At 42.4% G+C, this 144,179-nt stretch overlaps 5 protein-coding genes across 6 annotated transcripts in view; 3 read left to right on the top strand and 2 right to left on the bottom strand.

Annotated features, from left to right (window-relative positions):
* Window positions 1-2,940: 2,940 nt before the first annotated feature.
* On the top strand, window positions 2,941-24,494 carry LOC143300081 (polypeptide N-acetylgalactosaminyltransferase 5-like). Of its 2 annotated transcripts, none has more exons than XM_076613645.1 (13): window positions 2,941-3,041; window positions 5,286-5,984; window positions 6,797-7,007; window positions 8,678-8,831; window positions 9,534-9,700; window positions 10,790-10,957; window positions 11,764-11,977; window positions 13,562-13,679; window positions 14,811-14,990; window positions 16,131-16,259; window positions 17,118-17,219; window positions 19,293-19,406; window positions 20,407-24,494. In XM_076613645.1, exons 2-13 carry the CDS (start codon window positions 5,823-5,825, stop codon window positions 20,581-20,583), a joined length of 1,896 nt encoding a protein of 631 aa, XP_076469760.1. In that variant the 5' UTR covers window positions 2,941-3,041; window positions 5,286-5,822; the 3' UTR covers window positions 20,584-24,494. The 2 variants fall into 2 exon arrangements, with proteins under 2 accessions (XP_076469760.1, XP_076469763.1); XM_076613648.1 differs by having other exon boundaries at window positions 2,945-3,041; window positions 5,822-5,984.
* A 4,565-nt stretch (window positions 24,495-29,059) lies between these two features.
* Window positions 29,060-71,226, top strand: LOC143300071 (protein-lysine N-trimethyltransferase SMYD5-like). The gene is made up of 12 exons (XM_076613634.1): window positions 29,060-29,174; window positions 33,694-33,942; window positions 36,537-36,658; window positions 38,347-38,416; window positions 40,726-40,830; window positions 42,987-43,058; window positions 45,471-45,541; window positions 55,611-55,717; window positions 56,750-56,806; window positions 58,605-58,699; window positions 61,707-61,777; window positions 68,904-71,226. Exons 1-12 carry the CDS (start codon window positions 29,118-29,120, stop codon window positions 69,031-69,033), a joined length of 1,206 nt encoding a protein of 401 aa, XP_076469749.1. The 5' UTR covers window positions 29,060-29,117; the 3' UTR covers window positions 69,034-71,226.
* Window positions 71,227-84,594: 13,368 nt separating this feature from the next.
* LOC143300055 (protein-lysine N-trimethyltransferase SMYD5-like) lies at window positions 84,595-122,994 on the top strand. The gene is made up of 11 exons (XM_076613613.1): window positions 84,595-84,681; window positions 87,539-87,784; window positions 97,720-97,835; window positions 99,805-99,874; window positions 108,496-108,555; window positions 110,735-110,802; window positions 113,513-113,619; window positions 114,651-114,710; window positions 117,060-117,154; window positions 118,566-118,636; window positions 121,469-122,994. The coding sequence occupies exons 1-11, from the start codon at window positions 84,628-84,630 to the stop codon at window positions 121,590-121,592; spliced, it is 1,071 nt and encodes a 356-aa protein (XP_076469728.1). The 5' UTR covers window positions 84,595-84,627; the 3' UTR covers window positions 121,593-122,994.
* Window positions 122,995-127,156: 4,162 nt separating this feature from the next.
* Window positions 127,157-136,878, bottom strand: LOC143300063 (uncharacterized). The gene is made up of 4 exons (XM_076613622.1): window positions 136,762-136,878; window positions 128,524-129,027; window positions 127,950-128,047; window positions 127,157-127,404 (listed from the first exon to the last, which is right to left on the bottom strand). Exons 1-3 carry the CDS (start codon window positions 136,762-136,764, stop codon window positions 127,955-127,957), a joined length of 600 nt encoding a protein of 199 aa, XP_076469737.1. The 5' UTR covers window positions 136,765-136,878; the 3' UTR covers window positions 127,157-127,404; window positions 127,950-127,954.
* Window positions 136,879-139,027: 2,149 nt separating this feature from the next.
* The window catches only part of LOC143300045 (uncharacterized), a 12,017-nt gene continuing 6,865 nt past the window's right edge, over window positions 139,028-144,179 (bottom strand). The window contains exon 5 of the mRNA XM_076613602.1: window positions 139,028-141,484. Coding sequence (XP_076469717.1) covers window positions 141,419-141,484 — 66 coding nt within the window. The 3' untranslated portion in view covers window positions 139,028-141,418. The remainder of the gene's footprint in view (window positions 141,485-144,179) is intronic.

The raw sequence follows: 144,179 nt of genomic DNA, 5'->3' as shown, positions 1-144,179 counted from the left end.
GTGTGTGTGTGTGTGTGTGTGTGTGTGTGTGTGTGTGTGTTTTGTGTCCATGTAGGCCTAGATATGCATAGTATACATGATGATGGAGTCTCCCGTCGGTACGACGGATGAGTAGGCAGGCAGGCTTATCTGTCGGTGTGTGTGCTCATATGTGAGAAGAGGCCCATTCTGGATGCGCAGCACTTCCCACAGGTGTTGCAAGGGAAAACGTCTCCAAAAGTTGAGCCCTGCTTCCTTCGCTCATGCTTCTCCTTAATGGCCAGTTTTCTCTTGTTTTCAAACGTCTTTATGCCACTACATCACAGCATCCTCCAGCGACAGCGGTCAAGGGCATCAGTTTCCCAGGAAGCAATGTCTATGTCACACGCTTTGAGGTTTGTCTTCAAGGTGTCCTTGAAGCACTTGCAGGGTCTTCCAAGTTCACGGTGGCCTTCCTTCCGCTGGCCATACAAAAGCATCTTCAGGATCCTGCTGTCTGTCATGCAGACAACGTGTCCTGTCCAGCATAGCTGGCACTGGATCAGCTGGCTTTTGATGCTGGGCAGGCTGCTCCTCTCTAGGACCTGGAGGTTGGAGACCCTGTCTTGCCGCTTTATGCCAAGGGTCTTTCATAAGCATCTCTGGTGAAACTGCTTGTTGAATGTGACGGCGATACGTCGTCCATGTTTCACAGCAGTACAACAAGGTGGTCAGCACAACAGCTTGCCTGGCTAGCACAGGTGCCTTCTTTTTTAGTGAGGAGGAGTTATACATACATACATACATAGAACATACACACATCTGTCTTCCTATGTATGCTTTACTCTTGTCAAAGCACCGCACTGGATATTAATATATTAATTATTATCCCCCTGGAAAAGAAAAGTAAAAAGGTAACAAAGGAAGGTAACTCACCGATGAAAAGAGCCGTCATAACTCCTTTCAACGTCGGTTTGGTGTTGTCTCCCATCTTCGTGGATCGTGACGGTCACTGACTCTCACAGAGGACAGAATGTCACGTTTTCCCAGTGACCTACAAAAACGGGTTTCAGCAATGGGAGATAAGCGAGAAAAATAAGATTCACCCACCGCTCGGAAAAGGTGGTTCACTTTGCTGCGGTTCTGTTGACCACACTTCCAGCACCTGTTCTGCCTGTAGTTGTAATGAATTTGAACCTCAATATCTCGTTCACTAAGCACAGACTTGCGTCTCGTGTGTGACTCACAATCTACACTTGTGAGGTGGTTCTCATTTCATGTCGCCAACAGCCTAACTGGACATGCTTGTGCGGTCACGTGGAACCCCCATCCCCCTCCCATCCCCCTCCCTCCTCCGCCCCCCCCCCAACCCCCACCCACCCCAAAACACACACACACAACCCTCTTTGTTTCACAATTTTTTTTTAAGAATTGGGTGATAATTTGACGGGTGCAATACCCGAATGGTTAAAACGTTGGACTTTCAATCTGAAGGTCCCGGGTTCGAATCTTGGTGACCGGGAGTCTGGTGGGTAAAGGGTAGCGATTTTCTCGATCTCCCAGGTCAACATATGTGCAGACCTGCTAGTGCATGAAACCCCTTCGTGTGTATACGTAAGCAGAAGATCAAATACAAGATTATAAATCATGTATGTCAGCGTTCTATGGGTTAAGGAAACAAAAACATACCCGGCATTCATACCCCCGAAAACGGAATATAGCTGCCAACACGGCAGGGTAAATAAACGAAACGGTCATACAGGTAAAAATGTTACATGTCTGTCTGAATGTGTACGTGTGCGTGCCTGGAATCTGATTGAATGACACAGGAAACGAATGATGAGCACCCATAGTAGCAGGCCTCAATCGGCTCTACCCAGGTAGGCAGCCTGCTGTGCAAATGACGTGTTTGTACAGCGCTTAGAGCTTGGTCTCTGACTGAGGATAGGCGCTATATAAGTATCCATATCAATCAATCAATGATTTAAACCATGCAGGCTACTTGTGTTCTGTCACAGGGTCTCATTCCTCACTCTGACGGCTGTTCAGTTTTCAGGCACAGTCACCAGGAACAGCTTGAAATGTACTTTGGAAAAATCGATGCTTGAGACCAAAATACTCAGTTATTCAGTTGTTCATTATGAAAACGACGGATTTGGTTTTTCGTGGTAAAAAGCCGGGGGAGGGAGTACACGCACAAGAAAGAAAGCACTTCATCCCATGCTCCCGAAATGAAAATTGTGCAAGCTCGTTCGTTTATTTGTTTCTTGTCTGTTCATCTAAGACAATGATATCAGACTGAAAATAATGCCCTAAATCTTGGCGACTGCGACGCATTCTACAGATAAATGGTACTATTAATATCATTATTACTATTATTTGGATTATTATCATTTCTATCATAATGATGATGATTGTTATTAGTAATTAAAAATCATTATTTCTGTACATTCGAATGAAAAGGGGGCGGCTGAGATCACTGGAGGGTAGGGGGGAGGGGACTTTGTGCCAGCTCCCAAGTGGTCTTTATCCCTCTTTTATGGGCCTTGTGTATAGTTCTGAGACAGACAGAGAGACAGACAGAGAGACAGACAGAGAAGAGACAGACAGAGACAGTCAGATAGATATAGACAGACTGACGGACTGACAGTAAATTGGTATAGTCTCACCAAGGGGGGAAACAAGTCTAGTGCTTGCTGTCAAAAACATCTGTGTCCAAAGCAAATCGACTCTCGCTTTGCATCAGTATTTGCGTACCTTCCCCACCCTCACACCACCTCCACAACTCCCTTCACCCTTCGCTCCCCACACCCGCTAAGTAGAACGTACACACGTGTATTACACATGCACAGCTTGCAGAAGGTGTGTGTGAGTTGGGTGAGGGGGGGGGAGGACGTGGGTGGGGGGGGGTGGGGGGAGTATTGACAACTTTAGCGGTCACACACTGTGCTGTGTACACTTTTTCACTGTCGCTGCTGTGCTGAAATTAGCGCCCATGGAGAACTGAGAAATCACACCTCTCGCGAACGACGTGTGTTGTCAAAGAACATCACTTGTCATCCGAACCAGATTCAACGACAAAGGTGAGATCAGTTGTTTGGTTTTTTTAAACAATGAATCACTGAATCTTAAACCTTGTGGGAATGACAGTTTCAGTTTCAGTTTCACTTTCTCAAGGAGGCGTCACTGCGTTCGGACAAATCCATACACGCTACACCACATCTGTTGAGCAGATGCCTGACCAGCAGCATAACCCAACGCGCTTTAGTCAGGCCTTGAGTGCATGCTTACATATTTGTGTACCTATGAAAGTGGATTTCATTTTACGTAATTTCGCCAGAGGACAACACTCTCGTTGTGGGAATGACATCAAATGCAAACTGATGCAAAGAAAACTGTTCGGATCAACCGCAGTCACTGAAAAGGAGTGGCGAGAAAAATAAATGACGGTGATATCCACATTTCTTCTCCTGTTCTTATTTCCAAGATGGAAAAAACTTGTAAACTGGTTGATAACATTGCAATAGATTCTCTACATTCCTTTCCCTCTTCTCTTTTATTGGCCATCTTTACGACATTCGAGAGGGAAAGAAATGTAGAATATATATTATAATGTTATTGACCAATCTACATTGTTTTCCGTCTTCGAAACGATCGCAACTGAACGGAAACAGTGCAGGGGAAGAAGTGTGGATATTGCCAAAATGACTGATTCTGAGAAAACATTTTCCCTAATTGGGGAGTATCCTAAAGTCTGAAATCTACTTAAACGAAGATGTCTACAATGATGCGTCCATTCAGTTTATGTCAATCACAGCCCGTTGTTGTTGTTTTTTATGTTTGTTTATTTATTTTGTAGTTGTTTTTTTCCTTTTCTTTTCTTTTTTTTTTCTCCCCCAACAAGCCACACAAAGTTGAAAGAAAAAACATGGCCACAAATTGGTAAGCTTGTTTATACTATCCACAAACAGGGTTCACAAAAGGTTTAGGACTACGTGGAAAGTTGCACAGTTTTCCACTTGCAGGCACGGTGAAATGATGTACACATTTCCGGCACACAGCGGTGTGGACAGCCAGTGTAACAAGACCGCTCGTAACCAGAGGTGCTTTTTTTTTTCTTTTTTTTGTTTGTTTTTTTGCACGTGAACTTCCATTTTTCACCATAAAAAACCGCAGATGTCATTAATAAACCACTGAATAACTTATATCCATGGCTGAAATATCGATTTTCCGAAAACATTTTTGACGCTGTTGTGTTGCTCATCGATTTTAAGTTGTGTGTGTGTGTGTGTGTGTGTGTGTGTGTGAGTATTTGTGTACTCGCATGCTGGAGCACTTTTTCCCCCTCCTTTCTTTTACCCCCATGGGATCAACCTCCCCTCTCCCAGGCCTTGAGTGGAAAGCAAATTGTTGAACTACTACTATTACTACTGATGATGATAATAGTGATAATAATAGTAAGAAGAAGAAGAATGGATATTTGTGCACCACTCTATCCAGAGAACTGCTCCGGGTACTTCACAAAACACGTGATATTCCACATCACAATTTACATCAATGTTACATATGCATGTTGCATACACACACACACACACACACACACACACACACACACACACACACACACACACACACACACAGAGAGATAGATAAATACTATCTATATAGATAGATAGATGTACACGATACATAAGAATGAACATGGACGAAGCGATCCGCAATGCTGTGATATTCTACATGATACCTCACATCTGTATGACGGTCAGTCGTGTCCGACGAAGACCACCAGCTCAGCAGAGGAAGCATCTGCTATTCCACCTGGGCAAAAAATTGATTGTAGTGGAGAGTGTGTTGGCCAAATTATATTCCTATTCTCTCGACCAAGGGGGATATAGAACAGTTGGCGTTAAGATGGTTCCCGAAGGCCAACTAGCCCCCAAGGCTGCAGCACTAAGAGCCTCTTAATTTCAGAATCATTGTCCTTCACAAAAGATTAAACTGTGAATGACTTCCCATTGCAGTGATGAAACTATTGATCACTTTGCTGTGATATAAGCCGAGCGTTTTGCCTACACACACACTGCATCAACGTTACATATATACACCAAAATGCTGTTGTTTTTGTTGTGTTCTTCTTCAGGATGTCTATCTGTGTATTTGTATGTATCTACGTGCCATGTATGATGTGAATTTTTACCTTCAACGATAGCTATAAACACACACACACACACACACACACACACACACACACCAAACTACACCAAACTATATATATATATTTATTTATTTATTTATTTATGTATTTATACTTCTTTTTATCACAACAGATTTCTCTGTGTGAAATTCGGGCTGCTCTCCCCAGGGAGAGCGCGTCGCTACACTACAGCGCCACCCATTTTTTTATATTTTTTCCTGCATGCAGTTTTATTTGTTTTTCCTATCGATGTGGATTTTTCTACAGAATTTTGCCAGGAACAACCCTTTTGTCGTCGTGGGTTCTTTTGCATGCGCTAAGTGCGTGCTGCACACGGGACCTCGGTTTATCGTCTCATCCGAATGACTAGCGTCCAGACCACCACTCAAGGTCTAGTGGAGGGGGAGAAAATATCGGCGGCTGAACCGTGATTCGAACCAGCGCGCTCAGATTCTCTCGCTTCCTAGGCGGACGCGTTACCTCTAGGCCATCACTCCACTCCAGGCCATATATATATATATACACATAGATACATACATAGAGAATACATACACAGGTAGACCAAATACACTCCCCACCTCCACCCCCCCACACTCCCCCCCCCCCCACACACACACACACGAAGAAGAAGAAGAAAAGCAGCCTGAGAGAGGTGGTGCTGTGAGCCAGGATGAAGCGCTCCACAGTGCTGTACGTGCCGCTGTTTGTCTTCCTGCCCTCGCTGCTCCTGCTGTACGTGCTGACCGAGATCTCCCTGGACATGGCCAGTCAGGCCAGGGCACGTCGGGAGGACCTCCACCACGGGCCTCTGCACCCTGTGTCCGCCAGGCTGGTGCGTGTGGGGGTGGGGGGTGGTTGGGGTGGGGGTAGGGATAAGGGATGGGGATGGGAGTGGAGATGGGGGTGGAGATAGGTGTGGGGGTGGGGATGGGAGTGGGGGTGGGGGTGGGGATGTGAGTGGGGATGGGGGTGGGGGTGGAGATAGGGGTGGGGGAGTGGATGGGGATGGGGTGGGGATGGGGATAGGAGTGGGGGGTTGTGTGTGTTGGGGGGGGGGGTAAGAAGGTGTAGGGGAAGGGTGCGGGTGTGTGATGGGGTGAGGGGAGTTTGTGGGTGGTGGGGGTGGGGGTGGTGCAGTGTATGGGTGCGTGTATGTGACTGGGGAAGGGGAAGGAGGTCGCGTGAAAAGTGGGAACGGGGGTGCGTGTGTGTGTGTGTGTGTGATGAGGTGAGGGGAAGTTTGTGTGGGGGGTGTGGGGTGGGGCGCGTGGGTGCGTGTGTGTGATGGGGGAAGGGGAGGGAGTTTGTGTAGGGTGGGGTGGGGGTGCGTGTGTGTGTGTGTGGATGGATGGGAGGGAGTTTGTGTGGGGAGGGGGGACGGGGGTGTATAGGTGCGTGTGTGGGGGGTGGGTGGGTGGAAGTTTGTTTGGGGGTGGACGTCGGGGGTGCATGAAAGTGATGAGGGAGGGAGAGTTTGTGGGGGGGGGGGGGGAGGTGGGGTGTGGGTCCGTGTGAGTGATGGGGGAGGGGGAGTTTGTGTGTGGGGGTGGGGGGTGTGGGTGCGTGTGTGTGATGGGGAAAGTGGAGGGAGTATCGTATTGCATCGCATTGCATTGTATCGTATCGAACTGCAATGTATCGCAGCACTCTACCCCAGCCCCGGACAAGGCGGGCAGGCACCCGCGGGTCAAGGTGTACAGGTCCAGGAAGGGGACAGGTCCCCCAAGACAGGTCTTCCACCTGGCGGCAGAGCCCGGGGAGGAGGGGAGAGGGGACCGGGCCATGGGGGAGAAAGGCGGGGAGGTGGGAAGCCGGATCACATTCCCCCCATTCGTGGATGAGATCAACGAGCTTGGTGAGGGTTTTTTGTTGTTGTCTTTTTTGGTGTGTTGGTGGGGTTTTTTGGAAACACGGGGTATGACTGCCTACACGGCAGGGGTAAACACGGTCACACACGTAAAAACCAACATGTGTATACGAGTGAATGTAGGTCACACAGCCCACGAACGAAGAAGAAGAAGAAGAAGGAGGAGGAGAAGAAGAAGAAGAAGAGTAGTAGTAGGAGGAGGAGGAGAAGAAGAAGGAGGAGGAGAGGAGGAGGAGAAGAAGAAGGAGGAGGAGGAGGAGAAGAAGAAGAAGGAGGAGGAGGAGAAGGAAGAGGAGAAGAAGAAGAAGGAGGAGGAGTAGGAGGCTTTTTTGTTTCATCACGTTGTTCTGCCAGTCGGGTCCATTTCTGTCTGTCATTCTCTCCTTTCTTTCTTTCTTCCTTTCTTTCTTTCTTTCTTTCTTTTCGTAATGGTTAGGCTTGTCATATTGCTATGTCAGTTTATTTCTTCTTTCTTCCTTCGTTTCCTTCTTTCTTTCTTTATTCACTCATGGACTCGCATCGTAGAGGGTGTACATTCTGCAACTTTTAAAATGTCCTTTCGCCATCAAGATACGCACGCATGTAGCACTTACATACACATGCATTATACACATTTTATCATACATGTATTCTTCTATGACTTATGAATAGTAAGATTTCATAATCATAAAGCTGTTATAGTCTCTTATTCTCTGCCTGTCTTCTTTTGTTTTTCTTTTTTTTGTGTGGTTGTTGTTTGTTGTTGTTGTTTTGTTGTTGTTTTTTGGGGGCGGGGGGTAAGAGACAATGATTTTTACAATGCACTGAGAAAAACAACACCAACAACAATACCGCCAACAACAACAGCAATACCAATAGCAACAACAATACCAACAGCAACAACAACCAATACAAAATTACCAACAACGACAAGAACACCAACAATACTAACAACAACAACAATACCAACACCAACAACAATTCCAAAAATTATATCACCACCAACAACCACAACAATACCACCAACAACAACAATACTACCACCACCACCACCAATAATAGCAACAACAATACCAAGGACAACAACAGTAACAACAACAACAACAATAACAACACCTCCACCGCCATCAACAACAATGACAACAGCAACAATACCAACAACAACAATACCATCAACCATACGACGACCACCACCAACAACAACACCAGCAACAACAATGCCACCACCACCACCAACAACAACAACAAATCTACCACCACCACCACCAACAACAACAACAAATCTACCACCACCACCACCAACAACAACAACAATATTAACAACAATACCAACAGCAACAACACCAACAACAACAACAATATTAACAACAATTACTACAATAACAACAACAATGTTAACAACAACACCAACAACAACAACAATATTAACAACAATTACTACAATAACAACAACAATGTTAACAACAATACCAACAACAACAACAATATTAACAAAAATACCAACAGCAACAACAACAATGTCAACAACAATATCAAAAATAAAAACAACAACAACAATATTAACAACAATACCAACAACAACAACAATAATAACACCACCACCACCATCATCACCACCACCACCAACAACAAAACAACAAAATCCATCAGTAGACTGACTGGCCACGTGACATCCCCAGGGGCAGAGGGGCGAGGAGTGAGGGTGGATGAGGGACGGCTGACGGAGGAGGAGAAGGCTCGCTACCAGGCCGGGTGGACCCACAACAGCTTCAACCAGTACGCCAGTGACCTCATCAGTGTCCACCGGACCCTGCCCCACGGTTGGGGCCCGCAGTGAGTACGATCAGCGTCATCGTCGTCGTCGTCGTCGTCATCATCTTCATCATTGTTATCGTCATCGTCTTTGTCATCATCATCATCATCTTCTTCGTCATATTTCTCCTCCTCCTCCTCTTCCTCCTCTTTTTCTTCTCCTTCTGCTTTTTCTGTTGTTGTTTTTATCATCATCGCCGTTGTCGTCATCATGGTCATCATCATGATCATCACCTTCTTCTTGTTCTTGTGCTTATTCTGTTTTCTTCTTCATGTTTATGTTCATTCGTCGTTGTTGTCATCGTCATGATCATCCTCATCCTCATCACCCTTGTGAACTTTTCCTCCTTCTTCCTCTTCTGCTTCTTCTTCTTCTTGCCATCATCACCACCACCACCACCACCACCACCATCTTCTTCTTCATCATCATCATCATCATAGTCTATTTTGTCTGTCTCTCCATATGTCTGTATGTGTGTGTCTCGTGTTGAAATTCAAAACGTATTGCATCGCAGGACTTTCTGTCCAAGGAGTTAAAACGAACGTTACTGGGCCCATTTAACCATTATGCATTTTCCATGTGCAACTTTGCACTCCCCCCCCCCCACACACACACACACACGCACACACACCCCTCCCCCCGCGCCACCCTACTTCCTCTTTGCTCCCTCTCCCTAAGCGCCCATCCCCACCTCCCTTTCTAAAGTCTGCGACGTGTTTCAGTTGCTGGAACAAGACGTTTCGCAGCGACCTCCCAGAGGCCAGTGTGATCATCATCTTCCATAACGAGGCCTGGACAGTGCTGCTGCGATCCGTGCACAGTGTGCTATCGCGGACCCCCTCCCACCTGCTGCGGGAAGTCATTCTGGTGGACGATAAGTCCACGATGGGTGAGGCTGCGAGTCTTCGTCTCATGGTCTGTGTCTCTCTGTCTTCCTGTCTCTGTCTCTCTGTCTGTCTCTATCCCCCCCCTCCCGTCTCTCTCTCTCTCTCTCCCCTTCTCTCGTCTGTGTCTGTGTCTCTCTTATCTGACTGTCTCTCTGTCTCTGTTTCTATCTCTGTCTCTGTTTGTCTGTCTGTCTCTCTTCTCATCTGTCTGTTTCTCTGTGTCTGTCTCTCCCCTTCTCTCTGAGTATCTCTGTGTCTCTTTTTCTCCTCTCATCTGTCTGTATGTCTGTCTCTTTCTCTCTGTGTGTCTCTGTCTCTCTGATCTGTCTGTCTCTGTTTGTCCGTCTGTCCGTCTGTATGTCTGCGTCTCTGTCTTTCATCTCTCTCACACACACACCCCCACCCACACACCCCACACCCCCTCTCGCCCTCTCTCTCTCTCTCTCTCTCTCTCTCTTTACGATTCTTTCGACTATGTCAGTTTTCCTGCCTGAATGCCACTAGTTATAGTGGCACTGTCAGCAGGCCCGTCATCCGTGTACGTGTTTTAATCAAGCTGGAGGCCCACTGAGACAGTCAGCGAACATGACGGCAGGTTTGTAGATATGTACAACGTACTGGTGCAGGTAGAAGAGTTCCCCAAGCCTGAAGCACTGCGTGGTGTTTTCCGCACAGGTGGCAGGACGGTTAGGACGCTCTTCTGTCAATACTGAGAGTCCGTGAGGGGATTTGGGTTCGAATTCCACTCATACCCTTTCTCTCAAGTTTGACTGGAAAAAATTAAACAGGGCGTTCAGTTATTTGGATGAGATGATAAACTGAGGTTTTTATGTGTATAGCACGCACTTAGCGCACTGAAAAAGAACCCATGGCAACGAGAGTGTTGACCGTTGACAAAATTCTGTAGCAGAAATCCACCCTGATAGGTACACGAATATATCTGCATGTACCCAAGGCCTGAATTAGCACGTTGGGTTACGCAGATGTGGTGTAGCGTATATGGATTTGCTCCGAGCGGAATGACGCCTCCTTGAGAAACTGAAGCTAAAGAGTTCCCGGAGACTGAACGAGTGCATGGTGTTTTACGCCAGGTCACCTGAAGGAGCCCTTGGATGAGTACTGGCGGCGGACGGACGGGCGGGTGAAGGTGGTGCACGCCCAGGAGAGGGTGGGGCTGACCAGGGCCAGGCTGATGGGCTTCCAGCTGTCCACAGCCCCCCTCCTCGTCTTCCTGGACTCACACATAGAGTGCTTCCCGGGTCAGTGCCCCCGCCCCATCCTTCACCCCCCTCCCACCCTCACCCCCTACCCCTCACACCCCCACCCCTCTCACAACTCTCAACCCCCCCGCCCCCCCCCCCCCCACACACACACACACCCGTCACACCCCCGTCACACCCCTACACCCCTCACACCCCCTCCCTCACACCCCCACAACCCTCATACCCCTACACCCCTCACACCCCCTCCCTCACACACCCGCACCCCTCACACCCCCTCCCTCACACACCCACACCCCTCACACCCCCTCCCTCTCACACCCACACCCCTCACACCCCCTCCCTCACACACCCACACCCCTCACACCCCCTCCTTCACACACCCACACCCCTCACACCCCCACACCTCTCACACACCCACACCCCTCACACCCCCACACCTCTCACACACCCTCCCTCACACACCCTCCCTCACACACCCACACCACTCACACACCCTCCCTCACACACCCACACCCCTCACACCCCCTCCCTCACACACCCACACCCCTCACACCCTCACACCTCTCACACACCCACACCCCTCACACCCCCACACCTCTCACACACCCACACCCCTCACACACCCACACCCCTCACACCTCTCACACACACACCCTCATGGGGATGTTGTGTAGATGGGGAAAAGCCCACTCGTGTACACACGAAGGAACGTGGGAGTTGCAGCCCACGAACGAAGAAGACTTGACTTTACGTGATCTCACTTGACCTGACGTGACGTGTCTGGGTTGACTTGACGTGACGTGATGTGACGTGATGTGACGTGACGTGACGTGACGTTGCAGGCTGGTTCGAACCCCTGGCGGACCGCATCGTCTTGGACCCCAACGTGACGGTGTTCCCCAACATCGAGGTGATCGACGCGCGCACGTTCCGCCTGGCGGCCACCCACGACATACAGTCGCTGGGCATCTTCCGGTGGAAGGACCTGGCCTTCGGATGGGGGCCCCTCACGGCGAAACACAAGGCGGAGAGGACCTCGCCCGCTGACCCCATCAGGTCCGTCAGGCCGGCTGTTTCACTTTCTAGTTTCGGTTTCAGTCCCTCAAGGAGGCGTCACTGCGTTCGGACAAATCCGTACAATACGCCACATCTGTTGGACACATGCCCTCTGACCGGCAGTGTAACCCTACGCGCTTAGTCAGGCTTTGAGAACATGCGTATCTGTTTATGTACCTGTCAAGAATGGATTTCTTCTACACGGAACTTTGGATAACACTCTCGTTGCCATGGGTTCTTTTTCAGTGCGCCAAGTGCATGCTGTTTATCGTCTCATGCGACTTACTAGACGCTCGGTTCGATTTTTCCAGTCACACTTGGGAGAAAGGGCAAGAGCGGGAATCGAACCCAGACCCTCACGGACTTTATACTGGCAAGACGAGCGTCTTAACCATTCTGCCACCTACCTCTTGGCTATACTCAATCATCTGCTGTGTTGTCAACACAAGACAAGACAAGACAAGACAAGACAGGACAAGATGCGTTCATTTCAGATAAACCCGTGGAGCCACGTTACATCAATCTGTAACTAATATAAACATGAATACAAAAAAAAACTCATCGTCATTTACAATGACAACACCAACTGTTTGGTTAGGACATAGGTAAAACGAACATTTGGATGAAGAACAGAAGAGAAGGGGAAAATATCATTCAAGAGATTCAACATTGTTCAATGTTTACATACCAGAAGTGAAGATATATTCTGTGTAGTCTGTTCAATAACAAACATGATAGTAATAAAAACTGAAGCACAGACAAATAGGTGCTTTTCTTTGGGCTTGCTGGCATTAGTAATAGTATAACTATAGGTAGTTAGAGTGGTAGTGGTGGCAACACCCGATACAGAACTCGCAGTTGTAGTTTGTGTTAATTAATTGTAAGTTTGTGCCTGCCTATGTGTGCGTATGTGTTAGGGTAACTGTTAGATATACATGTATGTTAAAATGTATGTATGCAGTGTGTGTGTGTGTGTGTGTGTGTGTGTGTGTGTGTGTGTGTGTGTGTGTGTGTGTGTGTGTGTAGTCACATTTTGGTGTGTGTATATAACATAGATGTAATGTTTTATGTTAACAAAAGCGTTTATGTAAAGCACCTAGAGCAGATTTCTAGATAGTGTGCTATATAAGTATCCATTATTATTATTATTGTTGAGTGAAACCACTCTCTCTCTCTCTCTCTCTCTCTCTCTCTCTCTCTGTGTGTGTGTGTGTGTGTGTGTGTGTGTGTGTGTGTGTCTGTGTCTGTGTCTGTGTCTGTCAGTGTCTGTATCTGTGTCTTTGAGTCTGTGTGTGTGTGTGTGCGTGTGTGTGTGTGTCACTGTGTGTCACTCTGTGTGTGTGTGTGTGTGTGTGTGTGTGTGAGAGAGAGAGAGAGAGAGAGAGAGAGTCTATGTGTGTCTGTGTGCCTGTGTGGGTGCGCGTGCACTTGTGTGCGCGTGTGCCTCTGTGTTTGTGTGTGTGTATGTGTGTGTGTGTGCGTGTGTCTGTCTGTGTCTGTTTGCCTGTGTGTACCTGTGTGTACCTCTGTGTGTGTATGTGTGTGTGTGTGTGTGTGGGTGTGTGTGTGTGTGTGTGTGTGCAGATCGCCCACCATGCCCGGAGGCCTGTTCGCCATCAGCCGGACCTTCTTCACCCAGCTGGGTACCTATGACCCCGGCCTGCTGTACTGGGGGGGAGAGAACCTCGAGCTCTCCTTCAAGGTCATGCACTGTCTTCCTTCTGCCAATAACTGCTTGTATTGCGTTGTACTGTGTTGTATTGTACTGTATTGTGTTGTGTTGTATTGCCGTAAGGTGATACACTTTCTTTCTTCTGCTGACACTGCTCCTATTGTATTGTGTTGTATTGTGTTGTGTTGTATTGTATTGTGTTGTTTTGTGTTGTGTTGTATTGTGTTGTGTTGGTAAGGTGATACACTTTCTCTGTTCTGTTGACACTGCTTGGATTGTATTGGATTGTGTCAGTTGCATTGTATTGTATTGTATTGTATTGTACTGATTATGTTGTATTGTGTTGTATTGTATTGTATTCAGTGTATTGTATTGTATTGTATTGTATTGTATTGTATTGTATTGCATTGCATTGCGTTGCATTGCGTTGTGTTGCGTTGTATCAGTTGTACAACACGATAGCTGTGCTGTTTATTTTGTGTTTAATTCTGTTTATGTGTGTTAGGGAAACAGCTGCGATCTTGCAATATGATCGTGACACGCTGCTGCGTGTTTAGTTAGGGAACAGGTAGGTGAGTCCAGTGTTTTGAGATCTCACTTCAACTCACTCTATCATGATCTATAACCGTCAACAATGAACATGGACCGGTCAGCACGCAAGGCTCAGTCCTCGAGGAAACGCGGAAAACGAGGTGAGGCCCTTTCAAGGTTACACCAACGAAGTTTTCGCCCACCTCTACCCAGTATGTTCCTGTCCGACGTTAGATCTCTACCCAACAAAACTGACGAATTCACATGTAATATTCAAACGAGGAGAGACTGCAAAGAATGCTCTGTGTTTTGTCTCACTGGAACATGGCTTAACCAGGACATCCCTGACAGCGCCGTTCAACCACCAGGGTCTTCACTGGACACAGAGCTGACCACACTGCTGACTTAGGCAAGCAAAGGGGTGGCGATGTGTGTTTCTTCGTCAACACACGCTGGTGCTCCGATGTCAAAGTGCTATCGCGTGCCTGCTTCCCTGACGTGGCGTTCCTAAAGATGATGATGATGAAGACGACGACGACGAAGAAGAAGAAGAAGATGATGACGACGATGCTGCTGCTGCTGCTGCTGATGATGATGATGATGATGACGGTGATGTTGTTGTTGTTTCAGGCGTGGATGTGCTACGGGTCTGTGGAGCTGGTTCCCTGCTCTCATGTGGGTCACGTGTTCCGGGCTACCAACCCCATCAAGTGGACCTCCAACCTGGGCCTCACCAATGTGGCCCGGGTGGCCCACGTCTGGATGGATGACTACAAGAACTACTTCCTGGAGAGGAACCTCTTCAAAGTGGTAGGTGTGTGTGTGTGTGGGGGGGGGGTGTCAGTGTGTGTGTGTATGTGTGAGTTGGGGGGAGGGGGTCAGTGTGTGTGTGTGTGTATGTGAGTGGGGGGTGGGGGGGTGTCAGTGTGTGTGCGTGTGTGTATGTGTGTGTGTGAGTGTTGGGGGGGGGGGTGTCAGTGTGTGGGTGGGTGGGTGGCTGTGCATGCGTGTGTTGTGTGTGTGTCTGTGTCTGTGTCTCTGTGTGTCTATGCGCGTGTGTGTGCGTGTGCGTTTGTGTGCGTGCGTACGTGTGGGGGTGGGGGCGGGGTGTTTGTGTGTGTGTGTGTACTACTGGTGTCACAGAGATGTTCAAAGACAATCTTGGAGACGTACAGTCAAACAACTCTTCAAAAATAAACGGGAGAGACGCAGTCACGAGATTGTGGCCGTGGACACTGCTGTCAGCAGTGGGTGTGGTCTCTTGTGTTCATCCAGGACAGGTCACCATTTCCACCTGGTGACCCACCCGCTGCAGCGAAATATGGAGATGAAATCTGCTTCGTCTGTTCACACTCCAAGACTACTCGTATACTGTTGGTGCTGCTGCAGGATAACAGACAAGAGACACTGAGATCTGGAGACACGGTTATCAACACACACACACGCGCGCGCGCACGCGCACCACACACACACACACACACACACACACACACACACACACACACACACACAAAGTGTAGGTTTCAGTGGGGGAAGGATGATTTACATCAAGCAAAGACATATAAGAACTTCGTTCTCTAGGAAACCGAACCTCGCCATGACCAGACCACATTTTGTGTTTCTTTCTTAATGCCCATATACAGTATCAGTGCCTTGAAACATTATTCTTACAGCATGACATGTTATCCAAAAATCGAACCGTTTTACATAACTGAGTTTGTACAGCGAAGAAAAGAAGGAGGAGGGGGGTGGCGAGGAGGAGGAGGAGAAGAAGAAGGAGGAGGAGGAGGAAGAGGAGAAGAAGATGGAGGAGGAGGAGGACAAGGAGGAGGACGAGGAGGAGGTTTAGGTATCAGTGACTGATCAAATACAGCCGTTAACAAAACATAAGTGACGAACGTACAGCAATCATGCATGTGTTTCAGCAACTATGTACACGTGATGTTACAGGGAGACTTTGGTGACATATCGGATCGACAGAAATTACGCCGGAACCTGGGGTGTCGGGACTTTGAGTGGTACGTCAAAAATGTCCGCCCTGTGCCTTTTGCCCCTCAACGTGTTCAGCTCGCTAGCGAGGTGGGTGTCTCTGCTGCCTCAAGAAGCTATACATTTCTTTGAGAGAAATATTTCATTACAAAAAAAACACACAAAAAACCAACGCTATCACTGCTGCTGCTGCTACTGTTAATAATAATAATAATGATAAAAATAATTATGATGATGATGTAAATCTGTTTGCTGCATATTCTCTAAATAGAGCTTTGGGCGCTTTACACACACACACACACACACACCATCCCGAAACCCAGGTCCTCGTACCCAAATCAGTTATTACAAATATTAACAAATGTTTATGAAACTGAACTGTCAAGAGATAGGCTGGAATTACTATTGCCTTTGAAACTGGAAGCACTATGTCAGTTGATACTTCATCGTCAATGAAACAAGAAAAAGTCCCAAATTCTGTGGCCTTTCCTGCCCAGTTCTCAGGGTGACTTCAGTTTCGACCCCCCTCCACTTCCGTGCTTGAGGTGAGTCCTGTCAAGGTCTTCGGTGTTGTCAGATTCATGGGGCACTGTCGTTGGAGGGACGTCTCTAATCTAAGGGGACGCTCACTCAGACTGGCTCATCGACTGAGGTTTATTGTCGTCAGTAGGGGGCTCAGTCGGTAGTGTCCAAAGTACGCTAAATCAGGACAGGCAGTACTGGTCGCCACCGAAGTGACTCAGCAGCGGAGCAGGGTCTCCTCTGATGTGTGGCCTCCTGTGGACGGCCGAGACTGGGAGTGCGACAGACGAACTCGGGAGTAGTTTTGGAATAAACGGTGCGTGAGTAATGCCGCTGGGATGGTGCAGATGATGGGGGACGGGGGGCGGGGGGAGGGGGGGGGAGAGGGGGGAAGAACTTAACTATCGCCAGTTCTGTCTGTTTCAGTTGAAGATGAACCTGAGTGGATCGTACTACTGCATCGATAGTTATGGCCCTTCCAGTGCTGTTCCCAAATTTGTGCCTTGTCATGGTTTGGGGAGCAACCAGGTAACCAACTCTCCTTTTCTTTTTGGCTGATCTGATTGTTGTGTGTGTCTTAACTCACTCAGTACGGCCAGTCCTCTCTTCTCCTCTACACAGACCCATCGGATGTCCAGTGGGTGTCTGAATGACCCAAACTTTAGCTTCCGTCGTCAGAATTGTGGTATTCTTTGTCAACATTCACCTCTTCAGTATAAGAGCCTTCCGCTTGCAATATTTTGATGATGGTAATTGGGGTGAAACGCTGTTAACTTCGTCTCTTTCGCCGTTCGTATGGAAAGAGTTAAATGTATGCATTTATAACGAACTGAAACATGGCAATGAAATTTTATAAATACGAAAATAAACAACAGTTATCATACATTCCATATAGAATTTGACGAACTCTAGAAAAAAACGAAATGAAGAAATTATGAATCGTGTTTGTATTTTAAAAAAAGAAAAAAAAAAGAAAAAAGATGCACAACTGATTTTATTTTACTGCTTGAGAAAATGTTTTGATACATTTTATATATATATATATATATATATATATGTGTGTGTGTGTGTGTGTGTGTGTGTGTGTGTGTTACGTTGGTCTTGATATGTAAATGACATATATGTATCAATTTAAAGACTTTTTTTTTTTCAAATTTGCTGCAGTGTTTATGGAACACATTTACTGCGTGACAATTGCACGCGCATTTGGTGCTGCAGAATTGTTGCATATTTTCAGTCTGACTCGAAACTTTGACTTATCGATCCTTACTTTATACTCCCTGTTGTGACTTTCTTTTGTATTTCTTTGTTTATTCATTTCAAACGAGTTAGATAAACAATGTAGATATACCTCAAAGCCTAAAAATGTTTTTGTTTTTTTTTAATATATATATATAAGAAGAAGAGAAAAGAAAAAAAAGCTGAATCTCTGTTTGCCTTCGGTGTTATCTATTGTCTCGATTCTTTAATGTAATTCATCCTTCCATTGTGAAGGATGAAGAAATGTTATACACGTTTTGAAGAAAAGAACCTTCGTTGCAAAAGGGAAAAAAACAGACACAAAAAGCAGTTTCCTGTTTTAGAATTCGCGCATGGTTTTACCGATTCTTAGTTCCCAGTGTAGTATCAACAGTCAGTCAGTTTTACAATGCATAGCTTGCCTTTTTTTTCCCATTCCGTTTTCCGTGGCCACATCGATCATGGATCTGTTATGTCAGTTATAGTATACATCAGTTTGTGTGGGTACTCTTCCGTGTGATTTCGTGTATGGTCGAATGTGGCCTCTTTAGCTAAGGAACTCCTACATGCCCCATATACAAAATATTATGAAAATATTGAATGCATTTGCAAGGGTCGTTTAACAGTAGAGCACGTTTTAACCCGTTGTTTAGAAATTAAACCTTTTTTACCTCCAGAAATTACAAAACACATGTTACCAGTTTCAAATGTTAATTCATTTTGGAAAAAGTTTTGTATTTCAAAATGTTCTTTATCAAAGTTAGCTAGCTATCTATTAAATAGTCCAGTTGGTTATTTATTGTAGGTCCCCATATCATCCTCTTTTCAAATAATAATCTATAGAAGTATTGCATACAATATTTGATTATTGATTAATTTTCTGTCCTGATCCCGCTTCTCACATCACCCCTCTCACACACACCCTACATATATTATGTTTTTCTTTCTCCAGTCACTGACACTCATCCTCTCCATTTTACATTTTGTATTCTATCTTTTCCACATTCTGTTCTCTCTCTCTCTTTTCCTTCCTCAATCCCCTCCCCCTCGCCCCCCCCTTCCTCCCCCCCTCCCCCCCCCCCCCCCCCCCCCCCACACACCCTCTACCTCAACCGCCCCCTTTTCAGTTGAATATTTCTTCCCCTGCCATTGATTTTCACATATGATGTTTTCTAATTAATGATAACAATAATCATTATCATGATATAAATAGAAATAATAATACAAATAATAAATATAACAATAATATCATTTATTTTCAGTCTAATAATTATCATCATCTTAGATGAACAGACTGTAAATGAATGAAGGACGAACACCAGAGGCTGACAGTAACCATAATGTGTTTTGATCTGGCTCCAGTTCTGGTTCCTGTCAGAGGAGGGGGAGCTTTTCCAGGACGATAAAAAGATCTGCCAGAAAAACGGAACTGTAGTGCTAGAGAGAGGATGTCACGACAAGTGGAATGTAACGAAGGTGTGTTTGATTTGTTTTCCTTATCATTAGTAGTAGTTGTAGTAGTAGTATCATTATCATCATCATCATCATTTGTAGTAGCGGTAGTATTTGTCTGTCATCTATTAATTCATTCACTTACTCATTCACCCACTTACTCGATTACTATTTCCCTCCCTTACCAATTTACTTACATATCGACACGTTGTATGTATACAGTTAATACAAGAAACACCCATTCACTCACTTGCACTCAGTTATCTGTAATAGACATGATATTTGTAGACAGTGAAAACAAGAAACACTCATTCACTCACTCACACACCCTCACAACATATATATTATAGTGACGAGTTTTCGGCAAAGAATATTTCCAAGCGGATTACATAAATCTATATCCATATTACAATGGAGATGAAATAACTTTTGTTTTAAAAAAAGTGTTTCAACATATAGGATTTAGAAGAGTGTTAAGACAAAACTATGTTTTTGTAGAGAGTCAGTTTGGGAAGTGTTCACCAGTGATCAGAGTTCGAGACTTCAATTTGGCATGGTGTTGTGTCATTGGGTAATGCACTTTTCTCCGATTTTGCTCACTCCACCCAGGTGTGAATGAGTACTTGACGTGTGTCGGGGAAGGAAAACTGAACCGGAAGGTGGCACAGTGGTGAAGACGTTTGTCTGTCAGTACAGTATCCGTGAAGGTCTAGGTTCGAATCCCGGTCCTACTCTTTGTCCTATATTATGTTTCATGGGATAATCAAACTGAGCGTCTGGTCATTCAGATAAGACGGTAAATTAAACATGAACCAACAAACAAAACCAATAAGATTGTAAACAGACAACGGAACGGAAAGCGTGGAAACTGATGGATAAGTATTCAATCAAAGGATATGACGCGGAGTGCTGCGTGGTTTGATAATAGTGAATACTCCCCTCCGCCCTCCTCACTTCCCTCTAACCTCCATCCCCACTCCCGCATACCCCACCCACCTACACCTCCCTCTCTCTCTGCCCACAGACACAACTGGTCCACGTGACCTCGGGACGCTGTCTGCAAGGCGGGGGCGTAACCCTTGACCAGGCGGGTCACAGTGACCCGACCTTGATGACCTTGCAGCCCTGTGACCTTGACAACGTGCGGCAACGATGGCAGGCCGCACCACGTGACAAAAACCTTCGCTTCCCGACGTTATGAGTCCGTGGAATTCATGTTAAATGGGAGAGTGATGTCGTGACATTGTTACATTCAGTCGTGAAAGTACTCTCTCGCGCTCGCTCTCACTGTCTCTGCCTCTGTCTCTGTATCTCTCTCTCTCTCTCTCTCTCTCTCTCTCTCTGTGTGTGTGTGTGTGTTTCTGTGTCTCTGTCCATGTCTTTGTCTCTGTCTCTCTGTCTCTGTCTCTATCTGTGTGTGTGTGTGTGTGTGTGTGTGTGTGAGAGAGAGAGAGAGAGAGAGAGAGAGAGATGCAATAAAATGCAGCGTAAAGTGCAGAATTAGCTCAAACTGTATCATCTGTTATTTATCATTACTGTTGTTGGTATGGACATCATAAAATTCACTTCTGCTCTTTTTCAGTCCATTAACGCTTGAGGCCTATACCTCTTGCAACAAAGTCTTTGCCACTGCTTCTGCCTGAAATTTGACATCAATTTTTACAGCTGTTGTGTTTAGCTGAATGTTAAGCCCGAGGTCACCACTATAAATTTTAGCAGTTGCTCTGCTTAGGGGAATATTGAGATCGATTTTGAAGCCCGATTTAGACAACAATTTCAACAGCAGCTCTGTTTTCTGGTGTATAAAGCCTGAGTTGACAAAAGTTTTAATTAACAGCTGCTCGAGTGTTTTGGGGTGTATAAAACCTGAGTTGACAACAATTTCAACAGCTGCTCTATTTTGGGGTATATAAAACCCGAATTGACAACAATTTCAACAGCTGCTCTGTTTTGGGGTATATAAAACTTGAGCTGACAACAATTTTAACAGCTGCTGTGTTTTGGGGTATATAAAACCTGAGCTGACAACAACTTTAACAGCTGTTCTGTTTTGGGGTATATAAAACCTGAGTTGACATTAATTTTAACAGCTGTTCTGTTTTGGGGTATATAAAACCTGAGTTGACAACAACTTTAACAGCTGTTCTGTTTTGGGGTATATAAAACCCGAGCTGACAACAACTTTAACAGCTGTTCTGTTTTGGGGTATATAAAACCTGAGCTGACAACAACTTTAACAGCTGTTCTGTTTTGGGGTATATAAAACCTGAGTTGACAACAGTTTTAACAGCTGCTCGCTCTGTTTTCAGGTATATAAAACCTTAGTTGACAACAACTTTAACAGCTGCTCTGTTTTGGGGTAAAAAAAAACAACCTGAGTTGACAACAATTTTAACAACTGTTACGTTTAGGGGAATATTACAAGTCCGATTTTGACACCAAATGTAAAAGTTGCACTGTTTTGGGTGTATTCGAGTCTGGCATTGTTAAGAGATGCCCTGTTTATGGGAATGTTAAGTCCGAGTCCGACACCGATTTTTACAGTTGCTATGTTTATGAAAGTATTAAGTTAGTGTTTGACACCAAATGTAAAAGCTGCTCTGTTTATGGGTGTATCATGTGTGACAACATTTTAAACAGATGCTCTGTTTATGGGAATATCAAAACCCGAGTTTGCCACATATTTTAACAGTTGTTATGTTTAGGGGTGTATTTAATCAAATCTGTGTTTGACAACAATTTTAACAGATGCTCTGTTTAGAGAAATACAAACCCGAGTTTGACAACAATTTTAACAGCGCTGTTCTCTTCAGGGCAATCTTAATCCGGAGCTGACAACAATTGTAACAGCTGCTCTGTTTAGGTAAATGATATGACCCGAGTTTTACACCAGTTTAACAGAACCTCTGTTTAGAGGAAAACCTAGCTTTGACATCAATTCTAAAAGTTGCTTTGTTTTGGGAATTATTAAGCCCCAGCCGACAACAGTCTTAACATCTGCTCTGTTTGGGAGAACATTATGACGACAGGTTTAACAGTTGCTCTGTTCAGGTGAATATTAAGAATTTAACGCTGATTTAACGGCTTTTCTGTTTGGGGAACTACTAAGCCCGAGTTGACACACTTTCAACAGTTGCTCTGTTCAGGGAAATATTAAGAGTTTAACGCCAGTTTAACGGCTTCTCTGTTTGGGGAACTACTAAGCCCGAGTTGACACACTTTCAACAGTTGCTCTGTTCAGGGGAACATCAAGCCCGAGTTTGACAACAATTTTAACAGTCCGGTCGGTTTTTTAGGGGTGTATTAAACCCGAGTTGACAATCCTAATAACTGCCCTGTTTAGGGTATTTTTTAGTCCAAATTTGTTTTATTAATGGTAACAGTTTTGAGGGATATCAAACCTGAGTCTGACATCGATTCTAACAACTTCTCGTTCAGGGGAATATCAGCCTGTCCATTCCAACGTTTTCCAGATACTCAAGACTAGATGTTAAAGCACTTCACATGAATACACTAGTGAATGTTTCTGCGTGTTGCTGTCTGTCAAAACTGACCCTGCGAAAACTGCTGCTGTCTGATAGTCTGGTATTTTTATTAGTGTGTTGGTTTTGATTTTTGAACACCCACGCGTGTGTTTTTGTATTTCTCTGTGTGTGTGTGTGTGTCTGTGTGTCTGTGTGTCTGTGTGTGTCTGTGTCTGTGTGTGTGTGTGTGTGTCTGTGTGTGTGTGTGTGTCTGTGTGTGTGTGTGTGTCTATGTCTGTGTCCTGTGTCTGTGTCTGTGTCTGTTAAGGTGGGGCTGTGCACACGCGCTTGCTTGCCCAAGGACAAGAGTGTGAACTGCCACCATGACATGTGAATTTCTGTCATTCAAGATTAAACAGGATCGAGTGAGATTAAACTCCATGTGGATCACATAGAAATGACAAGTACCTTAATTAAAGGTGTGTGTGGGAGTGGGTGGGTGGGAGTGTCTGTGTGTGTGGTGTGTCTGTGTAAGTTTAGGAAATGCTGTCTTGGTTTTGAATATATTGCGTATTGTGGCATCACTTGGAAATGGGATAGAGGCATCAATGATATAGGCCCATATGTTTTCATTCCGCATTGAAAAATGTGTGGGTGTGATTATTATACCGTGTAATTTATTATTCTTTCGATACCTTGCTATTCATTTGTTTTGCTTTTATCATTGCAAAGGTTTTGTCATCTTTTTATGTACGATTATTATCATTATCGTTATCATTAATGTTATGACCATCATCATCATCGTCGTCTTCGTCGTCATTATCGTCCTCGTTCTCATCGTCTTCATCATCATCATTGGTAGTAGTAGTAGTAGTAGGCTCTACTGGTGATATAATGATGGTGACACTGCCTGGTTTAGTTTTGTTGATGTCGTTGATGACGTTGTCGTCGTCGTCGTTGATTTTGTTGTTTTGAATATCATTTTCTTGTTTGTGTGTTGTAGTTTTCTTTGGGTGGTGGTGGTCCTGTTATTGGTGATGATAGTGGTAATGGTTTGTAGTTTCATAGTCTGTTTGTTTGTCTGTTGTTGTTGTTGTTGTTGTTTTTCTGAAAGTGATGACGATTTGTTTCATTTCAGGACGATGGTGCTCTTGTATGGACTGACATGTAAAACACATAATGTTTATGATGGACATAGTTAACATGTCTATTTTTTTGTTTAGCACAATCCTTCTTTCTTCTTCGCCCCCCCCCACCCCCACCCCCCCGCCCCGCCCCCACTTCCACACACATAGATGAGTTTGAGTTTCAGTTTCAGTAGCTCAAGGAGGTGTCACTGCGTTCGGACAAATCCATATACGCTACACCACATCTGCCAAGCAGATGCCTGACCAGCAACGTAACCCAACGCGCTTAGTCAGGCCTTGAGAAGAGGGGGAAAAAAAGGTGAATAAATAATAGATATTCGTACATAAATAAATAAATAAATATTAATTATAATATAAAAAAATGTAGTAATAATAATAATAATAATAATAATAAAAATAATAATAGATGAATGAAGTGGGATGAGCTGAACAATTGCAGAAGTGGACATGCATGGTCGTAGACGAAAGATAAAAACTGGAAAATAAACTGTGCGCTTGATATATATATATATATAGAGAGAGAGAGAGAGAGATGTTTGTATATAGACAGATATATATATATATATATATATATATATATATATATATATATATATGTCATGACTTTGATTACAGGCTGTGTACTTCCAATAAAAGGAATCAGTCCTGATTCCAGTCACGCAAATCTTTGTCCTTCGTGTGATTTTTGCATCCAGTACTGTCCATATGGGGTGTACGGTGTGGTGTGGTGTGGTGTGGTATGGTGTGGTGTGGTGTGGTGTGGTATGGTCCAGTAGGTATGGTGTGTGTGTGTGTGTGTGTGTGTGTGTGTGTGTGTGTGTACCATTGTGCTCAGACCAAGTACGTGTGTCTGCATGTCAGCCGGCCTTGGTGACTCATTTTGAACTATGTAAGAACACTGAAAATCAGCAAGACAATTGCGGAAAGATCGGTTATTGATTATAATCAGTAAGTCGGATGTTGACTCAGTACGTCAGACTAATGCAGTCGACTAGTCCGCCAACCAGTCAATCTAGGAAATGATCACTGGTCTAAAAATATTCTTAGATCAGTAGGTAATGATAGTACCAACTGAAGTGGGCAATAATGCCAACTAATTGAACAATGGAGTCGATCAATCGATGAACCATTCAATCAGTCAGCCAGACAGCCGAGCCGTCCGTGGACATGTCATTTAAATCAATCACTCACGTTCAGGATATTTAAATGGGCCTTCACGTTCTTAAGATATTCAATAGTCTGGTCTCTGTTACCCTCGCTCACGGCTTTTAATCGGCCTGTTCATTGTTGACAAGTGTCATGTGCACAGGGTGTTGGCGCACATTAATATATATGAGGTCAATGCATCTGGACATTGGCTGTTTGGCCAAAGATGGATAGATTTTGTATCTATGGAATGTAGCCACTCTATTAATAGTGGGTTGTTGTTGTTTATCAGTGAGAATCCTAGTGGCCAATGGTGCCTTGTCTGGTGTCACAAACATGTGTGACGAATAGTTTATTAGTTCTGCTTTTATGTCAACATAGAAAGGTGTTTGTATTTTGAATGTGTGCAAAGATATGTAAAAATGGTTGCAGTTTGTACGCTTTTGTTTTCCTTCACTGTGTATGGCGCAGATATGATTATGACGCCATGCAATGACGTCATCTAAAAAAAAAAAGTGTTATTACGTGGAATTAATTGTGATTTTTGCTGAACGGCCGGCAACTTTCTTACGATCCTGTACGGGGATCACGTTGTTCACTTCACTTTGGAACTAGTGTTGTGCACGGATCACGCAGTTCACTGTAATGTGGAACCAATGTTGTATGCTGGGATATTTATTGCTTTTGTGATTGTGTTTATGATCCAGTATGCTATCAGAGGGGATATGATCGACACCTTCAAATATATCCACAAAATCTACAAGACCGAAAAACCAAAGCTTGAAACTCCCGAGGATGCAGGCACCAGAGGGAATGCATTGAAACTGTTCCTGCACCATACCCACTGTGATACCAGGAAACACTTCTTCAGCGAAAGAATCACCAAAACATGGAACAGCCTCCCAGACGAAGTGGTCCTGGCACCTTCTGTAAATGCCATTAAGAGTAGGTTGGATGCTTGCAGGAAGAAGAAACCTTACCAGTACAATCCGTCTTGCCAATAAGCCACTCAAGCAGTCTTTAGTATACTAGCCGTATAACCCACACGGATCGATGAACACTGAGGACTTCCTACAAGACCTCAAACATCGTACAGTTCAAGTTCAAGTATTAAGCCACGCATGCTGGTATACTGTTTCTATTTGAACAACGAACAGGCCTTCACAGGCCTCAAATGTCTTATTCCAGTTCAAGTTGCTAAACGGACAGTGACTTTCTTACGATCTTACGATTATGAGAGTATAAGAAATTCAATGATGAAAATTTGTGAACAGCACTGTAATACTAACCTAAGGAAAAATTCATCAGCGAATAGAATTGCAGAAATATGGAATGCACTACCAATCGAAACTAAACTTGCACAAAATACTAATGTGTTCAAAAATCTCCTTGACATGAACATCAATTTAAAAGAAAAATTTATTGACTTTGACGAGAAAGCATATTAAAAGAAAACATATATGTATCCCACAAATAAAAGACCAATATTGAAGGGGACATAAAAAAAATTTTTTTAAATAGGCCGTGAGGCCTAGGCAGTCAAATTCCAGTCCCTACACTACTACTACTACTACTACTACTACTACTTCTGAGTGGATCACGTTGCTCACTTAACTTTGGAACTAGTGTTTTGAACGGATCACGGAATTCACTGTAATGTTGAACCAGTGGAGAGTGTTGGGATATTTGTTGCATTTGTGATTGTTGCTGAACGGCCAGTGACTTTCTTACGATCCTGTGAGTGGATCATGGAGTTCACTGATCTGGAATTAGCATTTTGTGTGCTGCTGACGTCGTTGACGGTTGACTGACTGTGGAATTTACGTTGTGTGTGCAGCTGACGTCGTTGACTGACTGTGGAATTAGTGTTGTGCCGTGTGCAGCTGACGTCGTTGACTGACTGTGGAATTAACGTTGTGTGTGCAGCTGACGTCGTTCACTGACTGTGGAATTAGCGTTAATTTTTGTGTGTGCAACTGACGTCGTTGACTGACTGTGGAATGAGCGTTGTGTGTACAGCTGACGTCGTTGACTGACTGTGGAATTAGCATTGTCTGTGCAGCTGACGTCGTTCACTGACTGTGGAATTAACGTTGTGTGTGCTGCTGACGTCATAGACTGACTGTGGAATAAACGTTGTGTATGGAGCTGACGTCATTGACTGACTGTGGAATTAACGTTGCGTATCGAGCTGACGTCGTTGACTGACTGTGGAATTAGCGTTGTGTGTGCAGCTGACGTCGTTGACTGACTGTGGAATTAACGTTGTGTGTGCAGCTGACGTCGTTGACCGTGACTGACTCTGGAAGTAACGTTGTGTATGGAGCTGACGTCATTGACTGACTGTGGAATTAACGTTGTGTATGGAGCTGACGTCGTTGACTGACTGTGGAATTAGCGTTGTGTGTACAGCTGACGTCGTTGACTGACTGTGGAATTAACGTTGTGTGTGCAGCTGACGTCGTTGACTGACTCTGGAATTAACGTTGTGTGTGCAGCTGACGTCGTTTACCGGGTGACTGTGAGATTAGCGTTGTGTGTGCAGCTGACGTTATTCTCTGAACTGTGAAACCAGTGTTCGTGTGGGTTTACCAGTTAATTTATTTTATTAGACTGCGTTTGTTATTTGATAATTAAAAGTTCCTGTTAGATAGGAGAAGGGAGAAGTTAATATCCTGATTTTCTTGAGAATTCTGTCGGCACCGGATGAAAGGAGACTGAGGTTGTGTGTGTGTCAGGAGTTTGCATGCATGTGTGGGCAAGTTGTGCGCATGTGACAGCGTGACAGCTAGTCATTACAGTTAGACTGTTTGTTTTTTTTATTAAAAAAAAAAGACTTTAAAAAACAGAACTTATGAAAACATTCATGTTCTGGGTCAGAGCACCAGTGTTTGATGTTGTCAGTACAAGCTTATGTTAAACAGTCTGAAGCGATTTCGTTAAAATTTTATATGAATTTGATCAAAACTTATCAAAACTATTTCTGTATGAGCAGTCATAATTTGCAATGGTAAAGTATCTTAAAATGAAAAATTCACAAACCTGCTTCAAAACATAGATAAAATCTTCAATAATTCTGTGTGATTTCAATTGAGTTGGCAGGTTTAGGATTTCTTCTTCTTTTTTTTTTTTTTTTTTTTTTTTTTTTTTTTTAATCTCACCTACCTCTTTTTTTTCTTTTTTCTTTTTTTTTCCGTTTGTTTGTTTTGATTTTTGTTTAGTTTTTGATAATGATGATTCTTATGTCTGTCATTATTTCTATATTTATTTATATATTTGGTTAACTATTGATATATCTATTCATTCATTTATTTATTCATTCATTTATTTATTTACTCATTCGTTTGTTTATTTATTCATTCATTTATTTGTTTGTTTATTTTTCTTTTATTCACCCCCATCCCCCTCCCCTTTTTTAAAATGATAATTTTTTATGTCCGTCATCTGTTTACCTTTGTATTAACTACATAAGAAACAAATATCCTCCAGTGAGATGTCAGTTGGTGTCTATGGTTTATTTATCTATTGTTGTTGCTGTAGCTATTACTGTTGTTTATTTATTTATTCTTTTATCTTTTCTAAATTCATCTATTTATCTAAATACTTATTTATTCGTTCATCTATTTATCTGTTTATTTGATTAGTTACTTAGTTGGTTAATTATCTATTTACATATTCATTCAGTCATTCATTCGTTTGTTTATTTATTTATTTATTCATTTATATATTTACTTACTTACTTATTTATCGATTAATTTTCTTTGCTATACTAATTCTTGTACATTCAGTCATAAGCGAATCCAACCAAGATTTTCATACGTCCTGTTGGCTAACAAACCATCGAATGTTAGGATTCGCGAGCAGTTTGATGACGTATGTAGCGTTTCCTGAAGATTTTTGTAAACAGACGAAGATCATTCCCGGATGACGACTTCAACAACTTCCGCCACACGCCGAAACAAAACGAAGCGAGCAGCATGGCAGCAGCAGCAACGATAAGTGCAACTGAAGTGAGACTAATTAATTCCCGCAAGGTAAGGCAGATGATTGTGCTGATAAAAACCCCGTGTTGTGTCTAGCCGACCAGATTCCTACAACAGGAGTCAGCCCGATACTCCCCCGTGTCGATATCCCCCCCAGCTCATTTGTCCCTCTCACACAGATCCAAAAACAGGCAAATAGTAAATACACATGTTTGTATACAGTTGTGACTGACAGTGCTTTCTGCTTGATCAAAGATGTGTTGTGGAACGAGGAATGTGTTGTGTTCTCTTTTTACAACCGTCCGCCTTCAAAGTTGAGCGGCAGTGCGCGGCTTGTGTGTTGGGGCCCATTATTGTGTGGGCTCGCTGCCTTGTAGTTACAGGGGCCGTATTACACGGACTTAGACGCTGTCTGTCTGTCTGTCTCTCTCTCTCTCTCTCTCTCTCTCTCTCTCTCTCTCTCTCTCATTTTTTCTCTTCCCCCTCTCAGTCAGTTTCTCTCTCTCTCACTTTGTGTGTGTGTGTGTGTGCCTCATTTTTTATCTTCCCCCTCTGTCAGTTTCTCTCTCTCTCACTTTGTGTGTGTGTGTTGTGTGTGTGTGTGTGTGTGTGTGTGCATCATTTCTTTCTCTCTCTCTCTTTTTTTTTTTTTTTTTTTTTTTCCTATTCAATTTTTTTTCATCATTTTCACCATTATTGTTCTGATTTGTACCCCCGTGTCAACAGAGCTATACTAATGACATTAAACATTTCAGTGTTTAGTGCCTGTCTGTCTCTCTCTCGCTCTCTCTCTCTCTCTCTCTCTCTCTCTCTCTCTCTCTCTCTCTCTCTCTCTCTCATATTAGTGTGTGTGTGTGTTAGTGTGTGTGCGCACGCAGTAGTAGTCTGCTGGTAAAACCTATATAGAGTAGGTGTAATGTTAACTTCTCTTTTTTTTCATTCTTCTTTTTTTATGTTATACCTCATCTGTCTAGTTCTTTATCTTTTCTTTTTGACAGCATCTCTATCTCCACGCAACCCTCTAGTCGCAGCAGAGTAAATGACATGATGATTGTGGCCATCGACTGGATGATGGTGATGATATATATGAATATATATGTGAAAATGTGTGTGTGTGTGCGCGCGCGCATGCACGCACTCTTAAATATGAGTGTGTGGATTAGTGTGTGTGCGTTAGTGTGTGTGCGCATGCGGCGTGTGTCAGTGGAAGTGTGTAATAGTATTGGTTGTGTGTGTGTGTTTCTGGTGCAAACGCACACTAATGGGGCTGTATGAATAGAAATGTGCCCTCGTGTGACTTTGACAAATGAAAAGAAAAGAAATGTTATTGCACCGAGGTACAACGATATAGACATGTGCCTTTGCATGAAACCATCACCTGCAAGTGGTGGTGGCGTTCGATGCTGCCGTCTTCAAAGACATGAGAGCCGAAGGCCAGGGACAGGAACCATCTGTTGGACAGCTGGGTGTTATTCTGTTGTCATCGTTATTACTATTAGCTAGGACTTTGCCTTGAGTTGTGCTGTTCACCTTAATTTTCTTTTGATGCCAGTGTTGACTGTCAGCCTACCACTATGAGTCTTCAGTGCTGCTGAATCAGTGAAAAAAAAGATATTTTTGCTTCCCACAGAAAATAAATACCATTATTCAAATAATTTTCATTACGTCATTAGTTCAGTCTATCTCTCATCCATTCCTTTCGATCTCTCTTAATACAATATTAAACAGACCATCTCTTTATGTCTCTTTCTCTTTCTCTCTCTCTCTTATATATGCAGTATTTGCGGACGCTCTTCTGTGTGTGTCAATGTGCCAGTGTGTGTGCGTACGTGTGTGTGTGTTCGATCGGTCCATATATTTATTTATTCCGTACATACACACGCGGACACACACATACGCACGCACATGCTCGCTCGCTCTCTCTCTCTCTCTCTCTCTCTCTCTCTCTCTCCCCCATGTGCGAGCACACACACAGATATATGCACACACACACTCAGTCACTCACTCACTCACTCGCTCTTTTTCTCTATTATATCTGTCTTTCTGTCTATCTGTGTTAGTATATATCTGTTTATCTATCTATTTATCTCACACACGCACACACAAGCGTACACCCACCTACTCAACAACCACACACAAACTCATACGCACAACCACACACACACACACACACACACACACACACACACACACACACACACACACACACACACCACACACACACACACACACACACACACACACACACACACATATGCTTATAAATATACACAAACATGATATATGTTGTGTGCATCCCGCAGACACACAATAAATAGGCGGATAGTAGTTTGCACAGGACAGGAATTGGACTCACTGCCGGAGTCTGCACTAGTGGGTCTTGGTAAGTAGGTAAGTATGTTAGATAAACGTAATTTTAGGGGGGGAAATTTCATATTAGGTAAACACTACACGCACATATGCACACACACACACACACACACCCCTTCCCCCACCCTTCTTCCACCCTCCATGGAAAGTTCTTGTCTTGGCAGTGCTCACACTTGACTGGAAATTCTTTTTGATAATAGTGTAGTCTAAGAGAGAGATAGAGTGAGTGCGTGTGTATGCAGTGCGTGCATGTGTGAGTATGCACAAGTTTTTATTTTGATATGCACTTGTATGTATCCTATTTTCTACTGTATCTGTGTTTGTGTATGATTGATTTTCTATTTATGTTCATACGTTGTTATGTACTATCCCCCCACCCCCACCCCAGTATTCCTTGTGACCCCGGTACACTTGGTAATAAAGACATATTGATAATGATATTCTATTCTATTCTTTGGCTGTGGTGCTCTCCGTCTTTGTGGTTCCAAGTCCACCTTCTGGATGCTTTGTGCAGGCTGATCGTGTTGGCCATAACAGTGTTGTTAACTATTGTATCTGGCAAATTCCAGGAGCCTGAGGCCTCTGTTGATTGACTCGTCATTGCAGGACAGTCCGCAAGTGCCTGTCTAGTTGTTGTAAGCATGGTCTCCTACTTGGCATTCAGTCCTCTTGCAAATTACGATGTCTTTCTTTGGGGTTTGATCCTAAACCTCTTGCACTTGTTCGTGTAAATCTTCCACAGCCTCGTCGTCATAATCGCTTGACCACTGCTATTAACCACTGGTAACTACTAACCACCACTGACCACTACAGACCACTGACCACCATTGACTACTGCTGTCCACCACTGGCCACTGACCATGACTGACCTGGGAGAATATAAACCTTGGGGAATATAGACCTTGGGGAACATAGACATGCTTTTGAGGTTGGTTACCATGCAGATACATAAAATAACCTCCCTCCTCCCACGTGCCCCACAAAGCAAAACAAAGTCATGAACTGTCAGTGAAGGAAATAACGATGACAAATCAACGATTACTAAATAAAAGCTGAAATGTCACCAAATCAACTGAAATATTGCCAATCCACTTATTGTCGTCGACCAGCAAGTATTGACATGGGTGAGTATTGACACGGGGGAGTATCAACATGCTCCCCCTACAACCTACTCATCACAAGAAAAAGTCAATGTTACATTCAGTTTTATTTAGCAACTTAGCAAGCAATTTCTGTCCACAGGACCCCCACTACCTGGGACTGGAAATACATAATTTATTTCAAATGACCTGATAAATTATATGGACCAGCCGGCTCACATTTCTTCCCCTCCTGTAATTTGTGTGACTGGTGGAGTGAACGTCAGCACCATGTTGTCGACACCACTCACTCCATTTTTAGGGGGGAAATTGTAGAGATTGCCAACCTGTGGCCTTATCCACATTTCTTATTTTTTACATTTGCAAAGGGACCTCTTTTTCATTCCATGGAATGAGAGATGGGGTAGGGGAAATCTGCAGAAAGAAGCACTGATTCTGACCCAAGTCTTGAGACTACCATAATTCTATGGAGACACAGGTAAATGGATGAACTGAAGTCATTTTGCTGTGATATGATATTTTGGCCATATTTGAAAAATTCAGCACACTTTCACAAAACGACACAGACATACAAATTATACAAAATTTGAAAGTTTACTGTCTCTTGTTTTAACTTTTTAGAATATTTTTTCATTAGTTGCTTATAAATACTTCTAAAAATATTGCAGAGTATGTCACTAGATACTGAAAAACAGAAAAAGTGTGCTGTGCTCACCATTGTAGGGGCCAGTCAGCAAAACTTTCATTGTCTTTTTCAAAATCATTGTCTAGTACAAATAGCATACTTGTCTTAATCATAAAGATAAAACAAAATTGATAAGCAAATTTGTCACAAGTGTCTAGGAAACCAGGTTTAATGTTTGAACCTTGAAAGACATTGAAAGAGCGGGTCCAATGCCAGACCGCCCAGTTCATCGCCAAAGACTTTGAGTCAGGTGACCCAGGTTGTGTGACTCAAATGCTACAAGGACAGAGAATACCACCCCTGGAGGAACAGTACAAAAAATATGAGGTGCAAAGTCACTTATACAAATACACCTAACGTTGTTCAAAAGATATGACATTAACAACAAATTTGCTGAAACAATGGTATTGTGCAGGGCAGGGGTCTGTTTGCGACGGGTCCCTTCCAGATCGGTGAAGTGATCCTGAAGGAAAAGCCCGTGGTGAGTGTCCAGTTCCTGTGGAACGCCATGTACAAATACGCTGCTTGCAAACATTGCATACGCTCCCTTGAGACGGCCCAGGATAATGCCCGCCGCCTGTCAAGCAACCCATCCCTAGAGCTGCCTCACCCTGAATGTTGCACAGTGGACACCTCCACCTATGTCTCCTGCCCGCATTGCCAGGTAGGTATTGAGTCTTGTTATTATGATATCAAGTAATAGGCCGCCGGAGAGTTCCATGACCATCTTGGATCTTGCGCGTGCACATCTTTCTTTTACTTGAAATCGTGAGCAGTTCCAAAGGCGATCGATGTAGACAAAAGCAGCAATTATGTGCTGTCCTCCATTTCTTCAATTAATAGCCTCCATTGCTACAACCAAACTCTGTACAATGAAATGCAATCATATGCACAATTGAAAAAAAACTTCAGAAGCAAAAGTCAAAAAAAAGAAGACTGCTGTTTTGCATTTTCTGCCTCTCTCGATTGCCTGATTTGCTCTCAGTTTTAAAGAGCCAATCATCTTCAAAAGCATAGATTATGTGATGTGTCTCTGTAAGTCATTGTTAGCACGAAACTCTCCAGCGGTCTATTGTGTTATTGTTCACCACATAGTGATACACACAGAACAGCTTGTGTTTGTGTCAGACATTTATTGTTTCCTTTGGATATCATCATTAATCAGCTGGGCAGAAGAACCAAGGATTATGGGATTTACTGTTAAATTAATCACTCAAACAATGCAGATCAGTGTTAACTCTCTGACCCCTGAATCGCCGGGTATGGCCCGCTGGAAATTCCCTATTCAATCCCTGAACAGCCCGGTATGGCCCGCTTAACATGTTCATTTGCTTTTGCTTTCGATTTTTAGCATTCGCATGAAGCACCAAAAGCGGAAGTACATTTGTTATTTCCTTCCACTGCAGCCATTTTAAAGTTTGAAGCAGATGGATTGCTTGAGAAGTTTCTGAGCTATTAATTTCTAAACTTGATGTTTTTTTTGTTTGTTTGTTTTTGGGGGGTTTTTTTGTTGTTGTTTTTTACAAAAACGGCTCAGAATGATTGATTAGACATGCCTTCAATCATGGGCAACTGTTATGATGAGATATCTTTATTTGTAGGCGAGTATCTAGAGAATGAAAAAATGAGCACACACACACAAAACAGATCACTCATTGAGAGTCACTTTTCATTATCTTCAAGTTAATGCACTCACAACTTGAGACTGACTTTTTGAAGAACACATTGGATGCTGTTTTTTTCAAATCATTCTTCTCAATTCAAATGTTCTCAGTTTACTTTTGTGTAAAACTATGATGTTTTCTACATATCATGACCTGTCTTTTGCACCAAAACAAATAAAGCCTTATTTTATATGATCTATTTTGTTTGGTATGTGTGAGTCCAGTGCAGAGTTGTTGTTTTTCCCTTATCACATAATTTAGAATTCCCTTAGGATGTGTCTGTCAGAGGGCATATGGTCAGTGTACAATGGATTGCTTTTGTTCGTGAACACAATTTATAGGGGGACCTTATTCAGCTATTAGTTTGCTTCAGTCATTAGCCTTCTGCTTATCTTTCGTATTATTATTATGTAAAATATGTTTTCATTATCTTCCCCATGACAGTGATTGGAGATTTCCCCTTTCCTCTCCAGTCAAATGTAAAGCACGACAATTTCTCTCCTGTGATAATTTGTGGAGAAATCATTACATCTCTGTTATTTAGTAAATACTCCGACTTTTCCTGATCTTTGAAGTATAAATCACAAATTCAGTTTCAAGTATTTATTTGTCGATTTTGTTTAATTAGTTTTAACTTTCATTTCATGTTGATGTTTTATACAAACCTGGGGAAGGCCCTCAAGGCCTGACCAGCATGTTGGGTTTGTAATGTGTGCAGGTCAGGCATCCTTTTTTTTTCTTCTTTTTCTTTTTTTACCAGATATAATGCAGATGTGAAGTAGGAAATAGATGAATCAGTCTGTGGAACCTAAGCTGGCCATGCTGACTCTGCAGTGCATTCACTCTTGGGCAGGCATGTCAGTTGTAACATAAGATCACATTAGATTAGAGCAGGTGATGTAGTTTTGTAGCTTTGTGTGAGATCTTGGACAGTGTGGAAGCCCTGTGTCAGAAAAGATCCCAGGTCGGAGCTTTTTGGAGATTTATGGATGGATTGTCTCCACCCAGCTGTGGTCTGATTTCACTTTGTTAACTGATATTTGTTTTATTGTGTTTCACAAAAGATAAACGTTGTTTCGAACAGCTAAAACAAAATTTCTCTCTTACTTGACAAAACTGTCTTTAATGATACTAATAATATGCAGGCTTGTATAGCGCAGTACCCCTATCACAAGTGGGGCTCACCTCGCTTTACAATAAGATGTACAAATTTAAGAGTAAGTCAGTAAGTGACATAAAAATAAGTATAAAAAATAAAATAGATTAACAATGAAATAAAATAAAATAGAATAAACTACATATATAGACATAGTCTCACATCACACTGGCTAGAAATCTACATACTTCAAACTGAGTGACATATATATGTGACGCAGCACGCGAAAACCCAGCTAAAGTCGCATCCAGCGATTCTTAGCTGTACACAAAAACAAGTAGTTAGGGTCAAAATTATGAAGATTGGGATTTTTATAGATATCACATCTTCAAAGTCTTATATTTGCTGTAGTATCTTTGTAGTATAGTTGTTGTTGTAGTGTTGTTGTTTTTCTTGATCATGATGATTGTGAGAAATAAACTGAAAGTGTTTATGCAGGAGGTCTACTGTAGCGAGAAGTGTCGGGAGGAAAGCTGGAGAAGCAGCCACCAAACCCTGTGCTTGGGTGCCTCAAAGAATGACCCTGAGCACCCTTTGAACCGTCTTGAAGAGACTTGGAGGTGAGTACAGGGCCAGGTATGCTAGAAGGGGGGGAGGGAAGTGTGCTGGATGGAGTGGGGGGGGGGGTGGTTGAAGGTCTCTACAATCACCAGTATATACTGTGATTATGATGATGATGATGATATGCATAGTTACGGGGCTTTTGGGGAGGTTGAGGGTCTCCACAATCACTAGTATATATTGTGATTGTGATGATGATTATGATGATATTGCATAGTTATGGGGCTTATGGGAAGGTTGAAGGTCTCCACAATTACCAGTATGTATTGTGAATATGATGATGATATGCATAGTTATGGAGCTTTTGGGGATGTTAAAGGTCTCCACAATCTCCAGTATATATTGTGATGATGATGATATGCATAGTTATGGGGCTTTTGGGAAGGTTGAAGGTCTCCACAGTCACTAGTATATATTGTGATTGTGATGATGATTATGATGATATTGCATAGTTATGGGGCTTATGGGAAGGTTGAAGGTCTCCACAATTACCAGTATGTATTGTGAATATGATGATGATATGCATAGTTATGGAGCTTTTGGGGAGGTTGAAGGTCTCTACAATCACCAGTATATATTATGATGATGATGATGTGCATAGTTATATATCAAGAATACAGAATATTTTATTATCTCCAAAGAGAAGTGTAGCTCATATCCTTAGTCAGAGACCAAGTTCTAAGTGCTTTACAAACACAGTCATTTGCAAAACTGGCTGCCTGTCTTGGTAGAGACAACTGCCATTGGGTGCTAATTTGTCTTCTGTCATTCAAATCAGGTTTCAGTCACACACACACACACACACACACACACACACACACATGTAACATGTTACGCGTATGACCATTTTTGTTTATTTTACCCGGCATGTAGGCAGACATACAGTTTTCATGGGTGTGCATGCTGGATATGTTCACTCATAATCATATACACGAGTGGGCTTTTACGTATATGACCAGTTTTACCCCCGCCATGTAGGTGGTCATGCTTCATTTTCAGAGTGGGGGGAGGGGGGTGCATGCCAGATGTGTTCTTGTTTCCATAATGCACCAAATGTTCACATGGATTACATGATCTTTTATATGCCTATTTGACTTTCTGCATGTGTATAATTTTATACATGAAGGCGGTTCAGGCACTAGCAGGTCTGCAGTTATGTTGATCAGGTAGACCCCAGCAGGTGTGACAGGGATTGAATGCAGGAAACTCTGGTGAGAATCAGTGCTCTTAAATATTTGACCATGGCACCTGTTTGCATTGTATTGTATAACTCTTTTGTCACAGCACATTTCTGTATGTGGAAGTCAGACTGCTCTCACCAGGAGAGTGTGTCATTACAGTGTGGCACCACTTTTTCTACAGAATTTTGTTGTTGTGGGTTCTTTTATATACACTGAGTGCATGGGACCTCAGTTTACCATCTCATCTGAATGACAACTGTACAGACCACCACTCAAGGTCTAGTAGAGTGGCAGAAAAAAGAAAATACTGGCTGGTGTGGAATTTGTGTGGAGGGTAGAGAAGGTATGCAGGGATGCTCTACCACTGAGAGATAATCAGCATAGTATAAGCACACAAAAGGTATGGGAAACAGAAAATACCATTTTGATTCATTTCTCTGTGTGTGTGTGTGTGTGTGTGTGTGTGTGTGTGTGTGTGTGTGTGTGCACATGCATGTGGTTTGCAGGAACATACATTATCCACCAGAGACATCAAATGTGATGATTCTGTTGAAAATGTCTGCTGTCGTTATACAGGTGAGAGAACACTAGATGCGTGATTACATAACACTTTCTGCCCAACAGGTGAATGAATACTGATTACATTATTACATAACACTTTATGTCCAACTTGTGAAAGAACACTGAATACATTATTACATAACACATTCTGTCCTACATGTGAGAGAATACTGAATACATTATTACATTACACATTCTATCCTACATGTGAGAGAATACTGAATACATTATTACATAACACATTCTGTCCTACATGTGAGAGAATTCTGAATACATTATTACATAACACATTCTGTCCTACATGTGAGAGAATACTGAATACATTATTACATAACACATTCTGTCCTACATGTGAGATAATCTTGAAAACATTATTACATAACACATTCTGTCCAACAGGTGAGAGAATGCTGAAAACATTACATTACACATTCTACCCAACAGGTGAGAGAATACTGAATACATTATACATAACACGTTCTACCCAACAGGTGAGATAATCCTGAATACATTATTACATTACACATTCTTTCCTACACGTGAGATGCCCAACAGGTGAGATAGTCATGAATACATTATTACATAACACAATATGCTCAACAGGTGAGAGAATACTGAATACATGGTTGCATAACCATTGGCTCATTATACCCAGCAGGTGACAGAATGCATGATGCATTTGCACATTTGCAGATGACACACATACAAAAATCAGCTTCTGCAGAACAAATTAACACAGGCATGCCGACATGCATTTCATGAGATATATATATATGACAGATCTCAGCTATATCATGCCATAATGACTAAATTGGTGTCAGATGTGAGCTATGTGATATCATTATGTGATGTGTGTGTCGGATTTGAGCAGTGTGATGTCATTGTGTGTGTGTGTCAGATGTGAGCTATATGATCATGTGATGTGTGTGTGTCAGATGTGAGGTATGTGATGTCATGTGATGTGTGTGTGTAAGATGTGAGATATGTGCTGTCATAATGTGGTTGTGTGTGTGTGTCAGATGTGAGCTATATGTCATAATGGGGTGTGTGTCAGATGTCATAATGTGGTGTGTCAGATGTGAGCTGCATGATGTCATCATGTGTGTGTGTCAGATGTGAGCTCTATTATGTCATAATGTGGTGTGTGTCAGATGTGAGCTATGTGATGTCATAATGGGGTGTCTGTCAGATGTGAGCTATGTGATGTCATAATGGTGTGTCTGTCAGGTGTGAGTTATGTGATGTCATAATGTGGTGTGTGTCAGATGTGAGCTATGTGATGTCATAATGGGGTGTGTGTCAGATGTGAGCTATGTGATGTCATACTGTGGTGTGTGTCAGATGTGAGCTATGTGATGTCATAATGTGGTATGTGTCCGATGCGAGTTATGTGATGTTATGATGTATCAGTGAAATCAAGGGGAATGCTCATCCAGTCAGTGCTCTAGGAAGTTGCCTGTCAGTTACCTCCCATTTGATTTTCACGTTTTGTTTTGGTCCAAAGGTTTTCTGGTCTACTGCTACAACAGTACCAAACCCAAGTGGGCTCACACGTTGTGGTTGGGTAAGGTGAAATTCCATAGACCCGAAAAAAAAACATCGTAAAATATGCATTGAAAGAGAAAAAAAAGCATCAACCTTTTTGTCATTGCGTAAACTCATAGACCGCAGTTTCACACAGACTTAATATGAAGTTGGCTGCAGAACATTTCTTTGACATGAGGGAGCAAAACGTTTGACTTTGCGTGCAGATTTTACCAATCCTAGGGCAGGTCCCTTCTAGGCTTGGGTAGTTTCAGTTTCAAGGTGTCAAAGCTTGCAGTCTGGTCCATACGTGATATGCCACATCTGTTTTTAAGTTTATATGAAAAAAAAAGAGGGAGGGATAAAGATGCCTGACCTTTGCATCAACCCAGCATGCTGATCAGGCCTTTAGTGTACCTTGAAGAGACCTCCATCAGAACCAAGCTCCCAGATCAGGTTGCTGCACGTGCCCAGCTGCTGCCTGAGCTTCAAAATGCCATTCACCCAAAATCGTTGCTTACTCTTTGCTTGGCGTATCAGGTCTTCCTCCATCACAACAGGACTGCATGCAAAGCTCTCTCATTTTCTACACAGAGTGCTTGTTTTGATTGTCCTGGCACTACAGTTTCAGTCAAAACATATATATAAATTTCCTATCAGTGGATGGACAGCTTTTTTTTTCTTTCCATGCAAATTTCTTATGGGTTCTTCACCAGCAAATTTGGCATTATTTTGGCGGGTCTGTGGAATTTGACCTTGAAAGATGGGGAATGCTGACATGATTGTGTCTGTGCGTGCAGAGTGCCGATCGAGATGCTGTGTTGCAAAAGTTCTCGCAGTTTGCCCACACCGCTGTCAATGAGAATGAGGACATTGTTCACAAAATGCTGGGACCACAGTTCAAGGTCATCTGTGCTTTAAGCCTACTGTGTAGTTGTATGTGTGGGTGGGTGTCTCACACGGTTCTTGTTTCAGTTCCTGAAGGAGGCATCACTGTGTTTGGACAAATCCACATCTGCAAGGCAGATGCCTGACCAGCAGCATGACCCAACATGCTCGGTCAAGCCTTGAGGGCTTGCATATGTGTATCTATCAGAATGGATTTCTCTAACAGAATTTTGCCAGGGAACAGTTTAAATGTTACCAGGAGTTCTTTTTCAGTTTGCCTAGTGTTTGCTGCACACAAGAGCTTGGTTTATCGTCTCATCTGAATAACTAGATGCTCAGTTTGATTTTCCAGTCAAACATGAGAGAAAGGGCGAGACTAGGATTCAAGCCAGAGACCCCCACGAAGATTGATTAGGCAGATATTCATCTTACCCACTCTGCCACCTTCTGGCACACAATCTGTGCATGAGACTTTGTGTGTCTAAAGAGTTGAAGAGGGTTTTGTTGTTGTTGTTGTTATTGTTGTTGTTGTTTTCTTTTTTGCAATTGCACGAGAAAGTGTGCAACTGAAACGTGATGACTTTGCTATTGTATTGTATTTTTGTCACCAGATTTTTCTGTGTGAAGTTTGAGTACATTGAAAAAAAAAAGATAATTGTAACATCATATGATTCCTATTAGTTATAACATTCATGTGTATACACGAAGGAAATATGTTTGATAAGAAAAAGTCATTCTGTATCAATGTAAGTTTTATAAGAATTAATTTACCATTAGGGCGACATGTATTGGATATTGCTCTTAAGGTGACCAGGGCTTTCTCTGCATTGTAACCCTCTAATATGGATTTGTCAAAAATATATATATGGGTTGTTTGGTTTTAACAAACAGCAAAACGAGTGAACTTCTGAAGGACTCTCTCCATTTAACTTAACATTTGTATCAAATCAAGTTCTGTGGTAACTGCTTTTAAAGATAACCCATGCCATTTACAAGGAATTCCCTAAAATGTACTGGTTACTTAAAGGTCTGTAATTCATGAAGACTGTCCAGTGTGCCCTTTACAGTACTGGGCAGTGTTCTCAAACATATTGTTTACATTGACAAATCCAGTTGTACAAAATAACAAGGTGGCTGATACTTCCCGATTGTGCAATTGTAGTGTCATAGCAGTGAAAAACAATGAACCACAGATGCAAACCTTAAGGGGACCACAAAATGGTCTCCCTTGGGACAAAGTGCAGTGCAAACATTCCTTAAGGGGGACCCATTGTTGCCCTTAACGATATGCTTGAGATTATTATATACCTGATATCTCACATTCACTCATCACATTCTCACAACCTTTTGCACAGTTTAGACATGTTTTCATCAAAAGATATCTCTTCTTTCCATGCAGAACATGAGTCAGAAAAAGAAAGTAGAATTAAATGAAAAAGTGATTTTGCTATTAAAAATTTCACTTTAGGGCAGCCACTACAAAATATACAGCATCATACAACTGATTTGTTGCATCAGCATTTTCCCTTTATTTTCATGATAACAGTCATTTTTTGCACGATGTGGTTTGATAGACTTATGATTTTAAAGAAAGGTTGGTGGGGGGGGGGGGTGAGGGGGGGGGTTGTTTTGTTTTGGGATTTTTTTTTTTGTTTTGTTTTGTTTGTTTTGTTTTTGGTTTTTTTGTTTTTCATTCTGCTTCTCTAGTTGCTTTTTGTGAGTTTCTTGTTCAAACGCAGAATTCTGAAAGATAAGATTTGTAAAACCATATACTTTGCAATTTATGATTTCTTGAGTTTATCAAATTTTGTCCAAAATGGCTTCGTTGTGTACACACACGCATGCATCAACAGTATCAGCATTGATGAGTTGCAGCTTGCCTTTGACAGTGGAAATGTCAGTGAGACTATTATTAGCTCATAGCATTATATAATTCAAACATATGCAAGTTCCAGATCACACTTGTTAGTTGGGAAACTGGTATTTAGGGAAATCGAATATTCGATTAGATTTCCATCATGTTGAGTGTAACCTATTGCATTGAAACCAGCATTTTCAGTTCAAATGGCGTTGGAATATATGTGTGTGTGCATGTGTATGTGATTTAGTGTGAGTGTGTATGTGTGTGTGTGTGTGTAGGTAGTTGTTGATGTGTTGTTGATTTTTTCTTCAGACTCAGATGGAAGTTCTGCAGAAAGCAGTCAAAGAGGCTAAGGACTACCTGGGTGATGATACTTTTGAAAAGGTTGGTGTCTGCACAGATAATGATGATTATAATAATGATGATAAAGCTATTTATGTAGTGCTTAACTCTTTGGCCACTGAGTTTCTGTTTGAAAAACACTCCCTTCGCCAGAACAAATATTGTAAAAAACACTTCCCAGTACCAAACATTGTAAACTCTACACTCAGTCGGCCAGTTTCCTATTGCACAAGAAAATTTGTTGCAGCTGTCAAGCTTTATTACAGTGTGAAAAACCATCCTTTTAACATGACCTCTCAGTGTCGACTAAAGTTGCCTATGCTGGTGAACTGTCTAGTCGAGTAAAGTCACCTAAGGCAGCAAAAGAGGTAACCTTGTCCATGGACGAATCAAAGCGCTTTCACACCAACCATTCACACTCTTGATTTAGTCTGATTCAGAGGGACGAATGACTGAAGGTAGAAATTACATGTGAAGAGACAGAGAAGCTGTGGCCCATAAAGAGGGAGGGTGCAGTAGCCCAGTTGTTATAGCGTTTGGCTTTCAATTTGAGGATCCTGGGTTTGAACCTTGGTAACGGTGCCTGGTGGGTGAACTGAAGGGTGGAGATTTTTCTGATCTCCCAGGTCAAAATGTGTAGACCTGCTAGTGCCTGAACCCCATTCATGTGTTTACGCACACAGAAGATCAAATACCATATATGCATGTTAAAGATCCTGTTATCCGTGTCAGCGTTCAGTGGGTTATGGAGACACATAAATACCCAGCATGCATCACGCACAACAGTCATCAGGAAGTCATTGTTGGTCATGTAACGGAAAGAAGAAGGGGAGAGCTATTTCATAAGTTTTAAGGCCAGACTTAAAGAGCTAAGTACAATGTTGGTCATGTAACAGAAAGAAGGGGAGAGCTATTTCATAAGTTTTAAGGTCAGACTTAAAGAGCTAAGTGCGATGTTAATCATGTAACGGAAAGAAGAAGGGGAGAGCTATTTCATAAGTTTTAAGGCCAGACTTAAAGAGTTAAGTATGATATTGGTCATGTAACAGAAAGATGGGGAGAGCTACTTCATAAGTTTTAAGGCCAGACTTAAAGAGCTAAGTATGATATTGGTCATGTAACGGAAAGAAGAAGGGTAGAGCTATTTCATAAGTTTTAAGGCCAGACTTAAAGAGCTAAGTATGATATTGGTCATGTAACAGAAAGAAGGGGAGAGCTGCTATTTCATAAGTTTTAAGGCTAGACTTAAAGAGCTAAGTTCGATGTTGGTCATGTAACAGAAAGAAGAAGGGAAGAATTATTTCATAAGTTTTAAGGCCAGACTGAGCTAAGTATGATATTGGTCATGTAACAGAAAGAAGAAGGGGAGAGCTATTTCATAAGTTTTAAGGCCGGACTTAAAGAGCTAAGTTCGATGTTGATCATGTAACAGAAAGAAGGGGAGAGCTATTTCATAAGTTTTAAGGCCAGACTTAAAGAGCTAAGTACAATGTTGGTCATGTAACGGAAAGTAGAAGGGGAGAGCTATTTCATAAGTTTTAAGGCCAGACTTAAAGAGCTAAGTGCGGTGTTGGTCATGTAACGGAAAGAAGGGGAGAGCTATTTCTTAAGTTTTAGGCCAGACTTAAAGAGCTAAGTGCGGTGTTGGTCATGTAACGGAAAGAAGGGGAGAGCTATTTCATAAGTTTTAAGGCCAGACGTAAAGAGCTAAGTGTGGTCTCAAGACACCAGAGACAGAGAAAGAGTGGCGGCTGATTGTGGAGTATTTGTGATTTTGGGACACGGACACAGAATGGATCAGAAGCTGATCAGACAACAACAACAGCAAACAGTTCACAGGCTTTGCCATACTGCATAGAATATGATGATGATAATGGTAATAATGATAAACAATAATGATGTTCATTTGTATCGCGCCCTTTCTATCTAAGAACTTGGGGTGCTTTGCATGAAAATGGAAAGAAAATGTTACAGATTACTTGAACCACTCATGGCCACTCTTTCCCTCTTGCTGTCTCTTCCCTTTCCCCTCTCACCTCCCTTCTCTTATTACTCATACATGCAGAGTGGCTGGGCAGGTATGGGGAGGAGAAATAGGAAACAGTGCCTACACACAGGTTTTGAAACGAGTTTTCAGTGAAGATGAAGATTCCGATGTAGGGATATGAATCATGTTGTGGACTGTTGATCCACATATAAAAAGGTGGATGTCTCTTCTGAAGATTGACACCAGTGTCTTGCTTCCCCACCCCCTGTGTTGAAGCATAAAAAGAGATAAAAACAGTCATACACATAAAAGCCCACTCGTGTACATACAAGTGAATGTGAGAGTTGCAGCCTACATACGTATAAGTTTGTTGCCTCTGTTTTCATGTCCTGTGTGTGCATGAGCATAATTTCTTTTGGAGTTGTCAAAAAAAAAACCTAAAAAAAAGTTCATATTTTTTATTTCAGTGGGAGACGCCTGAGGGTTTTGTGGAGGCCATGGCAATGCTTGGTACTAATGGACAGGGCATCGGTACGAGGTAAAAATAGCTATTATATTGATTTTTTATATTTTAATGTGTTGTTGAAATTGGTGATTTTCTTTTCTTTTTTTTTTAACAATCTAATAAAAAACAACAACAAAAATTCAGAAAGTGATCCAGATCAAAGAATGCGTGTGTGTGTGTGTGTATGTGCAAGTGTGCATGCACACATGTACATATGTGTATGTTTTGTGCATGTTCGCGTGTGTACGTGTGCATGTGTGGGTGCATGTGTACCCATGTGTACGTGTGTGGTTTATGAAGGTTTGTGTGCATATGTTTGTGTATGTGAGTGATGGTAAAGTGTGTTTGCGCGTGCATGTGTTTTCCCAGTAAGTGTGAAAAACATGGTGAGTGTGCGCATAAACGAATGCACACGCTCGTGCGCACACACACACACACTCACACACACACACTCACACAAACACATAACCACACACATAGGGCCATGGGCAAATCCGCACACTCCCGAATACAAGAAAATCTTGTATTGTTTGGATTGGGAATGCGCATTTGATATGCCAACCACAAATTGTCGAAAGAAATGGTCTTGATCGGAGTAACTGCCGAAAATATTTCACCATAGATTGCTTTTGGCATTGGAAGTTTGAAATTTTGACAGATCTAAAAATTTTGACAGATCTAAAAATGATACTAAAACTATGAAATAAAGATGGATGTGGGCAACACACAACTTTGGTTCAAAAAATACTAGTATCAGATGGTGATAAAAAATATATGTATCAGATTCATATCAGTACTGTTAGCTCCCCCCCCCCCCACCTTCCTTTTGTCTTCTTTGATTTTGTTGTTGTTCAGCAGGAATTGTGCATAAACCATGGCTTTGCTTGTTTGCAGAGGCAAAAGAGAAGCATGGAAAACATGCACTATGTAAGCAAACAACTAAATAATTAATGCTTTCCTAATGATGATGGATAACTGTACTAAGTCCCTGAGTACATCATTGAGCAGTTTGTTGCCTTGTTGTTTGATTGTCTGAGCAATCTGCATGTCGTCAACATGCTCAGACAGCCTCTCTTCGCGAAAGAAGAGAAAACTTTGGAAAATACTTCACCCACATCAGCAGTTCTTGAATGGTACACAAAGAGCAGTTTATCTGAGAGAGTGCTTACATCTGGAGGTAGAATGGTGGGGTTTGCAAAAAGGAGAGGGGAAGACTTTTGTGGACCATTCTACAGAAGCTCAAGAAACTTGATGTGAACTGTTTCACTACTCCTGCAAAGTGGTGTGCAGAGAAAGGCGCAAATGCTGCAAGACCAACTTAAAGTGCACATCCTTGTGTACATATGGCAGGTACTGTCACAAAGACTAAACATTGCCCTAGTTGGAAAGAGACAACCCAGCTAGTTGAGAAGGGTTTTTCATTAACTTTGTGATACCAGCTTGATGTTTTACTTTTTCACTCAAGCTGAAACTATCAAAATTGTTTATATGGTTTTACAAAGTGCACATTATATGTACTTTGTGACTCTTGTAACCACACATCCAATGACATGCAAGTGGGATTTTCATATCAAGAAAGCGCCCCCCCCCCCCACCCCCAAACTCTCATCATCCCTTCTGTTCCATTGCCCTTTGATGTCTCGTGAGATTGATGAATAAATCAACACCCAACAACCCCACCTTAACACTTATTCAGAGCCAGTGATAAGAAACTCTAGGGAGAGCTTGCTGGACAGTACAAGGTCTTCAGAGAAGAAGCCCCCCTCAGTCAAGTGTTTTGGCCCTTAACTCGTTACACTCTAAGGGGGCCGGGCCGCACCCAGGACTCCTGGATGCCCTTGTATTGCTGCCTTTTCTTTTTTTTTCTTTTTTTTCCTGGTCCTCAGTAGGTTCAAACCCGCGCCTCCAGGGTGGTCGCCTATTCAGAACTGAGTCACCTTTTTCTGGCAGACGTTTTAACCATTGAGCCATCATACACCTAGTCTGAGTAGGGAAATTTAATCCTTATGAAGTTTACTTTCATTCCTCCTCGACCAGATCCAGCTGGAACTTTTTTTCTGCTGCTTCTGCCATTGCCTTGAGAGCCCATGTCCTCTCTCTGCCAGAAATCGACAGCTGTTTCATGAGGCTGTAGGCAGATGCGCTCACAAACCCTCTTGTGCCAATCTCTATGGCGAGGACTTTGGCTTGGAAGCCAGATTCTCTCAGGCTGCTGGCTAGACTGGCATACTTCTCGGTCTTGTAGATGTGGGCTTCCTCCATTCTGCTTTCGTATGGCACAGTGAGCTCAATCAGAATCGCTTGTTTCGTTGCCTTGGAATGGAGTACCATGTCCGGTCTCATGCCGCTCTTGCTGATGATTTCCGGGTGTTTCTTCCCCTCTGGTAGGTTAACTGTGCATTCCCAGTCTTCGGCACCATCAAGCAGCCCACGTTTCCATGCGTTGGAAACTTTGGATGCTGTTCCTGGCCAGACTATTGCCTTCTGCAGAGCAGAACTCTACTGGAACTTCTGGTGGGTGTGACATAAGGCAATAAAGACATCGGGACAGTTCTTGACAAATTCAATTACTTCTGCTTGGGAACTACTCATGAAGTGTATGAGAGTTTCAAGTTCCACTCAAGAAACCAATCAAAGGATGATTCCATTGATGCATACGTTGCAGCCCTGCGAAAACTGACAAAAACATGCAATTTCAAGGAGCCTGACAGGATGGTCAGAGATCGAATTGTTATAGGAGTGATAGACGATGACACACGGGAGAAACTGCTACAAAACAAGACTCTTTCACTTCAGCAAACAGTAGAAATTTGCAGAGCCCAAGAAACGTCCAAGGCTAGAGCAAGGTCAATGCAGTCTAGAACATTTAGAGAAGGTATTAGCAGTGAAGAAGTAGTTGAAGTAAACAAAGTCAAACAAGGACCACAACAGAGCATGCCACCGTGGAAACGGACATCATCAGGAGGAAGCAAGCCATGCTCGTGGTGTGGAAGGGGTCCACATAGAAGAGATGCTTGTCCTGCAAAAGCAGCCACATGCAGGAAGTGTTCCAAGATTGGTCATTATGCTGCAGTTTGTCGCTCTTTGCCTTATTCAGTCAGGAGGTTGGAGGAAGAAGCAGAAGAAGCAACAGTGGCAAGTCTTTTTAGGCCTAAAGAGAACTCCAAAGCACACAGAGAAGATGCCTTCCTGGATTCAGTCAATCACAAGGCAACATCAGATCCATGGAAAGCCAAGGTTAGATTGGAAGGCATGGATAACGTGTTCAAGCTGGACACGGGGCCAGATGTCACTGTAGTGCCACCATCGATGGTGCCAAAAGGCAAGAGACCACTACAGAGGTCAAACAAGAAGCTGTTTGGTGCAAGCCGAGTCCAGATCCCTTGTCTTGGCAAGTTCACAGCACAATTAACCTTCCAGAACCACACAACGACTCAGGAAGTGTACGTCGTTAGTGGCCTCAATGAAGCATTACTAGGTCGGCCTGCTATCACTGCCCTGAATATGATTGTGCGAGTGAACATGGTGAAGGAAACTGAGGAAACACAGTTTATAGCAGAATTTCATGAACTCTTCAGAGGTCTTGGCAAGTTACAGGAATCTTACAAAATCCGCCTCAGAGACAAGTGTTCTCCCTATGCTGTGTCAGCTCCACGTCGTTTAGCCCATCCTTTGAGAGAGAAGGTCAAGGTAGAGCTGGATCAGCTGGAACAGCAGGGAGTGATCCGCAGCATTAGCAAGCCAACTGACTGGTGTGCCCCTATAGTAGTTGTCCCCAAGAGCAATGAGAGAGTCCGAGTCTGCGTGGATCTGAGCAAACTCAATGAATCAGTTCGAAGGGAGAACTATCCTTTGCCAACAACTGATGAACTTTTGGCTCAACTGTCAGGCGCAACCGTGTTTACCAAACTTGACTGCAATTCTGGTTTTCACCAGATACCCTTGGATGAAGAAAGTCAAGAACTGACTACATTCATTACTCCCTATGGGAGGTATTGCTACACCAGGTTGCCGTTTGGAATAAGTTCAGGGCCTGAGGTGTTCCAGCGACGCATGAATCAGTTGTTAGAGAATCACGATGGAGTGATCTGTGACATTGATGACCTCCTCATCTATGGGTCATCAAAGCAAGAGCATGACATCCACTTGAAGAAGGTGATGGAGACCCTCCAACGGGCAGGCGTCACCTTAAATGGAGACAAGTGCCAGTTTGCCAAAGACCAAATCAGATTCCTTGGGCATGTTGTCTCCAAGGATGGGATAGCCATGGATCCAGAAAAAATCGCTGCAATCAAGGATTTTCCCAGGCCACAGAATGTGTCAGACCTAAGGAAACTCTTGGGAGTCATCAACCATGTTGCCAAATTTGCAGGACCTACCCTAGCAGATGACAGCAAGGCCCTTAGAGATCTGCTGAAAAATGATGTTGAGTGGACTTGGGCCACAGCTCAGGAGGCAGCATTCCAAAAAGTCAAGAAGCAGTTGACAGAAGCTCCAGTCTTGGCACACTACAATGCAACCAGAAAAACAGTGGTCTCAGTCGATGCCTCCTCATTTGGCCTTGGTGCAGTCCTCCTACAGAAACAGTCAGATGGACACTTAAAACCAGTGTTCTATGCATCCAGGAGCATGACAGACACAGAAAGAAGGTATGCGCAATTTGAACGTGAAGCCCTTGCTGTGACTTGGGCATGCGAAAAATTTGCAGATTACATTGTAGGGCTGCAGGATTTAGTTATCCAAACAGATCACAAGCCCCTTTTGGCCCTTCTGAAGTCTAAAGGCCTGGAAGATCTGCCACCCAGGATTCAGAGATTCAGAATGCGTCTGATGCGGTTCTCGTACTCCATCGAGTATACAAGAGGAAAAAACCTTGTGACAGCTGACGCTCTGTCACGTGCACCAGCAGGAAAACAAAAACCAGAAGAGAAGATGCAAGAAGAGGAGGATGATCTCTTCGTACATCAGGTCATCCAGAACCAGCCAGCATCAGAGTGGCGACTTGAACAGATTCGAAATGAATGTATGAGAGACAGAGTTTGTCAGGTGCTACACCGATATGTCCAGGAAGGCTGGCCAGATTCGAGTCCAAATGATCCAGAGTTGAAGGTGTTTTGGTCTGTCCGCTCAGAAATCACAGTGCAAGAGGGCATACTTCTCTACAGGAGCAGACTGATAATTCCAGAAATCCTGCGAGCTGACATCCTTGAGAAGCTGCACACTGGACACCAAGGCATCGTTAAATGTCGAGCACTAGCCAGAGACTGTGTTTGGTGGCCCAGGCTATCAGTCCAAATTGAGTCCATGGTCCAGAAGTGCCCAATCTGCATCAAAGAGAGACGTGTACCGCCAGAACCCCTCATCACAACTGCCACACCAGCATTCCCATGGCAAAAGGTTGCCATGGACTTGTTTGAGATTTCAAGACAGCAGTATCTTCTGGTTGTTGACTACTACTCACGCTACATTGAGGTGGTCACACTGAGTAACACCACAGCCAATCATGTGATATCTCACATCAAGAGTATTTTTGCCCGCCATGGAATTCCACAAATTGTTGTAAGCGATAACGGTCCCCAGTTTGCATGCAGACAGTTCCAGGAATTCACACAGAAGTACGAGTTCACTCACATTACCAGCAGCCCCCACTACCCACAGGGTAATGGAGAAGCGGAGAGGGCAGTCCAAACCATGAAGTCATTACTTACAAAGGCAGAAGACCCCTACCTGGCTCTCCTCGCTTACCGGTCCACACCATTGGAGCAGGGCCTGAGTCCTGCCGAGCTGCTGTTTGGCAGAAAAGTCCGCACTGTTGTCCCATCAGCACCTTCGCAGCTCTCCCGTGAGAAGGGGAAGAAGTGGAGGGACTTCAGACAAAGAGACAAAATCAAGAAGCAGAAGCAGAAAGACAATTTTGATAGAGCTCACCGTGCCCGTTCAGCAACTGTTCTACATCCTGGTCAGCCAGTTTGGGTACATCCAGCCCAAACTCCAGGGACCATCATTCACTCCCTTCCCAACAGGGACTACAAGGTCCAGACACCCCATGGACCCCAACGCCGCAATCGCCGTTTCCTTGTTCCTCGAGACCCAAATCCTGAAATCCCCAAACCTGTCCCCAGACCACTCTCGTCCCTGCTTTCCACCAAGCCACACACAGAGGTGGCTTCTTGTCCTTTTCCGTGGGACGATGCTGTCACCAGTCCAGGTGCGTCTGGTGTACCGAGGGCTGCCGCTTCCAGTGCTGTCACCAGTCCAGCTGCGTCTGGTGTACCGAGGGCTGCCGCTTCCAGTGCTGTCACCAGTCCAGTTGCGCCTGGTGTACCGAGGGCTGCCGCTTCCAGTGCTGTCACCAGTCCAGTTGCGCCTGGTGTACCCAGGGCTGCCGCTTCCAGTGCTGTCACCAGTCCGGCCGTGTCTGGTGTACCCAGGGCTACTGCTTCCAGTCCAGGTCCGTCCCATGGTGCACCTCCTGTGAGCAGTCCTGTTCCAGCAGCCCAGATGACCAGAAGAGGCCGCATTGTGAAGGCCCCACAAAGACTTGATTGGTGATGCCATGTGGGGTCCAAAGACTGACCACTCAGAAAAGACGAAAGAAGTGACGGCACCTTTGTGTGCTATCGATTCATTTAAGGCGCCTTTGTGTGCTATCAATTCGTTTTCAATTTACTTCGGTTTCATTTTATTTCGTTCGTACTAGTGTTTTTTTGGTTAAAGTTAAATCTTGATTTTGATTGTCCATCACTCTCGAGAAAGGGGGATGTGACATAAGGCAAGTCGCCTTATTCTTAAATGTACGCCATCCACAGTTGGCCCGATCGGTATTCAGTTATATAAAAGGGGACTTGAGCTGAAACCTCCATGGCGGCATATCTGGTTCATTAGTGTGACTGCGTGCGAAGTCCTATATGTGTAACTAACTAGCCACGAAAACCTAAGATAGGTAACGCAACAGTGGGGTTGGTGCTCCTTGGACAGTGCTCCACACGTGTGCAGTTTCTTTTAGCACTTGGTTGTGCCTCCATATGTACCGTCCTTGGCTCAACACCGCTTTGCATGAGCTGAGGACATGTTCCACTGTTTGTTTACCATGGCAGAGTGGGCACGCAGGGTCATCTGCTTTCCCCCATTTCACCAAGTTTGTATTCCAGGGAAGGATGTTGTACACAGATCTTAGGATGAAGCAGATCCTCAGAGGGGCCATGTTCCACATGTCGCTCCAGCTGAGGCTCCTTGGAGTGCATTTTCCCATGTTGTCCACTGGCCTTGCTGGACTGCCTTCTGGGCTCTTATCATCCTCAACCTTCTTGATCTCCTGCATGATCATGTCTCTTTTTGCTTTCCCCCTTGCCTTGGACCACCATTCCATCTTTGTCGATCCCAGGCCTTGTCTGTTGATTTGGGTGTGCCCTATTATTTCCTTTGTCTTAAGACTTTCTTTCACTGCACTGACCACGTCCCTGACTTTCCATTTTCTGCCAGTCTTCAGCTTGGGTTGGTTGGATCTCGCAATACTGTCACCTGAGTCTTCGAGCATGCTGATAAGTCTTGGCTTCCCTACCTTGTATTCTTTGACAAGAGACTTCAGAGGTAGCCTCAGTTTTGCTTGGCGACAATAGAATGCCATGCCATAAGTCTCTGCTACAGATCTCCTTTACAATTTCTTTCACATGGCCTGGTGTTCTAATGGTAGATGCAAGCAGGCAGCAATTGGTCTGGTGCTGTGATTGGAATGGACTGGTCACTTTTGTTATGAGATTGTGCCAGCTTGTCATATATCTCATCATGTATGTTGTTAGATGTGTCATTTACAGTCAAAATCAGTTACCTGGAAGAAGAGGACCTTGGCTGATGGGTAAAAGCAGATTTACATGTTTTTAAACTTCTGAGGACTGTTAGTTAAACATTCCTTTTTTGTGCTTTTTAGTATCATAGCAAATATGATTTGAAACGAGGAGAATGGTCTTGCTGTATTTCCCACATTATAAAATATCTGTTTTTGTGGTTACAATATCATGATCATACGCAGTTACCACAGCCTAATAAAATATTATGTTGTTCAGGCAGTAGAAATACCTTCCAAGCCTAATGATGGATTTGCTTGTCAAGGCCATCACATCTTGCTGTGATCTTATTACAGATTTATTTAATCTCCTGAAGTGCGGCTGATAGACTTTAAACAATACAAATCAGTTAGATTCCAGGTAATGAGAGTGTTCATGAATGTAGCTTATACAGATTTAGTGCAGCACAGTATTTGTGTGAATGGTCACAAGTAGTGTGATAAACAAAGACACTGTTTAGAACAGTAGTCACCGTAATGTAGTCAGTGCATGTAGTGGCCTAATTTCAAGATTAATTTGAAGAAAGTGCTGGTAGGTCTATGTGCCTCAAAATGTTCAGATAGCATCACAGTACATGCATGCAACACATATTTTAATTCACTGACTCAGTTGTCTCTGGCTACAAATTTTATTTGTCTTCAAAACGTTTTAAGTTACGGGTATGCCAGTCAAGGACATCTGGTTATACTGTGACCAGATTACATGTTTAGTGCTAAATCTGTTCAGCAAAGTGTTTGAAACGAATCATGTACATAACACAACAACACACTGATTTTTTGAAAAATCAAAAGCAATGCTTGAAGGAAATAAACAGTTAGATCTGCAGTAACAGTAACGCGGCTGGTGCGTGAAGGGTGGCCTAGTTTCATAGCTATTTGTAGGCAAACAAGGAAAGTTTCAAGATGTCTGTTGCCTGAAGATGTTCAGATAGACTCACAGTTCATGTGTGCAACAGGTCATGCTTTCACTTGACCGCCTAACTGTTGCAATTCATTGAGAATTGCAGCAAGCAGCTTTGCAGATGATGTTTTTGAAGACGCCATATTTGTTCACTTCAGGTTGTGTCGATTTTATGAACACATAGACCGACAGACCAGCATAGCTTACACATGTGACCACTGCGACAGAGACTGTCTCTCTCGCATCGGTCTCTACAGTCACAGGCGACGCTGCTTGGTCCAAGCAGACAGCCCAATTAGACATTAGGTCAGGTATACTCTATCCATGGTCAACCATGACACTGACTGAAGGAGGCCTACTACTACCCCTCCACTTGCCATACTAGTCTTCATTTGAGTAGTGCAGAGAGAAAATATGAATTTTCCTGTGTCTCTTTCATATGGAAATTTAAAGTTTTTTCAGTTCTGAATTTTTTAACACCACATATATATTCAGGATAAGTCTTGTTTTTTAAGTCATAGGCACGTAAATATATGGTTTTTTCATGAGCTGATTTCTCCATTTCTACTCCTTGGGCACATGAACTTAGAAAAAAAAATCATAGAAAAAAAAACTATGACAGATAGGTCTGTTCTGGGTTTTTTTCATTTTAACTTGTGATTTTTAAACTTTTAGAAGGTATACAAATGTAAACAATGATAATTTCCGACTTTAGCCAGGTTTTCACATGCTGCGTCACATATGTTCTTCAACTTCAAGATAATTCTTGTTTTAAAGTTACAAGCAGGCAAATGTATGTTTTTTTTCATGAGCCAATTTCTACACTTGTTCTTTTCAGGCACACCAACTTTGAAAAAATTGTAGTAAAAGAACAGTGATGCATAGATCAATTCTGTTTTTTGTTGTTAAAGAAAAACAAAACCCACACACTTAATATATGACTTAAACTTTCTAAAAGTCTAAAAGTGCATAATGTAAAAAAATGATTAATTCTGACTTACGCCAGGTTTTCAAGTGCTGCCATCACACACACACACACACACACACACACACACACACACACACACACACACACATATATATATATGTATGTATGAGAGAGAGAGAGAGAGATGTTAATAATGAGAATGTTTGATGGAATGTGTCACTACTGTACTCACCCAAACATGTGTATGCATGCACACTAAACCATACATAACAAACCCAGACATAATCATCATGCCTAAGAAAGAAAAAAAAGCATTAGTCCATTCTGCTAGTTTTAACATACACATTGTATTGCACATTGTAATAATTATTTGTTGAAGTATATTATTGAAAAAAGTTACAAAAAACAACCCATGTGATGGTGTGTGCAGTTCCTTCGCAGAATGGGTGAAGAACTGCTGTGCTCTGGACCTGTCGGAAGAGGAGCGAAAGCAGCTGATGGACTTTATTGACAAGATTTATGCAGAAATAGAGAAAGGTGACCGGGATTCCTCACTTCTTGTACACACACAGCCCTATGTGGAGTGATGGCCTAGAGGTAACGCGTCCGCCTAGGAAGCGAGAGAATCTGAGTGCACTGGTTCAAATCCTGGCATGGTCCCCAGTATTTTCTCCCCCACCACTAGACCTTGAGTGGTGGTCTGGACACTAGTCATTCAGATCAGACGATAAACCGAGGGCCTTATGCAGCATGCACTTAGTGCATGTAAAAGAACCCACGGGAGCGAAAGGGTTGTCTCTGGCAAAATTCTGTAGAAAAATCCACTTCCATAGAAAAGCAAATATAAAACTGCAGGCAAGAAAAAGTACAAAATAATGGGTGGTGCTCTCAGAGTAGTGACACACTCTCCCTGGGTAGAACAGCCCAAATTTCACACAGAGAAATTTTTTGTTACAAAAAAGGGTAACACAATACAGTACATTACCTACATCTCAGAAAAGTTTCAAACAAAGCAATCTGTTGTGGCAAAAGAGAGTAACACAATACAATACATTACCTTCATCTCAGAAAAGTTCTAAACAAAGAAAAATGAATGCATGGAATGAAAAACAAAATTTTCTCTCTCTCCTCCTCCTTGTACACTGTCTCTTACAGGTGGAGGTGGGTTGGGTTGTTTTTTTTGTTTTAGGGCTGGCATTTTCCTCGTTTTATTGGTCTAGATTTTGTTTCTCCCTACAATGCAAAATTAGCACAGCAAAATGCCTACAATCCATTTATTTTCAAAGTCCAAGTGATGTGTAGATTATTACATGAAATTAGTGTTTATTGTGAGCAAGGGGAGCATCCTAAATGATTTTGTTGGCATTTGTCCTGAAGTTGTGGTTTGTACTGGTTAAAAGTAAAAACAAGTGCTGACTTCAGAATAGATTTTAAAAGAATTAAAAGGTTAATGCTAGGTTTAGATTTCTGAACCAGTACCCATCCCTGTTTAGTGTTTAGACACAAGGTTATTACGTCACCGTTAAATTGCATCTGTCTTCACTAAAGTCTGGTGTGTCCATGTTTCAGTTAGTGGGGACTTCCTCAACAGTGAAGGCTCAGGCCTTTACGAGAAACAAAGTGCTTGTGAGTTTTTGCTTATTTCTGTGAGGGTGTGTGTGTGTGTGTGTGTGTGTGATTTTGAGTATGTCTTTAAGTATTCACTATTTGTGTGTGTGTGTGTGTGTGTGTGTGTGTGTGTGCATGTCAGTTTCCCCTTCAGTGAAACTGTAACTAAGTGTCTGCATGTTTCAGTGTCTGTCTGTGTGCATGGGCAAGTCCATCTTTCATATTCATTAAGGCCTGTCTTCTTCTTCTTCTGCGTTCGTGGGCTGCAACTCCCACATTCACTCATATGCACACGAGTGTGCTTTTACGTGTATGACCGTTTTTACCCCGCCATACTCCGTTTTTGGGGGTGTGCATGCTGGGTATGTTCTTGTTTCCATAACCCACCGAACGCTGACATGGATTACAGGATCTTTAACGTGCGTATTTGATCTTCTGCTTGCGTACACACACGAAGGGGGTTCAGGCACTAGCAGGTCTGCACATATGGTGACCTTGGAGATCGTAAAAATCTCCACCCTTCACCCACCAAGTGCTGTCACCGTGATTCGAACCCGGGACCCTCAGATTGACAGTCCAACGCTTTAACCACTCGGCTATTGCGCCCGTCACTAAGGCCTGTCAATGATTATGTGGTGTGCACTGTGATTTCCTTTCCCATGTGTACAAAGTTTATGCTGTGGCAATTCTGTGGTAGATGTCCTTGAATCATGTGTTTGTTATTGTATTTTTTAACTGAAGGTGTTGTTGGGTTGTCATTCATAATTACAGTTCTGTGTTATTGTGTTTGTTTTGTTTTTTTGTTTTTTCTGGACGTGTTCTTGTGTTGTCATTGATAATTACGCTTTTGTGTTTTTGTTCTCTTTGGTTTTTTTGGAGGTGTTCTTGTGTTGTCATTGATAATTACAGTTCTGTGGGTTTTTGTTGTTGTTTCTTTTCCAAGAGGTGTCATTGTGTTGTCATTCATCATTACAGTTCTGTGTTTTTTGTTTCTTGTTTTTTGTTGTTTTTTTTACTAGAGGTGTTCTTGTGTTGTCATTCATCATTACAGTTCTGTGTATTTTTACTGGAAGAGTTCTTGTGTTGGCATTCATTATGACAGGTTTTTTGGGGGGTTTTTGTTTATTTACTGGAGGTGTTCTGATGTCATCTCTCATAATTACAGTTTTGTGTATGTTTTTTACAGGATGTATTCCTGTGTTGTCATTCATAATTCCAGTTCTGTGCATCATGAGTTGGTGTGTGATCAAATTTGTAACTTCCTACACATAATTCGTAAGGCAGGAAAATGTGATGATTTCATATCAGATCAGCTATTAAGGCTGTGTTCAAGGCAAAGATCAAGTGGCTGAATGATTACTGGTATTACAATATAAGTATCCATATCATCATTATACTGTCCATTAGATCCCATGTCTGTGTTTCAATCCTTTGATTGTGTTAGAAGTGATCTGTGTGATGTGTGTGTATTTCAGAGGTGAGTGGTATCAGATGTGTTCATGTGGTGTATGTGTCTGTAGGGTTGTGATAATGAAGTGTGTCAGAAGTTTGTCATGTGATAATATGGTGTGTATGTGTAGTATGATGATGTAGTATGTGTGTCATAAGTGTGTTATATAATGTGGTGAGTGTGTGTGAGATGTAAGCTGTGTATCTATGTGATGTGTGTGTTGGTAAGAAGTGAACGATAAGTGATGTGGACAAAAGGCACAATGTGGCTGACAGATGTGATGTGTGCTGAGATAAGTGAACTGTTAAAAGTGATGTGGGCAAAAGGTTCAACATGGCTGACAGATGGGATGTGTGATGTGGTCAGGTAACCACAGCTGCAGGCCCAATGCAGAAGTGAGCTTTCTGGACAAGGACCACACACTGACACTGACAGCCCTCACAGACATACAACCCGGAGAGGTTCTGTATCGTGACATACTCTTCCTGTCTCTGTCTGTCTGTCTGATGTCTGTCTGTCTCCCATAGCGGTACTGTAGCTGATACACCCTTCCTGTCTCTGTCTGTCTGTCTGTCTGTCTCCCAGAGAGGTGCTGTATCATGTAGTGTGATGTGATGCACCCTTCCTGTCTCTGTCTGATGTCTATCTGTCTCCCAGAGAGGTGCTGTATCATGTGGTGTGATGTGACACACCCTTCCTGTTTCTGTCTGTCTGTCTGTCTGTCTCCCAGAGAGGTGCTGTATCATGTGGTGTGATGTGATGCACCCTTCCTGTTTCTGTCTGTCTGTCTGTCTGTCTCCCAGAGAGGTGCTGTATCATGTGGTGTGATGTGATGCACCCTTCCTGACTCTGTCTGTTTGTCGGTCTCCCAGAGAGGTGCTGTATCATGTGGTGTGATGTGATGCACCCTTCCTGACTCTCTCTGTCTGTCTGTCTGTCTGTCTCCCAGAGAGGTGCTGTATCATGTGGTGTGATGTGATGCACCCTTCCTGTCTCTGTCTGTCTGTCTCCCAGAGAGGTGCTGTATCATGTGGTGTGATGTGATGCACCCTTCCTGTTTCTGTCTGTCTGTCGGTCTCCCAGAGAGGTGCTGTATCATGTGGTGTGATGTGATGCACCCTTCCTGTCTCTGTCTGTCTGTTTGTCGGTCTCCCAGAGAGGTGCTGTATCATGTGGTGTGATGTGATGCACCCTTCCTGTTTCTGTCTGTCTAATTTTGCTTCTGTTCTTCATCAAGAAGGGTTCCGTTTACTATGTGAAGGGGTTGGGGGAGGGGGCGACGTATATTTTTTATTTATTTGTGTATTTCTGAGTTTCTTTGTGTGATAGAGATTAGCTTGGCTAGGAGCTGTGATTTATTATTAGAGATATTTACAGACTTTGCACATCCTATGCTCACAGCGCCAAGTTGTAACAAGGTACACTTGGTGGTAAAGGGCTGTGGTTTAGGGATGGATTGAATTTGGTTAAAAGAACTGAAACCTTAAAGGGAATAATTGGACCTATGTTGTGATGGATCTTTATCCTGTCGGCGACGCCACTTTTGTAGCCGCGTACCGAGTGGTTCTAATAGGGGGTACGGCACAAAAGACTTAACTAAATATGATTAATTGAATGAAAGGATAGACAAGATCCCACGCACAGGCCAGGAACATATAGAGGCCAGTCACAAATGGGTTTTCTATTGTTTTATTTACATAAAAAGAGAAGACCTAAGAGAAGAAGACAACTAGGAGAAGATGATGAGAAGATAAAAAGAGAAGAAGACAGTGCCTGGAATGACATAAACAAATGTCATTAGCACAACATGTCAGCACAAGTGAATAATAAAGCGCATGTATACATATCACATGGAAAGACTATCACTCGGATTTTGGATACGCAACAACATATGCAAATGTGTGAAGACCAAACGCTGACATCAAATGACATTCCTAATACATTTGAATAGTGCAGTTAAAGTGATTGAAGCGATGCTGACTTGGTGAAAGTACACTGACAGTATAGATTAGATAAAGCTTATACTGTGTCAAAGTGACTCAAATGAATCAGTTTATCATGTTGCACTATACTGGAGTAAGCTGTATAGGAGATAGTATGATAACTAAATTACAGTTAACAGACTGATACATACCAGGTTGCTTTAACCAATAACTGGTATTAATCCAACACTATCTTGTAATCACAACAGCAGAATACTACACACATCTTAGAGTACTGAGCACACTGTAGCAGTACATCTGATATCAGCATGTAAGATAATACATGAATAATAAACAAGATAGATAATCAGTGGCTTAGATATAATACTGGCAAACTGATAGACCAGATAGTAAGTGAAGAACCATCATGGCTTAACCATTAAGTGGTGAATGAACGTTATGCACTCACTAGAACATTCTGGAACAAGCTATCTGTGTCCAGAGACGTCACTGACTGTGACATTAAGAAGAATCAAATGGAACACTGCTCCGAGCATATGACGACATGGCGATTTCTAGATCAGTCATAGCCGATCTGTGACTAACTTGTCAAAGCAATAACTGAACAAAGAATTAACTGAACAAAGCAATAACTGAACATACTCATATAAACACAAGTACTGTGTCGAATAATACAATTTACAAATCAACACATTCTACACACTAGTACTTACAGCGATACATAGCGAGGTGTCAGCCGTTGTGGGGACACACCCGACACACTGCCCGCGACACAGCAAGAGAGAGAGCAGGCTCTGGTCAGATGACTGACCAGGTATGAAATGACCACTCATCCCTCACTGTGCCAATTTATGCAAGTTTAGCGGACCACAAAGTGCGTCACGTGAGCTGCGAGCAGATCATCACTAATCACGGAGAATCCGATGACAATTGTGTTTGTTTAAAGGTGTTCAGTGTCAGATTTCTAGATGATTCCTGAACCGATTTGCATCGGATAAGTTGCAAAAGAAAGAGCTCAACGCCTACTTTATAATGAGTGTAAAATGAAGTGTTGATTATTTAAGATGAATTTATAATCTTAATTTAAGTCACCTGAACAGGGTCAGTTTTAACGAGCTCGTCGCTGAAAATTACAAACTGCGTTAAATAAGTTCAACGTAGTCAAACATAAATGGAACAGACTTAAAGATGGAATTGCGACGATTCTGCCAGTATATAATACTTGCAGTTTACTGATCTGACAAAAGAGTTATTAATAAATTACGGTGGAACAGAAACACAAGTTTCTTCTCAGCCAATGACGTACCGTGATGCGACATTGGGCGAGCTGTGAGCAGGTGTCTGGCGAGGACAAAATGATGTAAGCAGAGTGACGTCACATATTCTGTGCGCGGGTAAGGAAGGAAAAACGTCGTCTGCTAATACAGCTTGTGCGTGAGGCAAGCTAGTACAGCTTCTGCGTGAGGCAAATATTGGAGCAAGCATAGCGCTTGGTCACATTTGTTTTTGTTTTTTCCACCCACAGGAAATATGCATCAGCTACCTGGGGCCATGTTACCTGGAACGAGGCCGGTACAGCAGACAGAAAGAGCTAATGTAAGATAATATAATAACAGTAGTAATAATAATGATAATAATGATGATGATAGCAATAGAGGTAAGGTTTTCAAGACTCCTTGTGATACATGCTTTATCCAGTAAAGGAATCATAAGGGGAAAAAAGGTAGAGATTTTATGAAGTCATTAAAATGTTCTGTATAGAATATCAATAAGCTTGGGACAACCAAAAACAAAAAACAAAACAAAAACAAAAAATAAGTAAGGCATGCTAGCAGGATCGAACCATGCAAGTAGACTTGCGGTGCTATGGTGCATCCGACTTCATATGACCCAATTTGATATTCAAAGACGTGGGTTGTATTTAAGGTAATAACACCGTTTGAATCATAGTTGTTGTTTTATATGTGTGTGTGTGTGTGTGTTGATAGTTTAAGAAATTCTTTTAATATTGGCAGTAAAGGAGACATTGCCATCTCCTCAGGCACACCACAACATATAGCTGATTTCTCCAGATCTGCACAAACCAGTCCTGTCTACAGCCTAGTGACTGAAGCATGATAGTTGATTTAATTTTGTTTTATGTTCATTTCAGTGAATTCAGTGTCTACTTTAGAATATTTATATGCAGTAAACAAGTTGATGGTGTCGTTAGTGTCATTTTATGTGTTCTGTCCAGAATTTGCATTTTTCTTTTAATTGTGAACAAGGAAAACGATGCCATGCTGTCTTCTAACCAAACATAGCCTACATTCTGGCAACTGGGAAGACAGATTTTAAAAATATTTTGTTATCTGGAGCCTCAGCAAAGTAAACACTGTTAATGATCCAGAAATACAGCTTGATTCGGAAAACTTACAACCTATTATTGGTGTGACTGGGAAGATTTTTTCCTTCTGTGTTTAATCCAAATTGGTATTGGCAAAGTATTTCCAGAGAAAATGAATTTGTCAAAGTTTACCACAAACACACAGATAACCGAACACCAGATTATAACATAGACTCCATTTGTTAACTGAAATCAGTCAGTCATGATAAAATAACAGTGATGAAAAAAAAAAAATAATAATGGTAGAAATGATAATAATGATAATAGTAATGATAATAATCATGCAGATGGACGTTCCTAGGCAGTTGGCTAGTGGCATTTACAATAAAAAGTAATAGCTACATAAACATAAGTGCACATGTGGTGGTGTGTCCATCGAGATCGATGATGACCATCGTTGTCATCCAGATGGGGGATGGGGGATGGGGGGAGGGTGGTGGTGGGGTGGGGGGAAGGATGCTCATGAATCTATCTGTGAGTGCGCAGATGGCTGAATAGTCCAATCTGCGCACGAAATGTTCGCTGACAGTTGGGGCAGACAAAGACAGGCATATCATTGTCAGGGAGCTTGTTTGCCCGTGACTTTCTGGCCTGCCTCTTCTCAACAGCTGCAGCAGTCCTGTTGGCCTCGCACAACCTGGCGCCTTTGTGCACAGCAGCGCGCCATTTGTCACGGTCCACTGCAGATTCCTCCCAGGAGTCAGGGTTGATATCAAATGCTTTCAGAGAGACTTTCAGAGTATCTCTGAAGCGCTTCTTCTGACCTCCGTGTGATCTCTTCCCTTGTTGCAGCTCGCCATAGAAGAGCCTTTTGGGCAGCCGATGGTCTGGCATGCGCGCCACGTGTCCAGCCCAGCGAAGCTGGGACTGCATCAGGATGGTGAAGATGCTGGGAAGGGTGGCTTTTGCGAGCACCTCTGTGTCAGGGGTCTTGTCTTGCCACTTGATGTTCAGTAGCTTCCTGAGGCATGTTGTGTGGAAGTGGTTCAGCTTCTTGGCATGTCGTTGGTACACTGTCCAAGTTTCGCAGGCGTACAGTAGTGTGGGGAGAACTACTGCTCTGTAGACCTTTAGCTTGGTCTCAAGACTAATGCCTCTTCTGTTCCAGACATTTGCATTGAGTCTACCAAAAGCTGCGCTTGCTCTTGCAATCCTGACGTTCACTTCATCGTCGATTGTCACATTTCGTGACAGTGTGCTGCCAAGGTATGTGAACCGCTCCACCGCACTGAGTCTCTGACCGTTGACTGTGATGTTGGGCTCAACGTAGGGTTTCCCTGGGGCTGGCTGATGGAGAACTTCAGTTTTCCTCGTGCTGATGGTAAGGCCGAAGTTCCTGCTGGCAGTGGCAAACTTGTCGACGCTGAGTTGCATGTCAGCTTCAGATCCAGCGTTGAGGGCACAATCATCAGCAAACAAAAAGTCTCTGATGATGTCTGTCATGACCTTCGTTTTTGCTTGAAGCCTTCTGAGGTTAAACAGCTTGCCATCTGTTCGGTACTTTAGGCCGATTCCAACATCGCCATCTCTGAAGGCATCAGTAAGCATTGCAGAGAACATGAGGCTGAACAGCGTTGGAGCCAGGACGCAGCCTTGCTTGACACCATTTGTGACAGCAAAAGGAGCAGATGTTTCACCATTGTCCTGGACTCGAGCCTGCATGCCTTCATGGAATTGGCTGACCAAGGAAATAAATTTCCGAGGGCATCCGTACTTGGCCATGATCTTCCACAGTCCCTCTCTACTCACGGTGTCGAAGGCCTTAGTGAGGTCGACATAGGTGGAGAACAGATCAGCATTTTGCTCCTGACATTTCTCTTGCAGCTGCCTTGCAGCAAACACCATGTCAGTGGTTCCGCGCTCTTTCCGGAATCCACATTGGCTCTCAGGCAAATAACCTTGGTCAAGGTGTGCTGTGAGGCGGTTAAGTAGGATCCTGGCAAGTATCTTGCCTGCGATGGAGAGCAAGGAAATGCCCCGATGGTTATCACAGGCTTGCCGGTTCCCCTTTCGCTTGTACAAGTGAATGATAGATGCATCTTTGAAATCCTGGGGGATCGTCTCTTCTTTCCACATGAGTGAGTACAGCTGATGAAGCTTCTCAGTCAGCACAGTGCCTCCATCCTTGTAGACCTCTGCTGGTATGGAGTCTGAGCCAGGTGCTTTGCCACTGGATAGCAGACGGATTGCTTTCTGGGTCTCAAGAAGTGTTGGCGGATCGTCCAGTGCTTCGTTGGTGGGGACTTGTGGGAGACGGTCTATGGCTTCATCATTTATGGAGGAAGGGCGATTTAAGACACTGTTGAAGTGCTCAGCCCATCGTTCAAGAATGTTCTCCTTCTCGGTGATCAAGGTATTCCCATCTGCACTGAGGAGGGGGGATGATCCTGAGGATGTGGGGCCGTAGACTTCTTTTAAGGCATCATAGAACCTCTTCATATCGTGCCTGTCAGCATATCCCTGGATCTCATCAGCTTTGTCACTCAGCCACTTATCCTGCATCTGGCGTAACTTTTGCTGAACAGTCCTGCGGATGTCATTGTATGCATCCTTTTTTGATGTGGACTTTGGGTTGCTCAGGTGGGCTTGATGCAGACGGTGTTTCTCATCCAGAAGCTGCTTGATTTCATCACAGTTTTCATCAAACCAGTCTTTGTGCTTTCTGGTCATGGGTCCCAGGGTCTCTGAAGCTGTACTATGGATCAGCTCACGCAGGGTCCTCCAGTCAGACTCCACATTCTGGTTGTCCAGAGAGGCGGATTCCAGACGATCTTCCAGCAGCTCCACAAATGACTGTTTGATGGTGATGCTTTTCAGCTTAGCGATGTTGAGCCGTTTTGGAGCCTTCTGGCCTTGGGGGCGTCTCTTGGGTTGGATTCGAATATTCAGCTTCGAGACTACAAGGCGATGGTCTGTCCAACACTCGGCGCCGCACATGGTCTTTGTTACACGTACATCTTGCCTATCCCTTTTCCTGACGATGACATAATCGATGAGATGCCAATGCTTTGAGCGAGGGTGCATCCATGACGTCCTGTTACGGGTAGGGAGGCAGAAAACTGTGTTGGTTATCAGCAGTTCGTGCTCTGCACAGGTCTGAAGCAAAAGCAATCCATTTGGGTTGCAGTGGCCCACACCGTGCTTTCCAATCACTCCATCCCAGGAGATGTAGTCAGAGCCAACTCTAGCATTGAAGTCCCCAAGAATGATGAGCTTGTCTGCTTTAGGGATGGCAGCAATGACAGAGTGAAGGTCCTCGTAGAACTTCGCCTTCACTTCATCCGGGTTGGTCATGGTTGGGGCGTAGGCACTGACAATGGTGAGGTGCTTCTGGCCAGATGCCAGTGGGAGTTTCATGGTCATAAGCCTATCGTTGACTCCCTTTGGGATTCCAGCTAGCTTGCTGACAAGTGCTGTTTTTACTGCAAAACCAACGCCAGCCTCACGTCGCTCTTCGCTTCCTCGTCCACTCCAGAAGAAGGTGTAACCAGATCCCCGTTCACAGAGCTCGCCTTCGCCTGCAAGCCGAGTCTCACTCAAGGCTGCGATGTCGATGTTGTATCTGGCGAGTTCGGATGCAACTAGTGCTGTTCTCCTTTGGGGTCTGTCCGCGTTATCTCTGTCCAGGAGAGTCCTTATGTTCCAAGCACCAATGGTGAGAGGAACGATCCTTGTTTTTTTCTTTTCTTTCTCTTTGTTTCGACCGCTGATGTAGGGTCCCCGCCAGCCGCGGTATGCTGGCCAGGGTGATATGGAGCAGGCAATTTTTAGGGCACCTTTTCTAGCCCCTTCCTCATGCCAGGGAGGTGAGCAGTGCATTCCTAAAGAGGGCTGCTCAGACGCTCAGACGGCTGCCGAGCTCCATCGCTGCTCCTGTCAACGAAGAACGACCCTATGGCCTGAGCCGCCTGCGTGCAGGTCTGCGGCTGCGACTGCCAGTGTACCCACACCTGTCGTTTCGTCGCTCGCCTGTCGCCACAGGACTTGGGGGTGATGAAATGATGAAGGATGAAAGGTCATTTTGGATGACTGATGACTTGCGCGATGAGTTTGTTTAAGTGAAGAGGAGTTGCGCAACGTCGACCTCACTCTCTCGTCCGGGTCCACCAATTTCCAGTGGCAAGACTAAGTCGAGACGACTGGATGATGAGCACAGATGCAGTGGATGACCAAGATATCCTTTCAGTGTCTCATCTTGCTCTCTGCACTCCACAGTGCGTTGCTGTAACCGCCTTCCTCTCCGTTGAACCGATAGGTTTCTTCCGCAGATTCTGCCGGATCCAGACTTCGCATACATGGGTAGACACACCCCGGGGACCAACTGCGTGTGGCATGCACACAGCACAGTGGAGCTAGATGGCCGTCGGTGGCTCTCCTGAGCCGACGCCCTTTTATGGATCTCCATAAGGGTGTCTAGCCACCCGCCTCACCAGTCCCAGAAGGGAGCGGTGGAAGTGCCGGTTTAGTCGTCGGCAACCCGACCCTGAACAGGTTGTACTGGATTACAGGTTACCAGTAGCAGATCTAATGACCTGACCTGACCTCTAAGTGCACATGTACATTATATATGAACAAACATGTGCACACACACACACACACACACACACACACACACACACACACACACACAAGCTGTCACACTGGCACATGCATGCACATTACCAGCACAAGTTCAAGAAGGTATCAGTCAACAAGATGTTAGGCAGAACAGGAGAGGTGAGTTTTTGACAGGCGTTTTTCACTGAGCTGGGAATTCCATGCTGAGGACTGGGAAGGGCAGCTTGTTTCATACTTCTGGGCCAAGGTAGTAGAAAGCACTAATGTCGGGACTTTTTTGTTTCTTCGATGAATTGTGGGTGCTGTAGAATCAGCAGCAGAAGACACAGTGTGGACAGGTGTGCTGCGTTGTGAGTGTGACTGACAGGCGACTGGTTCCATTCATCCTGTGTTCTGCGTTGTTCAGCGTCTAGCATGACTCGCATTTCCTGCTTATTGAAGCAGGTCTATGGGTATAATGATTAGCACCTGCCTGCAGTGTCACATCCATTTAGTTTCAGCTTCAAGGAGGTGTTGGAGGGTGTGAACAGATCCAAATGTGCTACACCACATCTGCTGGAGTTTTAAAAAAAATTAAAATAAAAGAAACAGATGCCTGATTTTTGCATGGCCCAGTGTGCTGATCAGGCCTGGTTTCTCTTCCAAAAACAAAATCATTTAGAAGGTACCTGAATGTAACCTCTTAACATTGATCTGCAGTGTCCAGTGATTTAGAAAACCTTTGACGTGAGCTGACATTTGTATCAACAGCAAAGTGAGAGCTGTGTTATCCGTGGTTCTTTAGTGAAGGACTCCAACTAGGAGGCAAGACTGGGAGCTAGATGGCTGTTGGGCATCATCCCAACGCCAACTGTCCAAAAGCCCTCTTGGGCGAAAGAGTGGGGATTAAGACACTCTCCCCTTTCATCAAAATCTAGCCCAGATAGTTGGGACAGCAGTTACCCCCTCTATTGTTTTGACGGTCATAGCTGGACATGACAATCATTCTGTGATGCATGCCGTTTGACGAGTTAGAGATCTTTACAAAATATTGATTGATTGATATGAGTTCTTATAAAGCACCTATCCTCAGTTGGAGACCAAGCTCTAAGTGCTTTACAAACACGGGGTCATTTGCACAAAAGGCTGCCTACCTGGGTAGAGTCAACTGACAGCTGCCACTGGGCGCTCATCATTCGTTTCCTGTGTCATTCAATCAGATTTCAGGCACGCACACATACCCACTCAGACATGTAACATTTTACGTTTATGACTGTTCTGTTTATTTACCCCACCATGTTGGCGGCCATACTCCATTTTCAGGAGTGTGCATGCTGGGTATGTTCTTGTTTCCATAACTCACCAAACGCTGACATGGATTACAGGGTCTTTAATGTGTGTATTTGATTTTCTGCGTGCGTATACACACAAGGGGGGTTCAGACACTAACAGGTCTGCACATATGTTGACCTGGGAGATCAGAAAAATATCCACCCTTTACCCACCAGGTGCCATCACCGAGATTGGATATGTGCAGTGTTTGGTGATTTAGCAGTTGCCTCATTTTATAACATTTACATGCAGCATTTGATGATTTAGGATTACTTACAGAATATATGTGGTTTCAGATGATTTAGAAATCTCTTGGTAATAGTTGCCTGTGGTACTTGATGAAGGAACCCACTGCCAATCGTTCTGCCCATTTCTGGATAGCATTGATCTGAAACCATGTGTGCGTGTTAATTTTGCAGAGGGATGAAGTGGCTCATGATTTTATCTGATTTGACTGTGTTGTTTCAGGGACAACTATCTCTTTGTGTGTGATTGCCCTCGTTGTTTGGAGGAAGTCAACGGCCCAGATGAGACGACTGAGGAAGAAATGAGCAGTGAGGAGGAGATATGCGAGGAAGAGGAAATGGGAGAGAACTAGATAACTTGCACACAGGCCTGGAAGTTGTGAACAATCTTATCATGAACAATCCTTTCGAAAATACTGTTTTTAGGGCTGAACGGGGTTGGTTGGGTTGGGTTTTTTTTTTGGTTTTTTTGTTTTTGTTTTGTTTTGTTTTTTTAATTAATTTGTTACTTCAAGTTAGGAAAAGTATGAATTTACATCAAACCTGTCACCTGCATTATTTATGGTTCCTTTGTGTACAGAAAGCGTGGAAGTCATAAAATGTAAAAGACATACCAGTGCTGCATATGTTTCAGTTGTATTTTCACAATCTTAGAATCAGTATGTGACAGAAAATTAAACGGTCATTTTGGAATCTCCTGCAGCTTAACCAGTAGAGTGCATATGTTCCGATTTTTCCTTTATTGGAGTTTGTTTCAGTTGACATAAACAGACTCAGAACAGTTAGTTTGATGTATCTAGATTATGAAAATACTATTTAGATGAACATACATTCAGGTAGAAGACCCATTTCTATTCAATAACAATTTGCTAACTGACCACATGATTCGCATGTGGAAAAGGGGGTTGCATCATGTGCAAAAAAAAAAAAAAAAGCATTGAAAACTGTCCAGTAAAGTAAATAGTCACAGTCAGCAGATTTACACAATCCTGAAAGCTCTGCTTGTGGTAATGGACAGCTTTTGCGATGGAGAAGGATCTCTCTTGTCTGATGATTGGTTTGAAAACGAAGGTGATTGACAACAACAGTGATGAAACTGACAGCTCTTTTGATGGTAATACAGTCTGTCCATCTAATCGGACAGCATTTTTGAACATGTGGCTATGACTTAGAGAATACATGCAGCAAGTGTTGGAAAAAGGAGAGGAGAGGAGTGGTGTAAGACGATTGGTCGAATGCAAGCCAGAGATCATTGAGGGGGCGTGGTTTTTGGGAAGAGGGTATTTACTTTCAAAGCAGCAGACAGAAGGGAATCGACAGCCGCCAATGCTCCACGATTTTCATGAAATGCAGGGCTAAACCTGCACTGGTCGTGAAACGCATGCTTTTTGTTTTTAACGCTTTTTTTTTTTCTTCTTTTTTTTTCCCGTGAATCAGATGGATAAATTGTTTGAAGAGCTGGCAAGCTGGATGCACAACAGATACTTAAATTGGCCCACATGCAACTTAAAAGGAGTGAATGTCATCAAAGAACTTCACCCTCTCACTTGCAAACGCTCTTTGCTGTCAGAAAGCTTGCCAGCTCAGTTTCTGAGACCATGACATTGTTTGGGCAGTGATTTACTTACATGTCTGCAGGAGCTGTGATTTGTTTTCATAAACGTATATAGCTTGTTTTAAATTCTTTCCTCAGGAAAAAAAATCTGACAATAGGCATGCTATTTCTAGCTGTATTTTGTTTCTTTTCTTTATGGATGTCATTATGTAGAGGTGGAAATAGACTTTTTTGTAGGACAAAAATTATTATCTTCACTTTACATGCCTGAACATATCTACAGTCAACTTAATTGTGGAAAAAAGCCCAGAAGCAGAATCTACACTCGTTTTCCTTCACAAAAACATTTGCTTTCTTTCTGTATTGCCCATAGCTTTTGTGCTAGAATTTTTTGTGATAAATTACCCCTGAATCCTCAAAATTTCCTGGCAATGGGAGAGCAGTTTTTTTTTTCAAAATTCTCTGGCACTGAATTGGTTAAATGGACATTCCTCTTTGTTTTATTTCTGTTTATTTTGCATGTGCTTGGTCGGAGACCAGCTTCTTTCAGTTTTACTACTGTAATTACATACATAGTTTGTTTGAAGAGAAGGGATACAGAAAAAAAATACAGGTAACTTTTCTTCATTTTCTTCTTTATCTTGCTTGCTTTTCAGTGAAAGACTTTGTGTCTTTCAGATCATAGAAAATGTCATCAATGTCATTGTAGGTTTATTTATTTTTAAATGGTAATAGGATATCAACATGGATACTTTGGGAAGAGGAGAGAGGATTTTCAGGGTTGTGGGAATTTAGTCATTCTGCATGGTGAGTGTGTGTGCTTTATTATGGACCTCCGTGTGAGTGAAATTGGTTGCTGCATGAAATGATGAATCAAGCTAAATAAAGTAAGAGGTTCAGCTGCACTGTTAATGGTCACACGTCCTTGTTAATTATCAATAAAATGACTGTAACCTTTGGTTACCAGACCTGAACTGGTGTTTTGTTGTGGTCAAAGGGCAACATTATATATATATATACCTTCCTCAGCCTACCTTGGATTGCATGGATTGAATTGGACAAAGTGAACTTCATGAGAAGTACACACAAATGGTCTGGAATAGATATGTAGTTGTATATGAATGTTTTCATGTTTGTGCTTTGCTACTTATTTCCTCTGTGAGATTGCTCTGTCTCGTTCACACGCTGTATAAACACTAAAATGGCAATGCATGCAGAGGTAGACCATTAGACCTTGCCTTTTAATTATGAACAGCTCACTGAGGTACAGAACAACATAGTCTTTTCCATGTAGATGGGGATAGTTACTGCTGTCTTGTGCGGCAGTCAAATATTCCTCTTTCAATGTTCAAATTTCTGCAACAGAAATTTTGAAAGAAGAATATAACAGAGCAAAAATTTTACATAGCCATGTTATTCCAACAGGGTTTCAATCTAACTAAGATCCTCAGAAAAAACTGTGGTCTTTAAAATGAAGTCATCATCTACGTTGAAATAGATTTTTATAACTATAGTATTTCTTTAACAAATAGTAATGAGTGGTAACTCTCTCCATTCACCAGGTACACAACTTCAAGTCGGTTCTGCTTACACCACCAATTCAGTGAGCACACAGGTAAATAAAAGATACATTGGAAAAAACCCAGACACTTCCTCAAAAAAGGGAGCACCAGGCCAGTGCTTATACCAATCATTTGATATGTACGCACTGCAGCAAAGACAGAGGAAATGTGCAAACGCAAATTAGCTTTTATTCAAGAGTGGCATAGCCTCTTTGATCCTGAACAAGCCACACAGAACACATGGACATATTCTTTTTAAATTTTGCTTGCATACTTCAAGCAGCAGTGAAACTGGCTTGCTGTGAAGTAAAAAATCACTGCTGACATTAGCCAACAAAATTGGACTCGTAGTCACTCCCACATTATACCAACAAATTTGGACAAACCAATACAAGAAATTAACTCGTGCCAACAAATGTGGATAAACTAAAGCAAGAAATGAACGAACCATTCACCAAAACAACATGATCTCATTGCCAAAGATCAGCAGTAGAAAAACTTAATCATTACAAAATCTTGTTCCTCTTGCACACCCAGCTTCACAAATATTTTATCAAACAAATAAGGACTCCAGTCCATGCACGTGTGCATGCGCACACACACAGAGCTGAGTCACTAGATGAAAGCAGACCAACCTGCACTAGCCTTCACTGGCTATCATGGGTCGTACACGACCCAGAAGGGTACAAAAATGCAAATACCTCGGCCAAATCTTAATATTTTTCTACGAAATTTCAGAAACGCTTCCTACACCTAAAAGGCCAACTTTTGCCAAAAAATGGGGAAAAAAAATCATTAATTAGTTGAGTAATTAAAGGTGGGGTTTTAACTACACACGGATGCTTGTGTGGGTCATGTATGACCCATGCTTTTTAAAGAGGAAAAAAACATGGTCACCCCTCAGAAGTTTGTGTGGGTCATGCATGACCCATACCTTTTTAACCTTCGCCGGATGGTGCTATTGACTATACACGGAAGACGGTGTGGGTCCGTGTGGACCCATGTTCCTCAAAGAGGGAAAATCATGTCCACCCTTCCACAGACAGTGTGGGTCCATGTGGACCCATGGCCGTCATAGAAGGAAATTTTGTGTTCATCCCTCCGAAGACGGTGTGGGTCCAGGTGGACCCATGTCTATAAAGAGGGTTATTTTAATCCGATTTTGGCGAAGTTCTCAAAATACTGCTCCATCCTGCAACAGTGGCGGACAGTGGCGCTTATGCTTCCATCACAGCAGAATTTGTGTGTTAGTATGTGTGTGTGTGTGTGAGGCATGCCTACCGTTACTGAGGGCCCGTATTTGTCCCGGAAAATTGGTAGAATTGAAACGGTGTCCCGGAAATACGGATGTTTGCTGCATGTCCCGGAAAATAAAAAAAATCCGACCATAACATTTTTTCCCCTAAGTATTGAGTGGGTACAAGTGTACCCATAGATGGCTTTCTGACCATTGCCGAAGACACTTCTTTAAGACTTATGGAAACATGGGTGCAACTCTTCCGCGGTCCTGAGACTGATTTTAGGTTTTGGTCAAAAACGGAACGTCCGTTTTCTGGAAGAAAAAAGGAGGAGGAAGAAAAACGCCCACGAGTTCGTGTTATCTAATTGATGGCCAGTGAGACCTGTCTGTAGTCAGTCCAAGAAAGCAATGTATTGAATGGCTGTGCCCACCTTCCTCCCTCCCCAATCTTCCTCCACCTCCACCTCACCCTTCCACTACCACTGGCAGAGCTGTCAAAATCACTGCAGCGCTATTCTGGTCCCTTCACTACCCCCCTCCCCTCCTGTACTTTGACTGCTCAGTCTCTCTCTCTCTCTCTCTCTCTCTCTCACTCCCCCTCATCTCAGTGTGAAGGTCCTGTGTGCTGATAATAAGAAAAAGAACAGAAAACAGCCAGAAATAAGCATTCTGTGGAATTATATTCATAAGTGAAATCTAGTCAACACAAACATGACCTCAATTTTCCTCCTTTCCTTCTGATCCCCTCACTTGGCTACATCCCTCACTCCTCTTGTTTCCCACCACCAGACACCACCTCCCATATGCATACTTGCCCTCCGCTCTCTCTGAGTCTCTGCCACCAATGGTGAGAGAGGGGTGAGGGTGGATAAAACCACACAGTCAATGAGTGTGGCAAAATTGGCACTGAGCCAGGACAGTGACCGCTTGCTCTTGCTGAGAATCCCTGACTGTTGAAATTGATATGACCAGTCACATACCCACCCCCACCTCCCTCCAGTCATCCCCCTTCCCCATTTCTTTCCTCAAACCAGCACACAAGTCTGTCAGGGGAGCAGACACTACAGCAGCAGAGCCAGATGGTCAGTTACATCAGTACAGTACAAACTTGTGTGATAAGTACATTTTCCTTGTAAACACAAACACACATACACACACACACAGAGGAGAGGTCCTCCCAAACCTCTTAAAAATCAATTATTTCGTTTCTGGCAGGAGTTGAGTTGGCCCTGATGGTCCAGCTGGGCCACACTGAAATCAATAGTACTAATAGTGATGATATCAGTTTAATGTGAAATCTGCAATAGATAAATAATACAGGTGTATATGAGGGACTTGAATCACAGCCTTGGACATGATTGCATGATGACACAGATCTTCAGGAAGGAACACTGAGAAGTAGCCGTTCATAAAGCCGGGGAGGAAAAGAGACGCGTATGTGTTTTGCGACATCAGTCAGACTGATGACAGATGTATGTTTGCTGAGATGTTCCTGAAAATTTAACCCTGTCCCTGATTCTAATGTGTGTTGTTCCTGAAAAGCAAATTTGGGGGTAGGCATGCCTGGTGTGTGTGTGTGTGTGTGTGTAAACTGTATGTGTATATGTTGCATGTCTGCATGTGTGACACAAAGGAATGTTACCTGAAATGCAGACTATATTTCTAAGGCAATTAGGCTTCAAGCAGCAAGAAAAAAGAAACATAAAAATACAAGCAAGATCAAAACATCAAGAACACCAAGCAATAGTAAGAAACACACACACACACACACACACAAAAGAGCTCAACAAGCAAGAATCATGTTAGGTCATGACATTGTGTAAGAGCCAAATACTATATCTTTACTGCATTTAGTATAGCTGAAGAACATGTATGCATTTTAGAATTCTCATGATCTGACAAGTTCAGCGTTTTTACTTTGAGCACGCACAGGAAGGGTAAAGGATTTGCATGTGGTCGGGACAAACATGCTGACTGCATTTCTGGCACCTCTGTCTCACTTTTCGATCAGCCTTCCATGAGCAGAAAAAGCAGCGTGCTTTCTTGCGCTGTGTGGGGGCAGCTTCACTTGATGTTCCAGGATCAGAACTGGCTTGCCTCTTGTGCAATGTGCTGGCAGCTTCACCTGATCTTACTGTCTCAGACTTGTCTTGCCTGACCGTTTTTGCTCTTGGCATTTTGTGCCCTTCTGACTCAAGCTCAATCCTCTTGATTGAACGTTTCATCAGATCAAGAGTGCCCCGGTGCATGTTGTGTGCACGAGACGGCGCTTCATGTGTGGCAACATCAGGCTTTTACTGATGCATTGGATGAATGCACTCCGTGCATCTTTCTTTGCAAGAGAATCATCTTCAAATTTGATTGACCAGACACAGCGTGCAGCCACTGTAGCAAGATCAATGATGTTGGCAAACATGACAAATGGCTAGCGTTTGGAAATTCTTTTTGAGGTATAAGCATGGGCAAGCTATCCAGAGAGTCTACGGCCCCCTTTGTCTCATTGTAAAAAGGAACAATCTCAAGCTTCTGCTTGGGGGCCCCTGCTTCACCATCCCTTCGTCATGCATTGAGCTGAGGAGAACGGTGTTCTTCCTTCTCTTCCCCTGGTAATTAACAAGGGGGTGACAGTCTTATTGTAAGCAAACTCGCTGCCGTGAAGTGGGAGGTTTCTGTTGCTTTTGAAAGGGTAGGGTAGAAACCTTTTGTTGGATCTGACTGTCCCTACAACTGTCAGGCCATTGTTTGGGTTCCAGGGACCTGACCAGGGGGGACGCTTGAAATGTTCTTAGACGGTGTCTTTCTTTTTCCGGTCACTGGAACTTTGCTCCATCTTGTTCCGTCCTTTGCTGTATATGTGTTGGAATCTGGTGGCACTTCTTGCTCCTCACCTGACTGAGAAAAGACTTCATCTTTTTCGAAATCTGGTTCATCATCACTAGGGGACTCCGCATCAGGCTCAGGTGGAAGAAATTCTTCGTCACTAGTCATCGCCACTTTCATGTTCAGGTCCTGGGAACTGGCAATCCATGTTCGTTTGCTCATCTGGGGTAACCAAAAAAAAGAGATAGGTACAATATAGTCAGATATGATTCCATAAATTTGCAGTTATGTTTTACACACACACACGCACACACACACACACACACACACACACTCACACACACACACACAGACCCTGTCATCGAAAGAACCCGGGCAACATTGTAAGCATTCGCAACTAAAATGACAAGCAACAAAAATGCAGACTCATGTAAGCACTTGTAACAATTAACCCATAAACACTAGACCACCAAAACAGAGAGAGAGAAAGCCCCCCCCCCCCCCCTTGTCTCCCCAGACACATACGTAGACTACAGGCAAACATACACACATAAAACAATTGAAAGTGAAAGTAGGCATTCATACCAAAATCTTCTTCCGGGGATAGGAAAGCAAAACAGTGGTTTCATTGGTTTTTATAAAGCACATACGTTAATCCCCCTATCCACTCCTCTGTCGGCACCTGTGAACGCATGAACTACTGCGTGAGTACACCTCTGTGATTGTATTCTTCAAGCCTTTTTACGTTATTGATTAGTTTTGGCTAGCTTTAAGATGCAACTTGAACTGAGACAGACAGATACAAACCATAGATACAAGCCATTTCTGCACTCCCCAAACCCCCGACCCAGCAACTTTATTTCCCCTAATAAATAGTCAAGTGGTTTAAATTCTAACTCAAAATGTTGATATACTCACCAAAATTACGATCTTCCTCTACGTCAGCGCAGGTGACAAGTGCCTCAAAAATGTTGGGTCTGTCCATGACGGTATCAGAGTGACTGTCCAGCCTCCATGAGAGATACTCGTAGCAAGGAGAGAACGTGGGAAAAACCCACCGCTTCATCAGAACTTGTTACTTTCAGAAGTGCCAGAATCGGTTTCAGTTTCTCTCTCCAGCATGCAAAGAGGGGTTCTACAGACCTCCCCATTGTCGCCCTCTGTAGCCAAGGGTTACAAATTCCTTCTTTGCGAGCCATGGGTCCACACGGACCCACACCGTTTGTGGAAGGGTAAACACAGTTTTCTTTCTTTGCGAGCCATGGGTCCACACGGACCCAGGCCGTCTGCGGAGGGGTAAACACAGTTTTCCCTCTTTGCGAGCCATGGGTCCACACGGACCCACACCGTCATCAGTGACTAGTTAAAATGTCACCTTTAATTACTTTTTGAAATTTTGACCCATATTTTCGAAATTTTAGGACAAGGAGGGAATTTGTGTGTTTGGAGCATATCTAAAATTTCTTTGAAAAACATCTATAAATATACGAGATATCGGCATTTAAAGACCCTTCTGGGTCCACATGGACCCACACCGTCCGGCGAAAGTTAATAGTGATTTCAGAAGGTTTAATTTGCAATTAGTGAAGGAAAATAAAGAAGTTTTACTTTCAATAGCCTCACTATCCCACTACCCCTCCCCACCCTGTCCCTTTCGCCTGTCTCCAGCTATAACCCCATTCCATCCCTTTCTCTAACAGCATGTACCTGTGTGACTGAATATCTTTGATTGTGCATGTATAGGATGCTATGAGTCATCTCTCTCTCTCTCTCTCTCTCTCTCTCTGTGTGTGTGTGTGTGTGTGTGTGTGTGTGTGTGTGTGTGTGTGTGTGTGTCTCAGTCTCTCTCTCTCTCTCTCTCTCTCTCTCTCTCTCTCTCTCTCTCACTCTATCTATCTATCTATCTATCTATCTGTCTGTCTGTCTATCTGTGTGCATAAGTAGGGTTTGTATGTATGTGCATGTAGTGTTATGCGTTTGTGTGTGTGATCAGTTGTGTGTGTGAGTGTGTATGTATGTGTATGTGTGTGAATGCGTGAGCATGTGTTTCTTCTGAGTGTATGTGTTTGTGTGAGTCTGTGTGTGCGTGTTTTCCTTTTCTATATTTTGTTATAAGCTTTAGAGGAATATACAGGTTTTTGTCTCTTTACTAAGTATGGGTCGTGCACAACCCACACAAGCTTTGGAGGAATATACAGGTTTTTGTCTCTAAAAGGTATGGGTCGTGGATGACCTACATGAGCTTCCGTGTGTAGTCAAAAGCGACAGCCAGTGAAGGCTAGAAAGCATACTGTGCATGGAAGGCATTGGCTAAGCCAGTCTGTCTAGTGTACTGTGGAGGGAAGGCCCCAGTAAGCATCCCATACCCCAGCTGTTGATGATACAAAACATAATTCACAATACTTCGTTATCTTATCTAGGATAAGAGAAACTAATTTGTGGTGTAATACTTTGGAGAATGCTCATGGTTGATGGTCATTCATTCATTATGTTTATATAAAACTATTATTAAAAGATATTAATTCACAATGTTACTTTGTTTTGTCACCTTGAAGTAAACCATTGATACAATGATCACAGTTGTATACATGCAATCACAACTAAGAGTATAGCAATTAAATATTGTGCTTCATTTAAACTTAGATATGTATGATGTACGAACAACAGGCCATTCAACACGTGCAATTACCACAGTGTACACTTACAATGATTATAATCACAAGACGATAGAAATATAATGTACTTCAATTAAACAGACATATAACAACAGGCCACACAACAGTATATTAGATAAAGCCACACTTTACACTCACAAACGCACACATGCATACCTTTTGTGACTGGTAGCCATGGGGGAGGTGGTAGCTGCCATGATCACCATAACCCAAGCCATGTGAAGCAGCGTCCAGACCATGACCAGCAATCTGCTTCCCCAGGTTGCCCACCACAGACAGCAGAGCTAGACTCTTGCCCAGACTGGAGGACGCCTGGTGGAAGGCCTTGGCCTTGTGGTGATGGTTGTGCACCACCTGGGCCCCCAGATCCTTCAACTTCTTCAGCAGGCAGTCCATTTCACTGATTCACCTGACTCGGAGGAACGTGGTGGGTTTGCGATAACCATAGCCATGGGAAGTGCGGCCATAGCCATGGGAGGTGTGACCATAGCCACGGGAAGTGAATGTGCAACCATAACCATGGGAGGTGACTGCACGGCCATAGCTGGTGGCGTGGACTCTGTGTCTGGTGCCATAGGAAGGGTAGGCTGGTCTGTGATGTTGGTAGATAGCAGCTCCTGGCGTGGGCAGGTCCAGCACAGAGGTCAGCACAACGCCCAGCACCAACACCTTGATGCTCACTTGGGACACGACAAACATCGCTGTTTGATTCACATGCCGAATTACTGTTTGACGTTCAACAGTGTGTATCAGTTTAACACAGACATGTATACAACAACAATCCATTCAACAGTGTGTATCAGTTAAACACAGACATGTATACAATAATCCATTCAACAGTATGAGTAAAACACAGACATGTATACAACAATCCATTCAACAGTGTGTATCAGTTTAACACAGACTGAGTGAGTTAAAGGTGTGTGTGACTTGTTGGGGGGCGGGGGTGTCTGTGTGTGTGTGTGTCTGTGTAAGTTTAGGGAATGCTATCTTGGCTTGAATATATTGCGTATGTGGCATCGCTTCAAATGGGATAGAGGCCTCAGTGATATAGGCCCATATGTTTCCATTCCGCATTGAAACGTGTGTGGGGGTAATTATGATATCATGTAGTTCATTATTCTTTTGATAAGCTAGCTGCGATTCATTTGTCTTGGTTTTATCATTGTTTTATCATTATCAGAGAGGAAGGTGGCAGAATGGTTAAGACGCTCAGCTGCTAACATAGAGAGTCTGTGAGGGTGTGGGTTCGAGTCCCGCTATTGCCCTTTCTCCCAAGTTTGACTGGAAAATCAAACTGAGCGTCTGGTCTTTCAGATGAGACGATAAACCAAGGTCCTGCATGCAGCATGTGCTTGGCACACTGAAAAAGAACCCATGGCAACAAGAGTGTTGTCTTCTGGCAAAATTATGTAAAACGAAATCCACTCCAATAGGTACACAAATATATAAGCATGCACTCAAAGCCTTACAAGCGTGTTGAGTTATGCTGCTGTCAGGCATCTGTTTAGCAGATGTGGTGTAGCGAATATGGATTTGTCCGAACACAGTGACACATCCTTGAGAAACTGAAACTGGAACTTACCATTGCATAGGTTTCGTCATCTTTATTATGTACGATTTTTATTATAATCATTATTCATTATTATTATTATCATTGTCACCATCATCATTAACATCATCATCACCATCATCATTATCATCATTATCATCTTCCTCATCGTTGTTGTCATCATCATCATTGGGAGCTGTAGTAGTAGCAGGCTCCACTGGTGATATAATGATGATGACACCACCTGGTTTAGTTTGGTTGATGTCGTTCTTCTTCTTTCCGTTACACGACCAACATCGACTTGTTGATGACTCTGTCATGGTTCATGCATGCTGGGTATTTTCATGTCTCCATAACCCAACGAACACTGATATGGGTCACAGGATCTTTAACGTGCGTATTTGATCTTCTGTGTGCGTATACACACGAAGGGGGTTCATGCACTAGCAGGTCTGCACATATGTTGACCTGGGAGATCAGAAAAATCTCCACCCTTTACCCACCAAGGACTGTTACCGTGATTCGAACCCGGAACCCTCAGATTGAAAGACCAACACTTAAACCACTTGGCAACTGCACCCATCACATCATCATCGTTGATGATGTCGTCATCGTCATTGATTTTGTTGTTTTGAATATCATTTTCTTGTTTGTGCGTGGTAGTTTTCTTTGGGTGGTGGTGGTCCTGTTATTGGTGGTGATAGTGGTAATGGTTTGTAGTTTCATAGTCTGTTTGTTTGTCTGTTGTTGTTGGTTATTTTTCTGAAAGTGATGACGATTTTGTCATTTCGGTACGATGGTGCTCTTGTATGGACTGACATGTAAAACACATAATTGTTTATGATGGACATAGTTAAGATGTCTTATTTTTTGTTTAGCACAATCTTTTTTTCTTTTTCTTCTTCTTCTTTTTCCCCCACACGTTTGGAAATTACAAAGCCAATCTTCATTGTTGACACTTAACGACATTCACTCTACAGCTAGTGTTGCTTGACGCCATTGGGTGAGCTGAAACTTGTGCTTCTGACGCACCATATTTAATTAAATATCTCTTTTGTCGGAAAAAACTGCAAGTATTATATACTGGCAGAATCATTGCAGTTCCATCTTTAAATCTATTCTATTTGTGTTTGCCAAAGTTAAACTGATTTAACGCAGATTGTAATTTTCAGCAACAAGCTTGCTAAAACTGACCCTTTTCAGGTGACTTAAATTAAGATTATAAATTCATCTTAAATTATCAACACTTCATTTTATACTCATTATAAAGAAGGTATTGAGCTCTTTCTTTTGCGACCTATCTAAATCGGTTCAGGAATCATTTAGAAATCTATCACTGAACACCTTGTAACAAATACAGTTCTAATCAGAGCCTGATTGGGGACCTTTTGTTTCACATGGACGTCATTGCAGTTCATTTAACTTGCATAAATAGCCACAGCAGGTAATGACTGGTCACTTTCCACCTGGCCAGTCTCTGGCCAGAGCCACTCTCTCTCTCTCTCTCTCTCTGGTTGTGTGGTACATAGAGTGTGTGTTGTGTGTGTTGTCCCAGAGGCCAACGTCTTGCTATGTATCACTGTAAGTACTCCATTTATAATGTGTTGACGATCTGTAAATTGTATTCTTCAACACAATACTTGTGTTCATATGAGTATGTTGATATTGCTTTGTTTAGCTATTGCTTTGACAGTTAGTCACAGCTCAGTTATGATTGATCTAGAAAATCGCCATATCGTTATAAGCTTATAGCAGTATTCCATTTTATTGTTTTCAACATCACAGTCAGTGATGTCTCTGGACACCAATACTTTCTTCAAGAATGTTCTAGTGTATGATGCATTATTTCTCATTTGCTGTCGCTGATAAAGGTTGGGTTACTTATCCCACTTGGTGGAGGAGAATTAAATGTTGAGCACAAACTTAACTATGTTGATATTTGGTGTGGATGCAACAGATTACTTGTGTAAGGTAATTCACCACTTAATGGTTAAGCCATGACAGTTCTTCCTATCTTTGTGTTGTGCACTGACTTGTTATTCGGTCTCTCAGCTTGCCAGTATTCAATATCAAAGCCACTGATTCTGTCTTTTCTACATGCTGATGTCAATTGTACTGCTGCAGTATGCTTAGTCTGGACTCTAAGATGTGTGTAGCATTTTCTTGTGGTGATTACAAGATAGTATTGGATTGATATCAGTTATTGGTTAAAACCATCTGATATGTATCAGTCTGTTAATTGTAATTTAGCAATTATGCTCTCTCCTACACGGCTTACTCCAGTATAGCGCTACGTAACAGCTAATTCATTTGAGTCACTTTGACACAGTATGAGCTTTACTTAAATCTATACTGTCAGTGTACTTTCACTAAGTCAGCTTAGCTTTAACCACTTTATCTACACTATTCAAATGTATTAGAAATGTCATTTGATGTCAGTGTTTGTTCTTCACACATATGCATTATCTTTTCTTTGGTTGTTGCTTATCCCAAACCAAGTGGTAGTCTTTCCATGTAGTATGTGTACATGTGCTTTACTATTCATTTGCATTCCTAACATGTACTTAATGACTTTTGTTTACTTGTGTCTTCATCTTCTCATCTTCTTTTCTTAATGACTTTTGTTTACTTGTGTCTTTATCTTCTCATCTTCTTTTCTTAATGACTTTTGTTTACTTGTGTCTTTATCTTCTCATCTTCTTTTCTTAATGACTTTTGTTTACTTGTGTCTTTATCTTCTCATCTTCTTTTCTTAATGACTTTTGTTTACTTGTGTCTTTATCTTCTCATCTTCTTTTCTTTATCTCCTTATAACTATTGTAAATAAAACAATAGAAAACCCTTTTGTGACTGGCCTGCTATATGTCCTTGGGCCAGTGCTTGGATATTTTCTATCCTTTAATACAATCAATCATTGTGTGTGTGTGTGTGTGTGTGTGTGTGTGTGTGTGTGTGTGTGTGTGTGTGTGTGTGTCTCTCTCTCTCTCTCTCCCTCTCTGTGTGTGTGTGTGTGTGTGTGTGTGTGTGTGTGTGTGTGTGTGTGTTGACTTTGGCTACAGGCTGTCAGGCTGTGTACTTCCAATAAAAGGAATCAGTCCTGATTCCAGTCATACAAATCTTTGTCCTTCGTGTGATTTTTGAATCCAGTACTGTCCATATGGGGTGTATGGTGTGGTGTGGTGTGGTGTGGTGTGGCATGGTGTGGTGTAGTGTGGTATGGTGTGTCATGGTGTGGTGTGTCATGGTGTGGTGTGGTGTGGTATGGTGTGGTGTCGTATGGTATGGTATGGTACATTGTGTGTGTGTGTGTGTGTGTGTGTGTGTGTGTGTGTGTGTGTGTGTGTGTACCATTGTGTTTGCATGTCAGCCAGCCATGGTGACTCATTTTGAACTATGTAAGAACACTGAAAAATAGCAAGACAAGCACAGACAGATCGGTTATTGATTATAATCAGTAAGTCGGATGTTGACTCAGTATGTCAGACTAATGCAGTCAGCTAGTCCGCCAACCAGTCAATCAAGGAAATGATCACTGGTCTAAATTGTTTTTATATCAGTTGGTAATGATAGTACCAACTGAAGTGGGCAATGATGCCAGCTAATTGAACAATGGAATCAATCAATCGATGAACCATTCAATCAGTCAGCTAGACAGCCGTACCATCTGTCACTTAATCAGTCACTCATGTTCAAGATAAATGGACCTTTACGTTCTTAAGATATTCAATAGTCTGGTCTGGGTTATACTCGCTCACGGCTTTCAATCAGCCTATTCATTGTTGACAGTCATCACAGTTAGACTGTTTTCCTTTTTAGTTAAAAAGAAAAAGGCATTCAAAAACAGAACTTAAGAAAATTAAGATAATTCTTATGTCTGTCTGTCAGTCATTATTTCTGTCTATTTATTCATTTAATTGGTTATATATTTATATATCTATTCATTTATTTATTCTTTTTTTAATGATAATTTTTATGTCTATCATGAATTCTGTTTCTCTATGTATTTATTAGATAGACACAAATATCCCCCAGTCAGATGTCAGTTAGTGTCTATGGTTTATTTATCTATCATTGTTGTTGTTGTTGCTGTTGCTATTACTGTTGTTTATTCATTTATTCATTTATCTATTTATCTTTTAAAAGTTCATCTATTTATCTAAATATCAATCTATTCGTTTATTCATTCAGTTAGTTGGTTAGTTAGTTAGTTTGTTTGTTGTTTAATTAATTAATTGATTATTTATTTGTTTGTTTATTTTATTTTATTTATTTGTTCATTCATTTATTATTGTATTTATTTATTTATTTATTTACTTACTTATTTATCTATCAATTTTCTTTGCCATACTAATTCTAGTGCACTCAGTCATAAGTGAATCCAACCAAGATTTTCATACGTCCTGTTGGCTAACAAACCATTGAATGTTAGGATTCACGAGCAGTTTGGTGATGTATGTTGCATTTCCTGAAGATTTTTGTAAACAGACGAAGATCATTCCCGGATGTGCAAAACAGCAATTTCCGGCGCCAAAGAGAGACAAACATGACTGCGCAAATGACTGCAACTGAAGTGAGAATGATTAGTGATCCCCGCAAGGTAAGGCAAATGATTGCACTTAGGGGCTTTTTTGTTGTTCTTTTTCTTCTTTTGAACAGCTGTAGGCTTGAATAACTTTTGAACAGCTGTAGACTTGAATAACTTGATTGACGACCAGCTAGCTGGTTGTGAGTGTGGCGACTACCACCCACAGTGACAGTAGCGTGCCATTGTGAAGATGAAAGTGCTGATCTAAAATCAGAGTCGACCAGGCTCCTACAACGTATCCCAGTACAAAAAAGTCCATGTTACATTCAATTTATCTAGCAACTTCTGTCCACAGACCCCCTGTCTGGGACTGGAAATACATATTTCAAATGACCTGCTAAATTATTCTTGGCATACTGTCCTTTGTGGGACCAGCGGAGAGAGTGACGCCATGTTGTTAACACTGATTCCATTTTGAGGGGGAAAATTGTGGAGATTGCCAACCGGCGGCCATATCCACATTTCTTATTTTTAACATTTGCAAAAGGATCCTTTTTACCTTCCATGGAATGGGGCATGGGGTGGGGGAAATCAGCAGAAAGAAGCACTAATTCTGACCCAGGTTTTGAGACTACCATAATTCTGTGGATACACATGTAAATGAACTGAAGTCATTTTGCTGTGATGGGATATTTTGTCAATATTTGAAAAATTCAGCACACTTTCACAAAATGACACAGACATATAAATTATGGAAAATTTGAAAGTTTGCTATCTCTTCTTTTAACTTTTTAGAATATTTTTTCATTAGTTGCTTATAAATACTTATAAAAAATATTCCAGAGTATGTCACTAGATTAGTAGATACTGAAAAACAGAAAAAGTGTGCTGTGCTCACCATCGTAGTGGCCAGTCAGCAAAACTTTCATTGTCACTTCAAAAATCATTGTTTGGTACAAATTGCGTACTTGTTTTAATCATGAAAAAAAGATAAGTAAATTTGCCACAAGTATCAAGGAATCCAGGTTTAATGTCTGAACCTTGTATATGTTGTGTCATGGATAATACTGTCTCTACAACGAGTAAGAGTGATGCACCACCATTTTGGTTGAGAACTTAACCTTTGGCATTTGTTGAAACAACAGTGAAAGGTAGTGTTTATGCCTGGTCAACAGTTTTATTCTTAGGGAAAGAACTGCATGTAGGAAAATGGTCACTCTAAAAAGCCTGTTTAGTTTCCCTTTAATTGAACGTCAGTTAGTCATTAGTGTATTTGGGAAATAAAAGCGATGTAATTGTTCCACTGATGTTCAAGCCTTGGCACATCGTTTTGAGCTGACAGATTGCCGATGCTATCTCTAAAGAGTTAAAGAATTACCTTCAAGAGAGTCAGTAGATGGTTGTTGTCTCTTTTGTCTGCTCTACATTGGTGTATGGTGCAGTGGGGCCCCTACCTCAAGAAAGACATTGAAAGAGCGGGTCCAATGCCAGACCGCCCGGTTCATCGCCAAAGACTTTGAGTCAAGTGACCCAGGTTGTGTGACTCAAATGCTACAAGGACAGAGAATACCACCCCTGGAGGAATTGCACAAAAAATGTCTGCCTTACCACCCTGATGTATTCTTAAGAACAGGTCACACAAAGTATTGAGAGAAAAAAAAGGTGCAAACTGCAAAGTCACTTACACCAATACTCCTAACAGTAAGATCAGGGTTTTCTGCAGCTGGTTTGCTTAGAGAGTCCACTGGACTCCCACTCAGGTATTTTAGGGGGTCCTCATGTGGCTCTAGGGAGTCCGATCAGTCGCAGGTCAAGAAATCATTCTTTCATCCAAACACACCACACACTGCTTTACAATCAGTTCACACACACACACAAACACACATTGAGTGAGTGAAAGAGATAGACACACTCACACACTCACTCACAAACACTCTCTCCCTCAGACAGAGAGACATACACATGCACACGAATGGAGAAAGATAGAGACTAAGAGAGATACACATGCACACACGCACAAAAAAGAGAGAGAGATATAGTTGCACACACACACACACACACACACACACACACACACACAAGAGAGAGAGATACACATGCACACACACACACATGAGAGAGAGAGATACACACACAAGAGAGAGAGAGAGAGGTGCACACCCAGACAGACACACCAGTCACTCCCTGCCCCCCCCCCCCCCCCCCCCCCCCCCCCAACCCCCGGCCTCCCTCCGCCCATCCCCTCTTGAAGCTGGCTGATCGATGTCGGCTGATTCAGAATCAGTCTTGTTGTCGTGTTTGCATTTTGGAGCATCCAGCCAGGAGAGGCATTCTGATTTTGAACGGTTTCACAGAATATTCAACAAGCCTCATGAGCGTACAAGAAATGGGCAACAGTTCTCAGTAAAGGTAGAAATGATGAAAGTAATAAACTTTGCAGCAGTCACCGATTTCCCAAAGATAAGATGCCAATCGAAAACTAGTGAAACAAGAAGTGAGTGCTGTTTTTTGACCGTGCTCGTTCATGTTTTGATTGACGCCGATTTTTTAGTGCGTCCCACGGATTCCCTACACAAAAGTGTAGTTTTTTTTTCTTGTTTAGTTTTGTCTTTCACTTCAACTTTCTTTTCATTATTAAATGATATGTGTATTTTCACCATTGTGTTTGTATATATTGTTTGTGACACATGAACAAGCACAATATAAGCTAAGGCTTGTTTTTGCTGTATTTTGCCTTGTTTCTTGATATTAAAAAATGTTTAAATCAAAACTGTAGTGCATCATCTCTCATTTGGAGAGTCAGGGACGCACGTATGTGCATTAACGGAAGCCCTGAAGACGCACCCCACCTATCCATATGTTGTTCAAAAGATAGCTACTGGAGGATGACATTAACAACAAATTTGCTGAAACAAATGGTATTGTGCAGGGCAAGGGCCTGTTTGCGAGGAAACCCTTCCAGTTCAACGATGTAATCCTGGAAGAGAGGCCTGGGGCCGAGTTTGCATTCATGGAAGCTCTCAAAGGAAGCGATTCTTGCAAAGAGTGCAGGAGACTCATTGAGACTGCCCAGGATGCTGCCCGCCGCCTGACAACAAATGCATCCCTAGTGCTGCCTCACCCAGAGTGTTGCACAGTGGACACCTCCACCCACATCTCATGCCCACATTGCCAGGTAGGTATTGGGTCTTGTTATTATGATATCAAGTAATAAGCCGCCGGAGAGTTCCATGGCCATCTTGGATCTTGCGCATGTGCATCTTTCTTTTACTTGAAATCGTGAGCAGTTCCAAAGGCAATCGACGTTGACAAAAGCAGCAATTATGTGCTGTCCTCCGCCTCCATTGCTACAACCAAACTCTGTACAATGAAATGCAGTCATTTGCACAATTGAAAAAAAAAACTTCAGAAGCAAAAGTCAAAGAAAGAAGACTGCTGTTTTGCATGTTCTCTCTCGGTTGCCGTTTTTGCTCTGTTTTAAAGAGCCGGTCAACTTCAAGAGAACAGATCATCATCATGTGATGCGTCTCTTAAATCATGTTAGCACGGAACTCTCCAGTGGTCTATTGTTTTATTGTTCACCACATAGTGATACACACAGGCCAGCTTGTGTTTGTGTCAGACATTTATTGTTTCCTTTGGATATCATCATTTATCAGCTGGGCAGAAGAACCAAGAATTATGGGATTTACTGTTGTTCACTAAAACAAGGCAAATCAATTTTTACCCTCAACCCCATGCAAAGTACCGTTTTCATGAATACAAACAATTTATGATTGAATTCATTCACTTCTCACTCCTTTACAAAATGCATGGTCTCATGTTAATATATCCTCGCTCACCTATCACACAATATATATATATACACACAGAGTGAAATTTATAGAAAACTAATAGAATTTATCCTCATTCATTTACACATTCACTCTTACCATAAAACTAAAGGCACAGTACACATCACATAACCACACAATTGACAATAGAAATGTTCAGGTATGAAGGTAGCACAATCCTTGGCACCTGTCTCCCTGGGTCTTTGGTCAGCCAACCACAGGGGCGCCTCATGTATAAGAAGGCAGCGGAATCCTTGGTGCCTTTCTCCCTGGGTCTCTGAGCAGCCAATCATGAGGTGTCCTAGTTCTGTTTCTGCTGCTGCTGCTGGTCCTCGGTCCAGCACCACACCACAAAAACAACACTTTCTGTTCATCGTTGCTAATGAATGTGTTTATGCTGGACTGTGTAGTCTCCATATTGTATTGTCCGTTTGGTCCCATCAGTCACATGTATGTGTGTGTGTGTGTGCCCTGTAAAATATCATTTACCTTATACATACACTTGCACTTCACCGTATAATCATATTATTTATCAGTTATGAATTTGTCATTGTTAACTCATAGAAGTTTCAACAATAGTAATAACCCATAGCTTCTTCTTATCGAATCTTTAATTTTATCACAACATATATAATCCATCCAAGCGAAAGCTAACATAATATCATTTTGTTATTGACATTTGCAGAAATGACTTCTAAAGACCTTGACAGTAATAAATGATCTTAAAATCAAGTTGAAAACCAAGTAGTATTATGTTCTAACAATATTCCATCTATGCTAAAATACTATAGTTAAATATATTCCCAAATCAGTATATTCTCACCTGCACACTTGGGTACAGAGCAGGTTACCTGCAGCTTACACATGCAACAAACGCGGCACCAAAAGTTAATTGTACATCTTAATCTCACACATTAATTACATGTGTACATCATTTATATTATGTCATATTTCATTGTCGTCATTTGTCTTTGTGTGACGTTTTACAATGCATGTTTCCAAAAGGCACTGAAACAAAAGTGAAAGTATAAATAAACAACTGTGTCTTGTACTTACAATAGGCCTGCACAGATTGATGTGATGGTATCCATCACACCCCATGAATCGCTTGGTGTGGCCAGCTGGAAGTGCCCTATTCAATCCCTGAACAGCGTGGTATGGCCCGCTTAACACAGTTCATTTGCTTTTACTTTTGATTTTAGCATTCCCATAAAGCACCAAAAGTGGAAGTACATTTGTTATATCCTTCCACTGCCACCATTTTAAAGTTTGAAGCATATGGATTGCTTAAGAAATTTCTGAGCTATTAATTTCTAGACTTGATGATTTTGGGGGGCAAAAATGGCTTTTATTAGACATGCCTTCTATCATGGGCAACTGTCATTTGTAGCTGAGTATCTAGAGAATGAAACAAATGAGCACACATACACAACAGATCACTCATTGAGAATCAGTTTTCATTATCATCATGTTCAATGCACTCACAACTTGATGGAGATGTGAAGCAGGAAATAGATGAATCAGTCTGTGGAACTTATGCTGGCCATGCTGACTCTGCAGTGCATTCACTCTTGGGCAGGCATGTCAGTTGTAACATCAGATCACATTAGATTAGAGCAGGTGATGTAGTTTTGTAGCTTTGTGTGAGATCTTGGACAGTGTGGAAGCCCTGTGTCAGAAAAAATCCCAGGTCAGAGCTTTTTGGAGATTTATGGATAGATTGTCTCCACCCAGCTGTGGTCTGATTTCACTTTGTTAACTCGTGATAAAATGCACTTGGTGGTAAGAAACTTCAACTTATTGTTTGGATTTAATTTGGATAAAAGAATTGAAACAGTAAAGGGAATAATTTTGGATCTATTTTCTTGTGGATCTTTATCCTGTTGGTGACGCCACTTTGCAGCCATTGTCCCGAGTGGTATTATTATATAAAGGGGACGGTACAAAAGAATTACTGATTTACTGTATTAAAGGATAGAAAATATCCATGCGCAGGCCATGGGCATAAAGACGGCCAGTCACAAAAGGGGTTTTCTATTGTTTTATTTACAATAGTTATAAGAAGATAAAAAGAAAAGAAGAAGAGATAATAAATAAGACAGTGCAAGTGATATGTAGCAAGACGTTGGCCTCCTGGGGCGACACACACTCTGTGTCAGTGTGTGCGACATTGCAAGAGAGAGAGAGAGAGCAGGCTCTAGCCAGTGACTGGCCAGGTGGAAAGTGACCAGTCATCACCTGCCGTGGTTATTTATGCAAGTTAAATGAACTGCAATGACGCCCACGTGCCCCGTGAAACAAAAGGTCCCCAATCAGGCTAATTCTGATTAGAATTGTATTTGTTACAAGGTGTTCAGTGATAGATTTCTAAATGATTCCTGAACTGATTTATGTCGGATAGGTTGGAAAAGAAAGAGCTCAGTATCTACTTTATAATGAGTATGAAATGAAGTGTTGATTATTTAAGATGAATTTATAATCTTAATTTAAGTCACCTGAAAAGGGTAAGTTTTAGCGAGCTTATTGTGGAAAATTACAAACTGTGATAAATCAATTTTATGTAGCCAAACACAAATAGAATAGATTTAAAGATGGAATTGTGATGATTCTGCCAGTATATAATACTTGCAGTTTACTGATCTGACAAAAGAGATATTTAATTAAATACATTGTGTCAGAAACAGTTTTCAGCTCACCCAGTGGCACGCCCTTTACCATTGACTCACTCAATTTGTCTTGTAAGTCTAAATTATGGCTGACTGTGTTGTTGATTTTTGTAACAATTTTCTCCCATATGTTATTTGATGTTAGTTGCAAGCACTCTGGGTCCCAGTGCATTGGAGGTAGAGCACATAATAAATACCCATGATTATTAATATTTATTTTGGTGTCATATACTGTACCATGTCAAACTGATGCAAACTAGGCCTATTGGTTTGCTCTGCTTGGCCAAATTTTGCGCGGCTAACAGTGAAAAGACGGGCCCGCCCGCTCTCAGCCAATCAAACGCCTCTAAAAGCTTTAAGTGCTGAATCATTCCTTTGGCCAAGGCTCTCCACGCCATCTTGTCAGGTTTACGCTCTGTCTCGTCTTACGCTTTTTTTGGCTATTAAGCGTATTCATTTGGCCATATTTTGCTGCATGCGGCTTGTGTTTATTGTATTCTTAAATTCTGTGTACTCGATTCGACTCGGCACCCTCAATTTGTTCGTTTTTTTCTGCCTCTAAGTCGATCCTGTCTTTCCTTTCTCTGTTGGGGGTCGGATTTTCGCTGGGTGCCTAAGCGCGGGTTCCATGCCTCGTGTGCCATACCATGAAGGCAGGGATCATGATGCTGGGACTGAGACTCGGCAAGAGACTCTCCCAGGCCCGGAGCTCATGATTCCTCCCGATACGGACCGTGGCGATGCGTCGTTAGACGCTGATCGTGGAGGCAACTTTCGTACCAGTAAAACGGTCATGAAGGGGACCGGGGGGAAAGAGGTACAAGCATCACCTCCCGAGGTGTCCCAGCGTGAGGCAGGGAGAAGGGGGAATGGCAAGTCCTCTCCTGGCTGTGGGGACTCGCAGCTAGGCACGAACTCCCAAGGGGAGGCCGCGCCCGGCCATTACCCGGGTCCCCACTCGGAGACGGCCCTCACGGGCCCCATTGTTGTTCCCCCTCCTCCCTTCTCTGTCGACCCCCCTCCCCCACCTCCTTTTGGGGGGGGAGAAAAATTTGGTTCCGGGGGGGGGGGATCTCTACTTTGCCCACCCCGGGCCAAGCCACCCCAGTCTCCCCACGGGAGGGGATTCGGGGCGCGTGGCAACCTGCTCTGCAGGTCTTCCCGCTATCCGGCCGGTCTCCCCTGCTGGGGGAGGCCTGCGCGTGTCAGGCGGCTCCGGGCAGTCAGCCCGCTCGTCTTCGGGCGGGACTGACACCCAAGTCGGACCTGACCTCCCGCCGACTTGGCCAGGTTTTTCCCTTCATGGAGGTCAACGCGCCAGTGACCCTTGGGGTTCGGGTCACAGTATGGCTGGTGCCCACGGGTGGTTACCCCCATTCTACCCGTACTGGGGCGCACCTATGGTGCACACTGGGTTGCCGGGAGTACCAAGGGCCAGCCCCTTGTCCGCTCCCCACCGGACCCAACCCAGCACATCTCACAGGGTGACACACACAGCCCCGACAAGTGGGATCGACTTCTTGTCGGTCAGGTCAAGCTCCTCAACCAATATTGCCACTCTGTCCACAAATCGGGCCTCTGTCAACCCACAGGTGACCTCCACGGTCACAACGGCCTCCTTGTCAGACCGACGGCTGCTGAGGGGCCCTACTCGGTCCGGGGGAGCCTGCGGTTCCCACCTGCCCAGCCCTCGGTCCTACAGTGAGATGAGTGGGTGTTTGTCCCCTCACAGCACTTGTGGGTCCCTCTTGCATCCAGGGACGCCCTCTCTGAAAAGGTGTGGCACCCACCATCCCAAGCATGGTTGGACCTACGGTCCACACGCTCCCCACCCGCTTCAGGTGTCAAGGACATAACAGTGGTGGCCATGGTCCCGGCTCAGGATCGTCCCAGCTCATCCCGCTGGGCTGACCACAGCTCACAGGACGCCCCAGTGGGTACATCCACTTGGGATGGCACCCAGCAGGGGATGGACTGCGAACAAGAGTGGGAGCCCCTGTCTTCGGATGAGGACGAACAAGCAGATGAGCACTCTTTGCCCACATCCCAGGGGGGACAGATTGAGCCCGCGCCTCCCTAGGGACCAGCCTGAACCAAACTCGGACTTTGCCGAGCTCGAACTGACCCTCCCCAATAGGGTCACGTATGCCGAATCAGTCCCTCAGGCTACTTTGTTACCCTTGACCCCCCTTACGCCATGTGACTCTAACTCCAGAACCACAAGGCGACTCAGAGTGCCAGAAATGGTGCAGGAATGGCTTAATAAGCCAGCCCGCACTGTCAGGGGTGCTGCTTCCATCCCTCCTCCAGGCAGGGAGTCCCTCTCTGCCCTGGGCGCCTTTTCCCCGGGAAAGTTCCTTAAAGATTCCTCCAAGGGAGGGGTGTGGTCCTGGTACACACAGGACCACCCTGCCTACAGCGAAGCAGAGCCCTCCGCACAGGACAGGATGTTGGTCTCACAGCGCACCACCTTCCCCACTTCAGCTACCCTATCCCTTAAAACGTTAGCAGAGTGGGACAAATTGGCCCGCCACTGCCTCCTCGAGGTTTCCACGGCTTACACCTTCTTCGACATGTTCCTCCACAGGGCCAGTGAGCTGTGGGAACAGTGTCCGGTTAATCAGGACACGGGGTCTCCTTCCTCTGTCCCGCCTGGCCTCTTCACCGACCAGAGGTTAAACGCTTTTGGCAATAGGGTAGCATCGGGTCTCACGGCAGCTGCAGACACAGCTACCAGCCTTCACTTCAATACTGTGCTAGCACGGTGTGATGCCATTCTCAGCCTCTCTGACATTCCTGTGGAGGAGAGGGCTGCCCTGCGGTCCATCCCAGCACAGCAGCACTCCCTCTTCGGCCAGTACCCGCCCCATTTTGTCAGCCACAGGGCAGAGACAAACAGGGAGGTGGCCTCATATTTGGCCCACACCTCTCAGGGGCTCCAGGGTTCTATGCCATTGAAGAGACCGGCCACCAGGGCCCCTCCATATACCACGCCGCCTAAGTCAAAGCAGCGTGTGCAGAATCAGCGGCAGAGAAATAAACCACCTTATGTCCGTCCAAGCTGACCGGCCATGCCCAAGGCCAGAAGGCAGCACCCCCAATGGCTGGGCCCCGATTCAGCACCGCCAGTCGTTCAGACCCTCCAAGTAGGAAACTTGTCCCGGCATGCACATCAGTGGTGTGCTCTGGGACTCAACAACGGGATTATGTCGGTGCTAGAGTCGGGGTACATGCTGCCTTGGGTGGAGGACCGCCCCCCTCTAAGATCCACTCCTCCTCCTTAGGTGCCCAGCTCGACGGAGCAGGAGAGCGTCCTAGAAAAAGAGATATCGCACCCACTCCTCATAGGGGCTATATCTCAACTCTTGGACCCGGGCCCCGGTTTTTATGGCTGGTTGTTGGTGATTCCAAAGGTCTCGGGAGGGTGGAGACCAGTTTTGGACTTGTCCCCCCTCAACAAATTCCTCCCCAAAATCAAATTCAAGATGGACACACAGGCACAGATTCGGGAGACCATCCAACAAGGCGATTGGGCTACCTCTATCGATCTGGAAGATGCTTATTTTCATATCCTCATCCATTCGGCATCCCATCGGTACCTGAGGTTCGTGTGGAGGGACAAGGGATTCCAGTTCCCGGCCCTCCCATTTGGTCTGTCCCTTGCCCCTTTCCTGTTTACCAAGGTGGTGCGGGAATTGGTGTCCATCGTCCGCTCGGAATCCATTTGTCTCTGTGTGTACCTGGACGACTGGCTTATCCTGGCCCAGTTGCAGGCCCTGTGCCTGAGTCCAGACTTCTAGACCTTTGCTCCCAACTGGGCTTCCTCATGGACCAGGAGATATGCGATCTGTCCCCAAGTCAGTCCTTCGACTTCTTTGGGATGAGATTCGACATGTGGTCCATGATAGTCTCTCTGGCGCCAGATCACTGGGACCGTCTGGCAGGCCTCCTCAGCCACTTGCGCCGCTCCTCCCAAGATACAGCGCGGACACTTTCTTCCCTCTTGGGCATGATGGAGTCCACGGCACCTCTCATTCCCCTGGACAGGGTTCTCAAGCACCCTCTCCAGAGGGCACTGAGGTTACGCCGGTCCCAGAGCACTCAGCCATGGGATACCCAGATATGTCTGGGCGAGTGGTTCCTCGAGGTGACATCAGAGTGGTTAATCACCCCCCTTCGGACACAGGGGGTGCCCATAGCCCCACCTACTCTTCAGGGGGCACTCTTCACAGACGCCTCCTCCCTGGGCTGGGGAGCCCACATGGACTCACTCCATGCAGCAGGGACTTGGTCCCCGGAGGAGCACCTATGCCACATCAATGTTCTGGAACTGGAGGCAGTTCGCAGGGCTCTCCTGCACTTCATAGGGGAGGCCACTGGCAAGACCATCCGCTTGTTTACGGACAAGACGACGGTCGCATGTTATGTGAACAAATGGGAGGGAGCGCACTTGGCAGACCTCTCCCTGCGGACCGAGGCTCTCCTCCGTTGGTGCCACAGCAAGGGCATTGCACTTTCAGCGAGACACTTAGCAGGAAAGGCCAACATCTTGGCAGATGCTCTCAGCAGGTCCAAGAGTGTCATACAGAGTGCACCCTGGACAGCCTTCAGTGGGTGTGGGAACAGTGGTTTCGACCGATGGTGGACCTTGTTCAACAAGAGACTTCCCACTTATGTCTCTTCGGTTGCCGACCCAGAAGCGTGTGCAGTGGATGCTCTCTCTCTAGACTGGAGCAGTCTGATTGCCTCCGCGTTTCCTCCCTTTCCAATTCTGTCCAAGGTGTTATGGAAAGTCAGATTGGAACGCCCGCAGCTGATCCTCATTGCGCCGAAATGGCCAGCCCAGACCTGGTTTCCGGACCTCCAGTCCCTGACACATGTTTCCACCCCTGGAACTTGAAACCAAATCTCATCTGCTGAGGCAGCCTCGCTCGGGCACTCCTCATTCCAATCCTCAACTGCTCCACCTGCACGCATGGCTGCTGTGTGGTCGGAACTGTCAGCATCACCATTGAAGTCCTCGACCCCTTGGTCGGCCTATGTGTCGGCTGCGCTGACCCAGGGGTGTGCCTCCTCTGACCTCCTCTCCATAGTCACCAGAGCAAGGAGGCAGGGAATGGAGACTTTGTATGACTTTCGCTGGAAGAAATGGTTGCGGTGGTGTACAGCTCAGGGCATTCCCCCTACGAACCCTACGAGCATGCAGCTGGCCAACTTTCTGGCTCACTGCTCCTCGGTTCTCATCCTGTCTGCTAGTTCTGTGCGAGGATACAGGTCTGCCATCTGTACCACAATTCAAACAGCTAGGTGGTACCGCCTTTGAAGCGGATTTCCTGCTCAGAGAGGTGGCTAGGGGGCCCCTCTGAAGGAAGCTAGAGACCCCAGAAGAGTGCCCCTCTGGGACTTGTTCCTGGTGCTGGATTTCATTCGAAAACAGCCCTTCAAGCCATTGGGAACTATTCCTTTTGACATCCTCACCCTCAAGACCACTTTCCTTCTGTGGCTGGCCACAGGCCGTCATAGAAGTGAGCTGCATGGTCTTAGTGGAATGCCACAAGATCTGGCCTTCCACAGAGATGGTTCCATCACTATTCGTTTCCTTCCAGAGTTTCTGGCTAAGAACCAGGACCCTGAGGTTCCTTCCCCCTCTCTGAGGGTCAGACCTTTGTCCGATATTCTTGCCCAAGATGATGAGGATAGGCATCTCTGCCCTGTTCAGTGTCTCAAATATTATTGGGATAGGTCTCGCCATAGGTGTTCTTCTCAGAGGCGTCTGCTCATCTCCCTCAATGAGAATTACAAGAAAGACATCGCTGCAGGCACCATTTCCTGCTGGGTTTCCCAAGTCATTCGTAGAGCCTACTCTCATGCACACAGGGATATCAGCTGTCTTCATCCCAGAGCACACGAAGTGCGGGCCATAGCTACTTCGGCTGCTTTCCAGCACTCAGTGCCAACGCAGCATGTCTTGGAGGCAGCCTTCTTGCGGTCTGAGAATCCCTTCATCAACTTCTACCTCAGGAATTTCCGTATGACCAGGGCTGACGATTCCAAGGGGATTTCCTTTGTCGCGGCTAACACTGCCGTCTCAGTTACAAGGGCTCCCCATACGAACCAGTAGGCGTTGCCCTCCTCCATTTGCTTTAAATTCTGCATCAGTTTGACATGGTACAGTATATGACACCAAAAGGAGGAGTTTGTATTATACTCCATGTTTGGTGTTACATATACTTACCATGTCAAACTCGAATGCCCGCCCGTCTGTCCCCGCGTCTCCGCCGTGGTTCTCCTGGGGCATTTTCTTCAGTGGCCACGGAATGATTCAGCGCTTATAGCTTTTAGAGGCGTTTGATTGGCTGAGAGCGGGCGGGCCCGTCTTTTCACTGTTAGCCGTGCGAAATTTGGCCAAGCAGAGCAAACCAATAGGCCTAGTTTGCATCAGTTTGACATGGTAAGTATATGTAACACCAAACATGGAGTATAATGCAAACTCCTCCTATTAGTTTGTAGTATAGTTATTGTTGTTGTAGTGTTGTTGTTTTTCTTATTATTATTGTTATGATCATGATGATTGTGAGAAATAAACTGAAAGTGTTTATCACTTTATGCAGGAGGTCTTCTGTAGTGAGAAGTGTTGGGGGGAAAGCTGGACAAGGAACCACTCAAAGTTGTGCTTGGACATGGAGGCTGTAAAAAACGACCCAGAGCACCCTAAAGAGACTTGGAGGTGAGTACAGGGCCAGGTATGCTGGAAAGGGGGGGGGGGGGGTGATGTGCAGGATGGGGTTTTGGGGGCAAGGGTGGTGGGGGAGGGGGGGGGGGATTGAAGGTCTCTTCAAAATGAAATAGTACAATCACCAGTATATATTGTGATTATGATGATGATTTGCATAGTTATGGGGCTTTCGGGGGATGAAAGGTCTCTACAATCACCGGTATATAATGATGATGATGATATGCATAGTTATGGGGCTTTTGGGGGATTAAAGGTTTCTACAATCACCAGTATGTATTGTGATGATGATGATGATATTGCATAGTTATGGGGCTTTTGGGGAGGTTGAAGGTCTCTACAATCACTAGTATATATTGTGATTTGGTGATGATGATATGCATAGTTATGGGGCTTTTTTTTTGGGGGGGGGGGGGGATTAAAGGTCTCTACAATCACCAGTATGTATTGTGATGATGATGATGATGATATACATAGTTATGGGGCTTTTGGGGAGGTTGAAGGTCTCTACAATCACTAGTATATATTGTGATTTGGTGATGATGATATGCATAGTTATGGGGCTTTTTGGGTGGGTGGGGTGGGGGGATTAAAGGTCTCTACAATCACCAGAATGTATTGTGATGATGAATATGATATTGCATAGTTATGGGGCTTTTGGGGGATTAAAGGTCTCTACAATCACCAGAATGTATTGTGATGATGATGATGATACTGCATAGTTATGGGGCTTTTCAGGAGGTTGAAGGTCTCTACAATCACTAGTATATATTGTGATTTGGTGATGATGATATGCATAGTTATGGGGCTTTTGGGGAGGTTGAAGGTCTCTTCAATCACCAGTATGTATTGTGATTATGATGATAATATACATAGTTATATATACGGAATACTTTATTATCTCCAAAGAGAAATGTAGCTCATATCCTTTGTCAGAGACCAAGTTCTAAGTGCTTTACAAACATTGTCATTTGCAAAACAGTCTGCCTATCTTGGTAGGGCCAACTGTCATTGGGTGCTAATTTGTTTTCTGTGTCATTCAAATCAGGTTTCAGTCACACACACACACACACACACACACACACACACACACACACACACACAGACATGTAACATGTTACGCATATGACCATTTTTGTTTATTTTACCCGGCAAGTAGGCAGCCATACAGTTTTCATGGGTGTGCATGCTGGATATGTTCACTCATAATCGTATACACGAGTGGGCTTTTACGTATATGACCAATTTTTTACCCCTGCCATGTAGGTGGTCATGCTCCATTTTCAGAGTGGGGGGATGGGGGTGCATGCCAGATGTGTTCTTGTTTCCATAATGCATCAAATGTTCACATGGATTACATGATCTTTAATATGCGTATTTGACTTTCTGCATGTGTATAATTTTATACATGAAGGCGGTTCAGGCACTAGCAGGTCTGCAGTTATGTTGATCAGGTAGACCCCAGCAGGTGTGACAGGGATTGAATGCCGGAAACTGGTGAGAATCCAGTGCTCTTAAGTATTTGACCATGGCACCTGTTTGCATTGTATTGTGTAACTCTTTTGTCACAGCACATTTCTGTATGTGGAAGTCAGGCTGCTCTCACCAGGAGAGTGTGTCATAAAAGTGTGGCACCACTTTTTCTACAGAATTTTGTTGTTGTGGGTTCTTTTATATGCACTGAGTGCATGGGACACATGGGACCTCAGTTTACCATCTCATCTGAGTAACAACTGTCCAGACCACCACTCAAGGTCTAGTAGAGTGGCAGAAAAAAGAAAATACTGGCTGGTGTGGGATTTGTTTGGGGGGTAGAGAAGGTATGCAGGGATGCTCTACCACTGAGAGATAATCAGCATAGTATAAGCACACAAAAGGTATTGGAAACAGAAAATACCATTTTGATTCATATCTGTGTGTGTGTGTGTGTGTTTGTGTGTGTGTGCATGCATGTGGTTTGCAGGGACTTGTTTCATCCCCCAGAGGTATCAAAGTTGATACGTTTCATTAATATGCCTGCTGTCGGTGGAAAGGTGAGAGAACACTAGATGCGTGATTACATAATGCTTTCTGCCCAACAGGTGAAAGAGCACTGATTACATTATTGCATAACACTTTCTGTCCAACTTGTGAAAGAACACTGATTACATTATTACATAACATATTCTGTCCTACATGTGAGAGAATACTGAATACATTATTACATAACACATTCTGTCCTACATGTGAGAGAATTCTGAATACATTATTACATAACACATTCTGTCCTACACGTGAGAGAATACTGAATACAATATTACATTACACATTCTGTCCTACATGTGAGATAATCTTGAATACATTATACATAACACATTCTGTCCTACATGTGAGATAATACTGAATACATTATTCCATAACACATACTACCCAACAGGTGAGAGAATATTGAATACATTATTACACAATACATTCTGCCCAACAGGTGAGAGAATACTGATTACATGGTTGCATAACCATTGGTTCATACCCAACAGATGACAGAATGCATGATGCATAATCACACAGCACATTTGCAGATGACACAAATACAAAAATCAGCTTCTGCAGAACAAATTAACACAGGCATGCAGACATGCATTTTATGATGGTGGTGGTGGGGAATGGTAGTGGTGGTGGGGAGGTGCATGGGCAAGCGTTAATATACATGAGCATATTATGACTTTTTATTATTCTTATTCTTTACAAAAACATTGTTTTTGATAGTTTACATAGGTTTTGATATTGATTTATTGGTTTTATATATGTTGTGTGCATGTATGTGTGTGTGTGTGTGTGCATTTTACTGAAAAACATGGATTTATTTGTTGGGTGTTTTGATTTGTTCATACTGATGTGCAATACTTGATTGTCTAAACTTGTGTGTGTATGGATTGTTTTGTTTGTTTGTTTTTGTGTGTGAGTGTGTGTGTGGATTGTTTTAGTCTATTGACAGCATATATTGATTTTTATTTTACTAGTTTTAATTTCTTTTTTATGGTGTGCATGCTCATTGGAGTGTGTGAGTGGATTGTTTCAGTCTATTGACAGCATATGCTTATTTTTATTTGACTAGTTTTAAGTGTTTTTGACTTTATTTGTGAAGTGCTTAGAGCAAAACTTATTTGATTAGGCACATTATCATTTTTTTTTCATTATAAGTACATTATATTTAACAGGTGAGATAACACTTTTTACATTATTATGTAACATGTTATATCTGTAGTTACGTATTGTACAGTAAAGGTTTAGTGTGGCATGCAGTTTTTGTTGCTGTTGTTTAACATGGTTTGCTAGATTTAAAAAAAACACAACTTTTTAAAATTTTTGTCCCCCATCCTCCCCCCACCTCCCACCCCTCTTTTTTTCTTTTTTGTTCTTTTGTTGCTTGCCTTGTGGATTTTTAATATGCTCGTTTTCATATTTCATTTCTTCCTTCATTATTTCCTTAATCATTAACTCACTTGTGTAAACAAAGTGAGTCTATGTTTTAACCCGGTGTTCAGTTGTCTGTGTGTGTGTGTGTGTCTGTGTGTCCATGGTAAACTTCTCCAAACTTGGCACTTTGATCTGATATTCCAACACAACAACAAGAGCAGTCATTATCATTTTTTGTTCAAACAGGAACTTCTTTTGCTAAGCATGGAAGCTATATTTCTTTTGCAAACGTTTTGGTGCAGATAGTAAAAAAGGGAAATTAATTTGTAATTAATGCTAGGGGACTTAATTTGCTGATCTTTCTCATCTTAAACATTACATTTTGAAATTATACTCAGTACATAAAAAGCTTGTGTGTTTTACTCCCAGTGTCCAGGTCTTTCACTATGTTCATTCGCCCAAGTGGTCTTTTTTGGAAAATACTAAAATCAATACGACGAGTGGACTTTATAGATCTATTGGCTGAGCCCTGAAGGTCAGGGCAAAAATCAATTGCGTACACATATTTATACACATTCAAAGTGCATGCTCATATTCTTTCCGAACGCGAACGACGCCATTTTGTTTCAAGTTGTTGACCTGCCCGTTCAATCCTATATTCAATCGACAATACACAATAACATGTGATGGAAAGTTGAAGGAGACTGTTAAATATTTATTCAGAGAAAGATTTGTGAATGCCTCATCACTCACTGGAGTATGCACCAAACTTCCATAAAAATATCCACAGAATCAGTTGGAATTCACAGTTAAAAATTGTAAACCATGCGAGTTAATACCCTTGAATTGATGAAACGAAAAAATTCCCAGTCTTGACTTTTCTCAAAATGAAGTCCTTTTCACTTCATATGACGTTTAGAAGTACTTGTACTTGGCTCTACATGTTATTAGTTTAACAAAATACTCAATTTTCATATCAACTTTAAAACTATAAAACTACAATGAACAGAAAAGAGAAATTGAATCGATGACCGTGTTGTACTACATTCCCGGCGGGTGTAACTAAACTTGTACATCTATCTAGATCTAGAGAAAACAGCTAAATGTTGCAGTGTGATTGCAGCGATAGCCACGTCTCCTTTACTTAAAAAGAATTTTTTTTATTGCCCTTAAAGATTTTTGGAATGCCCAAGACACACCAGAATAATATGATTTATACAGCGTTCTCACTGCGAATACCGCAATCGATTTATCGCCCTTTAAAAAAGTATGTTTAAATATCAAATTTTAGAATATCAGTTAAGGAGCCACGATAGTGTAATGGGTAAGACAGTTTCTTCTCACCCGAACATGCGGGGTTCGAATCTGGTTAGGACTGTTCTTCTTTTTTTCTTTTTTCTTTTTTTTTTCTTTCTTTTTTTTAACCTGAAGCTTTATAATAACAAATACGGAACACATTTTAATGATTAGATTTTTTTTTTTTTAAGTGTATCACAAGTGAGTCTTGAAGGCCTTGCCTCTCTTGTTTTTTATATGTTTTATTTTGCTTGCTATTGGCCTGTTTGTCTAAAGAAATTGTACAGTAGTGTTAGCTATCTTTCATCTGTCAGAGGTGGGACGATATGGTTTTGACTGGATATAGCCTCTCCGTTACTCATCTTTGCTGTAATCTTTCAAATCCAGTCTGAAGACCCACCTTTTTGCCTCCTGAATAATTCTCAGCAGCTTATCCCCTTCCAGTATGAACTGAAATGACTATTAGTGAGTGAGTGAGTTATGATAGTTTCAGAAATTGTTGGTTGTATATTTGAATGAATAATTTTTAGTAATGTTCAGTTTTTCCTTTTTTTTAAATATTTACATATATGTTCTTTTTGTAAATGCCTAGGGCTCATTTTCAACATTAGCCATAATTGCTCATAATGCTAATACTACTAATAATATAGCTGTTTTCATTCAGTCCATTTGTATGTGGGCGAGAGATATTTCTAGAAGCTTACCAATCACACACAGCTGTGTTCAGCCCTTGAGGGTTTGGTGACTTTGCAACAGTGGACCAGAATGGAACAGTGGATAGAATGTTTATGTATAAAGCTGAAACAGACAACTGAAGAAATTCTCCTTTTTTTCTCTCTCTTTTTTTTTTTTTTTCCAAACAAATGGTGTTTCTTTCTTTGTTGAATGATAAAAACTGTCAGTTGGATGAGCTAGGTGGAGTAGAAAGGTAATGTCACAAAGGTATTGATAGTGACGATTTGAAAGGAAAAAAAATGAAAAAGGTGGGGATCAGCTCAGGTGGGTTCCATGCATTGCAGCCGGGCACGTTTTCCATGACATTGATAATGTGGTGTGTGTGTGTGTCAGATGTCAGCTATGTGATGTCATAATGACTAAATGTGGTGTGTCAGTTGTGAGCTATGTGATATCATTACGTGATATGTGTGTGTCCGGTGTCAGCTATGTGATGTCATTATGTGATGTGTGTGTGTCATATGTGAGCTATGTGATGTCATTGTGTGTGTATGTGTCAGATGTGAGCTTTGTGATGTCATTATGTATGTGTGTGTGTGTGTGTCAGATGTGAGCTATGTAATGTCATTATATATATGTGTGTGTGAGATGTGAGCTATGTGAAGTCATTATGTATGTGTGTGAGATGTGAGCTATGTAATGTCATTATGTGATGTGTGTGTTAGATGTGAGCTATGTGATGTCATTATGTGATGTGTGTCAGATGTGAGCTATATGATGTCATAATTGGGGTGGCGGGGTGTCAGATGTGAGCTATGTGATTTCATTATGTATGCGTGTGTGTCAGATGTGAGCTATGTAATCTCATTATGTGATGTGTGTCAGATGTGAGCAATATGATGTCATAATTGGGGGGCAGGGTGTCAGATGTGAGCAAAGTGATGTCATAATGTGATGACTCATATGTGTCAGATGTGAGCTATGTGATGTAATAATGTGTGTGTGTGTGTGCGTTTGTGTGTGTGAGATTTGTCTCTGCACAAGATTCAGCGCTATATAAATGTGTGTTGATCAGATGTGATCTGTGTGATGTTATAATGTGTGTGTTGATCAGATGTGAGCTGTGTGATGTTATAATGTGTTTTGATCAGATGTGAGCTGTGTGATGTTATAATGTGTGTTGTTTGATCAGATGTGAGCTGTGTGATGTTATAATGTGTGTTGATCAGATGTGAGCTGTGTGATGTTATAATGTGTGTTGATCAGATGTGAGCTGTGATGTTATGTGTGTGTTGATCAGATGTGAGCTGTGTGATGTTATGTGTGTTGATCAGATGTGAGCTGTGTGATATTATAACTTGGTGTGTATCAGATGTGAGCTATGTGATGTCATAATGTGGTGTGTGTCAGATGTGAGCTATGTGATGTCATAATGTGGTGTGTGTCAGATGTGAGCTATGTGATGTCATAATGGGGTATGTGTCAGATGTGAGCTATGTGTTGTCATAATGTGGTATGTGTCCGATGCGAGTTATGTGATGTTATGATGTGTCAGTGAAATCACGGTAATGCTCATCCAGTCAGTGCTCTAGGAAGTTGCCTGTCAGTTACCTCCCATTTGATTGTCACTTTTTGTTCTGGTCCATTGGTCCAAAGGTTTTCTGGTCCACTGCTGCAACAGTACCAAACCCAAGTGGGCTCACATGTTGTGGTTGGGTAAAGGTGAAATCCCATAGACCCGAAAAAAACATCGTGAAATTTGCATTGAAAGAGAAAAAAAAAAGCATCAACCTTTTTGTCATTGCGTAAACTCATAGTCCGCAGTTTCACACAGACTTAATATGAAGTTGGCTGCAGAACATTTCTTTGACACAAGGAAGCTAAACATTTGACATTGCGTGCAGATTTTACCAATCCTAGGGCAGATCCCTTCTCGGCTTTGGTAGTTTCAGTTTCAAGGTGTCAAAGCTTGCAGTTAGGTCCATACGTGATATGCCACATCTGTTTTTAAGTTTATATGAAAAAAAAAAAGAGAGAGGGATAAAGATGCCTGACCTCTGCATCAACCCAGCATGCTGATCAGGCCTTTAGTGTACCTTGAAGAGACCTCCGTCAGAACCAAGCTCCCAGATCAGGTTGCTGCAAGTGCTCAGCTGCTGCCTGAGCTTCAAAATGCCATTCACCCAAAATGGTTGCTTACTCTTTGCTTGGCATATCAGGTCTTCCTCCATCACAACAGGACTGCATGCAAAGCTCTCTCATTTTCTACACAGAGTGCTTGCTTTGACTGTCCTGGCACTACAGTTTCAGTCAAAACAGATATATATATATATATAAATTTCCTATCAGTGGATGGACAGCTTTTTTTTTCTTTCCATGCAAATTTCGTATGGGTTCTTCACCAGCAAATTTGGCATTATTTTGGCGGGTCTGTGGAATTTGACCTTGACAGAGGGGGAATGCTGAAATGATTGTGTCTGTGGGTGCAGAGTGCCGATCGAGATGCTGTGTTGCAAACATTTTCACAGTTTGCCCACACCACTGTCAATGAGAATGAGGACATTGTTCACAAAATGCTGGGACCACAGTTCAAGGTCTTCGGGACCACAGTTCAAGGTCATCTGTGCTTTAAGCCTACTGTGTGGTTGTATGTGTGGGTGGGTGTCTCACACGGTTCTTGTTTCAGTTCCTGTGTTTGGACAAATCCACATCTGCTAGGCAGATGCCTGACTAGCAGCACGACCCAACATGCTCGGTCAAGCCTTGAGGGCTTGCATATGTGTACATATCAGAATGGATTTCTCTAACAGAATTTTGCCAGGGAACAGTTTTAATGTTACCAGGAGTTCTTTTTCAGTTTGCCTAGTGTTTGCTGCACACAAGAGCTTGGTTTATCGTCTCATCTGAATAACTAGATGCTCAGTTTGATTTTCCAGTCAAACATGAGAGAAAGGGCGAGACTAGGATTCAAGCCAGAGACCCCCACGAAGATTGATTAGGCAGATATTCATCTTACCCACTCTGCCACCTTCTGGCACACAATCTGTGCATGAGACTTTGTGTGTATCTAAAGAGTTTTGTTGTTGTTTTTTTCTTTTCTTTTTAACAATTGCACAAGAATGTGTGACTGTATTGTATTACTTTTTGTCACAACAGATTTCACTGTATGAAATCTGAGCTGCTCTCCCCGAGGAGAGAGTGTGTCCTCACAGTGCAGCGCCACCTGGATATGTTTCTGTTTTTAGTGTGTGTGCAAGTGTATGTTTAACTATCACAGTCGATTTTTCTTCAGGAATTTTCCGAGCAAAACCCTCATCTCCCTGTTCATCGAGCTCTTGTAACATTTTTTTTCGCTTATTTATATTATTACATAGGGGGAAAAAAATGTAATAACATCATATGTTTCCTATTAGTTAGAACATTCATGTGTAAACACAACGGAAATAAGTTTGATAAGCAAAAGTCATTCTTTATCAATGTAAGTTTTATAAGAATTAATTCACCATTAGGGCGACATGTAGAGGGCTGTCTCTGCCTTGTAACCCTCTAATATGGATTTGTCAAAAATATATATATGGATCGTTTGGTTTTAACAAACAGCAAAACGAGTGAACTTCTGAAGGATTCTCTCTTTAACTTAACATTTGTATCGAATCAATTTCTGCCATAACTGCTTTTAAAGATAACCCATGCCATTTACAAGAAATTCCCCAAAATGTACTGGTTACTTAAAGGTATATAATTCATGAAGACTGTCCAATGTCCCCCTTTACAGTACTGGGCAGTGTTTTCAAACATATTGTTTACATTGACAGATCCAATTGTACAAAATAACAAGGTGGTTGATATTTCCCGATTGTGCAATTGTAGTGTCGTAGGAGTGAAAGATATGGATGAGTTCAGAAAGATACTTGGGGCCAGATTCGTTGACAATGAACCACAAATGCAAACCTTAAGGGGACCACAAAACAGTCTCCCTTGGGACAAAGTGCTGTGCAAACATTCCTCAGGGGGGACCCATTGTTGCCCTTAACGATATGCTTGAGATTATTATATACCTAATATCTCACATTTACTCATCACATTCTCACAACCTTTTGCACAGTTTAGACATGTTTTCATCAAAAGATATCTCTTCTTTCCATGCAGAACATGAGTCAGAAAAAGAAAGTGAAAATAAATGAAAAAGCAATTTTGCTATAAACAATTTCACTTTAGAGCAGCCACTACATAATATACAGCATTGCTGAACTGATTTGTTGCATCAACATTTTCCCTTGATTTTCATTTAGATCAGTAATGTTCTTATTAAAAAAAAAAAAATTGTGTGGAAAAAAAACATTGTAAGAGGGGTTTTTTTTTGGGGGGTTTTTGGTGTGGTTTTTTCATTCTGCTTCTCTAGTTGATTTTTGTGAGTTTCTTGTTCAGACACAGAATTCAGAAAGGTAAGATTTGTAAAACCACATACTTTGCGATTTATGATTTCTTGAGTTTAATGTATCAAATTTTGTCCAAAATGGCTTCGTTGTGTACACACACATGCATCAACAGTATCAGCATTGATGAGTTGCAGCTTGCCTTTGACAGTGGAAAGGTCAGTGAGACTGTTATTAGCTCATAGCATTATATAATTCAGTCAGTGAGACTATTATTAGCTCATAGCATTATATAATTCAAACATATGCAAGTTCCAGATATCACACTTGTTAGTTGGGAAACTGGTATATAGGGAAATAGAATATTCGATTAGATTTCCATCATGTTGAGTGTAACCTATTGCATTGAAACCAGCATTTTCAGTTCAAATGGTTTTGGAATATATGTGTGTGTGCATGGCCTAGAGATAACGCGTCCACCTAGGAAGCGAGAGAATCTGACCATGCTCAGCCGCCGATGTTTTCTACCCCTCCACTAGACCTTGAGTGGTGGTCTGGACGCTAGTCATTTGGATGAGATGATAAACCGAGGTTCCGTGTGCAGCGTGCACTTAGCGCACATAAAAGGGTTGTTTCTGGCAAAATTCTGTAGAAAAATCCACTTCAATAACAAAAACAAATAAAACTGCACACAGGAAAAAATACAAAAAATGGGTGGCGCTGTAGTGTAGCAATGCGCTCTCCCTGGGGAGAGCAGCCTGAATTTCACACAGAGAAATATGTTGTGGTAAAAAGAAATACAAAAAATACCCCCCCCCCCCCCCCCCCCCCAAATGTGTGTGTGAGGTAGTGTGAGTGTGTGTGTGTAGGTAGGTAGTTGTTGATGTTTTGTTGATTTTTTTTTTTTTCAGACACAGATGGAAATCCTTCAGCAGTCAGTTAGAAAGGCAGTGGACTACCTTAAAAAACAGGTTGGTGTCTGCACAGATAATGATGATTATAATGATGATGATAAAGCTATTTATGTAGTGCTTAACTCTTTGGCCACTGAGTTTCTGTTTGAAAAACACTCCCTTCGCCAGGACAAATATTGTAAAAAACACTTCCCAGTACCAAACATTGTAAACTCTACACTCAGTTGGCCAATTTCCTATTGCATGAGAAAATTTGTGGCAGCTGTCAAGCTTTATTACAGTGTGAAAAACCGTCCTTTTAACATGACCTCTCAGTGTCGACTAAAGTTGCCTATGGTGGTGAACTGTCTAGTCGAGCAAAGTCACCTAAGGCAGCAAAAGAGGTAATCTTGTCCATGGACGAATCAAAGCGTTTTCACACCAACCATTCACACTCTTGATTTAGTCTGATTCAGAGGGATGAATGAGGGTGCAGTAGCCCAGTGGTTATAGCGTTGGACTTTCAATTTGAGGATCCTGGGTTTGAACCTTGGTAACCGTGCCTGGTGGGTGAAGGGTGGAGATTTTTCTGATCTCCCAGGTCAAAATATGTGCAGACCTGCTAGTGCCTGAACCCCATTGGTGTGTTTATGCACACAGAAGATCAAATACCATATATGCATGTTAAAGATCCTGTTATCCATGTCAGTGTTCAGTGGGTTATGGAGACACAAAAATACCCAGCATGCATCATGCACAACAGTCATCAGGAAGTCGATGTTGGTCATGTAACGGAAAGAAGAAGGGTAGAGCTATTTCATAAGTTTTAAGGCCAGACTTAAAGAGCTAAGTGCGATGTTGGTCATGTAACGGAAAGAAGAAGGGTAGAGCTATTTCATAAGTTTTAAGGCCAGACTTAAAGAGCTAAGTGCGATGTTGGTCATGTAACGGAAAAAAAGGGGAGAGCTATTTCATAAGTTTTAAGGCCAGACTTAAAGAGCTAAGTGCGATGTTGGTCATGTGACAGAAAGAAGAAGGGGAGAGCTATTTCATAAGTTTTAAAGCCAGACTTAAAGAGCTAAGTGCGATGTTGGTCATGTAACGGAAAGAAGGGGAGAGCTATTTCATAAGTTTTAAGGCCAGACTTAAAGAGCTAAGTACGATATTGGTCATGTAACGGAAAGAAGGGGAGAGCTGTTTCATAAGTTTTAAGGCCAGACTTAAAGAGCAGCTAAGTGTGGTCTCAAGACACCAGAGACAGAGTGGTGGCCGATTGTGGAGTGTTTGTGATTTTGGGGCAAGGACACAGAATGGATCAGAAGCTGATCAGACAACAACAACAGCAAACAGTTCACAGGCTTTGCCATACTGCATAGAATATGATGATGATAATGGTAATAATGATAAGCAATAATGATGTTCATTTGTATCGCGCCCTTTCTATCTAAGAACTTGGGGTGCTTTGCATGAAAATGGAAAGAAAATGTTACAGATTACTTGAACCACTCATGGCCATTCTTTCCCTCTTGCTGTCTCTTCCCTTTCCCCTCTCACCTCCCTTCTCTTATTACTCATACATGCAGAGTGGCTGGGCAGGCATGGGGAGCAGAAATAGGAAACAGAGAGTGCCTACACACAGGTTTTGAAACGAGTTTTCAGTGAAGATGAAGGTGGAGACAAGATTCAGATGTAGGGATATGAATCATGTTGTGGACTGTTGATCCACACATAAAAAGGTGGATGTCTCTTCTGAAGATTGACACCAGTGTCTTGCTCCCCCCCCCCCCCCCCTTCCCCACCTACATGAATAACTGAATGATCAACAGTATTGTTTGTTGCTTCCGGGTTCGAATCACAGTAACAGCACCTGGTGGGTAAAGTGTGGAGGTTTTTCTGATCTCCCAGGTCAACATTAGTGCAGACCTGCTTGTGCCTGAAACCCCTTCATGTGTATACGCAAGTAGAACAAATACACATGTTAAAGACCCTGTAATCCATTTCAGCATTAAGTGTGTTATTGAAACAAGAACATACCCAGCATGCACACCCCCAAAACAGACTATGGCTGCCTACGTTGCAGGATAAAAACAGTCATTCACGTAAAAGCCCACTCGTGTACATACAAGTGAATGTGAGAGTTGTAGCCTACTCATGTAGAAGGAAGTTTGTTGCTTCTGTTTTCATGTCTTATGTGTGCATGAGCATAATTTCTTTTGGAGTTGAAAGAAAGAAAAAAAGTTCATATTGTTTATTTCAGTGGGAGACACCTGAGCGTTTGGAGGCCATGGCGGTGCTTCATACAAATGGACTGGGCATCGGGATGAGGTAAGAATAGCTATTATATTGATTTTTAATAATTTAATGTGTTGTTGAAATTGTTCAAAAAAAGCAAATCACCAATCCAAGAAGTGAAAATAATGCTGAAAAATATATAGGAGTACTGGTGTGTGTATTACTTAAGGAAAATGAATAGAGAAACTGATTACCTAGTGTTGAACATTGAGGATGAGATAACTCCCAGTCATTGGAAGATAACCAAGATTTTTTAGGAATAAAATGCACAAGATACTTTGAAAAAGAAAATTGATGAAAACTGAAGTGTCTGTATTTTATGGGTCGAAATGGTACTAAAATACTTGCAAATGTATTGGACACAATAACCAAGTGTAATTTTGTGTCATCCTTTACTTTCATGTTGTTCTGAACACACACACACACACACACACACACACACACACACTATTATTCTTATACAGTAGATGAATATTACAAAAGGTGACCAGGCTGTATAAAATATTTTGTCATGAAGCCTTTATCTGGGGGGTGGGGTCATGATAAATAGAAGCTTTCTACAGATATATATTTATATTTTTGTGTGTGTATGAGTAGTTTTTTTTGTTTTTGTTTTTTGTTTTTTTATTTATTGGTTTAGTTATTTGCTCACGGTCCTTTTTTCATATTTCTTTTTAAAAAAACTTTTATTTAATTATTTGCATTTTGTTACAAAGTAGAAATACCCTTTTTAATTAATTTTCGCTGTGGTACTTTGCAATAGTTTATTGTGTTAACTTAATGGTGTCTATCATCTACAGTGATAAGTATGATCAGTACAAAATACTGATGTTGATGATGATGATTCAATATGAGAAATACAACCTTCAATGCAAGGGAGAAAAATAACTAAATAAGTAGAAGCCTTTGAGGGTTTTTTTGTTGTTGTTTTTTTAAGGAGAAGAAGAAAAAAAGAGGGTTTTTTGTTTTTGTTTTTTTTCCTCTGTGGACTTGCAGCATGACCATGCACCCTGCATGTTGATGTACTTGGCAGGGTGTCATGTCATCCTTTTCAGAACAACCAGAATGAGAATCTCTTCAGTCGATCAACAACAACATTACTGTCATTCTCAACACTGTGTTCATTGTCATTTTTTCATTTGCTGTCAAAGTGCAGATCAGAAGTATTTCTCCAAACCTTCTTCACTAGGATATGTCTTTGCAGCCATGTTGACATGCTCAACAAGTTTTTTGGTTTACAAATCACAATAAAACACATCTCTTTCTATTTGTCTCCCAGTTGATCTCTCTCTCTCCACCACAGTTTCTTTCTTTTTATTTCATATTCTCAGTCTCTATTTACATCTTAGTTTACCTTTTGACTCACATGTGTGAAAAATGAAGCCTATGTAATAACCCGGTTTTCTTTGTATGCGTGTGTCTATGTATGGCTGTGTGACCGTGGTAAACTTTAACCCTTACCCCAGTTCTCTGTCGGTGAGCCTGCCCAGTGTAAAACTAGGTCAGAGTACCAGAAACTGCCTGTGCAAGAGATCAACTGCGACACATGGGGGTTGCTGTACTCAAACTACTATGTCTTTGGAACCGCTCAGTCAGCCTTGTTGAGTTATTCTTTATAATGCACATAGATTGTTGCATATTGTAAATAATTATTGTGAAAATCATAACAAGCTGCATTTTCCATCACAGTCTTCTTCATCTTCGTCAGCGCTGCCAGTGTCAGTTTCGTCAGTTTGCAAATGAACACTACCATCAAATTCCTCCCCTGATTCACTGTCGGCAGAGAACTGAGAGTTTGGACTTCATCCATAATAATATTTACAGCGTATACTGATATGAAGCACAAATTCCATTAGAAGTATTGGTTGAGCGTCCATAGCGAGTATCAAAACGCATGGTGAAAATAACACATCCTGTTCATAAACAAACGCAATATGATATCGAGGCTGATGGTAAAGGACTGACCTTTCACCTTGTGTAAACATTATGACTTTGTGTGATTCTCAGTGGCGAACCCCTACAATTGAAGGGCATAGCCTTCAGTGGGATAAAGGTTAATACTATAATTACTGTTGTTCATATTATTATTCATCTTCTTTTCTTTCTGCATCTTTTTCAAAACTTTATTTCTTTATCTCAGTGTTTATTTGTTTTATTTTATTTCATTATTTAATACTTTTGTATATTTTATTATTTATTCATTACCTTAATGACTTACCCATTTTCTCTTTATGTATCTTGTTGTTTTTTTTCCCCTTGAGGCCTGACTAAGCGATTTGGGTCACACTACTGGTCAGGCATCTGCTTAGATGTTATTGAGTGTTGCGTCTCACACACACACACACACATACACATATAAAACTAGCAGAATGGACTAATGCTTTTTTTTTTTCTTAGGCATGATGATTTTGTCTGGGTTTGTTATGTATGGTTTAGTGTGCATGCATACACATGTTTGGGTGAGTACAGTAGTGACACATTCCATCAAACATTCTCATTATCAACCTCTCTCTCTCTCTCTCTCTCTCTCTCTATATATATATATATATATATATATATATATACTGTACTCACCCAAACATGTGTATGCATGCACACTACACCACATGCCAAAGAAAAAAAAGCATTAGTCCATTCTGCTAGTTTTAACATACACATTGTATTGCACATTGTAATAATTATTTGTTGAAGGATATTATTGAAAAAAGTTACAAAAAAACAACCCATGTGATGGTGTGTGCAGTTCCTTCGCAGAATGGTTGAAGAAATGCTGTGCTCTGGACCTGTCGGAAGAGGAGCGAAAGCAGCTGATAGAGTTCGTGGACAAGACATATGCTGCAGCTGAGAAAGGTGACCGGGATTCCTCACTTCTTGTACACACACTGCCCTATGTGGAGTGATGGCCTAGAGGTAACGCGTCCGCCTAGGAAGCGAGAGAATCTGAGCGCACTGGTTCAAATCCTGACACAGTCCCCAATATTTTCTCCCCCACCCCTAGACCTTGAGTGGTGGTCTGGACACTAGTCATTCAGATCGGACGATAAACCGAGGTCCTTTGTGCAGCATGCACTTAGTGCATGTAAAAGAACCCACGGGAGCAAAAAGGTTGTCTCTGGCAAAATTCTGTAGAAAAATCCACTTCCATAGAAAAGCAAATAAAAAAAACTGCAGGCATGAAAAAGTACAAAATAATGGGTGGTGCTCTCAGAGTAGTGACACACTCTTCCTGGGAAGAACAGTCCAAATTTCACACAGAGAAATCTGTTGTGACAAAAAAGAGTAACACAATACATTACCTACATCTCAGAAAAGTTTTAAACAAAGCAGTCTGTTGTGACAAAAGAGAGTAACACAATACAATGCATTACCTACATCTCAGAAAAGTTTTAAACAAAGCAGAAAAATGAATGCATGGAATGAAAAACAAAATTCTCTCTCTCTCCCCCTCCTTGTGCACTCTCTCTTACACGTGGAGGTGGGTTGGGTTGTTTTTTTGTTTTCGGGCTGGCATTTTCCTCGTTTTATTGGTCTAGATTTTGTTTCTCCCTACAATGCAAAATTAGCACAGCAAAATGCCTACAATCCATTTATTTTCGAAGTCCAAGTGATGTGTAGATTATTACATGAAATTAGTGTTTATTATGAGCAAGGGGAGCATCCTAAATGATTTTGTTGGCATTTGTCCTGAAGTTGTGGTTTGTACAGGTTAAAAGTAAAAACAAGTGCTGACTTCAGAATAGATTTTAAAAGAATTAAAAGGTTAATGTTGGTTTAGATTTCTGAACCAGTACTCATCCCTGTTTAGTGTTTTGACACAAGGTTATTACATCACCGTTAAATTGCATCTGTCTTCACTAAAGTCTGGTGTGTCCATGTTTCAGTTGCAGTTCGCTTCATCAACAGTGGAGGCTCACCAGATACCTATGCGTATCTGAGTGCTTGTAAGTTTTTGCTTATTTCTGTGAGGGCATGTGTGTGTATATGCTTGTATGTCTTTAAGTATTCACTATTTGTGTGTGTGAGCACCTGTTTGTGTGCATGTCAGTTTCCCCTTCAGTGAAACTGTAACTAAGTGTCTGTATGTTTCAATGTCTGTGTGCATGGGCGTCTGTTGCGTGCAACACTGTAGTGACGGAAGAAAGAGGAAAGTTGGGTCATCTTGACAACTCGAATACATTATGATTTTCGGTTTTCTTCTTCTTTTTTTTCTTTCTTCCTTTCCCCGTGCATGTGCATGTGTATGTGTGCATGTGTGGGTGTTCCTTCTCTCCCTCGTCAGCTCTGGGTTGTTTTTTTTCCTGTACATGTATACCTGCACTTTATTAAGCTGAGCTACAGGTTTGATGAAAAAGGCTCACCTGTTGTTGGCAGCGGAAGATGTTTTGATCACTGGCATTTGTATCCGGTCAGGGAGAGTTTTTTTTAAATCATGCTCCTTTCATTTTGGAGTTTGAGAGGATTTCCGATTCAGTTCAGTTTTGAGGCCTCCAGTGCCACTTCCTTGTCCGACCAGGTGGTCTGGAACTGCGTTCCAGTTCCAGGGATTTCATCTCCCTTATTTTCTTTTCCCCTCACGAGCTCTGAAGAGTGTTCTGACAATTCCTGCATGTTCCCTGTGTGGTGGTTGTCCTGAATTCACACAGCCAACCTTCCTGAGCCTCCGCCGTTTTCCTGGGCATCTGCAGCCTTCCCTGTGCCTGAGTTTCTGGAGTCTGTCACAGAGGTGTCCCCACCGCGCATGAAGATTGCCACTTTGCATGCCCTGTCTGCATAAGGACTAAGACTCTCAGTGGTTGCCGGCATCTTGGTTTGTCTGTGGTATGGACCATCGTGAACCAGACATGGACGGTAGAGGATGTGTGTGCATGTGTGAGAGCAGTGCACAAGAGGGGTGAGTGTTGTGTGTTTGAGTGAATGTGATTTATTTATTTTTGTGTTCTCTCATTCCTGTTTAAAAAAAACAACAAACAAACAAACAAAAAACAAACAAACAAGGCTTGAAATAATGAGGCGATTTGAAATAGCCGGTTAGCAAGGTTGGGAGGGGGGATAAAGGGAAATAGCTGTTAGGGCCTCACTGCTGTCTCTCTTGCAAGTACGTCTGTGTGAGTGAATAAAGTCTTGTATTGTTTGTAAATTTCTTGGTGTGGTCTGCAATATATTGAGTGTGTGAAAATCCGGAGACCCATTTTTTCTTAGTTTTTCTTTTATTAGATTGCGCAGGACCGGTCAGGTTATAGGTGTGTCCTCAGCTTTTTTCAGGTCATATGACAACGTCCATCTTTCATATTCATTAAGGCCTGTCAATGATTATGTGGTGTGCACTGTGATTTCCTTTCCCTTGTGTACAAAGTTTATGCTGTGGCAATTCTATGGTAGGTGTCATTGAGTCATCTGTTTGTTGTTGTATTTTTTAACTGAAGGTGTTCTTGTGTTTTCATTCATAATTACAGTTCTGTGTAATTGTGTTTTTTTGGGGTTTTTTTGTTCGTTCGTTTTTTCTGGACGTATTCTTGTGTTATCATTGATAATTACAGTTCTGTGTAGTTTTGTTTTTTGTTTTTGTTTTTTGTCTGGACATGTTCTTGTGTTGTCATTGATAATTACAGTTCTGTGTTGCTGTTGTTGTTGTTGGCTTTTTTGGAAGTGTTTTTATGTTGTCTTTCATAATTACTGTTCTGTGTATGTTTTTTTGTTTTTTTTTACATGAAGTATTCCTGTGTTGTCATTCATAATTCCAGTTCTGAGCATCATGGGTTGCTGTGTGATCAAATTTGTCACTTCCTGCATATTTGTAAGGGGGAAAAGTGTAATCTCATATCAGATCAGTTATCACACAGCCTTAAAAACTCTCACCATTAATTAAGGCTCTATTCAAGGCAAAGATCAAGTGGATGTATGATTACTGCAGTGTAAGTATCCATATCATCACTATACCATCCATTAGATCCCATGTCTGTGTTTCAATCCTGTGATTGTGTTAGAAGTGATCTGTGTGATGTGTGTGTATTTCAGAGGTGAGTGGTATCAGATGTGTTCATGTGGTGTATGTGTCTGTAGTGTTGTGATAATGAAGTGTGTCAGAAGTTTGTCATGTGATAATATGGTGTGTATGTGTAGTATGATGATGTAGTATGTGTGTCAGAAGTGTGTTATATGATAATGTAGTGAGTGTGTGTGAGATGTTAGCTGTGTATCTATGTGATGTGTGTGTTGATGAGAAGTGAACGATAAGTGATGTGGGCAAAAGGCACAACATGGCTGACAGATGTGATGTGTGATGTGGTAAGGTAACCACAGCTGCAGGCCCAATGCGGAAGTGAGCTCTGTGGACAAGGATAAGAAGGTGACGCTGAGAGCCAACAGAGACATCAAGCTGGGAGAGGTACCTTCCTGTCTCTGTCTGTGTGATGTCTGTCTGTCTTCCAGAGGGGTGACACACCCTTCCTGTCTCTGTCTGTCTGTCTCCCAGAGAGGTGCTGTATCATGTGGTGTGATGTGACACACCCTTCCTGTCTCTGTGATGTCTGTCTGTCTTCCAGAGGGGTGACACACCCTTCCTGTCTCTGTCTGTCTGTCTCCCAGAGAGGTGCTGTATCATGTGGTGTGATGTGACACACCCTTCCTGTCTGTCTGTCGGTCTCCCAGAGGTGCTGTATCATGTGGTGTGATGTTACACACCCTTCCTGCCTCTGTCTGTCTCCCAGAGAGGTGCTGTATCATGTGGTGTGATGTGATGCACCCTTCCTGTCTCTGTCTGTCTGTCTGTCTCCCAGAGAGGTGCTGTATCATGTGGTGTGTTGTGATGCACCCTTCCTGTCTCTGTCTGTCTGTCTGTCTGTCTCCCAGAGAGGTGCTGTATCATGTGGTGTGATGTGATGCACCCTTCCTGTCTCTGTCTGTCTGTCTGTCTCCCAGAGAGGTGCTGTATCATGTGGTGTGTTGTGATGCACCCTTCCTGTTTCTGTCTGTCTGTCTGTCTCCCAGAGAGGTGCTGTATCATGTGGTGTGATGTGATGCACCCTTCCTGTTTCTGTCTGTCTGTCTGTCTCCCAGAGAGGTGCTGTATCATGTGGTGTGATGTGATGCACCCTTCCTGTTTCTGTCTGTCTCTCTGTCTCCCAGAGAGGTGCTGTATCATGTGGTGTGATGTGAAACACCCTTCCTGTCGCTGTCTGTCTCTCTGTCTCCCAGAGAGGTGCTGTATCATGTGGTGTGATGTGAAACACCCTTCCTGTCTCTGTCTGTCTGTCTGTCTGTCTCCCAGAGAGGTGCTGTATCATGTGGTGTGATGTGATGCACCCTTCCTGCCTCTGTCTGTCTCCCAGAGAGGTGCTGTATCATGTGGTGTGATGTGATGCACCCTTCCTGCCTCTGTCTGATGTCTATCTGTCTCCCAGAGAGGTGCTGTATCATGTGGTGTGATGTGATGCACCCTTCCTGTTTCTGTCTGTCTGTCAGTCTCCCAGAGAGGTGCTGTATCATGTGGTGTGATGTGATGCACCCTTCCTGTTTCTGTCTGTCTGTCTGTCTCCCAGAGAGGTGCTGTATCATGTGGTGTGATGTGAAACACCCTTCCTGTCTCTGTCTGTCTCCCAGGGAGGTGCTGTACCATGTGGTGTGATGTGATTGCACCCTTCCTGTTTCTGTTTTACTTTAATTTTGTTTCTATTCTTCATCAAGAAGGGTTCCATTTACTGTGTCAAGGGTGTGTGTGTGTGTTGGGGGGGAGACATATATATTTTATTTTAATGTATTTTTAAAAGTTTCTTTATCATTCTTTTTTCCTTCCACAGGAAATCTGCATCAGCTACACGGATCCATGTTTCCTGGATCAAGGACGATACAGTCGACAAAGACATCTTGAGTAAGATAATATAATAACAGTAGTAATAACAATGATTATAATGATGATGATAGCAATAGAGGTAAGGCTTTCAAGACTCCTTGTGATACATGCTTTATCCAGTAAAGGAATCATAAGGAGAAAAAAGGCAGAGATTTTATGAAATCGTTAAAATGTGTTCTGTATAGAATATCAATAAGCTTGGGACGACAACAAAAAAAAAAGAAAAAGAAAAAAAAGTAAGGCATGCTAGCGGGATCGAACCATGCAAGTAGACTTACGGTGCTATGGTGCATCCGACTTCGTATGACCCAATTTGATATTCAAAGATATGTGGGTTTTTTAGCGCAGTGAAGATATGATTGTATTTAAGGTAATAATACCGTTTGAATCATGGTTGTTGTTTTATATATATATATATATATATATATATATCTTGATTGTTTAAGAAATTCTTTTAATATTGGCAGTAAAGGAGACATTGCCATCTCCTCAGGCTCACCACAACATGTAGCTGATTTCTCCAGATCTGCACAAACCAGTCCTGTCTACAGCAGGCTGACTGAAGCATGATAGCTGATTTAATTTTGATTTATGTTCATTCCAGTGAATTCAATGTCAACTTTAGAATATTTATATGCAGTAAACAAGTTGATGGTGTAGTTAGTGTCATTGTATGTGTTCTGTCCAGAATTTGTATTTTTCTTTTAATTGTGAACAAGGAAAACGATGCCATGCTGTCTTCTAACCAAACATAGCCTACATTCTGGCAACTGGGAAGACAGATTTTAAAAATATTTTGTTATCTGGAGCCTCAGCAAAATAAACTGTTAATGATCCAGAAATACAGCTTGATTTGGAAGACTTACAACCTATTATTGGTGTGACTGGGAAGATTTTTTTCCTTCTATGTTTAATCCAAATTGGTATTGGCAAAGTATCTCCAGAAAAAATGAATTTGTCAAAGTTTACCATGGACATACAGATAACCGAACACCAGGTTATAACATAGACTCACTTTGTTAACTGAAGTGAGTCAATTATGATAAAATGGTAGTAATGATAATGATAAAAATGATAATGGTAATAATGATAAAAGTAATAATAATGATGATAGTAATAGTAATAATCATGCAGATGGATGTTCCCACCTCCTAGGCAGTCTGCCAGTGGCATTTACAATTAAAAAAAAAGTTATAGCCACATAAACATAACTGCACATGTACATTTTAGATGAACACACACACACACACACACACACACACACACAAGCTGTCACACTGGCACATGCATGCACATTACCAGCACAAGTTCAAGGTGTCAGTCAACAAGATGTTAGGCAGAACAGGAGAGGTGAGTTTTTGACAGGCGTTTTTCACTGAGCTGTGAATTCCATGCTGAGGACTGGGAAGGGCAGCTTGTTTCATACTTCTGGGCCAAGGTAGTAGAAAGCACTCGCATTTCCTGCTTATTGAAGCAGGTCTATGGGTATAATGATTAGCACCTGCCTGCAGTGTCACATCCATTTAGTTTCAGCTTCAAGGAGGTGTTGGAGGGTGTGAGCAGATCCAAATGTGCTACACACATCTGCTAGAGTTTAAAAAATAAATAAAATAAAAGAAACAGATGCCTGACTTTTGCATGGCCCAGTGTGCTGATCAGGCCTGGTTTCTCTTCCAATAACAAAATCATTTAGAAGGTACCTGAATGTAACCTCTTAACATTGATCTGCAGTGTCCGATGATTTAGAAAACCTTTGACGTGAGCCGACACTTGTATCAACAGCAAAGTGAGAGCTGTTATCAATGGTTGTTCCACAGCAGTGGGAATTCATTTACAGCTTAGTCTTTTGTGAAGGTTATGACTCTCAAACTAAGAGGCAAGACTGGGAGCTAGATGGCTGTTGGGCATCATCCCAACGCCAACTGTCCAAAAGCCCTCTTGGGCGAAAGAGTGGGGATTAAGACACTCTCCCCTTTCATCAAAATCTAGCCCAGATAGTTGGGACAGCAGTTACCCCCTCTATTGTTTTGACGGTCATAGCCGGACATGACAATCATACTGTGATGCATGCTGTTTGACGAGTTAGAGATCTTTACAAAATATTGATTGATTGATATGAGTTCTTATATTGCACCTATCCTCAGTTGGGAGACCAAGCTCTAAGTGCTTTACAAACACGGGGTCATTTGCAGAACAGGCTGCCTACCTGGGTAGAGCTGACTGACAGCTGCCACTGGGCGCTCATCATTCGTTCCTGTGTCATTCAGTCAGACTTCAGGCACGCCCACATACACAGTCAGACATGTAACATTTTACGTGTATGACTGTTTTGTTTATTTACCCGGCCATGTAGGCAGCCATACTCTGTTTTCAGGGGTGTGCATGCTGGGTATGTTCCATTTTCCATAACCCACCAAATGCTGACATGGATTACAGGATCTTTAACATGCATATTTTATCTTCTGCATGCGTATACCATGATGGGGGTTCAGGCACTAGCAGGTCTGCACATATGTCGACCTGGAAGATCGTAAAAATCTCCACCCTATACCCACCAGGTGCCATCACCGAGATTCAATATGTGCAGTGTTTGGTAATTTAACAGTCGCCTTATTTTATAACATTTACATGCAGCATTTGATGATTTAGGGTTACTTACAGAATATATGTAGTTTCTAATGATTTAGAAATCTCTTGGTAATAGTTGCCTGTGGTACTTGATGTAGGAACCCACTGCCAATCGTTCTGCCCATTTCTGGATAGCATTGATCTGAAACCATGTGTGCGTGTTAATTTTGCAGAGGGATGAAGTGGCTCATGATTTTATCTGATTTGACTGTGTTGTTTCAGGAATACCTATTGCTTTGTGTGCTGTTGCTCTCAGTGTTTGAGAGAAACTGACAGTCCAGATGAAACGACTGATGAAGAAATGAGCAGTGAGGAGATGTTTGAGGAACCGGAAATGGAGAGCTAAAATGTGCTCATCTTGTCATGAACGATCCTTTCAAAAACCGTTTTTAGGGCTGAATGGTTTTTTTTAAATTTCTTTTTCTTATAATTATTTTGTTACTTCATGTTTTGGTAAGGCGTGAATTTTCATCAAACCTGCCACCTGCATTTTTCATGATTCCTTTGTGTACAGAAGAGTGCAAGTCATAATGGAAAGACATACCAGTGCTGCATCTGTTTCAGTTGTATTTTCACAATCATAAATCATTATGTGACAGAAAATTAATCATGTTGTAATCTCCTGTAGCTTAAGTGGACATGGTTAACCTTCGCTGGCTGTCACTTTTGACTACACATGGAAGCTCATATGGGTCGTCCACGACCCATACCGCTGTCGCTTTTGACTACACACGGAAGCTCATGTGGGTTGTCCACGACCCATACCTTTTAAACACCACATGCACATACATACAAACCCTACTTATGCACACAGAGATAGATAGATAGAGAGAGAGACTGAGACACAGAGAGAGACAGACAGCGAGAGAGAGATGACTCATAGCATCCTATATACGCACAAAGATATTCAGTCACACAGGTACATGCTGTTAGAGAAAGGGATGGAAGGGGGTTATAGCTGAAGACAGGCGAAAGGAACCCACACAAGCGTTCATGTGTAGTTAATAATAATAATGGTATTTATATAGTGCTGAATCTTGTGCAGAGACAAATCAAAGCGCTTTCGCACCAGTCATTCACACGCATGCATAACTCTAAAACTGTAGAAATTAAAGACAAGGAAGAGGCAGGCAAGGGAGGCTATTTTGGGAAGGTGGGTTTTAAGGCCAAACTTGAAAGAGCTGAGTGTGGAGACTTGACGAAGCGAAAGAGGAAGTTCATTCCAGTTGCAAGGTCCGGAGACAGAGAAAGAACGGCGGCCAACAGGCGAGTGTTTGAATCTGGGTATGTGTAAACAGAGTTGATCCGAAGCCGATCGTAGTGAGCGAGATGGAGTGTAGAGGTGAAGGCAGCCGCAGAGATAGGAAGGGGCAGTTTTGTGAATAAAAAACGCCACCTTTAATTACTCATTAACTAATTAATGAATTTTTTTCATTTTTTGGCAAAAGTTGGCCTTTTAGGTGTAGGAAGCATTTCTAAAATTTCGCAGAAAAATATTAAGAATTGGCTGAGAAATTTGCGTTTTTGTACCCTTCTGGGTCATGTACGACCCACGATAGCCAGCGAAGGTTAAAAGATATTGACACTTTTTTTTTCTTCTTTTTTTTTTATATATAGTTTTCTTTCTGTTTATTTTCCATGTGCTTGGTCAGAGATCAGCTTCCTTCAGTTTTTTACAACTATAATTACATTGTATAGTTTTGTTTGAAGAGAGGGATACATTAAAAATTACAGGTAACTTTTCTTTATTTTCTTCTTTATCCTTTGCCGACGGTACTATTAACTATACACGGAAGACGGTGTGGGTCCGTGTGGACCCATGTCCCTCAACGAGGGAAAATCATGTCCACCCTTCCACAGACGGTGTGGGTCCATCTGGACCCATGGCCGTCAAAGAAGGAAATTTTGTGTTCATCCCTTCGAAGACGGTGTGGGTCCAGGTGGACCCATGTCAATAAAGAGGGTTATTTTAATCCGATTTTGGCGAAGTTCTCAAAATACTGCTCCATCCTGCAACAATGGCGGACAGTGGCGCTTATGCTTCCATCACAGCAGAATTTGTGTGTTAGTATGTGTGTGTGTAAACTGTATGTGTATGTGTTGCATATCTGTATGTGTGACACTAAGGAATGTTACCTGAAATGCAGACTATATTTCTAAGGCAATTAGGCTTCAAGCAGCAAGAAAAAAGAAACATAAAAATACAAACAAGATCAAAACATCAAGAACACCAAGCAGTAGTAAGAAACACACACACAAAAAAAAGAACTCAACAAGCAAGAATCATGTTAGGTCATGACATTGTATAAGAGCCAAATACCATATCTTTACTGCATTTGGTATAGCTGAAGAACATGTATGCATTTTAGAATTCTCATGATCTGACAAGTTCAGCGTTTTTACTTTGAGCACGCACAGGAAGGGCAAAGAATTTGCATGTGGTCGGGACAAACATGCTGACTGCATTTCTGGCACCTCTGTCTCACTTTTCGATCAGCCTTCCATGAGCAGAAAAAGCAGCATGCTTTCTTGCGCTGTGTGGGGGCAGCTTCACTTGATGTTCCAGGATCAGAACTGGCTTGCCTCTTGTGCAATGTGCTGGCAGCTTCACCTGATCTTACTGTCTCAGACTTGTCTTGCCTGACCGTTTTTGCTCTTGGCATTTTGTGCCCTTCTGACTCAAGCTCAACCCTCTTGATTGGACGTTTCATCAGATCAAGAGTGCCCCGGTGCATGTTTGTGTGTGCATGAGACGGCGCTTCATGTGTGGCAACATCAGGCTTTTACTGATGCATTGGATGAATGCACTCCGTGCATCTTTCTTTGCAAGAGAATCATCTTCAAATTTGATTGGACACAGCGTGTAGCCACTGTAGCAAGATCAATGATGTTGGCAAACATGACAAATGGCCAGCGTTTGGAAATTCTTTTTGAGGTATAAGCATGGGCAAGCTTATCCAGAGAGTCTACGGCCCCCTTTGTCTCATTGTAAAAAAGAACAATCTCAGGCTTCTGCTTGGGGGCCCCTGGCTTCACCATCCCTTCGTCATGCATTGAGCTGGGGAGAACGGTGTTTTTCCTTCTCTTCCCCTGGTAATTAACAAGGGTGACAGTCTAATTGTAAGCAAACTCGCTGCCGTGAAGTGGGAGGTTTCTGTTGCTTTTGAAAGGGTAGGGTAGAAACCGTTTGTTGGATCTGACTGTCCCTACGACTGTCAGGCCATTGTTTTGACAGCCCTCGGCCAAAGCCAAATCTGTGAAATAATTATCACATGTAATATTTCTTCCACTCTTGAAGAATGGAGTTGCCAGCTGAAGGGCAATGTTCCTTCCAAGATTCACCTGTCTGTCCTGGCCGAGGGGTCGGCCAAGGTATGGAATTCCCAAGAAAGGGAAATTTTTGGCTGTCAGCAACCCAGAACACCTTTATGCCATAGCAATCGGGCTTGCTGGGTAGGTATTGGATGAAACTGCACCTGCCTCTAAAAGGCACAAGCTGCTCATCCACAGTTAGAAGGGGCCTAGCAATGTAATAGGTACTAAGGTTTTTGTTGAATTCGTCCCAAACGTCTCTGAAAGGGGCAAATGAATCTTTTGCTCTTCTGTTTGATCTTGTGGATTTGTCATCAAATCTCAGACAACACATGAGGATTTTGAATCTGTCCCTACTCATGGCTGCTCTTACAAGACTGACCCCGCATTCCTGATCCCAAATTTCGCTGGTGGAAAGCATGTTCTGCTTTTTGACCCCCTAAAAAAGCAACACGCCAATCAAGGCCTCAATCTCAACATCGTCACAATCTTTCCATTTTTCCTGGTACTGATATTGTCTATACAAATTTGTGAAACGGACAGTGTCTTTAATGATTTTGTCTGAAATAAACAGTTTGTATGTATCATACGGATCATGCACATTTTGGGTTCCAGGGACCTGACTAGGGGGACGCTTGAAAATGTTCTTAGACGGTGTCTTTCTTTTTCCGGTCACTGGAACTTTGCTCCATCTTGTTCCGTCTTTTGCTGTATATGTGTTGGAATCTGGTGGCACTTCTTGCTCCTCACCTGACTGAGAAAAGACTTCTTCTTCATCTTTTTCGAAATCTGGTTCATCATCACTAGGGGACTCCGCATCAGGCTCAGGTGGAAGAAATTCTTCGTCACTAGTCATCGCCACTTTCTTGTTCGTGGTCCTGGGAACTGGCAATCCGTGTTCTTTGCTCATCTGGGGTAACCAAAAAAAGAAGAGATAGGTACAGTATAGTCAGATATGATTCCATAAATCTGCAGTTATGTTTTACACACACACACACCCTGTCATCAAAAAAACCCGGGCAACATTGTAAGCATTCGCAACTAAAAATGACAAGCAACAAAAATGCAGACACATGTAAGCACTTGTAAACAATTAACCCATAAACACTAGAGCACCAAAACAGAGAGAGAGAGAAAGCCCCCCCCCCCCTTTGTCTCCCCAGACACATACGTAGACTACAGGCAAACATACACACATATAACAATTGAAAGTGAAAGTAGGCATTCATACCAAAATCTTCTTAGGAAAGCAAAACAGTGGGTTTCATTGGTTTTTATAAAGCACATACGTTAATCCCCCTATCCACTCCTCTGTCGGCACCTGTGAACGCATGAACTACTGCGTGAGTACACCTCTGTGATTGTATTCTTCAAGCCTTTTTACGTTATTGATTAGTTTTGGCTAGCTTTGAGATGCAACTTGAACAGAGACAGATACAAATCATAGATACAAGCAATTTCTGCACTCCCCAAACCCCCGACCCATCAACCTTATTTCCCCTAATAAATAGTCAAGTGGTTTAAATTCTAACTCAAAATGATGATTTACTCACCAAAATTACGATCTTCCTCTGCATCAGTGCAGGTGACAAGGGCTTCAAAAATGTTGGGTCTGTCCATGACGGTATCAGAGTGACTGTCCAGCCTCCATGAGAGATACTCGTAGCAAGGAGAGAACGTGGGAAAAACCCGCCGCTTCATCAGAACTTGTTACTTTCAGAAGTGCCAGTATCGGTTTCAGTTTCTCTCTCCAGCATGCAAAGAGGGGTCCTACAGACCTCCCCATTGTCGCCCTCTGTAGCCAAGGGTTACAATTTTCCTTCTTTGCGAGCCATGGGTCCACACGGACCCACACCGTTTGCGGAAGGGTAAACACAGTTTTCTTTCTTTGTGAGCCATGGGTCCACACGGACCCACGCCGTCTGCGGAGGGGTAAACACAGTTTTCCCTCTTTGCGAGCCATGGGTCCACACGGACCCACACTGTCATCAGTGACTAGTTAAAATGTCACCTTTAATTACTTTTTGAAATTTTGACCCATATTTTCGAAATTTTAGGACAAGGAGGGGATTTGTGTGTTTGGAGCATATCTAAAATTTCATTGAAAAACATCTATAAATATATGAGATATCGGCATTTAAAGACCCTTCTGGGTCCACATGGACCCACACTGTCTGGCGAAGGTTATCGTGCTTGCTTTTCAGTGAAGACTTTGTGTCTTTCAGATCATAGAAAATGTGATGAAAGGTCATTGTAGGTGGTTTATCTATTTTTTAAAGGGCATAGGGATGTTACGGCAGGAGGATTGATCGACATGGATACTTTGGGCAGAGGAGAGGATGGTAATGGTTGTGGGAAGTGAATCATGTCTGCATGGTCTGTGTGTGTGTGTCTTTTTTTTTTATCAATAAAAGGGTTGTAACCTTCGGTTACCAAACCTGAACTGGTGCTTTGTTGTGGTCAAAGGGCAGCATTTTTTTTTTTTTTTATTACCTTGCTCAACCTACCTTGGATTGCGTGGATTGGATTGGAAGGTGAAAGGTGAATTTCATGACAAATACACACAAGTGGTATGGAACAGATACGCAGGTGCATATGAATGTTTTCATGTTTGTGCTTTACTACTTACTTTCTCTGTGAGATTGCCAGTAAACTTTCTCTGTCTCTTTCACACACTGTATAAACACTAAAATGGCAATGCATGCAGAGGTAGACAGTTAGACCTCGCCTTTTCATTGTGAACAGCTCACTGAGGTACAGAACAACATAGTTTTTTCCATGTAGATGGGGATAGTTCCTGCTGTCTTGTGCGGCAGTCAAATATTCCTCTTTCAATGTTCAAATTTCTGCAACAAAAATTTTGAAAGAAGAATATAACACTTTTAACAGAATAAAAATTTTACATTGGCATGTTATTCCAACGGGGTTTCAATCCAACTAATTAAGATCCTCAGAAAATTCTGTGATATTTAGAATGAAGTCCTCATCTATGTTAAAACAGATTTTTATAACAACATTCTTTCTTTAAATACTTGCATACTTCAAGCAGCAGTGAAACAGGCTTGCTGTGAAGTAAAAAATCACTGCCGACATTAGCCAACAAAATTGGACTCATAGTCATACCCACATAATACCAACAAATTTGGACAAACTAATACAAGAAATGAACTCATGCCAACAAATGTGGATAAACTAAAACAAGAAATGAACGAACCATTCACCAAAACAACATGATCTCTTTGCCAATGATCAGAAAAAGAAAAACTTAATCATTACAAAATCTTGTTACTCCTGCACACCCAGCTTCACAAATATTTTATCAAATAAATAAGGACTTGTGTCCACACACACACACACACACAGCTGAGTCACCAGATGAAAGCAGACCAACCTGCACTAGAAAGCATACTGTGCATGGAAGGCATTGGCTAAGCCAGTCTGTCTGGTGTACTGTGGAGGGAAGGCCCCAGTACGCGCCCCATACCCCAGCTGTTGATGAGACAGAACAGAATTCACAATACTTCGTTATCTTATCTAGGATAAGAGAAACTAATTTGTGGTGTATAACTTTAAAGAATGCTCATGGTTGATGGTCATTCATTCATTATGTTTATATAAAACTATTATTAAAAGATATTAATTCATGATATTAGTTGTTTCGTTTTTCTGTCACCTTGAGGTAAACCATTAATACAATGATCACAGTCATATACATGCAATCACAACTAAGAGTATAGCAATGAAATATTTTGCTTCATTTAAACTTAGACATGTATGATGTATGACCAACAGGCCATTCAAAATGTGCAATTACCACAGTTGTACACTTACAATGATTATAATCACAAGACGATAGAAATATAATGTACTTCAATTAAACAGACATATAATAACAACAGGCCACACAACAGTATATTAGATAAAGCCACACTTTACAGTACACTCACAAACGCACACATGCATACCTTTTGTGACTGGTAGCCATGGGGGAGGTGGTAGCTGCCATGATCACCATAACCCAAGCCATGTGGAGCAGCGTCCAGACCATGACCAGCAATCTGCTTCCCCAGGTTCCCCACCACAGACAGCAGAGCTAGACTCTTGCCCAGACTGGAGGACGCCTGGTGGAAGGCCTTGGCCTTGTGGTGATGGTTGTGCACCACTTGGGCCCCCAGATCCTTCAACTTCTTCAGTAGGTAGTCCGTTTCACTGATTCGCCTGACTCCGGTTCGGAGGAATGTGGTGGGTTTGCGATAACCATAGCCATGGGAAGTGCGGCCATAGCCATGGGAAGTGCGGCCATAACCATGGGAGGTGACTGCACGGCCATAGCTGGTGGCGTGGACTCTGTGTCTGGTGCCATAGGAAGGGTAGGCTGGTCTGTGATGTTGGTAGATAGCAGCTCCTAGCATGGGCAGGTCCAGCACAGAGGTCAGCACAACGCCCAGCACCAACACCTTGATGCTCACCTGGGACACGACAAACATCGCCAGTTCGAGTCACACACCGAATTACTGTTTGACGTTCAACAGTGTGTATCGGTTTAACACAGATATGTATTCAACAACAATCCATTCAACAGTATGCATCAGTTCAACACAGACATGTATACAACAATCCATTCAACAGTACGCATCGGTTCAACACAGACATGTATACAACAATCCTTTCAACAGTATGTATCAGTTAAACACAGACATGTATACAACAATCCATTCAACAGTATGAGTAAAACACAGACATGTATACAACAATCCATTCAACAGTATGTATCAGTTAAACACAGACATGTATACAACAATCCATTCAACAGTATGAGTAAAACACAGACATGTATACAACAATCCATTCAACAGTATGAGTAAAACACAGACATGTATACAACAATCCATTCAACAGTATGTATCAGTTAAACACAGACATGTATACAACAATCCATTCAACAGTGTGTATCAGTTTAACACAGACATGTACACAACAATCCATTTGACAGTATGTATCAGTTAAACTCAGACATGTTTTCAACAACAATCCATTCAACAGTATATCAAGCTGATGTGTCACGTAACACATGCAATAAACCCCTGCATACATTTTGTGACTTGTTAGTGTTGACCATCCAACAGTATATTAAATCAATGTCTCACATTGTGCAAAGGACTAACCTCCTGGAACCAGACTACCTTCTTCAAAAAAGAAAAAGAGCCATTTGACCAACTAGCCAACAGTCCTACTCCAGTTGACCTTGCAACTAACAGAAGACCAGGGAGGTGGAGGGGGGGGACGGGGTGGGGGGGGGGCAATGACAGGACAAACACAATGTCTCCACACATGCGCAATCAATACAAATTGGAAATAAATTGCTCTAATAATAATTATCAACGGGAGACATTTTTCACCTACTGAAAAATTTCACTTTTTAAATACATTCTCATGAGATGCAACAGTAACGAAACTAATAAAAGTCTTGACAGTAAATGAATAAGTAAACAGAGAATGATAGTGGAACTGATGGAGTCATCCCTTTGGGAGTCCCACGTCCAATCAAGGCATACATGACTGCGACAAGGTAACTGCCACACAACAATACCACGACAACTGCAACAACCAAGGGAAATTAACTACTCCACTCATTTTCATTGTTTTATGCAACAATATTGACAAATACAAACAGAATGGGTTGGGTATAGGGATAAGCAACATGTTGTTTGTGTGTGTGTGTGTAAACTGGAAAGAAGAGGGGGGTGTGGTTCAAGGTAAAATTAATGTGAACTGACTAGAAGATACAATCCTGTTAGTGTTACCCCCAAAAACCCTACCCACCTCCCACTCTTTTCTCCCCTAATGCAGACAGCAACAGCAAAAAAGCCAACAAAGTTATATTTTTTGTGTTCCTGATGATAGAATTTGCAAAACAGAATCTTAAAAAAACACACCAACATTACACCATAATTAAATAAGACAGGCAAGTGAGGAAAGGGTAAGAGGAGTATGAGAGGGTGTTTAATTAACTGACAGTTGGTAAGACACTCGGGACAAGGGGGGGTCTTCTTCTGTGTCCGTGGGCTGCAACTCCCACGTTCACTCGTATGTACACCAGTGGGCTTTTACATGTATGACTGTTTTTTTCCCGCCATGTAGGCAGCCATACTCCGCATTCAGGGGTGTGCATTCTGGGTATGTTCTTGTTTTCCATAACCCACCGAACGCTGACATGGATTACAGTATCTTTAACGTGTGCATTTGATCTTCTGCTTGTGTATACACACGAAGGTGGTTCAGGCACTAGCAGGTCTGCACATATGTTGGAAAAATCTCCACCATTTACTCACCAGGCGCCATCACCGAGATTCGAACCTAGGAACCTCAGATTGAAAGTCCAAAGCTTTAACCACTTGGTTATTGCACCCGTTGACAAGTGGGGTCAATCAGACATATTGATGCATAGGATGACAAGATACAAAAAAATAAATGAATAAATAAAAACAAAATTAAAATAAAATTAGAAGAAAGAAAGAAAAAGAAAAACACATCAAAAATAAAAATTTCTTCATTTTTGAAAGTGTCTTCCAGATTTGTGTTCGTGTCATCTTGAAGTGTTTTGCTGTTTTTGAATTTTACTCATATCTTCAGTTCCGTTTGCACCTTTCTTGGGGTGGAAAACATCTCAAGATGGGGCGTGGCTTGCCAATTCCATGACTACACTTGCTGTAAGTTATCACAATAACCTGCAGCAACCGGTACACCCACTATGTTGGTGAATATCTCTGTGAATTCTTTGACACAGTCCTCTATGCACTCTCGATTTTCCCCCTTTGCCTCCTGAAAGACACAGACATTCTGTGCCCAATATATAATTTATACTTCTTTTACTATTTGGTCTTTAGCTGTTCTGGTTGACCAAGGAGGCTAACGGCAAGACTGTCCTACTTTAGCATCCTACTTTCATGAGCTGAATTTAGGATGCTAAAGTGGGACATCACCTATATGTGAGTCTCCGTTAATATTTCCAGGTTTTTGACTCACTTGTGTAAAAAAAAAAAGTGAGTCTATGTTTTAACTCGGTGTTCAGTTGTGTGTGTGTGTGTGTGTGTGTGTGTGTGTGTGTCCGTGGTAAACATTAACATTGCCATTTTCTCTGCAAATACTTTGTCAGTTGACACCAAATTTGGCATAAAAATAGGAAAAATTCAGTTCTTTCCAGTCATCTTGTTTAAAACAATATTGCACCTCTGGGATGGGCACCAAAAAATATAAAAAGAAGCCAAATTATATACAAACTGAATTTGCTTATATATATATATATATATATATATATATATATATATATATATATATATATATATATATATATATATATATATATGTATGTATATATATTTTATTTTTTTTTTTCTCTCTCTAAACTTGGCACTTTTGATCTGATGTTCTGACACAACAACAAGAGCAGTCATTTTTATCATTTTTTGTTCAAAGAGGAACTTCTTTTGCTAAGCATGGAAGTTATAATTTTTATTTTGCATGTATTTGGTGCAGATAGTAAAAAAGGGAAATTAATCTTTAATTAATGCTACGGGGGGTTATTTGCTTTAAACTGATCTTTCTCATTTTAAACATTACATTATGAAATTGTACTCAATACATAAAAAGCTTGTGTGTTTCACTCTCAGTGTATATGGCTTTCACTGTGTGCCCAAGTGGTCTTTTTCGGAAAATACTAAAATCAATATTACAGTGGACTTTATAGATCTATTGGCTGAGCCCTGAAGGTCATGGGCAAAAATCAATTTCATACACATATTTATACATATTCAAAGCGCGTGCTCATATTCCTTGCGAACGAAGGACGCCATTTTGTTCCAGTTCCAGTTGTTGACCTGCCCGTTTAATCCTATATTCAATCTACAATACACAATAACATGTGATGGAAAGTTGGAGAAGGAGACCGTTAAATATTTATTCTGAGAAAGATTTGTGAACGCCTCATCACTTACTGGATTATGCCCCAAACTGCCATAAAAATATCAACAAAAACAGTCGGAATTCACAGTTAAAAATAATAAACCATGAGAGTTAATACCCTTGATGAAATGTAAAAATTTCCAGTCTTGACTTTTCTCAAAATGAAGTCCTTTTCGCTTCATACAACGTTTAGGAAGTACTTGTACTTGGCTCCACATGTTATTAGTTTAACAAAATACTCAATTTTCATATCAACTTTAAAACTAGAATGAACATAAAAGAGAAACTGAATCGACCATGTCCGGTGACGTCTACTACATTCCAGGCGGGTGAAACTCAACTTGTATATCTATCTAGATCCAGAGAAAACGGCTAAATGTTGCAATGTTGTTGCGGCGATAGCCATGTCTCCTTTAACGCGGACTTAAAAAGAAGTTTTAATTGCCCTTAAAAAGATTTTCTGAATGTCCAAGATACACCAGAATAATATGATTTAAACAGCGTTCCAACTGCGAATAACGCAATCGATTTATCGCCCTTTAAAAAAGCATCTTTAAATGTTAAATTTTTGGCTGTTAGTTAAGGAGCCACGATAGTGTAATGGGTAAAATAGTTTCTTCACACCCGAACACGCGGGGTTCGGATTTGCCGTCAGGCCTTTTTTTTTTCTTTTTTCTTTTTTTTTTTTTTACCTGAAGCTTTATACTAACAAATACAGAACACATTTTAACGATTAAATTTTTTTTTAAAGTGTATCACAAGTGAGTCTTGAAGGCCTTGCCTCTCTTGTTTTTCTTCTTCTAATTATCTTGAAGGGACATATCTTCGTGTATATTTCACTCGTTTCGTTTCTTCTTGCTTTGCCTCGTCTTTTCTGTTTCAGGACTCACCCAGTAAAGGAATTTCTGGTGTCTTCTTGCTGTCAGTCTTTCCAAAATATTTTGACATGGAGGTGCTCATGGGTTGTAACCACTTGTATATATACCACTTGTACATATATAAATGCTGATTGTTTTTTGAATAAAAGAGCAGAATTCCAAGCACTAGTAGAACTACATAAACCGGACATTATTGGAATTACTGAGGTGCTACCAAAAAACGGGCGCTTAGGTGTGAGTGAGTGCGAAGTGGGAATCGAAGGATATGATTTATTTCATAATCTGAGCAACACTGATATTGGGCTGAGGCATTTGTTTATACATATCTAGTGGTCTTAGACCAACCCCAAGTGATATTGACCTCTGTGATTTTACAGATTCCTTGTTCGTGGAATGTACACTGGACGATGATGAGAGATTGTTTCTTAGTAAAGAAGCCCCAGCTGCAGTGAAGAAAATAGCAAAAAGATGAATAGTTTGTTTTTGAAAGCAGCAGAGGGAAAAAAAAAATCTCATTTATTGGTCTTAGGAGATTTCAACTTTCCAGAAATAGACTGGGTTAATGAAAAATGTAGGGTAGGGGAAAGCCATCCAGCATACTCTTTCTTCAGGACCACTAGAGATGCATACATGATACAGCACCAGAAAGAACCAACATGTCACAGACAGGGTCAGACTCCTAGCTTGATTGACCTGGTTTTCACAAACAGAGATGACATGGTGTTAGATATCACTACTACGGCAGGGATTTGGGAAAAGTGACCATGCCACCCTAGTCATCGCCTTGTCATGTGCACGTACTGAAGAAAAGAAGTGTCAGCGTCTAAATTTTCACAAGGCAGACTTTGATAGCATAAGACAGAGTTTAGGTTCAGTTGACTGGAACAGCAAGTTATCAGTGTTGACAGTTGACGAAATGTGGTCAGTCATCAAGGGTGAAATTACAGGTGCTACTGACAAATATGTACCAAGATCAGGAGTCAGCAAGAATAGAAAACCATGGAAGAACAGAGGTACCTTGGCTTCAGTCAGGAAAAAGCATAGGCTCTTCAGACGCTGGTTAGAAACAAGAGATGGTCATAGTTATCTGGAATATGTTAGAGCCAGAAATCAAGCATGTAATGTAGTCCCCTCCTTCTGTCAGAAGCTGCGGAGGCCCTAGCAGTTCCAATAACGACACTGTTTCAGAAATCAATGGAAGAAGGAAAGCTCCCACAGGAATGGAAAGAAGCATTTATGACTCCAATTTTTAAGAAGGGAAGTAAGACCTTGGCAAATAACTGCAGACCTGTCAGTCTCACATGCATTCTCTGTAAAGTTCTTGAGACATTGGTAAGGGACCAGCTCGTAGACCATCTCGAGACCAACAACCTGATCAATGTAGAACAACATGGCTTTGTTCAGGGACGCTCATGTGCTATGCAATTGTTGGATGTATTGGATAGCTGGACAAGAACCCTAGATAGAGGTGGCTCCATTGATGCTATCTATATGGATTACCAGAAAGCGTTTGACAGCGTCCCACATCGCAGACTGGTCTCTAAGATCCACGTACACAGCGTCAGGCAGGGTATTACTCTGGATCCAGGACTTTAATTCTGTCTCAAAGGAAGCAGAGGGTGGTTGTGAATGGAACAACATCACAGCATGCAGACGCTACCAGCGGTATCCGACAAGGTAGTGTTCTAGGACCCCTGCTTTTCCTATTGTACATTAATGACCTTCCTAGCAGAGTGAAGAGCAATGTGAAATTGTTTGCCGACGACACAAAGTTGTTCACACAGAGTGACCAAGTAGGTGCTTCACAAGTCCTCCAAGATGACCTAGACAACCTACAGCAGAAAAATGCAGTGTAATGAAGCTAGGAAACTGCAAATCGGAAGCAATTTACTACATGTAAGGGAAAACTAACAGTGGGGAGGAATACAACCTGGCACTTACTGAGAGTGACGTGGTGAAAGACCTGGGAGTGTACATTGACAACAAGCTGGATTTCAAGACACATGTGGCAACAGTCACTGCAAAGGCTAACAAGATGGCTGGTATAATCAGGCGTTCCTTAGACTACCTATCTGAAGACCTGTTTGTTCAATTGTTCCAATCTCTGGTTAGACCCATTTTGGAATATGGACATTCGTTCTGAAATCCGCAGTCAAAAACCTTGTGCAGAGAGGTGGAAGACGTCCAGCGACGGGCAACGAAACTGATTGGTCATTTGAAGAACAAGGCTTATCATGAAAGACTCGCTTTCCTTAAGCTACCTGGTCTAGAACACAGGAGGCAGCCGGGAGATATGATCGATTGCTATAAATACATACACGGAATCTACAAGACCACAAATCCCGAACTATCACCTGCAGTAAGTAGAGACAGAAGAGGTAACAGTTTAATGCTAAATAAATCGCATTGTAGACAAAGTGCGCAGTTCCTTCTTTACTGAGCGAGTCGTTAATAAATGGAACGGTTTGCCAGACAGTGTTGGGACTGCCCCAACCATGTCATCTTTCAAGACTAGGTTAGACGCTCACTGGGCCAACTCTCCAAGTATTTATGATCCAGTATGCTATCATTAGGCCACGCATGCCAGTATACTTTATCTAACTGAACGATGAACAGCTAGGCCTTCACAGGCCTTAAACGTCTGATTCCAGTCCAAGTTCCAGTTCCAAGTAACTTGCGTGGGCAACCAACACTGCGTATTTAAAAGAGGCAGAAAAAGAAAAAAAAAGAATGAAAGTTCCGGTCACATAACTGAAAGCACAGCACTTTCGCTCGCGAAAAAGTTCATCAGAACAGAATCCATGGCTGCAGGGGAGAACACTGGATGGGAGAGCTCTTCGGATCGCGGCTGACGTCCGTCCGCGCCGTTCGATGAGCAGTTGTCAAGTCTCAGTGGACGAGAAAGCACTGCCCCAATGGATGTTGAAAGGGGTGGTACCTTTAACATTCAACATTATAACCTTTAGGTCAAGTTGTTCAGGGCTTGAGTTTTTTTGTTTTGTTTTTTTTCCGAGAAGGTGACCGAGTCTAGTCTTGAGGGACTGTCGGCTACCTAAGTACCGCACGCCGTCATCGTCACGTTGAACTGTAGGTGGTGGAGGGTGTACATCTGGACACAGCTTCGTGTGGACGTTTTATTCGTGTGCGGCATATCACTGTTCTTTCCATGTAAAGAATACAGTTTTCGTATGCAAGCAGTTTGCTTAATTTTGTTGTCGATTTTTTCTTCTTCCTCTTTTATTTATTTATTTTTTTTAAGATACAGTATACATTTTTCACTCACACTGACACACATGCAAAGTACGACATGAAACAAAAAACCCAAAAAAACAGAAAAAAAAACAAAAGGGACACATCACTTACCATTATTACCTTCTGAAAAGGGAAAACAACTAATTATCTCTGTTTACTCAGGCGATAATTCCAACAGCCAAGTAAATTGACTCTGGATGGTTTCCAGCGACGAGTGATGAACAAACTCCACGTTGATAGATTTGTTCCTTCAAGGCAGTGAAGCCCCGCCCCCTCCGCCTATCACAGGCTGACCTGTTTGCGTCATCAGCCAACATTAACACGTCACGCGTGCTTTCCCACTTCCTGTTTTGCAAAGATCCCGCGTCCACACATGGTCTTTGCTTTTTCCACTTGTAGGTATCGTGAGGTCTTTAGGGCACATTTTGTCAGCAGTTCATCATCATTTAATGGTTGAATGACAGAGTGAGAGACAGAGGTGGGGGACTGAGATCCCAATTAAGGGGAAGGTGCACGCAATTGAGTGTGCATGCATGCCCCTGTGTGTGTGATTGATATGTGGAAAGATTGATATATTTACGTGTGATGGAATGGTTATAATATAAAAAATTAAAGTTGTGGAGAAAAGATTAACATATATTTTTACATGTTGAGGAATATATGTGTGTGATGAGGGTTAACATTGTTACGTGTGGAGTTCTAAAAGATAAGTATATTTAAATGTGAAGGAAAGGTTAAAAAGAGAGGCAAGGCCTTCAAGACTCACTTGTGATACACTTAAAAAAAAAAAAAAATCCAAGCTTTTTATGTATTGAGTATAATTTCAAAATGTAATGTTTAAGATGAGAAAGATCAGTTTAAAGCAAATTAAGTCCCCTAGCATTAATTACAGAGTAATTTCCCTTTTTTACTATCTGCACCAAAACGTTTGCAAAATAATTAAAACTTCCATGCTTAGCAAAAGAAGTTCCTGTTTGAACAAAAAATGATAATAATGACTGCTCTTGTTGTTGGGTCAGAATATCAGATCAAAGTGCCAAGTTTAGAGAATACAAAAAATATAAATATAACAGTAAATGCAGTTTGCATATAATTTGGCATCATTTTTTTTTTGTTTTTTGTGCCCATCCCAGAGGTGCAATATTGTTTTAACCAAGATGACTGGAAAGAACTGAATTTTTCCTACTTTTATGCCTAATTTGGTGTCAGCTGACAAAGCGAGTCAAAAAAGGAAAGACTGATAGAGTTATGTGTTGAGAAAAGGTTAATATCATTATGTGTGGAGAAAAGAATATATCTACATGTGAAGGAAAGGTTAACACAGTGATGTGTGGAGGAAAGATTAATAAAGTTATGTGTGGACAGGTAAATTTAGTCATTCCATGGGTGGGGAGGTGAGACTGGGGGAAGGAGGAAGAAGAGAAACTGCAGCCCTCTGGGCAAGGCAGAAGCTGTGTGGGTGTGGGCGTGTTGACAGAGTGGTTTGTTAAATCTTGACATCAGTTTGAGACTCCCATCCATCATCCACACTGCAGCAAAACAAGCGATGTTGGAGTGATGGCCTAGAGGTAACACGTCTGCCTAGGAAGCGAGAGAATCTGAGCACGCTGGTTTGAATCACGGCTCAGCCACCGATATTTTCTCCCCCTCAGGCCTTGAGTGGTGGTCTGGACGCTAGTCATTCGGATGAGACGATATACCGAAGTCCCGTGTGCAGCATGCACTTAGTGCATGTAAAAGAACCCACGGCAACAAAAGGGTTGTTCCTGGTAAAATTCTGTAGAAAAATCCACTTCAACAGGAGAAATAAAACTGCACGCAGAAAATACAAAAAAATGGGTGGTGCTGTAGTGTAGCGACGCGCTGTCCCTGGGGAAAGCAGCTTGAATTTCACATATAGAAATCTGTTGTGACAAAAAGAGAAATACAATACAATACAATACAACATTCCAGCACTCATGCTCATAGGGCATTAATTGTGGGGAACCAATGATATTTCGTTTTTATTTAATCTTACTCTATCATCAGTCACATGAACGTCTGCTCCCTTCTTGTCAACTCTTTCCTGGCTTTGACAAACATCTCTTCATTTTTTTTTTTTCTTTTTTCTTCTTTTTTTACTTAGGCCACACGTTTTTCCCCTTTCAGACAGTAATAGTATCTGATATAACCCCAGAGAATGAAGACATGAGAATTGCAATAGAGATGGGAGATCATAATTCAAATGTTCACTTGCACTGACTGCATATGATGGTAAAAAATAGGGAGCAAACAAATGGAACTGGAAAGTAAATGTATGTTTGTTTGCAGAGATCTTTTTTGGGTGGGCTTTGATTTGGTTAAGTATATAGGTACAGGACAAAAACAAACACTCTGGTTACAATTTATCACCTTTACTTTCTTTACAACCTATCACATATTTAACAGCCAACTGAGAGAAAGGGAGAGACAGACAGACAGAAACAAAGAAAGACATTTAGACAGACAGAAAAAAAACTTTCATTTTTAATTACAGAAGAAGCATACGTATGAATGGTTTGTGTCTACCCATTACTCAACGAAACCAAACTACCAAAGGTAGCAGCATTCTGCCATGAACATAAGTAACTCCAAATGTGAATAATCTTACCTTGACACCAGTAACTATGATGTCGCTAAATTCCATTGTTCAAAAAAGAACATCACATGGACTTAAGACTTGATTATCATAATTACCATAAACATGTTAATAATCCAAAGGCAAAAGAATGAAGAGAGAAAAAAAAAAAAGCAAAGTCTATCGATAATCAATATGTGATATGGAGAGATCTAAATACAAACAGAAGACAATGTTCTGTAGTTCAGCATGTTGAAGAAGAGGATATTCATTATACAGATCAAAGCAATTGTTTTCAAACTATTCAATATCATATAGATCAAAGCAATTGTTTTAATTTTTTTTTGGTTTTGAAAATGAGTATCAAAGAAACACATTTGGGATAATTAGCTGCTGAACAACAGCACTTTAACGGGCATGTAAATATAAACTGAAAATCAAAAGATTAAAATAAACCCTCAAAATTATTGAAGACTATGCTGTAATGCTGTATGAGAAAAAAAAAAAGATGCACTTAACAGTTTAAGAAATCAAACTCAATTTAAAAACATGATCAGTTTTTCCTTGATGTTTTACTTATAAAACTCAGATAAAAAAAACAAACAAACAAAAAAACTACAACAACTGCTTATGCCATTGCAAAGAAGCGTAATGTGACAGAAAATGAAAAATACTAATCACTATAAATGGACTTGGAAAAAAAAAGATGAATGATGAAAAGCAGAATTTGGAAAAGTGAAAAGATGAATCAATGGAGTTAAAACGTTTTTAAAAAAAATTGATGAAGTAATTTTACAGTCCACATCAAGATGCACAACTGAAGGCAGAAGAGTGCCAAAACTTCTTTTTTTTTTAGATCAAATTTTGAGAAAACACACTCTTTCAATATAAAATGTATGAAGAAATCAATAATGGACAGTGGGGGAAAAATGAGATAAGCAAATAAGCTTGAATTCCAATCTCTTTTTGACATAACTGTTAGCACACAGGCTGTTTACTGCTGATAATTCTGCAAGATAAATTCATGTGTATGTCATATAACAAAATGTATGATTTTTTTTTTTTTTTTTTTTTTTTAATGGGGGTCGAGGGGTATATTACATTAACAGTACTTTTACAGCACATACATGATGTCAAGACCTCAGCACAATATAGTGCATGCACATACATATATATACCTATACCCATATAATTATAAACAAATCACTGTTCATGATATTGTTACATTTTAAGTCAAAAATAAAAAAACATAAAGATCTTCCCCCCCCCTCCCCCCCCACTCCCCCCCAAAAAAGAAGAAAAACGCTTTCCCATTCTCTAGAATTTATGTCAAGTTACATACATTCATTAGAAAACAATGAGACTGGTCAAGGGTGTTCATGTTGCAATGAATGAAACAGTATTCCACAAACACTGAAACAGTCACCAATGTGAATGAAGCTTGCAGTGACCTGAGCTAACCTCCTGCACAGTCTGTTCGAATCATCATTTCCATATACCAACCCCCTCAAAAAGCCAAAGAAAAAGAAGAAAGAGAAAAAAGAAAGAAAAAGTAATAAAACAACAACAAATAACTACGTCCCAAAGGATATGTATACCCCCCACGCCCCCTACCCCCAATTTTTGTGGGCCACAATTCTCGTGTTCACTAGTACCTACAGATGGGCCTTTATGTGTATGGCCATTTTACCCCAGCATCTGGGCAGCCATACTCTGTTTTCAGGGGTGTGTATATTTGCGTTTTCACAACCCAACAAACGCTGACACAGATTAGAGGATCTTTAACTGATGTGCTTATTTGATGTTCTGCATGTGCATATACATGAATGAGGTTCAGACACCAGCAGGTCTGCACACATACTGACCTGAGAGATCAGAATAACATTCCACTTAAAAGAAAAAGAGAATGTAATGAACGTATCCACTACAAAAAATGGAAAAAAAAACACCCAAAAACAGGGTTTTACATGCCATAATGATATACATGTTCTCAGTAAAAAAAAAAAAAAAAAAAAAAATCTGCATAAATATATAAATATACATTTTTCCTCACAAGACCACCCATTCACACATCTGCGCACTTGGCAGATAACTCTGTGATGACCACTCATGTCCTTGAAGAATGATGTAAGTCTGGATGTTGAGGGATGATTGTGTTGAGAGTGATAAATGTTATCCTCCTAATTTCACACCGTCAGCAAACGACCGCAGCAGGTTGAGAAGAGCTTCTCGCTGTACCTGTAAACAATTGATGGACATTTATACAGGGTGCTTTTCCAGAAATACTGCTCAAAGCACATTACATTTCATTCCACCCCCCACCTTCCTTCATAAGTGGAGTGATGGCCTAGAGGTAACGCGTCCGCCTAGGTAGCGAGAGAAAATCTGAGCGCGCTGGTTCAAATCACGGCTCAGCCGTCAATATTTTCTCCACCTCCACGAGACCTTGAGTGGTGGTCTGGACACTAGTCATTCGGATGAGACGATAAACCGAGGCCCCGTGTGTGAAGCATTTACTTTGCGCACGTAAAAGAACCCACGTCAACAAAAGGGTTGTTCCTGGCAAAATTCTGTAGAAAGATCCACTTCGATAGGAAAAACAAATAAAACTGCACGCATGAAAAAATACAAAAAAAATGGGTGGCGCTGTAGTGTAGCGACGCGCTGTCCCTGGGGAGAGCAGCCTGAATTTCACACAGAGAAATCTGTTGTGATAAAAAGAAATACAAATACAAATACAACCACACCCCCACACGTTCCCCCTTACACACTGAGAGACGTGTCGGTGTACACATGCGCATCTGAACATTAGAAACCACCCACCCATAACAACCCACAACAACAAAATTCAGTTGTTTTCTTTTTTTTTCATGAAACAGCTATTTCTTCTTCTTCTGCGTTCGTGGGCTGCAACTCCCACATCCATTCATATGTACACGAGTGGGCTTTTACATGTATGACTGTTTTTACCCCACCATATAGGCAGCCATACTCCGCTTTCAGGGGTGTGCATGCTGGGTATGTTATTGTTTCCATAACCCACCAAACGCTGACATGGATTACAGGATCTTTAATGTGCGTATTTGATCTTCTGCTTGCGTATACACATGAAGGGGGTTCAGGCACTAGCAGGTCTGCACATATGCTGACCTGGGAGATCGGAAAAATCTCCACCCTTTACCCACCAGGCGCCATTTACCGTGATTCGAACCCGGGACCCTCAGACTGAAAGTCCGGTGCTTTAACCACTCAGCTGCTGCGCCCGTCAAACAGCTATTTAATAACTGAGGTGCCTTGGTAGAACTGGTTAGGCTTTGGACTGTTGGTCCAGTGTTCACCAGTGACGAGTGCTCTGATTTTCCTGACTCCACCCAGGTGTGAATGGGTCCCTGACTGGTTGAGGAAGGTTAATACGGTGGAAGGAGATGACTGGATCCTGCCCTCCTACACGGAGTTCTAGACACAGTGGGTTTGAACTCACTGTCCCTGATGGCCAAAAAAGAACAATGGGTCCTTTCACCCTTTTTAAAAAAACTTAGTGAATTGTGATAACAACAACCATAATAACAATGATATTAATCATGCAGGTCAATGCTCACACCTCCCAGGCTGTGGTGTTTACAACAAAAACATTTACATCCATGAACATACACAGATCAAGCACACCACAAACAAACAATGAACATGCATATGCACACACAAACTTGCAAACAAACACACCTACACACACAGCTGCAGGACCAGCAGAAGCCAAAGAAACACAAGGGTTAAAAGCATGGAAGCAAAGAAAGGAAGGAGAAACAGCACTGATCTTGAGATTTTTTGTTTCTTCGGGGAACCTTCCGCACTCCCAAATCAGCAGCTGAGTGTAAAGATCTAGAATGAGTATGGATTGAAAATAAGTCACAAAGGTATGTGGGTGCTGTATGATTTATGACATAAAAACACATGGTAGCTAGTTTGGAATCTGTCCTGTGAGAGATGGGCAGCCAGTGAATCAATTAACGCCCATTTCCTTCCAAAGCATGAGAATATTGCAATGTCTCTCAACCCTCACCCAGACTCAAAACACACATGTCAAGTGTGGTAATAAAATGTTTCACATATTTCAAGAGTAATTATGTTTCCCAGCGATACTCAATCCATAATGTGGGTGTTATTTGTGATTCTGAATGTAATAATAAACCAAACAGTACTTGTTCATATATACAGATCAAGTTGAGACTTTCACTACACAAGCACAAAACATAAAAAAAAGAAAAAGAAATGAATATCCCCGGACTACAGTACCTGTGTATGATCAGAAATCAGACCCATCACAGAGCAAGAAAGAACCATCTGTGCTACTGTGTGGGACAACTAAACCCACTGACAGACAAAAGGAAGTTGAAGCTCTCTCCGCATGTCCGTTGGGCAACGGACACCTGAGTGTGTCAGGAGACTGACCGGTGGGTGGTCAGCTTCAGTGCTGAGCAATGGACACTTGACTGTGTCAGGAAAGTGACCGGTGGGTGGTCAGCTTAGTGCTGAGCAATGGACACCTAACTGTGTCAGGAAAGTGACTGGTGGGTGGTCAGCTTCAGTGCTGAGCAACAGACACCTGACTGTGTCAGGAAAGTGACCGGTGGGTGGTCAGCTTCAGTGCTGAGCAACAGACACCTGACTGTGTCAGGAAAGTGACCGGTGGGTGGTCAGCTTCAGTGCTGAGCAACGGACACCTGACTGTGTCAGGAGAGTGACTGGTGGGTGGTCAGCTTCAGTGCTGAGCAATGGACACCTGACTGTGTCAGGAAAGTGACCAGTGGGTGGTCAGCTTCAGTGCTGAGCAACGGACACCTGACTGTGTCAGGAGAGCGACTGGTGAGTGATCAGCTTCAGTGCTGAGCAACAGACACCTGACTGTGTCAGGAGAGTGACCGGTGGGTGGTCAGCT

Source organism: Babylonia areolata, chromosome 2, assembly GCF_041734735.1.
Source record: "Babylonia areolata isolate BAREFJ2019XMU chromosome 2, ASM4173473v1, whole genome shotgun sequence".
NCBI lineage: Eukaryota > Metazoa > Mollusca > Gastropoda > Neogastropoda > Buccinidae > Babylonia > Babylonia areolata.
The sequence above is the reverse complement of the archived record's forward strand: the minus strand, read 5'-3'. Positions and strand labels throughout refer to the sequence as shown.

Bases quoted from the DNA above. Each gene is read 5' to 3' on its own strand.
- LOC143300081 (XM_076613645.1), top strand. From the start codon at position 5,823: ATGAAGCGCTCCACAGTGCTGTACGTGCCGCTGTTTGTCTTCCTGCCC. The intron at 7,008-8,677 runs GTGAGGGTTTTT...TGACATCCCCAG, and splicing joins GGATGAGATCAACGAGCTTG to GGGCAGAGGGGCGAGGAGTG. The intron at 13,680-14,810 runs GTCATGCACTGT...TTGTTGTTTCAG, and splicing joins ACCTCGAGCTCTCCTTCAAG to GCGTGGATGTGCTACGGGTC.
- LOC143300071 (XM_076613634.1), top strand. From the start codon at position 29,118: ATGGCAGCAGCAGCAACGATAAGTGCAACTGAAGTGAGACTAATTAAT. The intron at 29,175-33,693 runs GTAAGGCAGATG...GGTATTGTGCAG, and splicing joins GACTAATTAATTCCCGCAAG to GGCAGGGGTCTGTTTGCGAC. The intron at 45,542-55,610 runs GTAAAAATAGCT...TGGTGTGTGCAG, and splicing joins GGACAGGGCATCGGTACGAG to TTCCTTCGCAGAATGGGTGA.
- LOC143300055 (XM_076613613.1), top strand. From the start codon at position 84,628: ATGACTGCGCAAATGACTGCAACTGAAGTGAGAATGATTAGTGATCCC. The intron at 99,875-108,495 runs GTGAGAGAACAC...TTTTTTTTTCAG, and splicing joins TGCCTGCTGTCGGTGGAAAG to ACACAGATGGAAATCCTTCA. The intron at 108,556-110,734 runs GTTGGTGTCTGC...TGTTTATTTCAG, and splicing joins TGGACTACCTTAAAAAACAG to TGGGAGACACCTGAGCGTTT.
- LOC143300063 (XM_076613622.1), bottom strand. The intron at 128,048-128,523 runs GTATGCATGTGT...TCTCATCAACAG, and splicing joins ATGGCTACCAGTCACAAAAG to CTGGGGTATGGGGCGCGTAC.